The sequence below is a fragment of the Adelges cooleyi genome, unplaced genomic scaffold (assembly GCF_023614345.1).
Source record: "Adelges cooleyi isolate 19-005CV unplaced genomic scaffold, UGA_ACOO_1.1 ACOO_flye_CR_arks_rails_tigmint_CR_PRNA_1, whole genome shotgun sequence".
Classification (NCBI taxonomy): domain Eukaryota; kingdom Metazoa; phylum Arthropoda; class Insecta; order Hemiptera; family Adelgidae; genus Adelges; species Adelges cooleyi.
Genome location: NW_026095751.1, coordinates 3,509,884 through 3,646,914, shown reverse-complemented (window position 1 = coordinate 3,646,914; position 137,031 = coordinate 3,509,884). Strand labels below are relative to the sequence as shown.

Here is a 137,031-nt window from a genome sequence, read left to right as displayed (position 1 = left end):
GTTTTACACAAATATGTTATTTATTGGAATATTTTTTATTATTGAAATATAAACCTTTGCTCCGCATATGTATATTAGTTATATTGCCCTTGGCCATATTTCATCAACCTGTTATACTAGCTTGTTACTGCTTCTTAATATACTATATCATTATCTATAGTTCCACCACTACTCTAAATTTATTCGGTACTTCAACGTGACATGAAAATGCTCTTTCGTGGTTGCAGACTTGGCTGAAAACCTTTAACACAGGGCTTATAACGTTAATAACTTTTCCTTATTGACGATTAGTTTTTTTTTTATTATATAATGTCATGATGATTTTTCGAATTATTTAAAAGTGTTACCTTTACCCACTTCATACTAAAAATATTTAATTAAATACTTAAGAATTAATTTGTTTTGTGATAAATATACGGTTCATTTATATACCTATGGGCTCTCGTGTGAGAATTGACGTTAATTCTATATTTTAATAGTTTTTACTATTTTTCGGCAGCGGTAGTTACTAGATGCTTTTTTCAGGAATTTTTCAATGTACTCTAAGTGATGAACACCATTGAGTGTTAGTGTATTACATTTATATTACCGATGGTGAATATAAATTAGCGTTCTGGTTGCAAATATTTTGAATAGCTCACCGTGCCTCAATTGATTTTGTTGCCCATAGAAATTTGCTAGGAAATAAATTGTTATAAATGCAAGTAATAATAATTGATGCATACTGTAACCATACTATGTATGACACGCATGTTATGCACTGTGTGTGATAATTGAGAAGTACAACAGCCATAAACGTTGCCGTTAAGTTATAAGTAGGTGAAAGTAAAAAAATAAAATGGAATGGAACAATTAGAAGCCCGATTTAGGTCTGGTTATCGGTGACAGTATTACCGATTAGGGTCAAGATTATTATTTAATAGCAGACAAAAGCGCTACTCTCAATTTTAACTCAACAAATATTGATTTTAAATTCAAATCTTTATCAAGTCATAGCAAACGAACAGATAGTTGAAAATATAAAATTCGAACGCCACCATATTTTTTTTTTTAATTTTGTCTACAGATTTATAAAATTAAAAATATACGTTTCCATTCCTAAAACCAAATGCGATACTTGTTTTACATATAAGGGTTGAAGATAAAAATATTTTAAATATTGAAAAATATAGTAAAATATGTACCTAACCATTCAGGAAAACAAAAATTATCAAAATATTTATATTTTCCAAGAAAACGTCTTGTCTTTAATGAATCACCCTGTATATATATATTAAACTATCTAAAAAGAAAAGTTATCCACTCTAATTGCATTTTTAAGCACATTATAATTATTTTACAGTATTGCGTATGCATTTAATATTGTAGGCTGTTGTGATTTTTGATATACCATTTATAATTTTACCGAAAAAATATTTAGGTTCATATGTATAGTTCAACAAAATTAGCTAATAAGAAATAATAACAGATCTTTTTTTTTGTTTAAGACCACACAACTAGTTCATATGCATCATGTTGTTATGGTTACTAAAATTTGAAATTATACAACAATATAAAAATATATTTATAATATTATTTATATTATTTTAATTTATTAGGTAAATAATATTTGATTGTATTAATCTTATTAAATTAAGTAAAATCTCAATAAATGGAGTATGAAACATTTTGCTATTTACTGTATATGCGGTGCTATGACTTATATAATGTCAAAAATAAATGATGCAGCATATAAAATCAATATCATACATTTTTGTAAAGCATATATGCTTTTTTAACTAATCTCGAAACTAAAATAAAAAAGGGTTTTAATAATTCATAATAACATATTTAGCACTTAAAACAAAAAAAAATACAAACAACTTATTTACAACACGGCGATTTAAACAGATAACACATTGAACATTGTACAATGCAAACATTTTACGAAAAACTGCAAAAACACAAATGAAAAAAAAATTGATTAAAAAATTTGCTACAAAGCTATGTTAATATGTAATCATGTACAAATATTTTTGAATGTTGAAAGATATATTCAGATATTATTTTTTCGGTTAGCAGCTTATTGGTGTCTCATTTCTAATTCTGTTTTTTAACATATTTTCCCAAATCTTCATAATGAGGTCATTAATTTTATTGTTCTATAGTTTCTAAATTCTTGTAATATCCCCCCTGTCTTTTAATAAAGGTCCAACAAAACGCCATCCATCTACTCAACTGGCATTTTCCCTTATACTAGTATATAATTGAAAATGTATATGCATACATCCCTAACATTTTCCACCTCCACTGGTCCTACAGCTTTTTTTAATGTTGATTGCTCTCACAGGCCACCATCTTTTCTTGTGGTTAACTAAACCTTTCAGACCTTCGCCCCACGAAACATTAAAATTTCATATTTCTATGCTCATCGTAAAAGAGAATACAAAAACAATACAAATGGAAAACACATCATAGTACTCTTAATAATAAAACCTTCATAATCCCGCATAGTCACTTCATAACTTTAATTGGCGACAGTGTCTGATGTAAACGATTTTTATGCTTTTTTTTGTTTGCAGATGAAAACTAAATGTTACTACTTTGTTTTATCATTTACATTTGTCAGTATTTTGCCATTTAATGCAGGTAATTACTTCTTTTTTACACTTGCCTCTTGGTTACCTCGTGCCCCGTGGTACCTTTGATTAGATAAATAGTAATCATAAATAAAAAACCAAAACAATTTTGTTTACAGTTGAGTGCTCTGTTATTACTGATCGCTATACAAAGAGAGTCACCCTTACAAGTCAGTAACAATTTTAAATTAAATTTTTACTTTTATCAAACATATTTTTATGTATGTGTTAATAATATATTGCAGACTTTTACATCGATAAGGCTGTTGAGGAAGGTATGATACAATATATAAAACTATATTGTTATGTTTGTAACTATTCAGATTTAGAGTGTACAAAGTGTTTGTTTATGAATACTTAAGCATTTATAACATTCATATTTATACTTACCGAAGCAATTTTCCTAATTTACATAAACAAATTTAAGGTTGTAAGGACAAGCCACTGCCTTCGTTAATATTCACTGACTATTTAACCTTATAGTGTTATAAGCATTTTAAAAGCATTATAAATTATGTCTTTTAATATAGCTCAAACAATTATTTGTTGATTCTAGATAAATTGCCTGATTTAATTGAAGTATTTATTCGTGAAGACGTTTCGTCGGGTAATCATAGTTATTATAAAATATAGATAAAATAAAGATGATTTAGGAATGACAATGACATTTTTTTTAAGTAAATTTTTCTGTGTTATAAATCATACATTTTACTCAAGAACCGAATTAGAATCTTTGTGATTAACAACACAGATGTTATCTTATTCAATAAAATGTAATCACTACATTTTCTTCTGTCCATTCTATCCAACATACATTATAAAACGCATCTGTTCTCCACTTCCGTCTTCTAATGTATAATAGAATAGAAATTTAAATCCTATATTATTTACTAATTTATATTTTACTTTAATTTTAGAAGAATTAGCTTATATGTTTGCTGTACCAGGTAATATTATTTTCTTTATTTTATTTTACATTTATAAGTGTATAATACTTTCTTTTTAATTTCAGACAAAGCAAACCGTCACTTAGAGCGTAATTGACTTATAAATTATTATTTTGAGTCATATACATATATATACCATAAATAATCATGTATTTATATAATATTTTATTTTAAATTTAAGACTCCATACGTCGAGAGAAAATTATTCGAAACAAGTTATCTGATCTCATGGGTAAATATTCAATATTATTCATATTAACTAGATACAAATAAAAATGATATATATTGTGTAAGTTCAAAGTATAATAGAATTTATTTTTAGCTTCAAGTTTTTATTCATTAAAATATAAATATTTAAAAAAGCAGCTTCTAATTTTAATTTTAGGATTTTTTATAAGGTCTAAGCGATTTCAATTTTAAAGTGACTGTACATATAAAATACAAAAAATATTTTTTATAATTTGTGTAACCATTTGATATTGTTCTTACAGACATTCCTGTGCCTGCTCAACCTGTCGGAGGTAATTATTGTAAATAATTCTATATTTGCTTAGACGTCCAAGCTCTATGGAGGTGTAGGGCTGGGGAAATTTATATTTTCTTATTTGTTAACGATACGGTTGTTTATTAGTTATTTTAGATATGACTTTATTACCGGGTCTTGGATCTAAGAGAAGGGAAGCAACTAAAGATGCTATACGGTCTTTAATATTTAAACTATCAAGTAATTATTTATACTACATAAAGTGTAATTTATAAAAACTTTTATTTTAACATTATTTATAATATTGCAATTTTTTTAAAAATAAAATTTTAACTTTTTAAGAAATATTATATGTAATTAAATATATAATAACATTTTTTTAAATTAACAAAAATTGCAATTTTTTTCTTTCAGGTGTTCCGGCTGTAACTATTGATAGATTTTTGTGTCGCTCAATAGGATTACTCAGAAGTGTACTAGACCCAGAATCATTTATAATGTCTGACGATATCGAATGCCACACATGTATCCTAGTTTCCACCATAGACAACATTGTAAAAAGCAGCAAATACAAATATGTTAATGGCGAAATTCTTCAAGTTCAGATCGGTGGTACCGATCAAACAGAACCACTTTCTAATCAGCTCGAGTGGTAATACAGACCAGTAAAATGTACTATATATATTGTTTATGATCATGTACAAAATTTTATCGTACATTTTAATACTTTTTAGTATCGTTAAATAATACTTGAAATAATGTTTTAATACTGCACTTACATACAATTTATAAAAAAAATATAATGCATTTCATAATAAATAGTTTTGCTTACAATTTTAAACACATACGATTTTTTAAAATTATTTTAGCTGTCTACCTATCATCTTTTCATGCTAGAGAATATTTCCAATATTTGAATAGTTTCCTAAATAAGCAATAAAATACAATACGCTAGAAAAATACTAATTGTTTTTTACAATAACAAGTTCTTAAATACAAATAATAACATATATAAAACTACTGAATATTTAACTCAAAAACAATAACTAAGCGAGTAGCTAATACTATGAAGATATCAAATTGTGTTTTTATGATTCACGCCTAGTATTTAAAAAAAGCCAATAAGGGGACAGAGAGCATTTTCGAATAATAAAAACATTTTTTACAAATTTTAAGGTGCTGCATATAAAATCATTATATGTATTGTGTTGTGGGAAAACTTTTATACATACGTGTGTCATTATTGCCAAAAATATTACACGTTGTTTTACACAATATTATTTATGCTGTTTATAAAAACACATCTATAATTATTCCTACTATACACCATGAATAATACTAAATGTCAATTTCTAATACAATTAGCTTATTTTCATTTTTTTTTTATTTATTGAATTAACGCCTGGAAGGCTCAAGTACAGGTACATAATTAGTAAATTACATTAGTATGATCACATGTGAGAGGTATAGAACATAAACATGTTATATTTTGATGTTTTTTGCATTATGATTTTTTAATCTATGTTTTTAATCCTATTACCATGTTAAATATTGATTACATTGAACATAGATTCAATTAAACGGCGATTTTTAATATTTATTGATAAGAAATGGGATCTCGGAAAAGTAGTAGTTACTTTCAGGCGTCTAGTATTATTATTTTTTTAATTTAATGGTTTCCTTCTTTTTTTTTTGGATTATGTTACTAAATAAGAAAACTGAGTGTTCTGATCTTGGTATCCTCTTGATATTAACTCTATTAACTCATTTAAATGAGTGTGAAACACAACAAGTGCCTATCACAAGATCAATTAGACAATATGTGGATACCGTTGCAAGTAATGATAGGGTTTACACGGAAATGGAACAGCAAGATTGTGATAAATTTTTAAAGACGCTCGTGAACTGTAACAGAGAAGTCTTTGATTGTTTATTTAGTTATGATAATAGGTATACAAGTCTTTGTGATATATAAGTTTAACCATGCACCATCGTGCTCCGTTATTTCATCTTATTACAATCAAACGTCTTGTTACATTTTTCACCGTTTTTCGCGTAATAAAAAGTAATCTTTTCGAAAAAGTGCCAGCTTTTCAACGAGTTGAACATCCCGTTTCTACATCACCCTTGAGCCTCATCATTGTCTGTTTGGTAAATTACTTAATTAATATATTATTGATTGCTAATACTGCCGACGCGGCCGCTCTCGGGTGGTCCGCTTAAACCAGTTATTCTTATCGCGCGATAAATTTACCTGTCGCCATGAAGGAAAAAAATAAATACCTCCGTTAACAATAAAAACGTCGCGTATACAGAGCGTGCCAAATCAAATTTCGCTTTTTTCAGATAAATCTAATCAGGGTGATGGACTTGTCACAACACCTCCGACTATAGGTAGGCGAACGGTCGCACACACAGGACAATGTACGTCGCGTATCATCTAATTAACCAGTTGACACTACCATCACGGACCGCCAATATCATCCTCGACCTCGCGATTGGTATTTTATTTAGCCTTTTTATGTTACCTTAATTTAGAATAAAACATCTTGTAGCCTGCAGCAGAGAGTTAGATTATTCAACAGTGTGACCGCCCGTTCTAGCTGCTCGGGCGATATATTAAGTCAACAAGGGAGACTTTAAGGCCAATTAGACGTAGACAGCGGCCTAGCTAACCGTTTTCCGTGGGGATCCGTCTATTTTAGCCTTATCGGCGGCCACTTTGCCTAGTCTAGCCAGCTAGACAAGCAGGTCCGTTACAGCACTAAGCGACTCGGTTCTCCAGGCCTATCACCCATTAACAATAAACAGCAAACAAAATCAAAATCAAAATCAAGCAACAAATAGCGACTCTGAATTTCAAACGGTTAAATACAAATCTAAACCGACATCAACTGAATCATTAGTAGGGTGTACAAAATTAATCTAAAAATAACATTTTTATGCGCCTTAATAAGTATAAATTAACCCTCGGGGGGTCTTGATAACCAAATAGGACAGGTGAACTAGAAAAACGCGAGGCACATTTTTCTACTTAGATGTTAAAACCTAAGCTTTCATGCTTAAGTTGTCTCTCATAATGATGTCTCTCTAACGGAACGGATCAGAAAGTGAATTTTTTTGTTAACTACCTACTTGCTTAACATTTAAAATAATGTGGTGCTCAATTTTACACGACATGTCATTAAGTATTATTTTATTTAGAAGAGAAAAGATGATTGTACATGAATTATGCACAATTAATTAGTTAAGGTAGTTATTAATGAGAAGAGAATGTTTATATATAGTTAGACGTGTGAAGTAGTAAAAATGCGCCCCCTAGTTCACTTGTCCTATTTGGTTATCAAGACCCCCGGAAGGTTAATTTATACTTTTTAAGGCGCATTAAAACGTTATTTTTAGATTAATTTTTTAATCTACTTTAGTTATTTTGTTCTTTTTTGTTTTCGTATGTACGTATCTATATATTTAAATGTACAATGTTATATAATGGATATACATGGTAAACATGTATTCTGTGGTATTGAAATGCAATAATTCTATAAACTTTTAGATTTCTTACAATATAAATTGCTACTTAAGGTTGAAAAAAGATTGTAGGAAAATGCAAAAAAGTGTAATGTTGGAACGGGTTTGAACCCGGTACCGCTTATATCTGAGCACCGTTCACGCCCAAACGCACCACGCATAATTTTTACTGGCGGGTGAGAAATAAGTCTTTTTGAATTGCAAGATTCCGCCCGGAACGACGGACAAGAAATCGACCCCATTTTAACCACCTTTAGGGGTGGAATTTTAAACCTCTTGTGGACTAATAATGCATTGTCGTCGATTTGTGAGCTACCCTGAAAGTTTCAGCCGGATAGCTAATCGGGAAGTGCTCGAAATTTGAGTTGCAAGATTCCATCCGGAACGACAAACAAGATTGTGAGTTCATAAAAACGTTATAAAAATAAGAAACACATTGGTGTCGAGACCTGTTAATACAACAATTAAAATTAATCTAATTAAAAATAATTAGAACAAAAATCACGTTGGGTTCTATCACTGAATAGCCTCCCTACTCATACCAAATCACCGATTTTATTTTTTTCCTCTCTCTGTATATATAACAATGTAACTATTTGCTAATTATGCCTTACAGCATAGATTGTAGATATTCTTTCATAAATATAAAAAAATTAAAAATTAGCAATTGCTCATTTTCACACTGTATGTGAAATTACATTAAATGGTGGTTAAATATAAGAGTGGAGTTGGAGGAAAAATAAATGTTCAAAAAAAATCCAAAAACAAACGGTGCGGAGGCAGTTGTTGAAGCAGCACGGCATGGTAATCTGATACGGTCGGTGGTGATGAGGAAGCGGGGTGGTAGTCGAAAAAAACATGAACATACCGTTTGTGATTACTTTGTTGTTGTGCCTAAAATATATTCAATATACACATTCGTGTTAATATGCGTAAAAGTGTAGTATTAGTCCAACACGTACAATAATTTATCATACCTAGTTAACTATTCGGATTATTCGGTTCTCAGATTAAAGTTTGTAGTTAATCATGATTTCAATTTTTGAAAAAAATATGCGTTCTCGGTTTAACTATTATATGTAGAATAATGTTATAAAACTGTTCAATAACTAGTATTCGAATAAGTACACATTATATTTACTTTTACACATTAAATGTATTAGTTATCATAATATTTGATTTCTGAGGGTTTCTCAGTGAAAAAATTGTTATTGACTATATTCATTATATTATTCTACATTTAATAGGGAAATAATATATGTTTGCATTAATCTTATTAAATTGGGTGAAATCTCAATAAATGTATTGTCAAACGTTTTTTTTTTAAATGCTTATAATTCCTTAAAAATTCAAAAACAATACCGTTTGAAACTTTTGGTTGTTGGCTATATATGTGCAGCTAGGACTTATGTATCAAATATAAATAATGCAGCATATAAAAATCAACCTCATATATTTTGGTAAAGTGCGTATGCCTTTTAAACTAAGCAAGTAAATTAAAATGAAAAAAAGGGTTTTAATAATTCATAACAACATATTTAGCACTATAAACTAAAAAAAATAACAGAATTAAAGTTGTAAAATGCAAACATAAATTTTACGAAAGATTGCTAAAACAATAAATTAAGGAATTGATTAAAAAAATTGCTACAAAACTATGTTAATTTGTACACATATTTTTGCATGTTGAAAATTTTATTTACATATTATTGTTTCGATTGATACGCAGATTTATCGAAAAGTCACAAGAATATCATTTAAAAAATTGATATATGCCTTGTACGTTCAATAATTTAAGGAACACTGTACAACTTCAAATATGGCAAGTACACTCAATAAACTATACCTAGTCAAATAATCTTTAATATTATGCAGAACATTTTAAAATATACAGCACTTTCAGGTACCTATACAATAAAAAACCAACCTCATATACAATAAAAAAAAGCTTGATGATATTTTCAACGGTTTTACTGTAACTAAATGGTACTAAATCTTAGAATATATTACACATCTTTAATTTCAGTAAGATAACACAAACGTTGGGAAATAACTTGTTTATTAGTCAATAAGTTATTTCGTTCTGTAACTCGATTCTTAAAAGAACGGCATTGTTCGTGTGTTTTTCTGGATGTAATTTTTTTTAAGTTGGCATTTTGAAATATCCTTTAGAGATCTTCGTGATTTTATGACATGAGAGTATTGTTCCAGTGTTTAAAAAATATTTAGCTATAGACCCAATAAATCAATAAAAACTTTACAAAGATATAAAACTAAACTGGTATTTAGATATAGGTGTCCCACTTGTAATTCTGTTTTCTATCATCTTCTCCCAAATCTTCGTACTAAGGTCATTAATTTTATTACTCTATAGTTTCTAGATTCTTGTAATATCTCCCCTGCCCTTTAATATAGATCCCACGTAACTCCCTCTCTACCCTACTGGCATTTCCACTTCTACTAGTATACAATTAAAAATGTATATGTATACATCCCTAACATTTTCTACCTCCACTAGAGCCTATAGGTATATTTAATGTTCATTGCTCTCACAGGCTACCACATTTTCTTGTCGATAACTAAACCTATCAGACCTTCGGCCAACGAAACATTATACTTTTACATTTCTATGCTCATAACAAAAGAGAATACAAAAACAATAAAAAATGGAAACACATCAAAGTACTCTTAATAACAAAACCTTCATAATTCCGCATAGTAGCTACATAAACTTTAATTGGCGACAGTGTCTAATATAAACGATTTTTATGCTTTTAATTTTTTGCAGATGAAAACTAAATGTTACTTTTTTTTTTTATCATTTACCTTTGTCAGTGTTTTGGGATTTGTTATAGGTAATTATTTATTTTTCACACGTACCTACTGGTAACTTTGATTAGGTAAAAAATAATCATAAAAAAAAACCAAAAAATGTTTTTTTACAGTTGACTATTCTGTTCCCTATACGAATGAGGTTATCCTTACAAGTCAGTAACAATTTCCTATAACATATAATTTTACCGTTAACATGCATATTTTTAAATATTATGTGTTAATAACTTATTACAGACTTTGCCATCGAACAAATTGAAGAAGGTACGATATGCCTGAATATTAAATTAATTACCTGTCTCTAACGTCCGTTATTCCCACCTATCGGGGCTTAGACGGTTTGAATTTGGCATTTTTTGGGCTTCTGGCTGGAAGCCGACTTAACGATACCAAACAATTTAGCCTCAGAGGTTCAGGTGGCCATTTCTTCCCCCAGACAGTTGCCCACCCAGAAGAACAAACCGCCAGCGACTGAGATTCGAACCGGCGACCGTGCGTTGATACACTGCCGCCTTATCACACCCCGCCACTTGCCTGAAAATTAAATAAATTAAAAATTAAATTTCTTTAAACTGTTCAGATTAAGAGTGTACAAGGTGCTTGTTTATGAATACCAGAAAGTTTATAATAATAAAAGAAACAATTTTCATAATTTACATAAAGAAAACTAAGGTTGTATGGAAAAGTCACTTCCTTGGATAATATGCAGTGACTATTTAACCGTATAGAGATATAAGCATTTGGAAACATCATGGATTATATCTTTTACTAGAGCTCAAACAATTATTTGTTCATTCTAGGAAATTTGGGTAATGCAATTTGTATAATTGTTTGTGGAGAAGAATCGATGGGTAATCACAGTTATTATAAAATATAGAAAAAATAAAGATAAACTTGCTTTTATTAAGAATAAAATAATTGCAAGTGGTTTAAGAATGACAAAAATAATATTTTTTATATACATGTATTTTTCTGTGTTATAAATCAACAATCGAAATAAAATCTTTGTGAACAACACAGAGGTACATTTACTTGAATTCAGTTATTTTAATATCATAGTGTCTATTCTATCCAATAAACCTTATACAGGGTGATTCATTTTGGGTAAGACACTCAATTTTTCGGAATATAATTTTTAAATATTATATTATTTAATTATATAATAATTTTTCCAAGAATTTTCGGTAAACATTGTACTATATTTTTCAATATTTTTAAAAGTTTATATCAACAATCCTTGTAAGCCACAAAAGGGGATTTTTGGTTTTTTTTTAATGGAATCATATGTTTTTAATTTCATAAATTTGTGGACAAAAAATAAAATAATATTTTAGCGTTTGAATTTTGAATTTTCATTTATTTGTTCATTTATTATGACTTTATAAAGATTTTATTTTTGGACTGTACTTCTTAATAATTTTAATCGTTACTACAAAGACGAGTAGTTTTACTACATCGCATACAAATAATTTTACGTGTTACCGTACCCGTATCATAATCAGATATAATAAATAACCACGCATTATGATATTGTTGTTAGAGTGTTATCGCCAATTGGATAACGCGAACATAAATGTGAATTTTATGTGCCACCGGTTTTCGAAAACCGAAGAAATTTAATAATTATTACGAGAAAATGTAGTATCTTATAAAGTCATAGCTAATGAACAGATAAATGAAAATAAAAAATTCAAACGCTAACGTATTTTTTATTTTTTTGTCTACATATTCATAAAATTAAAAATATATGATACCATTGAAAAAAACAAAAAATTCCCCTTTATGGCTTACAAGATTTGGTGATCAAAATGTTCAAAATATTGAAAAATATAGTACAATCTGTACCTCAACATTTTGTTGAAAATATTAATATATTCCGAGAAAATGATGGTCTTACCCAAAATGAATCACCCTGTAAAGCGCATCATTTCTCCACTTCTATCTTCTAATGTATCATAGGATAGAAATTAAAAACTCCATTTTATTAAATAATCCATATTATACTTTAATTGCAGAGGAAATATCTTATAGGTTTGCTGTACCAGGTAATATTATTACCTACTTCCTACATTTTATAGACGTATTTTTACGTTCATTAAGTGTACAATATTTTCTTTTTAATTTCAGAAAGAGCAGACCGTCGCTTACAGCGTAATCGCTTTTATATATTTCATATTTATATTAATGATAATATTTTGAGTCATATACATATATATATACCATAGATAATCATGTATTAATATAACATTTTATTTTTAATTTAAGACTCCATAGATCGAGAAATTCATACTCGATTCGTGCTATCTTTACTCGTGGGTAAGTATTCAATATTGTTAATGTTAACTAGTTACAAATAAAAATGATAAATTTCAAACTAATCAAAAATTTGTATTTTGCTTCAAGTTTTGATTCATTAAATTTTGACTGTCTAAAATTCTATTTATACCTTTAACTTAAAAGCGGCTTCTAAATATAATTTTTAGTTGCTTAGTTAAATTTTCGCAATCTCAATTTCACTGTTATAAATAAAATATAAAAACGGGGTTTTAAAAACCGTATTATTTTTCTGGTTAGGTGAAGTTCCTGTACCCCCTGAAACTGACGAAGGTAATTATTGTAATTCATTTTGTATTTTTTTTAATATGGCAAAGTATAATATTCCCTTTTTTTATATGTTCCTATTTTTTTGAGCAAATTCACAAAACATTTTCCTTTACATGGGATATAAGAAAATTTTTCCTTCCTATCTAGAAAAAAGGGTTTTAATATTTTTTTTTTTTGGTTTATCCATGGTTGTTGGGTATACTTGCCAAACAGGAACACAAACTAAATAGTCCCAAAACTTGAAAATTTAAAAAGACGCATAATTATTTTTGAAAGAAACTGGATTTAGAACTGCAAGATCTGTACATGTTAAGTGCATAGTTTGTCACAACAAAATGTTTGGCACTAGTAAAATAAACTTTAGAACTTATATAGATTTATAGTAGAACTTAAGAAGCAATGAGTGTCTATAGGGTATTAAAGCAGTTTTGGGTGGACGGAATACAGAGTGATATGATGATAGCGACGGTGATGGAACGAGATGTAGAAGACAGAGCTCTATAGAGGTGTAGAATTAGGGTGGCTGACCCCATGTGGTTAGGAATGTAAGGCGAAGATAAAGAAGAAAAAGAACTAGAAAATACATTTTTTTATTAAAATTTTTAACAATACTAGTTTTTTTTAAATATTTATTTTGTAAAATAATATAACATTGTAAATCTTATACTAACGAACAAAACATTGACTGATAAATCTTGTATGACCAATAACTTGTCACGGCTTAAGCCCATTCGCTTTTTATCAAGCAAATTTTGATTACTAATGCAAATGTTAACACGGTACAACATTATTGGGTTTCAATACTTATGGTTGAAAAATTGAAAAAATACAGTTCTTAGAAATGTTTTTATATCCCAAGTATCTAAATTATTATAAAAAATAAAAATGAGTTTTTATAATCTGTGTAACCATTTGATATTGTTCTTACAGACATTCCTGTGCCTGCTCAACCTGTCGGAGGTAATTATTGTAAATAATTCTATATTTGCTAAGAAGTCCAAGCTCTATGGAGGTGTAGGACTAGGAAAATTTGTATTTTCATGTATGTTAACAGTACGGTCATTATTAGTTCCAAATATGACTTCATTGCAAGACCTTGGATTTCATAGAAGGGAATTAACTAAAGATGCTATACGGTCATTAATAATTAAACTATCAAGTAATTATTTATACTACATAAAGTGTAATTTATAAAAACTTTTACTTTAACATTATTTATAATATTGCAATTTTTTTAAAAATAAAATTTTAACTTTTTAAGAAATATTATATGTAATTTAATTTATAAAAACATTTTTTTAAATAAATATAAATTGCAATTTTTTTTTTTTAAGGTGTCCCGGCTGAAATTATTGATAGATTTTTGTGTCGCTCAATTGGATTACTCAGAAGTGTACAAGACCCTGATTCATTTATAACTTCTGACGTTATCGAACGCGGCACATGTAACCTAATTTCCACTATAGGCGACGTTGTAAAAAGCAGCAAATACAAATATGTTGATGGCGTAGTTCTTCAAGTTGAGATCGGTGGTACCGATCAAACAGAACCACTTTCTAATCAGCTGGAGTAGTAACACAGACCTGTATGGTGTACGATTTATATATTGTTTATGATTATATACAAAATGATATCATACATTTTATTATCATAGTATAATACTTGAAATAATGTTTTAATACCTCACTTACATACCATTTGTGACAAAAATATAATGCACTTCATAATAAATCGTTTTGCTTACAATTTTAAACACATACGATTTTTTAAAATTATTTTAGATGACTACCTTTTATCTTTTCCAATACCTTTTTTTATTTACATTATTTATTTAGTTATATAGTGAAGTAGTTTATATAGAGTTATCTCTTATCCCTTTTTTATCTCTAAGTAAAAGTACTTTTATAATACATTTCAAAAACGTTAGTATATTATCTTCATAATGTTTAATTCATAATTATTTAACCTATAATGATAGGTTTTGCTCAGGTTCATTTTTAGCTTAAAAATATTTTGTTTATGGTATCTTTTTTTGTGTGTAATGGTATGAAACATTAAAACATATTTTGTTTTTTATTTTACTTGCTTAGTTTGAAGGTGTACGCGTTTTACACAAATATAGTATTTGTTGGAATATGTATTTTTGAAATATTGTAAATTATGTGCTTCGCACATGTATATTATTTCAATGGCCTTGGTTTTTAGCATAATACTTAAGCCACGATAAAGTTATACGTCGAATTCTTGCCAAAATTCGGTAACATCGAATTAGCCCTTTTTTTATGGCACTATCTAATGTAAAACATAATTTACTTTCGATTGACATGAGGTGTTCATAGTGAATGTCCCACTCTAAATGTCTTTTAATAGTAATTTTTATGTTTTAACTAACAGCTTGAATTTTGGTTAGAAGCCGAAGCTATGTTTTATAAAAATATGGTTTCACAATAAATTTGAATTTGAGATTTAACCTTATTCATTCGGAATAGCAGATGCAATATGCGTATTCGGTTTACTTATTAAATGTAGAATAATCTTATAAAACTGTTCAATAAATAATTTTCGAATAAATATACATTATATTTTTTTACACATGAAATGTATAAGTTATCATGTTATTTGAATTTTTAAGGGTTCCTCAATTAAAAAATTGTTATTGACTGGATTCATTTTATTATTTAACATTTATAAGGTAAATAATATATATTTGCATAATCTCATTAAATTAGGTAAAATCTCAATAAATGGAGTATAAAATATTTTCTTTAAAATGCTTATAATATCTTATGCTTTTAAACTAATCAAGTAAACTAAAATAAAAAACAAGTTTTAATGATTCATAATAACATATTTAGCACTTTAAACTAAAAAAAAAAATACAAAAAAACTATTTACAACACGTGTTGCGATTTAAACAAATAACACATTTAACATTGTACAAACATGAATTTTAGGAAAAACTGCAAAAAAAATAAATAAAAATAAAATTGATTAAAAAATTTGCTACAAAGCTATGTTAATATGTAATCATGTACAAATATTTTTGCATGTTGAAAAATATATTCAGATATTATTGTTTTGGTTGGTACGCAGTTTCATCGAAAAGTCGCAAGAATATCATTTTAAACCACTTTAAAATTGGTCTTTGCCTTGTAAGTTCAATAATTTAAGAAACACTATACAACTTTAAATATGGTAAGTACGCTCAATATACTATACCTAGTCAAATTATCATTAGTATTATGTAAAATATTATAATACATACTGTACAAGGTATAAACGAAAACGCCATCCGTCTACTCAACTGGCATTTTCCCTTATACTAGTATATAATTGAAAATGTGTATGCATACATCCCTAACATTTTCCACCTCCACTGGTCCTACAGCTTTTTTTAATTTTGATTGCTCTCACAGGCCACCATCTTTTCTTGTCGTTAACTAAACCTATCAGACCTTCGCCCCACGAAACATTATAATTTTACACTTGTATGCTCATCGTAAAAGAGAATACAAAAACAATAAAAATGGAAAACACATCATAATACTCTAAATAATAAAACCTTCATAATCCCGCATAGTCGCTTCATAAACTTTAATTGGCGACAGAGTCTAATGTAAACGATTTTTATGCTTTTTTTGTTTGCAGATGAAAACTAAATGTTACTACTTTGTTTTATCATTAACATTTGTCAGTATTTTGCCATTAAATGCAGGTAATTATTTCTTTTTTACACGTACCTGGTATCTTTGATTAGGCAAATAATAATCATAGTAAATAAATCAAAACAACACTTTTTATAGTTGACTGTTCTTTTATCGCTGATCGCTATACAAAGAGGGTTACCCTTACAAGTCAGTAACAATTTTCTACATTAAAAATTTAATTTTAACTAAATTAAATTTTTAATTTTATCATATATATTTTTATGTATGTGTTAATAATATATTGCAGACTTTTACATCAGTAAGGCTGATGAAGAAGGTATGATACTATATAAAAAAAATGTATATATATATATGTAGATAATATACAAAATATGTATATTTTGTTATGTTTACCTGAATATTTTATAAATTATAAATTTCTACAAATTATTCAGATTAAGAGTGTACAAAGTGTTTGTTTATGAATACTTAAGCATTTATAACATTTAAATTTATACTTAACTAAGCAATTTTCCTAATTTACATAAAGAAAACTAAGGTTGTAAGGAAAAGCTACTGCCATGGTTAATAGTAGTATAAGCATTTTAAAAGCATTATAAATTATATCATTTACTATAGCTCAAACAATTATTTGTTGATTCTAGAAAAATTGCCTGATTTAATTGAAAAATTTATTCGTGGAGATGTTTCGTCGGGTAATCTAGTTAATATAAAATATAAAGAAAATAAATATGATTTAGGAATGACCAAGACATTTTTTTTTTATGTAAATTTTTCTGTATTATAAATCATACATTTTACCCAACAACCGAATTAGAATCTTTGTGATAAACAACACAGATGTTATCTTATTCAACCAAATGTAATCACTACATTTTCTTCTACTTGATATAACTAATAGAATGTTGTACTTTGCTATCATAGTGTCCATTCTATACAATATACCTTATAAAGCGCATCTGTTCTCCACTTCCATCTACTAATGTATATAGCATAGAAATTTAAATCCCATATTATTTACTAATTTACATTTTACTTTAATTTTAGAAGAAATATCTTATATGTTTGCTGTACCAGGTAATACTATTTTTTTTTATTTTATAGAATTTAACATTAAATAAGTGTATAACACTTTCTTTTTAATTTCAGAAAAAGCAAACCGTCACTTACAGCGTAATCGACTTCATATATTTCATATTTATATTAATTATAATAATTTGAGTCATATACATATATATATATATACCATAAATAATCATGTATTTATATAATATTTTATTTTAAATTTAAGACTCCATACGTCGAGAGAAAATTATTCGAAACGTGTTATCTAATCTCATGGGTAAATATTCAATATTATAAATATTAACTAGATACAAATAAAAATGATATATATTGTGTAAGTTTAAAGTATAATAGAATTTATTTTTAGCTTCAAGTTTTTATTCATTAAAATATAAATAATTTAAAAGCGGCCTATACATTTAATTTTAGGGTGTTTAATAATGTCTAAGCAATCTCAATTTTAAAGTGTACTGTTATAGATAAAATATAAAAATGGGTTTTTTATAATCGGTGTAATCATTTGATATTGTTCTTACAGAAGTTCCTGTGCCTTCTAAAACGGTCGGAGGTAATTATAGTAAATAATTTTGTATTTGTTAAAAAGGGTCAAGGTGTAATATTCCACCTTTTTTTTTTAAATTTTCTATATTTTTGAATAAATTCACAAAAATTTTGCCATTACGTGGAATGTGAAGAAAAATTGTGTTCCCCAACTAAACACGGAGTAAGACTACAATATCGAAGAATCAATTTGGGTTTATGCCAGGGAAATCGACTAAAGAACCAATATTTTGTATGAGGCAAATTGTAGAAAAGTACAGAGAGAAAATAAGAAAACTGTGTATGATATTTATAGATTAAAATGTATATAGGGGCAAGTACAAGACTGAAGACTGTGTGTGGAAAAGTGAAAGATTTTAGTATAAAATTAAGTGTGCATCAAGATTCAGCGTTGAGTCCTTACTTGTTCTCTTTAATAATGGAAGAGATTACGAAAGATATACAGCAGGAGGTGTCATGGTGTATGATGTTTGCGGATGACGAAGTGTTGGTAGGGGAAAGTCCAGAAGAATTGGCTGAGAGACTTGAAGAATGAAGAGAAGCGCTTGAAGAGAAAGGACTGAGGATTAGTAGGAGTAAAACGGAGACAATCGTGTTTGATTTTGGAGAAGGTTATTGGGTAAAACAGGTAATGCAGATGAGTGATGATGAAGTGTGTGAGGTTGATAGGTTTAAGTACTTAGGATCGATGTTACAGAAAAATGGTGGGTACGAGGAGGATGTGAAAAATAAAATAAATTGTGGATGGATGAAGTGGAGGGAAGCGTCGGGTGTTTTGTGTGACAGAAGGATGCCTATAAGATTGAAAGGTAAATTAAATAGGTCGGTAGTGAGGCCAGCATTGTTATATGGTTCGGAATGTTGGGCAGTAGATAAGAAAACGGAACTAAGAATGAGTGTAGTGGAGATGAGAATGTTAAGATGGATGAGTGAAGTGGCTAGGGAAGCTAGAATAAGAAATGAAAACATAAGGGGCAGTCAAGGAGATGCGGCAATTGTGGAGAAAATAAGAGAGAATAGGTTGAGATGGTTCGGTCATGTTATAAGAAGAGAAAAGGTAGAGGCAGTGAGAGGTGTTATAAAGATAAATGCAGAGGACAAAATAGGAAGAGGTAGACCGAAGAAAAGATGGGTGGGCGGATTACAGAGTGATATGATGATAGCGAGGGAGATTGAACGAGATGTAGAAGACCAAGCTATATGGAGGTGTAGGACTAGGGAAATTTATATTTTCTTATTTGTTAACAATACGGTTATTTATTAGTTCCAGATATGACCTTATTACCAGGTCTTGGATTTCAAAGAAGGGAATTAACTAAAGATGCTATACGGTCTTTAATATTTAAACTATCAAGTAATTATCTATACTACATAAAGTGTAATTTATAAAAGCTTTTATTTTAACATTATTTATAATATTGCAATTTTTTTAAAAATAAAATTTTAACTTTTTAAGAAATATTATATGTAATTTAATTTATAAAAACATTTTTTTAAATAAATATATATTGCAATTTTTTTTTTTTTTTAAGGTGTCCCGGCTGAAATTATTGATAGATTTTTGTGTCGCTCAATTGGATTACTCAGAAGTGTACAAGACCCTGATTCATTTATAACTTCTGACGTTATCGAACGCGGCACATGTAACCTAATTTCCACTATAGGCGACGTTGTAAAAAGCAGCAAATACAAATATGTTGATGGCGTAGTTCTTCAAGTTGAGATCGGTGGTACCAATCAAACTGAACCACTTTTTAATCAGCTGGAGTAGTAATACAGACCTGTAAGGTGTACGATTTATATATTGTTTATGATTATATACAAAATGATATCATACATTTTATTATCATAGTATAATACTTGAAATAATGTTTTAATACCTCACTTACATACCATTTGTAACAAAAATATAATGCACTTCATAATAAATCGTTTTGCTTACAATTTTAAACACATACGATTTTTTAAAATTATTTTAGATGACTACCTATCATCTTTTCCAAGATGTTGTTTCTTTAACATTATTTATTTAGTTATATAGTGTTATAGTTAATATAGAGTTTAGTACAAACATCTCTTTTTTATAATGTTTGTTTTTAAATAATCTTTAAATCAAATAGGTAAAAATGGTCAGTAGAGACATACATTGAAACCATGTATGTATTTTTATAGCAGAAATACATAAAACTAATTTTTTTATAAGTCTACAAGTACTCCTACTATGGATCAAAAAACCATTTTAAGGACGCAATTTAGGGAATAGCTTAGTGCTCATCATCTAACTATGTAAGCTTGTATTTAAAAATAAACTATATTAGACTAATAACAAAAAGATAACTAATGATATTAGTATAAAATACCGTAAAAACATTAGTTGTATGTAAATCTATCTTAATTTTTTTTGTTAGAGTGCATTAATATATTACTTCTCTACTATATAGAAAAAATAATTATGTATTTTTCTTATAAAAAAGTATGACAAATTTACTCCTTTATGATACATTTTAAATAAATAGGTTGCGTAGTTCATATAGGGAAAATTGTTAAAATATGCGTATTGTTGTCATTGGTCATCTTATCAATTGGCATTTTGTAAAACGAAGAAAACATGTCAAAAAGTCGTTATATCATATACTAATATAACATAAGCAAAAATATTTTCAAAAAGAAACACATCAAATTATTTTCAGACTAGTTTCAAAAATAATGCAGTAATACCTTGTGAACTATGCAATAAAACGATAAACAAAATTGGTTTTTATGATTCATACCATTGTATAAAAACATACGCAGTTGCAAAATGCTAGGTTTATTGTAATGTACAACTTCTTTTACAAATATTTATTTTTTGTATAACTATGTATGTTTAATTTTTAAATACATAAAAAGGTGTATTGAAAAATTGATTTTAAATGTTGTTATATAAACTTAAATTTGGCTATTAAGTTTTATTTGGCTATTGACCAAACAATATTTTCAAAGAAAACGTTTTATGTTTATTAAAAACATACGCAGCTTGAATATTGACTGAATAGTTCAAACATCTGAATGGGTGCCTTCACAAATAGCGATACAAAAGACGTTAAAAAATACAATTGTGTTCGACAATAACAAGTTCTTAAAAACCGGAGACAATTTTTTTAACAATTATGGCCTATATAAAATAAATAAAAGGTAACGTAAAAGAAACTACAGAATATTTAACTCAAAAACGAAAACTAAGCAAGGAGCTAATATTTATGAAAAATCCCAAAATACATTTTTATGTTTCACACCTGAAACATAAAAAAGCAAGTACAATAGGGTCGGGACATATATTTATTTATAAAAGACTATACAAATTTATGCCATTATTGTGATTAATTAAATTAATTAAATTAATCTTTTTTCTTTAATTTATCGTAGTTAAAAAAATAGGATTGTTATACAATTTACGTACAATCAAAATAAATGTAGCATTTATTTATAATTATTATAAATGTTGTTTACATAAGGACAATTTAATGAAACAATATAGTATCTTAGTATAGAAAAATAATTATTTTTTTATAATTATTCAAACGTTAGGGTTTTACGGTTATGCTAGAAAATAGTTCAAATACTTGAATAGTTTCATACACAAGCAACAAAATATAATACCCCAAAAAAATACTCATTGTTTTTGATAATAGGAAATTCTTAAAAACAAATAATAACATAATATAAGAAACTACTAAATATTTAACTCAAAAACAATAACTAAGCGAGTACCTAATACTATAAAGATATCAAAATGTGTGTTTATGATTCACGCATAGAATATAAAAAAGCCATTAGAGTAAGATTGGGGCATAGGAGGGACGGAGAGTATTTTTGAATAATACAAATATTTTTTACAAATTTTTAGGTGCTACATATAAAATCATTAAATGTATTGTGTTATGGGAAAACTTTTATACATACGTGTGTCATTATTGCCAAAAATATTACACGTTGTTTTACACAGAAGTATTTATGCTGTTTATTCACTATAAAAACACATCTTCAATTATTCCTACTATACACCGTGAATAATACTAAATGTCGATTTCTAATACAATTAGCTTATGAAATTGTTATATTTTGATGTTTTCTGCATTATGATTTTTTAATCTATGTCTCTACGTATATCATAATAATAACTCGATCGTTAATAACGTTTTCTATTAAAGTTGTTTAAACAGACTCGAAAAACAAAAAACAAAAACACGCAATGCTAAATTATATGCCGTATTAGAGTATTTGTATATTTTGTGCTTCAATAACTTTTTAATCCTATTACCATATTAAATATTGATTACATTGAACATAGACTCAATTGAACGGCGATTTGTAATATTTATTGACTACGAAATGTGATCTCGGAAAAAGTAGTAGTTAGGTTTCTTTTTTTTTTTGGATTATGTTACTAAATAAGAAAACCGATTTTTCTGAACTTCTATACTTGATATCCTCTTGATATTAACTCTGTTTACTCATTTAAATGAGTATGAAACACAACAAGTGCCTAATACAAGATCAATTAGACAATATGTGGATACCGTTGCAAGTAATGATAGGGTTTACACGGAAACCGAAGTGCAAGATTGTGTTAAATTTTTAAAGACGCTCATGAACTGTAACAAGAAGTCTTTGATTGTTTATTTAGTTATGATGATAGGTATATAAGTCTTTGTGTTATGTACGTTTAACTGATTCGTCTCTCTCTTTCAACTTCAATGGATATTATCAGAATTGTCGGGGTCTTCGGACTAAACTTATTACTTTTAATTGTAACACCTCTTGCTTTAATTATGTATTTATTGCTCTCACGGAAACTTGGCTCTCTAGTAATTTTAACTCTTCCGAGCATGGTCTCTTAAATTACAATACATTCAGATGGGACAGGTCTCCTCTCACTAGCTCTTGCACTCGCGGTGGTGGCGTGCTAATCACTGTGCGCAAAGACTTTGCTTCTTTTCCCCTTATCATTCCTAATAATAATGTTGAACAGCTATTTGTTCACTTCTAATGTGCAGTGTATATATACCACCTTCTTCACCCATTGATCTTTATGTTGCTCACCTAAACACAGTCGACTTCATCGTTCAAAAATACCCAAACCATAACCTTATATTTACTGGTGATTATAATTTACCATTTATTTCATAGTCTTATGATACACATGGCCTGTGTTTCCTCTCCCAGTCAATTTCTGAATATACCACCATTCCTGAAAGACTCACTCTCCACGGTCTTTATCAATACAACTACGTACTAAACCCTCACCATTCTCTTCTTGATCTCGTATTTTCTAATCTTAACGTATAGTAATTATGCACTAAACGCAAATTGCAATGCAGTTACAATATGTCTTGAGGGGTAAAATATCAAATAAAATCATTCTTAACAGTTCAACGATGGTCAAATACGAGTATACAAAATAGTTATTCGCAATAACTTATGTAAATATACAGTGCTACAGTACAAAAAATCGGTCAAACACAGCCAACCAAACTGAATTCGTTTAAAAAACAAATTTTTTCTCACACTTGTACAAACCAATATAATATACTTACTTGTTTGTAGAGTGACATGGCGCAGAATAACATAAAAAAAAACATGAAACCTCATCGTTTTAAAAACATGTTGCAAATTAAAAAAAATTGCTTGATATTCGAATTCTTATAATTATGATGAACTATGAAAAATAATTAAAAATATTTATTAGCTATGTATTCCTATCCTTAATAGAAAAATAAATAGTTATCACAGGGTAGTCATAGGTTTTTTTTTAACTGCCATTTATTTCTGTAAGTAACTATTTTAGCTAAAAAAGTTCAATGGTTAATAAAAGAGACATAACAGGATCTGTCCGCTCATCAGTTAAGAAGTCTACATAATAAAAATACATATTGTTGTAATAACTTGATATTTATTGTTTTTTAAGTTTCATTCAGCACCACATCTAGGAGACTACCAATATTAAGTATTTGTCATTAAGTGATTATTCAAATTTGAAACCCTATTTATAAAAATCCAGTGCAGTGGTGTCGGGGCATAGTGAGGATGGAGCATGCATAGGTCAGGGCATATTGGGGATGGGGAGGTCACAGGTTAAGAGGAATTATTAAAACTGAAAGCGTATCAGTATTTTCAATGTAGTCCAAACCACAGTATAAACCAGCATAGTAAGAAATAGTTAAAGTTGACCTGTGACCTCTCCGTTTCCTCTATGCTTTGATTATATTATGTCTTGACCCTACTGTACTCTTCCTTTTGGATAAAATCACTTTCAAATAAACACGTTGATGCTAATTTGTAAACATTGCACGTACACATTCAATGTCTTGTTAAATTTAGTTGTAATGGTCGATAATTGGTGTTTCAATAGATTGTACTCCAAAATTTAAAAGTACAATCGCTTATACTTAATAAAAAAATCTGAGAAAGCCTAACCGAGATAACGCGGACGTGCATGTACGAATTAGCCTGTAATATAATAATATCATGAATTATGATAAACAAACGATCAATTGGATATCGGAAATCGTATAAAAAAGATTCAAGTTTGAGCCGTTGCGTTATATGTAAATATTATATATAAATTCAAATACAGAATCTATTCGAGAGAAATTTAGCGGGAGACAATTGAAAACCAGTAAAAGTTCTAACTTTACCTATCTACTTGGTCCAGTATTAAAAAAGTTACAGTGTATAATTACAAAAAAAGCCCTCATCATTGCAAAACCAATAGGATCTCTGCTCTGCATCGAGGCTAAAAGCGATGTCGAATAAAAATCAAATTTAAATAATTAACAACAACATTTGTATTGAGAATTAAAATTTATATTAGAAATGTTTCGTGATGAGGTTACAAAAAAGTTTAAATATTATAGGCATTTCTTTATCTTTATTTTAACTCTTTCTGGTTCCCCTATATTACATGATACACGTTTTAATACATAATTTACTATAACTATTAATTTTTAAATACAATAGCATTGTATTCAAGTTATTATATTTAACGTGAGGAGTTTTCTTCTACTGTTGATGGTTCTTCAATAATATGATACTCATTTTTTATTTAAATTATCACAATTAAGTGATTTTTCCTTTTTTCGGAGAAATTTAAGTATTATGTCATTTTACAATAATAGACATTGTCATTTTTATAATTTTATTTTTTCCGAAGGCATAACAACTTTAGAAACTGTGAGAACATATATATTTATTAACTACTTATTTATTAGCTAAAACTAGCTATTGCTTATTTTCACGCTGTATATGAAATTACATTAAATGGTGGTTAAATATAAGAGTGGAATTGGAGGAAAAATAAATGTCCAAAAAAATCTAAAAACAAACGGTGCTGCAAAAAAAAGAAGAAACCAACGGTTTTGTTGAATCAAAACAATCGGTACGGAGGCAGTTGTTGAAGCAGCACGGCACGGTAATCTGATACGGTCGGCGGTGATGAGTTGGTGGGTTGGTAGTCAAAATAAAACTTGAACATACCGTTTGTGATTATTTAGACTGTTGTTGTGCATGAAATATATTTATTATACACATTCGTGATAACATAAATAAAGGTGTAGGGTTAGTCAAACACGTACCAAAACCATACCTAGTTAACTATCCGGATTTTTCAGTTTCAGTGATTCGTTCCAAGTTTGTAGTTATTCGCGATTTAAATTTTTGAAAAAAATATGCGTACACGGTTTAACTATTAAATGTAGAATAATGTTATAAAACTGTTCAATAACTTGTTTTCGAATAAATATACATTAAGTTTACTTTTACACATTAAACGTATTAGTTATCATGTTATTTTATTTTTGAGGGTTTCTCAATGAAAAAATTGTTATTGACTATTGAATTTAACATTTATTAGGTAAATAATATATGTTTGCATTAATCATATTTAATTAGGTAAAATCTCAATAAATAGAGAATAATACATTTTTTTTATTAAATGCTCATAATTCCTTAAAAATGCTAAAACATTAGAGCTTAAAACTTATTGGCTATATATGCGCAGCTAAAACTTATGTATCAAAAATAAATAATGCAGCATATAAAAAACAACCTCAAATATTTGTGTACAGCGCGTATGCCTTTTAAACTAAGCAAGTAAACTAAAATGAAAAAATGGTTTTTAATAATTCATAACAACATATTTAGCACTTTAAACTATACAAATTAACAGAATTAAAATTGTATAATGCACACATAACACAATAAAGAAAAAGTAACTGATTAAAAAATTCAGTACAAAACTGTGTTAATATGTTATCATGTACAATTTTTTTTGCATGTTAAAAAATTTATTTATTATATAATTGTTTCGGTCAATACGCAGTTTCATCGAAAAGTCGCAAGAATATAATTTTAAAACAGTTTAAAATTGGTATTTGCCTTGTAAGTTCAACTATATAAGGAACACTATACAACTTTAATTATGGTAATTACACTCAATAAATTATACATAGTCAAATTATCTTAAGTATTATGTAGAATGTTTTATTATGTACAGCACTTTCAGGTATACAATAAAAAACAAACAAATGAAAAAATGTTCACCTCATATACAAAAAAAAAAACTTGATGATATTTTCTAGGGTTTTACTATACATAGTAGGTACTAAATCTTAAAATATATTACACATCTTAAATTTCAGTAAGATAATACACAAAAGTTTGGAAATAAACTAATTATTAATCAATAAGTTAATTAATTCTGTAATTCTATGCTTAAAAGAACGACATTTTTTGTGTTTTTTTGGATGAAATTTTTTTTAAGTTGGCATTTTGAAATTTCCTTTAAGAGATCTTCGTGATTTTATGACATGAAAGTATTGTTCCAGTGTTTAAAAATATTTAGTTACAGATTCAATAAATCAAAATAACTTTACACAGAAATAAAACCAAACTGGTATTTAGATATAGGTATCTCACTTCTAATTCTTGAGTTAAGTTAACTTTAGTTTCTAGATCCTCGTAATATCTCCCCTGCCTTTTAATATAGGTATTACATATCTCCTTCTACTCTACTGGCATTTTCCTTTCTACTAGTATATAATTAAAAGTGTTTATGCATACATCCATAATTTTTTCCATCACCACTGGTCCTACTGCTTTTTTTAATGTTAATTGCTCTAACAGGCCACCACACCAGACCGTCGCCTTAAGAAACCTTAACCTTGTATATGCATACATCCCTAACATTTTTCTCCACCACTAGTAATACAGCTTTTTTTTATGTTCATTGCTCTCACAGGACACCACATTTTCTTGTCGTTAACTAAACCTATCAGACTTTCGCCCCACGAAACATTATAATTTCACATTTATATGCTCATCATAAAAGAGAACACAAAAACAATAAAAAGTGGAAACACATCATAGAACTCTAAGTAACAAAACCTTCATATCTCCGCATTGGAGCTACATAAACTTTATTTTGCGTCAGTGTCTATTATAAACAATTTTAATGTTTTTAAATTTTTGCAGATGAAAAAGAAATATTACTATTTTTTTTTATCATTTACATTTGTCAGTATTTTGCCATTTGATGCAGGTTATTGTTTCTTTTTTACACGTACCTGGTACCTTTGATTAGGTAAATAATAATCATAATAAAAAACCAAATAACATTTTTTACAGTTGACTGTTCTGTTGCCGCTGATAACTATACGTGTGTGGTTAGATGTATTAGTCAGTAACAATTTCCTACATACAACATTTTTATTTACTGTAAACATACATATTTTTATATGAGTGTTAATAATTTATTACAGACTATGCCTTGCAACATTGTACAGGAGGTATGATATGTGTAATATACAGGGTGTTCCAGCATGAAAGGTAAGTAATAGGTGATTGAACATCTGGGGGGCCTTAAAATAAGCCCCCCGTTTCCATTTTTTCGATAAGTCAAAAATTGAAGGTTTCGACAGTTAAGTAAAAAAATAATGACCCAAAATAGCAAAAAACTATTCCATGTTATTCAGTGTAAAAAGCTCACCTTAAAAGAGGGGTCACATCATTTTCATTCTTTTTCAGCCCCTAACTCTTCTATTATCACTTATCTTATCATTTTTTTCTTACCTCTAGTCTCTAATCATTTATTTCTTAACACTAATCATTCATCTCATCATCTATCATTTATTTCTTATCTTTTTATTCTAATTATTTATCTCTAATCTCTTTATCATTTATCTCTAATCTCTCATAATTTATCTCTTACCAATTATCTCTTTTCTTTTATCTTTTATCAATTATGTCTTAGCATTTATCTTTTATCACTTATCATTTATTTCTGGTCTCTAATCATTTTTCTCTTATAATTTTTTGAGTTAGGGGCCGAAAGGGACTGAAAATGATGTGACCCCTCTTTTATGGTGAGCTTTTTGCACTAAATAACATGGAATAATTTTTTTTTTTTTAAGTAATTATTTTTTACTTAACTGTCATAATCTTCAATTTTTGACTTATCGAAAAAAGGAGAACGGGGGACTCATTTGGGGGTCCCCCAGATGTCCAATCACCTATTACTTACCTTTCATGCTGGATCACCCTGTGTAAAACTATTTTGTTATGTTCCCCCGAATATTAAGTAAATTATAAATCAAAAATTTAACTGTCTATAAACTATTCATATTAAGAGTGTAAAAGGTGCTTGTTTATGAATGAAACCTGAAAGTTTATAATGCTAAAAGAAATTATTTACATAATTTACATAAAGAAAAATAAGGTTGGAAGGACGAGTCAATTGCAGTATTCAGTGACTCTTTAACCTTATAGTGTTATAAGCATTATAAAATAAATCTTTAACTATAATTCAAACAATTATTTGTTGACTCTAGGAATGATGGCTGATTTAATTGAAGAATTTGTTCGTAGAGATCTACCTATTGGTAATCACTGTTATTATAAAATATAGTGAAAATAAAGATGAACTTGCTTATTTTAAGAATAAAATATTTAAAAGTGATTTAAGAATGACAAAAAAAATGTTGTTTTAAGGTAAATTTTTCTGTGTTATAAATCATAAATTAAACTCTACAATCGAAATAGAATCTTTATGATAATCAACACAGATGTTATCTTATTCAACCAAATGTAATCACTACATTTTCTTCTACTTGATATAACTAATAGAATTTTGTACTTTGCTATCATAGTGTCCATTCTATACAACATGCCTTATAAAGCGCATCTGTTCTCCACTTCCATCTTATAATGTATATAGAATAGAAATTTAAATCCTATATTATTTACTAATTTATATTTTACTTTAATTTTAGAAGAAATATCTTATATGTTTGCTGTACCAGGTAATACTATTTTTTTATTTTATACAATTTAACATTAAATAAGTGTATAACACTTTCTTTTTAATTTCAGAAAAAGCAAACCGTCACTTACAGCGTAATCGACTTCATATATTTCATATTTATATTAATTATAATACTTTGAGTCTTATACATATATACCATTAAATAATCATTTATTTTTATACTATTTTATTTTTAATTTTAGATTCCATAGATCGAGAGTTTGAAATTCGACACCAGTTATCGACTCTCATGGGTAAATATTCAATACTGTTAATATTAACTAGTTACAAATAAAAATGATACATATTGTATAAGTTCAAGGTAATGAAGAATTTATTTTTTGCTTCAAGTTTGGAATCATTATATTTTGACTGTCAAAAATACAATTATGAATGCGTTAAAGTTTCGTGGATTAATATATCATTTTTTTATCGCCCTAAAGGTGGACTCTGCAATGAGACCTAAACGTCGGCCTGTAGCTATTGACGTGGATATATCCGAAAATCATCCAAATAAAATACATTTTATACCTATAACTTAAAAGCGGCTTCCAAATTTAGTTTTTAGTTGTTTAATAAATCTTCGCAATCTCAATTTTAAAGTGACTGTTATAGATAAAATATAAAACCGGGTTTTATAAACCGTATTATTTTTCTTACAGCTATTCCTGTGCCCCCTATAACTAGAACTGACCCAGGTAACTATTGTAATTCATTTTGTGTTTGTTTAATAGGGCAAATTGTAATATTCCCTTTTTTTTTATTTTCCTATATTTTTGGGAAAATGTACAAAAAATTTGCCTTTATGTACTTTATGAGGAAAATGTTCCTTCACATATAGAAAAAAGGTTTTATATATTTGTTTTTGGTTTATCCAGTATTGTCAATTATCCTTCCTATACAGAACACAAACTAAATAATCCCAAAACTTAAAAATTTAAAAGGACGTAGAATTGTTATTGAAGGAAGCTGGATTTAGACCGGCAAGATCTGTACATGTTAAGTATATAGTTTGTCTAAACAAAATATTTGGATTTATTTTAATTAAAAACTTAAGAAGCATTGAGTATCTTTAGCATATTATAGCAATTTTTATTTTAAAATATACAATTTCAATAGTTTTCTTTGATATTTTATCGTAAAATAATAAATAATTTTAAATCATATACTTACAAACAAAAACTTGACTGATAAATCTTGTATGATCCATAACTAGTCACGACATAATGCCATTTGATTCTTATCAACCAAAATTTGATTACTAATACAAATGTTAACACGGTACAAGATTATTGAGTTTCAATACTTATAGTTGAAAAATTGAAAAAATACAGTTCTTAAAAATGTATTTACATCCCAAGTATCTACTTTATTTAAAATTTATATTTTCTTATTTGTTAACAATACGGTTATTTACTAGTTCCAGATATGACTTTATTGCCAGGTCTTGGAACTGAAAGAAGAGGCATAGTTAGAAATGCTATGCAGATTGTAATACAAAAATTTTCACGTAAATATTTATATTACATAAAGTGTAATTTATAAAAACTTTTTTTTGTCATTATATATAATAATGCAATTTTTTTTTTTAATAAAGTTTTAACTTTTTAAGAAATATTATATGTAATATAATTTATAAAAACCTTTTTTTTACAAATTAAATATTGCAATTTTTTTTATTTTTAAGTTGGAACTATGGATAACAATCTGTGTCGCTCATTAGGATTACTCAGAAGTGTACTAGACCCAGAATCATATATAAATTCTTTTAATATCGAACTTGGCACATGTATGGTAGTTTCAACTATAGGTGACACTGTAAAAAGCAGCAAATACAAGTATGTTGGTGGCGTGATTCTTCAAGTTCAGATCAATGATACCAATCGAACAGAACCACTATCTTATGAGAAGGCGTGGTAATATAGACCAGTTACATCATACACAAAACGACATCGTACATTTTAATACTTTTTAGCATCGTATAATACTCGAACTAATGTTTTAATACCGCACTTACATACAATTTATAAAAAATATATAATGTACTTCATAATAAATAGTTTTGCCTACAATTTTAAACACATATGATTTTTTTTAATTATTTTAGCCGACTACCAATCATATTTTTCAATATGTTGTTTCCATAACATTATTTATTTACTTATATAGTGTAAAAGTTTATATAGAGTTAAGTACAAACATCTCTTTTTAATAATGTTTGTTTTTAAATTATCTTTAAATCAAATAGGTAAAAATGTTCAGTAGAGACATACATTGAAACTATGTATGTATTTTTATAGCAGAAATACATAAATTTAGTTTTTTATAATTATACAAGTACTCCCACTATGGATCAAAAAACCACCCATCTATCGAATTTACCAAAGCCACGTATAACGTCTCACTAAAAAACATTTAATCGCGGATATGTTATCTCCATTGACTTATCTGTTATCTCTCATCACTTATCTCTTTTATCTCTAAGTGAGAATGAAACGTGAAAATGGCGACATGAAATTTATTGTATACAGCTCAATTACATATCCATGTTATAATGTAGTAAAAAAATATAGCATTTTGAACGGTGCAAATAAATTGTCTAGAAACAAATATCTTAAGAACGCAATTTAGGGAATAGCTTAGTGCTCATCATCTAACTATGTAAGCCTGTATTTAAAAATAAACTATATTAGACTAATAACAAAGAGATAATTAATGATATAAGTATAAAATATCGTAAAAACATTAGTTGTTGGTATATCTATTTAAATTTTTTTTTAGAGTGCATTAATATATTACTTCTCTACTATATTGAAAAAATAATTATGTATTTTTCTTATAAAAAAGTATGACAAATTTACTCCTTTATGATACATTTTAAATAAATAGGTTGCGTAGTTCATATAGGGAAAATTGTTAAAATATGCGTATGATTATCAGTGGTCATCTTATTAATTGGCATTTTGTAAAACGAAGAAAACATGTCAAGAAATCGTTATATCATATACTAATATAGTATATTCATAAATATTTTCAAAAAGAAACACATCAAATTATTTTAAGACTATTTTCAAAAAAAATGCAGTAAAAACAATTTTGTGTAAATCGCGTATACCATGTGAACTATGCAATAAAATGATAAACAAAATTTGTTTTTATGATTCATACCATTATATAAAAACATACGCAGTTGCAAAATGTTAGGTTTGTTGTAATGTACAGCACAAACTTCTTTTACAAATATATATTTTTTGTATAACTATGTATGACTCATAAGTTATGCGTGTTTTAATTTTTAAATACATAAAAAGGCGTATTGAAAAATTGATTTTAAATGTTGTTATATAAAATTAAATTTGGCTATTAAGTTTTATTTGGCTATTGACCAGTCAATATTTTCAAAGAAAATTTAATTTTTAAACCTTGTACTATGGAAATAATTGTGTCCAAATATCCTCGACGTCCTGGACTTTAATAAATGCTTCCTCGCCTATAAAGCCAACCCCCTCCCTTAGTTTAACCACTCAACGTTTGTGATATTTAATGTTTATTAAAAACATACGCAGCTTGAATATTGACTGAATAGACTATCATTGCAATGATAATTTTTTAGAAAAAATCCGACTCATACAAAAAAAATATGTAATATTAACCGCTCCACGGAAAAACTTTGAATCGTGGGTATGTTTTAACATTACGGGTCCGGATCACCATAACGATTTTATTTATATGAAGCACAATTAATATACATTGCAAATCGACGGCCGTCACTCAGGGCCGTTCTTAGTGGGGGGTGTGATGGGGTTTGACAGCCCCCCCCCACTCGGAAAACTCAAGTATACACAGTGGGATGTCACATTCGGAACAAAAAGTCGGTAAATACTATAACCCCCATAAAATTATACAAATAACATATTTATTATTTTAATTTTATAAAAGTAGGTAGGTACATCATTTTTATTGGAATCTGGCGACTGAATAGTGAATAGTTGGCATACGGACGACTATACGAAAATATAATTTTAGTTTTTAGTATAAAAAAAACAACGCATTTTCGGTTATTCCCGATATTAACAGATGTAGGTATTATTATTTGTCTATAATAACTGTGGTGTATATTATAACAAACGACGTTCGGTCTTGAGACCTATTGGTCAATTGTAAGCAAACATTCTATCCCTTTATAAGTACCTATATATTTTTATTTTACTTTTAAAATTCTAAAGGATTCCGTACTTTAAAAAAAACTACCTACTCTTCTGTTTTAGACATATCACATAACCCATAGTATTAAGTCTGCAGGCAAATAGTTAGCGGGTTTGTTTTTGCTTGTCCCGTGTGCGGGTGTAAAATAATAAGTATTGGTTATAAATGTGTGTACTCGAATATATATATATATATATTTTAACCTCATTTGTCAATATGAGTGATATAAAACGTAAGCGAAAACGTATAAAACTGGAATGTTTAGCATGTGATAGCACATTGAAGATGATTATCGCCGTAAATACGAACAACAGGTGCATAATGGTTAGAGAATGAAGATGAAACGCCAAGGAGCTGCTAACAATCCTTTTGAGCCTGCCCGAGTAAATTTTGAACAAAGGATATGAGAAGGATACGTATTTAGAATAAATCATAAAGCCAGATTTTTAAGGTCTATGAGAGTTCCTTGGTACTACTTCACTACGTCTTGTTTCTTCTTTATTACTATCGTTGCGGTGGGATATTACCTACTATACTATATATATATATATAGCGTGCAGTGAGCAGACATGAGCATTATTTTTCAATAGTATACCTAACTAAAATAAAAATAAAATTGTATTTAGATAATAACTCATATAAAAAAAATACATTTTTGTTTTTGTTACAAAGATATTAATAATGATTTTGAATACAATGTCATTATTTTTTATAAAATTATTTAAAATATTAGACTATTTGGAACAATAAAATACAAACGTATTTAAAACAATACATTTTTTAATTAAACACAAATTGCCCAGGTGTGATCGTGGAATCCCGGGTTCAGAATAACCTTGAAAATAAACACGTACCGCATACGTACTATAAATAAGGTAATCTACTTCGTTTTTCCAAATGGAAACGTATGTTTTTAGCTTCGGTCTACGTACCTATGTATGTACCTGTGTATATTAAATATATTAATATGTAATTGTATATATTCTTTAAAATAAACCAAGCAGCACAACAAAATGTGTGTACCAGGGTTCTAGCAACCACGACAGTGCCCTTACACTATTTAGAAGCGACAGGTCAATATGGTGGTGGCGCGGCGGCAATAAACACGTATGTGTTCTATATAGAATCCTGTATATATTATTACATTACATATAAATAATTATAACTGTAATTGTGATTATTTTTGTTATTTTATTAATAGGAATAGGAACAAATTTGGAGTTAATTCGACTATTTTTCAAACAAATTATGGAGTGTCATATTTTTAAGTCGGAGAATCTATAACATGTTTTGATATTTTTCTCAATATTGAAGTGTAAGAAATGAACGTTTACATTTTTACCTTATATAGAACTTTTGAGATACGATTCCTAATCTATAGATTATCAGCAAGGAGAAACCGATTCAGTGGTTTAAAAGATATACAATAGATTTACCTTAGGTCTATAACAATTAACATAGACATAGATATTATTCTAGTTAAAATTTATGTTTTGTAAAAAAGTGTTTTATATGAACGTTAAATTTTGCTTGCAAAGTAATACTACATTTCTACAAATACAATTTGTATATGAAAGCCTATAATAAAATGTTTTTTCACCTATATGTGTTGTATTTGTTAGAACATTTTTTATGGTTGTGTTCATATTTTCTGATATCTTAATAAATTATTCTAATTTGCCTTCTTCATTCTTTAATATATCGCTTTTAAGAAAATAGGTCTGTTATAAAATTTACATAAAATCAAAATTAAAGTAACATTATCTAAAAATTATACATGTTTACATAAAGACAATTTAATGGTATAATATTTTAGATTAATAAAGAAAAATAGTTATTCTCTATAATTATTGAAACATAAGGGTTTTACAGGCATGCAAGAAAATAGTTCAAATATCTGAATAGGTGCCTACACAAACAGTAATACAAAATAGGTTAAAAAATACACTTGTTTTCGACAATAACAAAGTTCTTAAAAATTGTAACCAATTTTTTAAATAACTATGGCCTATATGTATATTAAAAAAATTAAAAGGTAACGTAAAAGATGCCAGAGAATATTTAACACAATAACGAAAACGAGCATATATTTATAATTATTATAAATGTTTACATAAGGACAATAGAAAAATAATTATTTTTTTATAATTATTCAAACATTAGGGTTTTACGATTATGCTAGAAAATATTTCAAATACTTGAATAGTTTCCTACACAAACAGCAAAACAAAATATGCTAATAAAGTACATTTGCTTCTAACAATAACAAGTTTTTAAAATTCATGAACAATTTTTTGAACAGCTATAATTCTTAGTTTCATAAAAAAAACATTAACGATGAAAACAACACCTGACTATTTTACTTAAAAACGTAAATATCTTCTAAACTAAGCGTTTAGCTATTATGAAAAACACAGAAATTTGTTTTTATGATTCACACCTAGAATATAAAAAAGCCAGAAGAGTAGGTGGGGTATATTTTTGAACAATGTAAATTCTAAAAGCCCTAAATGTTTGTAAAATAATGCATAAACTGCCGTTATCAAGTCATAAAAACATTATACATTGTTTTACGCAACATTATTTATGATAAACAATATTCACTATAAAAACACATTTTGAATAATTCCTACTATATAAAATTAATATAACTAAATGTGGATTTCTAATACTTTTAGCTTATAAAAATGTTATATTTTGATGGTTATCTATAGAAGGGGCGGAAACTTTTTCCTTATACGTAATTTTAGTTGAAGTTTTAGGGCTTAAGGTCTGAAAATTTGACCTAAGGTAGATCTGCACTCAAACTGTTTTTTTATTAAAAAAAACCAAAAAATAAAATTGGGAAATTACACTTTATGTTATATTATAACGGTTTGTGATATACCAAGAGGCAGAGGCTATTAACCGCAAGTAAATCGACTGGAACGCCTGGAGTGTTTTAGGGTTGGAGGGTTTGGCTGTGCTCCACAGTTGGATGCCGTAGGACCAGACTAGACGAAAAAAGGATTTATATAGGATTAGTTTATTAGATAGAGATTATAATATAGATATAGGTTTTTGGTTTCTAAGTGTAATAGGAATTGTAGATAATTATGAAGTAATCGTTTTGATTTTTTTCTTTTTTAAATTATTTATTTAAATTATTTATCTACTGCTCATTTACACAATGTATGTGAAATTGCATTAAAAGGTGGTTAAAAATAAGAGTGGAGATAGAGGAAAATATAATGTTCATGTTCAATAAAATTCAAAAACAAACGGTGTGGCAAAAAAAAAAGAAACAAATGGTGCGTAGAAAACAAAAACAATCGGTACAGAGGCAGTTGTTGAAGCGGCAAGGCACGGTAATCTGATACGGTCGGTGGTAGTGGCCATAGGTGAGATGAGGAGGTGGAGTGGTAGTCGAAATAAAACTCAAACATACCGTTTGTGATTACTTAGACTGTTGTGCACAAAATATATTCAATATTCACATTCGTGATAATATAATAAAGGTGTAGGATTACTCCAACACGTACAAAAATGTATCATACCTAGTTAAGTATCCGGATTGTTCAGTTCTTAGTGATTCGTTCAAAGGTACTCATGATTTAAATTTTTTCCTAAAATATGCGTATTCGGTTTAACTATTAAATGTGGAATAATGTTATCAAACTGTTCTGTAACTAGTTTTCAAATAAATATTTATAATCTTTTTTTTACATATTAAATGTATCAGTTATCATGTTATTTAATTTTTGAGGGTTTTTCAACGAAAAAATTGTCATTGACTATATTTATTATATTATTATACATTTAATAGGTAAATTATATATGCTTGCATTAGTCTTATTAAATTAGGTAAAATCTCAATAAATGAATTACAAAATGTTTTTTTTTTAAATACTTATAATTTCTTTAAAATGCTAAAACAATAGAGCTTAAAACTTATTGGCGATATATGCGCAGCTAAGACTTATGTATTAAAAATTATTATTTATTATTATTATTAGTATTATTCATGCAGCATATAAAAAACAACCTCAAATATTTTTGTAAGCCACGTATGCCTTTTAACTAAGCAAGTAAACTAAAATGAAAAAAAGGTTGTTTAATAATTTATAACAACATATTTAGCACATTAAGCTAAAAAAAAATAACAGAATTGTTTACAACACCTGTGGCGATTTAAAAAAGTAAAACATTTAAAATGTTATGATGCAAACATAAATTTTACGAAAGACTGCAAACACAATAATGAAAAAGAAACTGATTATAAAATTCAATACATAACTATTTTAATATGTAATCATGCACACATATTTTTGCATGTTGAAAATTTTTTTTAGATATTATTGTTTCGGTTGATACGCAGTTTTATCGAAAATTCGCAAGTATATTATTTTAAAAATTGATATTTGCCTTGTACGTTCAATAATTTAAGGAACGCTGTAAAACTTCAAATATGGCAAGTACACTCAATAAACTATACCTATTTAAATCATCTTTAGTGTTGATTAACATTTTTTTTTTATGTACAGCACTTTCAATTATAAAATAAAAAACAAACAAATGAAAAAGTTTCCACCTCATATACAAAAAAAAACTTGATGATATTTTCTAGGGTTTTACTGTACTCAAATGGTACTAAATTTTAAAATATATTACACATCTTTAATTTCAGTGAGATTACACACAAAAGTTTGGAAATAACCTATTTATTAGTCAATAAGTTTTTTCGTGCTGAATTCTATGCTTGAAAGAACGGCATTTTTTGTGTGTTTTTTAGGATGTAATTTTTTTTTTCTTAAGCTGGCATTTTGAAATATTCTTTAAGAGATCTTCGTGATTTTATAAAATGAAAGTATTGTTCCAATGTTAAAAAAGCCAATACAGTGGGGTCGGGGCATAGTGGGGACGGAGAAGTCACAGGTCTATAGTTTTTATTGTAACTGAAAGTGATAAAATCACTTTTAAATAAACGCTTCGATGCGAACCTGTGGATAGTGTGTTCATACCAGTTATAGAGTTTTAGAAGAGGTCGTGGGACCAGCAATAATGTACTTAAAATTTAATATTTAGTCGTGTGCAGGATGGATCCGGTTATGGTTGATCGTCTTTCTATAAAAATGTACTGTCATAGTTACCCATATATCGTAATTAGCAATATAATGAAAATATATTCATTACCTGTTGACTGATGATTCACCCACACATAGCAACCTAGAAACTGACTACGGCCAAAGTGTAAATTTACCCTATTTTTGGGGATTTTCCTAAAGAAAAAAAAAATTTGACTATAGATTTTTAAGAAAATTGTATACGTTATAGTTTTTAATCTACCTTCGGTCTAATTTTCAGATCTAAATCTCTAAAACTTTGTTGAAAAATTGAAATAAAGAAAACAATTCTATCCTTTCGAAGGGAAAAGATTTATGATATTTTTTTGTTTTGTTAATGTTTATCGATAGTACTTTATTTGAAGAACAATTCATTTAATCACATTTTCTTGTCGTTAACTAAACCTATCAGACCTTCGCTCCACGAAAAAATTTTAATTTTACACATGTACGCTCATCAATAAAGAGAACACAAAAAAAATTAAAATGTAAAACACATCATAGTACTCTTAATAAAAAAACCTTTATATCTCCGTATTGGAGCTACATAAACTTTAATTGGCAACAGTGTCTAATATAAAATAATTGTATGTTTTTCATTGTTTGCAGATGAAAACGGTATGTTACTGTTTTATTTTATCACTCACACTTGTCAGTTTATTGACATTTTCAGCAGGTAATTATTTCTTTTTTACACGTGCCTCCTAATACCTTTGATTGGATAAATAATAATCATATAAAAAAAAAACCAAAACAATATTTTTTTCAGTTGACTGTTCTTTTTTTGCTGATCCCTATACGAAGGAGGTTAGACTTAACAGTCAGTAACAATTTTCTACATACATTTAATTTTAATGTTAACATACATATTTTTATATTTGTGTTAATGATTAATTACAGACTTTGCCTTCGAAAATTGTCAAGGAAGTATGATTTGTATAATGTATAAAACTATCTTGTTATGTTCCCCCGAATATTAAATACATTTTGAACTAAAAATTACAATTTCTGAACTAAACCTGAAAGTTTATAATACTAAAAGAAACAATTTTCTTAATTGACATAAAGAAAATTAAGGTTGGAAGGTTAAATCACTTCCTTGGATAATATGCAGTGACTATTTAACCTTATAGAGATATAAGCATTTAAAAAGCATTATGTATTATGTATTTTGTTATAGCTCAAACAATTATTTGTTGATTCTAGAAATTATGGCTGATTTAATTAGAAAATTTGTTTGTAAAGAAGTACCGATGGGTAATCAAAGTTATTTTAAAAATATAGAGAAAATTTTGTTTTATGTAAATTTGTCTGTGTTGTAAATCATAAATCATACTCAACAATCGAAATGGATCTTCATGATAAACAACACAGATGTTTTCTCATTTAACCTAACCTCATCATTACATATTGTTCTACTTGGTACATTTACTTGATATCAGTTAGTATCATAGTGTCCACTCAATTCAATATACCTAATAAAGCAACATGTGTTTTCCGCCTCCATCTTCTAATGTATAACAGGATAGAAATTAAAAACCTATTTTATTTCATATTCCATATTTTACTTTACTTTCAGAAGATATATCTTATATATTTGCTGTACCAGGTAACATTATTTCCTACATTTTATAGACGTATTTTCACATTTCTTAAGTGTATAATACTTTCTTTTTAATTTCAGAAAAAGCAAACCGACTGTCACAGTGTAATCGCCTTTATATATTTCATATTTATATTAAATATCATACTTTGAGTCATATACATATATACCATAAATAATCATTTATTTATATACTATTTTATTTTTAATTTAAGATTGCATAGATCGAGAGACTGCAACTCGAGAACAGTTATCGTCTCTCATGAGTAAATATTCAATATTGTTAATATTAACAAGTTACAATTAAAAATGATAAATATTGTATAAATTAGGTAGTGAAGAATTTATTTTTTACTTCAAGTTTGGAATTATTATATTGTGACTGTCTCAAATAAAATTATGAATGTGCTTAAGTTTTCGTAGATTGTTATATCATTTTTTTATGGCACTGAAGATGGACTCTGCAATGAGTCCGAAACGTCTGCCTGTAACTATTGACGTAGATATATACGAAAGTCATCCAAATAAAATACAATTTATATCTTTTATTTAAAAGCGACTTCTAAATTTAGTTTTTAGTCGTTTAGTTAAATCCTCGCAATCTTAATTTAAAGTGACTGTTATAGATAAAATATAAAAAACCGGGATTTATAAACCGTATTATTTTTCTTACAGCTATTCCTGTGTCTATATTTAACGAAGGTAACTTTTGTAATTAATTTTGTATTTTTTTAATAGGGCAAAGTATAATAATCCTTTTTTTTTATACTTTCTTAAATTTTTGAGGAAAACCACAAAACATTTTCTTTAATTGGGATATAAGGAAAACGTTCCATCCCATATAGATAGAAGGTTTTTTATATTTGTTTTTGATTTATTCACGATTGTCAACAATACATCCCAAACAAAACTAAATAATCCCAAAACTTAAAAATTTAAAAGGACGTAGAATGATTATTGAAGGAAGCTGGATTTAGACCGGAAAGATCTGTACATGTTAAGTGTATAGTTTGTCAAATAAAAATGTTTAGATTTATTTAAATCAACATTAAAAGTTTTATAGACTTAAAGTAGAACTTAAGAAGCATTGAGTATCTTTATGATAATGTAGCATTTTTTATTTTATTAAATTTACAACTTCATTAGTTTTCTTTGATATTTTATCGTAAAATAATAAATAATTTTAAATCTTATACTTACAAACAAAAACTTGACTGATAAATTTTGTATGATCCATAACTAGTCACGGCCTAATGCCATTTGATTCTTATCAACTAAAATTTGATTTCTAATACAAATGTTAACACGGTACAAGATTATTGAGTTTCAATACTTATGGTTGACAAATTGAAAAAAAAAACAGTTCTTAGAAATGTACTTACATCTCAAGTATCTACTTTATTAAAAATTTATATTTTCTTATTTGTTAACAATACGGTTATTTATTAGTTCCAGATATGACTTTATTGCCAGGTCTTGGAACTCAAAGAAGAGGCATAGTTAGAAATGCTATGCAGACTGTAATAAATGAATTACCAGGTAAATATTTATACTTTTTTTTGTCATTACATATAATAATGCAATTTTTTTTTTTTAATAAAGTTTTAACTTTTTAAGAAATATTATATGTAATGTAATTTATAAAAACATTTTTTTACAAATTAAATATTGCAATTTTTTTTATTTTTAAGTTGGAACTATGGATAACAATCTGTGTCGCTCGTTAGGATTACTCAGAAGTGTACTAGACCCAGAATCATTTATAAATTCTTTTTTTATCGAACTTGGCACATGTATTGCAATTTCAACTATAGAAGGCATTGTAAAAAGCAGCAAATACAAGTATGTTGGTGACGTGATTCTTCAAGTTCAGATCAATGATACCAATCAAACAGAACCACTATCTTATGAGAAGGCGTGGTAATATAGACCAGTTACATCATACACAAAACGACATCGTACATTTTAATACTTTTTAGCATCATATAATACTCGAACTAATGTTTTAATACCGCACTTACATACAATTTATAAAAAATATGTAATGTACTTCATAATAAATAGTTTTGCCTACAATTTTAAACACATATGATTTTTTTAAATTATTTAAGCTGACTACTAATCATCTTTTCCAATATGCTGTTTCTTTAACATTATTTATTTACTTATATAGTGTAAAAGTTTATATAGAGTTAAGTACAAACATCTCTTTTTAATAATGTTTGTTTTTAAATTATCTTTAAATCAAATAGGTAAAAATGTTCAGTAGAGACATACATTGAAACTATGTATGTATTTTTATAGCAGAAATACATAAATTTAGTTTTTTATAATTATACAAGTACTCCCACTATGGATCAAAACACCATCCATCCATCGAATTTACCAAAGCCACATAATACGTCTCACTTAAAAACATTGATCGCGGGTATGTTATATCTAAAACAAATATTTTAACCCTGCATTAGTCGCGCGTTCTACTATTGTAGTACACCGATAATACATTTTATTTTAAATGGTTTTAGGATTTCCTCATCACAATGTTAATTATAATACCTTTAAATGACATTGTATAGATGATATCTGTTATGATTTCGGACTTATTTATTAGTGAAGTTCTGTATATTGAGCGATAAAGTTGCATGTTCTACTATTGTAGATTACGCGACCACTCAGGTACATAATTTTTATACATTGTACGTTTATGGGTATATTTTAAATTTTATATATTGATGTTATACATTATATTATACTATATATAGATACACACACATAATAAATATATTATATATATATATATATATATATATATATGTATTTATACATATAAATATATATTTTAATAATACTGTTTTATTTATTCTCCTTTAAATTGTTACAGTTCCATTTATATGTATTAAATTAATTAATATTGTACAACTATGATACAAAATACACAATATATATGAGAATTGAATAATGTGGTCAAATCATTAATTTATGTTGCAATACTACATTTTAATTAGCAAAATTGTAATTGTTCTACATATGTAGACGCGCGACTACTCATGTGATATGTGATAACCGCGCGACTAATGCAGAGTTAAAAACGCAATATAGGGTATAGCTTAGTGCTCATCATCTAACTATGTAAGCCTGTATTTAAAAATAAACTATATTAGACTAATTACAAAGAGATAGTTAATGATATAAGTATAAAATATCGTGAAAACATTAGTTGTTTGTATATTTGTCTACATTTTATTATTAGAGTGCATTATTATATTACTTTTCTACTATATTGATGTGCCGTTAAAATACATTTTGGCAAGACAAAATAATTATGTATTTTTCTAATAAAAAACGATGACAAATTCACTCCTTTATGATACATTTTAAATAAATAGGTTGCGTAGTTTATGTAGGGAAAATCTTATCATTTGGTATTTTGTAAAACGAAGAAAACATATCAAGATATATACTATATATTAATATAGAATAAACAAAAATATTTTCAAAAAGAAACACCTTGTGAACTAAGCAATACATTGATAAACAAAATATGTTTTTATGATTCATACCATTATATCTATACTATTATATAAAAATAGATATAACAAGTAAAATATTTTAAACTAGACAAAACCTGAGCCAAATCTTTTATAACTTAGCTAAGTAATTTTTGTAAACATATTTATGCTACTTACTAAGCTTTGAAAAAAGACTTTGCGGATTTCCAATACTAAACACATCTACCATATTCCTTCCATTATTATTTATGTAATTTCATGTTTAGGTAGGTACCAAATTAAAATTATTAATTGGTAATTATTTCATTTTTTTTGTATAATTAGTCATTTTTCGAAAAACCTGCCATATTTTCGGCTTAAATAGACTCTTTGCTATTCTGACTAAACTCACATTTTCCGCCAACGTTGGTATGGTTTAGCATTTATATAAATACGTGTTTTAATTTTTAAATACATAAAAAGATGTATTGAAAATTCGATTTTAACTGTTGTTATATAAACTTTAATAACTAGAAAAGTTTTATTTGGCTATTGACCAGTCAATATTTTCAAAGAAAAATTAGTTTTTTAAACCTTGTATTAAAGAAATAATTGTTTCCAAATATCCACCCCGTACTGGACTTTACTAAATGCTTCCTCGACTATTAAACCAACCGCCCCTCCCTTAAGTTAACCCCTCAACGTTTATGATTTTTAATGTTTATAAAAAAATATAGTACGCAGATTTACGGGTCTGTATCACCATTTTATGGTATTTATATGGATTTTATTTGTATGAAGCACAATTAATATACATTGCAAATTGACGGCCGCCACTGTTGCACTTCCAAAGTACCAGAGTCTTATGTTAAGTTTGCTATGCATTGTTCATTAGCTGTAGCGGATGATAATTTATATGAGACGTATACCGATAGAACAGCTTAACGGATTAAAAACTAAATTTGTTTAGAATGTTTAGAATGAACTAAATTTGTTTAGAACGTTATTTTGTTAATATAAAGTACTAGGGTCCAATGCGTAAAACGTGTATATATATTATATATATATGTAATTGTATATATTCTTTAAAATAAACCAAGCAGCACAACAAAATGTGTGTACTTTGTTTACATCGCAACAAGTGTTGAGAAAAATACTGTATTGCATGAAAATATATCGTTCGTTTTTGTACTAAATAGACATTTTAACTAAAATTCAATATGCAAACTAAATTACAATATGAACGATAACCGACAAGGGCCGTGCGTTTAGGGCAGACACAAGGGGAGATATTGTAATATAAGCCCCTCACTTACTTCAAAATGAACAATTATATAAATTATTAGAGACAAAGGAGAATGCTTAGGGAGGGGGCTATTGGTTTTAATGCTTTTTCCTTACGTACCTGAATCGTGTGCATTAAAAGTGTATTTATATAGGCTATAATTTAAAGAAAAAAAAATATATTAGATTATGTATTGTTTTAAATAAATAAACTCTAAGGCTATTGCTTGTATATAATATTTGTAGAGGTTTATTTTTTTTGTAGTCCTTAATTTTTAATTCTACGTTCACCCTTGGTTTCAACATGGTTACATTGTTTTAAATAAACATATTATACTATACTTACAATATTTGACTACTTTAACAAAAAAATTCAGAAAAGTGGTGCCTTCGATGTGGAGCAGAGATGCTATTGGTTTTACAACGATGTGTACTTTTTTTTTTTGTCTGTATACAGTGTATTTTTTTAATGCTTGAATAGCAACTCTAAAAATCACAAATTTCATCTATTTGGTACTTGGGGGGTAAATAATAAGAATTATAAATGTATTGTCTGCAGTTGCGTGGTGGAGTGAGATAAGGCTGCAGTGTATCAACACACAGTCGCCGGTTCAAATTTCGACCACTGGCGGTTTGTTTACGGGCTGGCAACTGTCTAGGAGGGAAAATGGCCACCTGGTGCCTGCACCTCTCTCTGGGGCCAACTTGTTTGATAGCATTAGGGAATTCAGCTATAAGCCCAAAAATACCCAACTAAACCGTCTAGGCCCCGATCTATTGAAATACGGGCGTTAACCGTAAAAGAGAGACATACATTGAATGTATTGCGTTTTCCTTAATCACAAATTAATTATAATTATAACTTATTAAAATAAGTACATCCTAAAATAATTTTTTTTGTGAAAAACGCTAACAATACTTTTTTTAAAACTAAATACAATATTTTTCCACAATTTATATGGTTTAAATTGCGCGGTATTTTTTCAACATGATAATATGTTTTTACAACGACTGTTGCGAAGTAAATAAATCACAACACCTCTAAGAATCGTATACTTATTATTTTTGTGATTATGATTTTGATGATTATTTTGTTTTTATGATTCATACCATTATATAAAAACATACGCAGTTGCAAAATGTTAGGATTATTGTAATGTACAGCACAGACTTCTTTTACAAATATATATTTTTTGTATAAAATTATATGACTCATAATAAAAATATTAAATATCTACAAAATGACAAATATCAATCAATACGAAAAGTTATGCGTATTTTAATTTTTAAATACATAAAAAGGTGTATTGAAAAATTGATTTTAAATGTTGTTGTATAAACTTTAATAACTAGAAAAGTTTTATTTGACTATTGACCAGTTAATATTTTCAAAGAAAATTTAGTTTTTAAACCTTGTATTATGGGAATAATTGTATCCAAATATTCACGAAGTTTTGGACTTTACTAAATGCTTCCTCGACTATAAAGCCAACCCCCTCCCTTAACTTAACCACTCAACGTTTGTGATTTTTAATGTTTATTAAAAACATACGCAGCTTGAATATTGACTGAATAGACTATCATTGCAATTAAAATTTTTTTTAAAAAATCCGACTCATACAAAAAAAATATGTAATATAAACCACTCCACGGAAAAACTTTGAATCATGGATATGTTTTAACATTACGGGTCCGGATCACCATAACGATTTTATTTATACGAAGCACAATTAGTATACATTGCAAATTGACGGCCGTCGCGGGCGGCACTGTCACACTCCCAATATACCAGAGTCCTATGTTAAGTTTGCTATGCATTATATATCAGCTTTAGCGGATGATAATTTATATGAGACGTATACCGATAGAACAGCTTAACGGATTAAAAACTAAATTTGTTTAGAATGTTATTTTTAAAAGTATAACTAGGGTCCAACGAGTAAAATGTGTATATTAAATATATATAAATATGTAATTAATAATATATTCTTTAAAATAAATCGAACAGCACAACAAAATGTGTGTACCAGGGTTCTATCAACCACGACAGTGCCCTTACACTATTCAGAAGCGACAGGTGGCGTGGTGGCAATAAACACGTGTGTGTTCTAGAGTCCTGTACCCAAATTTATTAAATAATTTCAATCTTTATATCGATGACGGTCTTTTTGTGGGTTACATCTTTATGTCCATTACACGACATCGTAACACAATATTAAGAATGACATCCAGCCCAAAAGCATATCCATGATAAAAAAAAAAAATGTATAATTAACAACAACAACTACAATTTAATACTTACGGATAACATTATTATATTATATATATATATATAATTATAACTGTAATTGTGATTATTTTTGTTATTTTCTTAATAGGAATCTTGAAAATGTTAGAATTAAATTCAAATTTTAAGATTATTTCCACCTACCATATCATTTATTTCGAAGAGTACTATACAAATTTGGAGTTAATTCGATTATTTCACTGTTAAGAAAATAGGTCTGTTATAAAATGTACATAGAATTAAAATAAAAGTTTGAGAAGCATTAAGTAATAATTATACATGTTTATATAAGGACAATTTAATGGTATAATATTGTAGATTAATAAAGAAAAATAGTTATTCTCTATAATTATTGAAACATAAAGGTTTTACGGACATGCAAGAAAATAGTTCAAACATCTGAATAGGTGTCTACACAAACAGCAATACAAAATACACTTGTTTTCGACAATAACAAAGTTCTTAAAAACTATAATCAATTTTTTAAATAACTATGGTCTATACGTATAAAAAAAAAAAAAAAGGTAACGTAAAAAAAACCACAGAATATTTAACTCAAAAACGAAAACTAAGCAAGTAGCTAATATGATGAAAAATCCCAAAATACGTTTTTATGATTCACACCTGAATCATAAAAGGCAAGTACAATAAGGTCGGGGCATATATTTATACAGGATTACACAAATTCTTTCTTTTTCAAAAACACTTTCTTTTTCTACGGCCTATCCATTTACATCAAACCGTAGGTTCAGTGAAAAAAAAGTAAACCTAAACATTTTGTTTTTGATTGAAATAAAACCATAATAATATAATGCTGTGTTGTATCGTGTACCACAGCAATTTAAATCATATATTTTCAAAGTTAAACGGCAGTATTACGTTTAACAAAAATTCTATAAACATTTTGAGTTAATTCAACTTATAAAAAAAAAAATTATGGATCGCCATATTTCTAAGTTGAAAAATATCATGTTTTTATTTTTGTTATTTTGCACAATGTCAACAGCAAAACTAAGTACGCTAAAAAAGTACACTTCTAACAATAACAAGTTTTATTCGTAAACAATTTTTTGAACAGCTTTAATGCTGAGTTTCATAAAAAAACATTAACAACATGATGAAAACAACACCTGCATATTTTACTTAAAAACGTAAATATGTTCTAGACTAAGCGTTTAGCTATTTTTAAAAACACAAAAATTGGTTTTTATGATTCACATCTGGAATGTAAAAAAGCCAGTAGAGTAGGTGGGGTATATTTTTGAACAATGTATGTTCTAAAAGCCCCAATTAATGTTTGTAAAATAATACATAAACTGCTGTTATCAAGCCAGAAAAATATTATACATTGTTTTACGCAACATTAATTGTTATAAACAATATACAATATAAAAACACATTTTGAATTATTCCTAAATGTACAAAATTAACATTACTAAATGTGATAAATATCAAATACCTTTTTCTATAGAAGGGGTGGAAACTTTTTCCTTATACGCAGTTTAAGGTGAATTTTTAGGGCTATGGTCTGAAAATTTGACCTAAGGTAGATCTGCAGTCAAACTATTTTTTTATTAAAAAAAACCAAAAAATAAAATTGGGAAATTATACTTTATGTTATATTATAACAGTTTGTGATATACCAAGAGGCTGAGGCTATTAACCTAGATAATTATGAAGTGATCGTTTTGATTTTTTAAATTATTTAGAGTCAAAATTATATAAATTATGTTATTCAGTTTGGTCATTAAAAACTATAAGTATACGATTCTTAGAGGTATTGTCATATTACCATGTTGAAAAATAACCGCGCAATTTAAAACCATACAAAATTGTGGAAAAATATTGTACTAAGTTTTAAAAAAAGTATTGATAAAAAAAAGATTTTAGGATGTACTTATTTTAATAAGTTAAAATTATAATTAATTTGTGATTAAGGAAAACGCAATACATTTAAAGTATGTCTCTCTTTAACGTTTAACGTCCATTTCTATCAATCAAGTTGGCCCCAGAGAGAGGTGCAGGCAGCAGGTGGCCATTTCCCCCCCTAGACAGCGGCCAGCCCGTAAGCAAACCGCCTGTGGTCGAAATTTGAACCGGCGACTGTATGTTGATACACTGCAGCCTTATCTCACTCCACCACGCTACTGCACACAATATATTTACAGTTATTATTATTTACCCCCAAGTACCAAATAGATGAAATTTGTTATTTATAGAGTTGCTATTCAAGTATTAAAAAAAATACACTGGATACAGACAAAAAAAAAGCCCACATCATTGTAAAACCAATAGCATCTCTGCTCCACATCGAAGGAAACACTTTTCTGAGTTTTTTTGTTAAAGTAGTCAAATATTGTAAGTATAGTATAATATGTTTATTTAAAACAATTTAACCATGTTGAAACCAAGGGTGAACGTAGAATTAAAAATTAAGGACTACAAAAAAAATAAACCTCTACAAATATTATATACAAGCAATAGCCTTAGAGTTTATTTATTTAAAACAATACATAATCTAATATATTTTTTTTCTTTAAATTATAGCCTATATAAATACACTTTTAATGCACACGATTCAGGTACGTAAGGAAAAAGCATTAAAACCAATAGCCCCCTTCCTAAGCATTCTCCTTTGTCTCTAATAATTTATATAATTGTTCATTTTGAAGTAAGTGAGGGGCTTATATTACAATATCTCCCCTTGTATCTGCCCTAAACGCACGGCCCTTGTCGGTTATCGTTCATATTGTAATTTAGTTTGCATATTGAATTTTAGTTAAAATGTCTATTTAGTACAAAAACGAACGATATATTTTCATGCAATACAGTATTTTTCTCAACACTTGTTGCGATGTAAACAAAGTACACACATCTGTTGGCATTATACAGCTTAAGTTTTAGCATAATATGAGCAGCCATATTTAAATCAACAACTTTTATAGATGTATTTATTTTTTTTTTTGAACACAATTGTTCTTTTAAACTTAAATTATTGGATTTTATTCAATAAAGAAATATGAATCTATAAGCACAATAAAATGTATAAACTAGAGGAAAAGATAACCAATAATGTACAAAACAAAAACTATAATTTTTCCCGAATTGTTTTGGTATTTTGAGTATTTTTCTGTGATACATGGTTCTACAATATAAGAAAATAAATAGTTCAGATATTTAAGTACACAAATAACGTAACAAAATACTTTTAAAACCAACTGTGAATTTTGACTTTAAAAAAATCATAACGATTACTCTACAAGTAATGTGCAAGATTTTTAGTAAAATAATTTACCTATGATGAAGCCAAGGGTGAATGTAGAATTGAAAAAAGGGGCTAGAAAAAAAATCTCTTCAAATATAATACAAAGCAATAGCCATAGAGTTTGTACAACATCCCCCCTGGTATTTGCTCTAAACGCAAGGCCCTTGTCTCTAATCATTCATATTATTATTTAATTTTGTATATTTAATTTGTATATTGAATTTTAGTTAAAATATTTGAGTTGAACAAAAACTATCGATATGTTTTTGTAAAATGCAGTATTTTTCTCAATAGTTGTTGTAATGTAAACAAATAACAAAAATCTGTTGGCATTATACAGCTTGAGTTTTAGCATAATATGAGCAACCATACCATCAACAAAATATATAGAGCTATTATTGTTTTTTTAGAACACAAGTGTACTTTCAAACTTAAATTTTGTTATAAACACAATAATGAGAAAACTGTATTAACTAGAGGATAAGATATCCAATAATGTACAGAAGCTAAATTATATTTATTTTTATAATTGGGAGCTGTGATATTAAGGTTTTGTATTTTCCCGATTTGTTTTGGTATTTTGAGTATTTTACTGTGGTACATGATTCTACAATTTAAGAAGATATATAGTTTAGACATTTAAGTTCACAAATAACGTAACAAAATACATTTAAAACCAACTTGTTTACGAAAAAAACGGGGAGGTCACACCGTTCTCATTTTGCCTTCACCCCACCATGATCCATCCCCACTATGCCCCAACCATGCTTTACTGACTTTTTAAAAATAGGGTTTCAAATTTGAATAATTACTTAACGACCAATATTTAATATTGGGAGTCCCCTTAATGTGGTGCTGAACGAAACTTAAATAACAACGAATATCAAGTTATTACAATAATGTGTAAATTTATTATGTAGACTCCTTAACTAATGAGCGGAAGTATCCTGTTATGTTAAGTAATGTTAGTGTCGTTATTTACAAATTGTTATAACGTGTAGTTATGTTATTATTATTTTAATAGAAAATATACATACAATATAAATTTGAGATTTAATATTGAGTTCCTGAATTTTTTAAGTTAAACGCTATAAAAAATAATAATTAATGATACAGAATCGTATGTATATTAATAAACATAATATGAAAAATAAATAAAATGTTTGTTCATAAGAAATTAATTTTAATTATTATGGTGTCTGCTGTAGCGGCTTAAATAATTTTGTATTATTAACAAGTACATAATTATATTTTTACATATTTGTTACTTTCATGATATTTTGTAGAACAAGAAATTCGTTTTTCTAAGTGCTAATAATTTTTGAAAAACATTTAAAAAAAATGTTTTCTAACATCACACAAATGTACAATGCTTTAGCTGTAATATGAGTTACATTTCATTAAAATTATAGTATTTTCCCCATTAGATAGAAGCCATTAACAATAAAAATATGGAGATAGCAGTTTATTCTTGTAGAGATATCAGAGTTTATTAGCTTAAATGAGCTATTGCTCATTTTCACAATGTATGTGAAATTGCATTAAAAGGTAGTTTAATATAAAAGTGTAGTTGGATGAAAAATAAATGTTCCATAAAACCCAAAAACAAACGAAGCGGCAAAAAAAAATGGTGCGTAGAAAACAAAAACAATCGGAACAAAGGCATCTGTTGAAGCGGTCGGTGGTGGTGGCCATAGGTGAGATGAGGAGGTGGAGTGGTAGTCGAATAAAACTCAAACTTACCGTTTGTGATTACTTAGACTGTTGTTGTACACAAATATATTCATTATTCACATTCGTGATAATATAATAAAGGTGTAGGATTAGTCCAACACGTACAACAATGTATCATACCTAGTTAACTATCCGGATTGTTCAGTTCACAGTAAGTCGTTCAAAGTTCGTAGGTACTCGTGATTTAATTTTTTTTAAAAATATGCGTATTCGGTTTAACTATTAAATGTGGAATAATGTTATAAAACTGTTCAGTAACTAGTTTTCGAATAAATATTTATAATCTTTTTTTTACATATTAAATGTATTAGTTATCATGTTATTTAATTTTTAAAGGGAATCTCAATAGAAATATTGTCATTGACTTTATTTATTATATTATTAAACATGTAATAGGTAAATAATAAATGTTTGCATTAGTCTTATGAAATTAGGTAAAATCTCAATAAATGAATAACAAAACGTTTTTTTTTTAAATATTTATAATTTCTTTAAAATGCTAAAACAATAGAGTTTGAAACTTATTGGCTATATATGAGCAGCTAAAATTTATGTATCAAAAATAATTAATGTAGCATGTAAAAAACAACCTCAAATATTTTTGTAAGCCACGTATGCCTTTTAACTAAGCAAGTAAACTAAAATGAAAAAAAGGTTGTTTAATAAACTGTAACAACATATTTAGCACATTAAACTAAAAAAAAATAACAGAATTGTTTACAACACCTGTGGCGATTTAAACAAGTGAAACATTTAAAATTTTATGATGCAAACATAAATTTTACGAAAGACTGCAAACACAATAAAGAAAAAGAAACTAATTATAAAATTCACTTGAAAACTATTTTAATATGTAATCATGTACTTGTATTTTTGTATGTTAAAAATTTTATTTAGAAATTATAGTTTCGGTTGATACCCAGTTTTATCGAAAAGTCGCAAAAATATCATTTTAAAACAGTTTAAAATTGGTCTTTGCTTTGTAAGTTCAATCATATAAGGAACACTATACAACTGCAAATATGGTAATTACACTCAATATACTGTACCTATTCAAATTATCTTTAGTATTATGTAGAGTATTTTATTATGTACAGCACTTTCAGATATACAATACAAAACAAACAAATAAAAAGGTTTCCATCTCATAATATACGAAAAAAAAAGTTGATGATATTTTTTAGGGTTTTACTGTACTTAAATAGTACTAAATTTTAAAATACATTACGTATCATTAATTTCAATAAGATAACACACAAAAGTTTGGGAATAACCTATTTATAAGTCAATAAGTTTTTTCGTGCTGAATTCTATGCTTAAAAAAACGGCATTTTTTGTGTTTTTTAGGATGTATTTTTTTTTTTTTAAGCTGGTATTTTGAAATATTCTTTAAGAGATCTTCGTGAAATTTGACTATAGATTTTTGAGAAAAATGTATACGTTATAGATCTACCTTCGGCCTAATTTTCAGATCTAAATCTCTAAAACTTTGTTTGAAAAATTGAAATAAAGAAAAAAATTCTATCCTTTCTAAGGGAAAAGATTTATGATATTTTTTTGTTTTGTTAATGTTTATCGATAGTACTTTGTTTGAAGAACAATTCATTTAAATTTGGAATTTTTTCGACTATTTTTAAAAAAGCTATAAAGCGTCGTAATTTTAAATTGTGTTTTTCTCGGTTTTGATGGGGAAGGGGTGACTTTTTTAAAATTTTGGCCTATTAAAGTACCTTTGAAGTATGATTTCTAAACTATAGCGTTGCTACACTAAGAAATCGGTTCAGCGGGTTACAAGATATCGTGGGCCCAGACCAAAAAAAAAAAAAAAATAAAAACACATCAAAAACAATACCTTCTCAACTCTGCACCGAAGCTAAAAATATTTAGGTGTAGACACAATAAATCAAAAAACTTTACACAGATATAAAACCAAACTGGTATTTAGATATAGTTGTCTCACTTGTAATTCTGTTTTCTATCATCTTTTCCCATACCTTTGTACTAAGGTCATTCATTTTATTACTCTATAGTTTCTAGATTCTTGAATAAAATCATTTTATGCTTTTAAATGTTTGCAGATGAAAACGGAATGTTATTATTTTTTTTTAACACTTACTCTTGTCAGTATTTTGGAATTTTCTGCAGGTAATTATTTCTTTTTTCCACGTGCCTCCTGGTACCTTTCATTGGATAAATAATAATCATATAAAAAAAAACCAAAACAATATTTTTTACAGTTGACTGTTCTGATATCCCTGATGACTATACGAGGGAGGTTAGACATAATAGTCAGTAACAATTTTCTACATACAACATTTAATTTTACTGATAACATACATCCTTCTATAAATGTGTTAATGATTTATTACAGACTATGTCTTACAACAATGTCAAGAAGGTATGATATGTATAATATAGAAAACTATTTTGTTATGTTCCCTCGAATATTAAATAAATCATAAATCAAAAATGAAATTGTCTATAAACTATTCATATAAAGAGTGTAAAAGATGCTTGTTTATGAATACCTGAAAGTTTATAATACTAAAAGAAATAATTTTCATATTTTACATTAAGAAAAAAAAGGTTGGATGGACGAGTCACTTCCTTGTAGAATATGCAGTGACTATTTAACCTTATAGTGTTTTAAGCATTATAATTTATATCATTTACTATAGCTCAAACAATTATTTGTTGATTATAGAAAATTTGCCTTATGTGATTGAAGTAGTTGTTCGTGCAGATCAAACGATAGGTAATCACAGTTATTTTAAAATATAGTTAAAATAACTAAATATAGTTATACTAACTATACATAAAGTTAAATATAAGTGATTTAAAAATGACAAATACAATTTTATATTTACAAAAAATTTTCTGTGTAATAAATCATAAATTATACTCAACATTTGAAATAGAATCTTTATGATAAACAACACAGATGTTATCTCATTCAACTTAACCTCACCGTTACATTTTGTTCTACTCGGTACATTTACTTGAATTCGGTTATTTTAGTATGACATAGTGTACATTCAATTCAATATACCTAATAAAGCAACATGTGTTTTCCACATCCATCTTCTAATGTATAATAGGATAGAAATTAAAATCCTATTTTATTTAATAATCCATATTTTACTTTACTTACAGAAGATATATCTTATACATTTGCTGTACCAGGTAACATTATTTTCTACATTTTGTAGACGTATTTTCAAATTACTTAAGTATATAATACTATCTTTTTTTATTTCAGAAAAAGCAAACCGTCTATCAGATCGTAATCGCCTTTATATATTTTATATTTCTATTAATTTTAATACTTAGAGTCATATACATATATACCATAAATAATCATTTATTTGTATACATTTTTTTTAAAAATTAAAGAGTCCTTGAATCGAGAGGGAAGACTTCGAAGCCAGCTGAGGTCGTTTCTCAGGAGTAAATATACAATATTGTTGATTATCTAGTTATAAATAAAAATGATAAATGTTGTATAAGTTCAAAGCAGTAATGAAGAATTTATTTTTTGCTTCAAGTTTGGAATCATTATATTTTGACTGTCTCAAATACAATTATGAATGTGTTAAAGCTTTCGTGGATTGTTATATCATTTTTTTATCGCCCTGAAGATGGACTCTGCAATGAGTCCGAAACGTCGGCCCGTAACTATTGACGTGGATATATCCGAAAATCACCCAAATAAAATACATTTTATATCTATAGTTTAAAAGTGGCTTCTAAATTTAGTTTTTAGTTGTTTATTTAAATCTTCGTTATCTTAATTTAAAGTGACTGTTATAGATAAAATATAAACACCGGGTTTTATAAACAATATTATTTTTCTTACAGCTATTCCTGACCTCCCTATAACTCAACAAGGTAACTATTGTAATTATTCTGTATTTGTATAATAGGGCAAAGTGTAATAGTCCCTTTTTTTATACTTTCTTATATTTTTGATAAAATTCACAAAAAAATTGCCTTTACATGGGATATGAGGAAAATGTTCCTTCCCATATAGAAAGAAGAATTTTGATAACTAATACAAGTGTTAACACGGTACAATGTTAATGAGTTTTAATACTTATAGTTGAAAAATTGAAAAAAAACAGTTCTTAAAAATGTATAATTTCTTGTTTGTAAACAATACGATTATTTATTAGTTCCAGATGCGAGGTTATTGCCAGATCTTGGAATTAAAAGAAGAGAGACAGTTAGAAATGTTATGGAGGCTGTAATATCAAAACTTTCACGTAAATATTTATATTACATAAAGTGTAATTTATAAAAACTTTTATTTTGACATTATTTATAATGTTGCGTTTTTTTTTTAAATAAAGTTTTAACTTTTTAAGAAATATTATATGTAATGTAATTTATAAAAACATTTTTTACAAATTTAATATTGCAATTTTTTTTTTATTTTTTAGTTGGAACTATGGATAACAATCTGTGTCGTTCATTAGGATTACTCAGAAGTGTACTAGATCCAGAATCATTTATAAATTCTTTTAATATCAATCTCGGCGTATGTGTCGTAACTTCAACTATAGGCGACACTGTAAAAAGCAGCAAATACAAGTATGTTCGTGGCAAGATTCTTCAAGTTCAGATCAATGATACCAATAAATCACAACTACTTTCTTATAAGCGGGCGTGGTGATTTAGACCAGTAATATGTACGATTTATATATTGTTAATGATCATATACAAAATGATATCGTACATTTTAATTCTTTTTAGTATCATAATATAATACTTGAAATAATGTTTTAATACTGCACTTACATACAATTTATAAAAAATATATAATGCACTTCATAATAAATAGTTTTGCTTACAGCTTAAACACGTGATTTTTTAAAATTATTTTAGCTGACTACCTATCATCTTTTCCAATATGCTGTTTCTTTGACATTATTTATTTAGTTATATAGTGTAGTAGTTTATATAGAGTTCAGTACAAACATCTCTTTTTATTAATATTTGTTTTTAAACAATCTTTAAATCAAATAGGTAAAAATATTCAGTAGACACATACATTGGAACTATGTATGTATTTTTATAGCCGATATACATAAATTTAGTTTTTATAATTATACAAGTACTCCCACTATGGATGAAAACACCACCCATCCATCGAATTTACCAAAGCCGCATAATACGTCTGACTAAAAAACTTTTAATCGCGGATATGTTATCTCCATTGACTTATCTTTTATCTCTTATCTCTTTTATCTCTCTTCTCTTATCTATTTTATTTCTAAGTGTAAGTTTAACGTGAAAATGGCGACATGAAATTTATTGTATACAGCTCAATTACATATCCATGTTAAAATGTGGTAAACAAGTATAGCATATTGATCGGTGTAAATAAATTGTCTAGAAACAAATATTTTAACAACGCAATTTAGGGAATAGCTTGGTGCTAATAATCTAACTATGTAAGCCTGAATTTCAAATTGCATTTAAAAATAAACTATATCTGAGCGCAGGGCAGTGCGCCGGCCAAGTTCCAGCAATAACTGTGTATCTTTACACGAACCAATTCACCCAGTTTTTCTAACCCACATCACTCTGTTTTTTCTTAAGATAAGCTTTTGAAATTTGAATCATGAATTAAAATCATGTAGCTTAAGACACTGTAAAAATATGAGTTTTTAATGTTCAGCCCATTCAAAATGGGAGGATTTCAAAATTTGTATTTTTGTTACTGACTGACTGACTCAATAACTCACTCACTCATCATCAAAATTATAAGACCTTTCATGTATAGGTGGAAATGTGAAATTTGGCACAAAGGTGGGTCTTATAGTGTCAATAAAGGAAAAAACCTGGAAATTGCAGTATTCCCAAAATGAATGCGCTGGGTGGGGATTAATGACCTTCACCGCGCTACTGCCGGTACAGGGTGCTGTTGATTCCCATGTCTCTAGTCAGCTATCATTTGTTCGTAGTTTGTGTCTTTTTTAATTCGTGTCCACATGCATGGCAGTGGGGCAGTGTTCTTTGTTCTTATAACGTTTGTCACGTGGTTTATTATAAAGTATAATTGTACACCTAAACGTTTAAGTTTCGTTAATACTGAACTAGATTTATAGTGGCTACTCATATAAATTCTAGCTTGACTACAATAAATTCTATTTAATTCTTATAAATTAAATAAATTTAATAACTACTTATAATAATAATTATTATTTTTATATTATAAAGCTGTCCCAACCCGGCGTTGCCCGAGATTTATTTTGCCTGGACTGAGTAAAATAATTACAAATAAGTCAGTTCTTGAGGCTGTATATTGTGAAGCTTTAGCATACCCCATCCCGGCTTTTTTGGATCTACATATGTACGTTACATTGTATTAATTATGTCTCCATAATACTCAGGGGTCCCAGTCCCAGACCCAGATCTAGTCCCAATTGTGAAAAGCGTCCCCAGAATCGTGGTACATAGAACTGTCATTTCTGAAGCTCGTAATGCCCTTTTCTTTCGTGTTTGAGATGTAGATCGACTAATCGATTGACGTTTGGGGGGCATAACATAAAATGAATCATCATTCTGCTCTTTTATTTGTATTGCTTAACACTTGGCCAGTTTCTGAATTAAGCATGAAACATCATTATCAAATGTACTCACTTAGGAGTTATGTGTGTGATGGAAAGAAGAGAACTCAGAAAAAAAGAACAAGCTATAGATCCCCTCTCGATAAAGTCAACCAACCAAAGTGGTGGTATCTACATTGCGGACAAGTCTGTTATATGCCTCATTCAGAAAGGTCATGTTTCATTCACAAACTGGCCAAGTGTTAAGCAATACAAATTAAAGAGCAGTGTTGCTCATGAAAGTAGGAGTGAAGTGTGGTTATGAACTAAAGAAAGAGCAGACTTGGTCACGATGTAGATATCACTACTTTGATAGGCTGACATTTTTGGAAGGGGGGTCTGGAAATTGGCCTTTTTTCACTGTTAGGTTTTTGTTGGGGATAACAATACTACAGGAAATAGCACATTTTGAACCAAAAAAGGAAACAACACGTTTTGGAAAAATAATTGGAAATAACACGTTATGAATTATTAAAAATTGTCTTTGTATACTTCTAACATAGGAGTTAATACGTTTTGACACCAATTGGAAATAGTAAATTTTGAAAAAATTAAGGTCAAATTAATTAGGTCAATGTTGGCTTTATTTTGTTTTAATTATAGAGCACAATATTATGTTTGCTTGTAATATTGTCCTTGGAACATTATATACTGTATACCCACAGTTTTTTTGCTTTAAAATTTGTAAATTTAAAAAAATATGTTTACCCGTTTTCACAACTGTTCGATCAATACACAAACATATTTAAAAATCATGAAAAACAAGTTTTTTTTCTTCTTAAAACCGCATGTTTTAACAAAAATACTGTACGACGTTAAAGTTACAATAATTCGAATAGTTATTTATTTTAAAGTGTGAATATTACAGCAGCCGTGTAGTTACTGAATTATTAAAGAAATATAGTATATAGGAATTAGTACATTTACAGTTTAAGTTACAATGATTTGAATAGTTATTTATTTTAAAGTGTAAATATTACAGTAGCCGTATAGTTGCTGAATTATTAAAGAAATATAGTATATATTTGGTTATTTACTATAAGTGACAATTACATATAAGAGGATGTCCAGTCATTGCAATAAATTTAATTGAAAATTTTCCTCGACAGTTTCCTTCTACTAAAAATATATGGAAAAATTTAAGTTGTCACAATTGTTTCTTCTCATAACAATCGTAATAATAATAATAATAAGATCATATTTCGTTTACTTGATATATATATATATATATATATATATATATATATTTATTTATTTAGGTATTAATAGCTTAACATACATTTTTTTTTATTGACATTAATCACATTTACTCCTACTGCTACTTATATATTTGCGTGTGTGTGTGTGTTGTACTGCAGGTCAGTCGTCGAACGGTCCGTCATTATCTGTAGAGTACAATAGACACCAGCAATTAGTTATTTAATTTTTTTTTTCTGCTAACTGACTATTGCACTTACCCATAATATTATAAAAATACGACATCGTGGACGTTGGACCCGTTCTTCTTTCCCTTGTAGATCATTGTTAGATTAGAATCTATCGGCTTCTGTATTTCTTCGTCGGTCATTCTGAATCTGGTTGGCAAGTATACGCGTATGGGTTGTGGATTATCGCCCAAGCGTAATTCTACGGCGGGCGTACGTGCATCGTGCTTTGTAACGACCGTTTCGAACCGTATCACTCTGTATGGGACGAAGGGTTGAATCTCCGTAATGTGCCCCCTCCTCGATTTCAACACGAACTCGCTGCGGTCGTTTAGGAAATCTTTGGTGATTTGACTCATCTGTAAATGACAATATTGTTTGACTTAATACATCTAAGCTCTGGCTGTGCGCCCGGACTTACCTTGACCGTACGTGTGTGTATGTGCACAAATGATTGTTCACCGACTGTCTTGCAGTGATAACTGGTAACTGTTAAATGTTGGGTGGTGCACCCTTCCTTATATGCTGATGTTCGCCCGTCCCCACCATGTGTGTGTGTGTGTGTGTGTGTGTGATACCAGTAGTGATAACAGGATTGTGATACCAGTAGTGAAAACAGGATTGTGATAACAGAATCGTGATATGGCCGTATCGAATCCTGTTATCACGATCCTGTTATTACGACCCTGTGATAACAGGGCGTGATAACAGGTGCCGATACGGCCATAACATACTACTCTCCTCCCTAAAAGAGCATTAGTCTAGCATATTATTACTATAAGCACTTTTAAATTATGTAACCAAATAATATCATCCCTCAAATGATGGCTTTATGATGAATTTATCGTAACGATATTTTCCAACTGCTAATCGGAGCAATAAACATCTATTTACTTTTGTTAAGTTCTTAAAAGGAAATAACTTGATAAAAAGCCAAAATATAGTGTATTTTATTTTGTACGGAAACGTCAGAGTAATAAAATATCTACGGTAAACATAAAACCACTAGGTACAAAGTAGTGTATATTATAAACTGGATTGAACTCCGAATTTAGGTAGTTTCTTTTACCGTCTACTTTTATAACATATTTTATAAACCGCAACTATTTTGTCAGATAGGATAAGTTAATTAAAATTCAGATCTGTAAACTGATTTGAATTAATATTAAATGTGATAAATTCGGACGTCCCCATCAATGATGTAAATATATTTGATTTTAACTGTAAGAAAGAAGATTGCTTGGGTGACCTTAAACGATTAAGATAAATTTGATTTGGTCTGCTTTAACCCATTAGTCAATTTATAAGAATTGTAAATCATTTGATTTCGATTTTTGTAAAGAAGGATGATATAGTAATACATTTGTTAAGGTGTTATTAAAAAACTAGTTCCGCAAAAACAAAACACCATTTTTTAAATTTTAGCCTGATATTTTTCTACAAGACTTTAAAGATGTAGCGCTATTACTATGATAGTTAAAAATCGCTATAATACTACTCAGCTCCGCATAGTAAATACAATTCAACTAAATACAGATGTTACCATTTAAGTTTAAAAAGTTGAATTATAAACCAAAAGACACTGTTATAATAATTTATAAATTCCATCTATTAAGTATACTATTTGCATATGTATAATTAATTTAATGATTACATGAAAATCATGTAAATTTAGGTCAATATATTTAAACAAAATTGATACAAAATCTGGGACAATCGATTTCTTTATTTGTTTTTTTAGCAGTAATTTAAATGTAAGAAAATCGATTTTTCTTTTGAAAATAACAAGAAATTAATATACAGGATGAGGCAGCAAAACGGCGATTTTCTAATGTATTTAAATGGGAAAACCCGTTTCACTATCCCACCCTTTACATTTTAAGGATCTATGAAAAGGTTTTTTTAGTTGAATTTTATTTTGTACATTGTCAATCTAGTAAAATAGAAGTATAATATACTCGTAGCTTTGAAATAATATAATCTAGGAAGTATAAATAGTTTGTGTGAGATTGCTCTAATGGAAGTTTATAATACATAAATATTAATTTTATTGAGAATAAGCGATTATAATTTAAACTATGGAGTACAAACGATTAAAACATGAATCGTCGACCATTACAACAAAATATAACAAGACATTGTATTTGTGTTATATGGTCCACTACGTTTTTGCAAAAAAAAAAAAAAACCAGTACAGTGGGGTCGGGGCATAGTGGGGACAGAGCTTAGTTGGGTCGGGGCATAGTGGTAACGGGGAGGTCACAGGTTTACAGGAATTTTTGAATCTGAAAGTGATAAAATCACTTTCGAAAAAAACGCTTCGATGCAAATCGGTAGTTAGTATTTTCAAGTCAGTACAGTCCAAACCAAGCACAGTATAAACCAGCAAAGTTAGAAAGTTTAAATGAAGGTTTTGTATTTACAAATGAGCATCAAAGCGTTTATTTGAAAGCGATTTTATCCGAGAGGACTAGTACAGTAGAGTATTGGCATAATGTAATCAAAGCAATGAGGAAACGATGAGGTCACAGGACTACAAGAATTATTATAAATAAAAGTGATAAATTTGAATAAAACAGCTTTCAAATAAACGCTTTGATGCTCATTTGTAAATACAAAACCTTCATTTAAACTTTCTAACTTTGCTGGTTTATACTGTGCTTGGTTTGGACTGTACTGGCTTGAAAATACTAACTACCGATTTGCATCAAAGCGTTTTTTCGAAAGTGATTTTATCGCTTTCAGATTCAAAAATTCCTGTAAACCTGTGACCTCCCCGCCACCACTATGCCCCGACCCAACTAAGCTCCGTCCCCACTATGCCCCGACCCCACTGTACTGGTTTTTTTAAATTATTTAGAGTCAAAATTATATAAATTATGTTCTTCAGTTAGGTCATTAAAAATTATAAGTATACGATTCTTAGAGGTGTTGTCATATTATTATGTTGAAAAATAACCGCGCAATTTAAAACCATATAAATTGTGGAAAAATATTGTACTAAATTTTGGAAAAAGTATTGATAAAAAAAAGATTTTAGGATGTACTTATTTTAATAAGTTATAATTATAATTAATTTGTGATTAAGGAAAACGCAATACATTCAATGTATGTCTCTCTTTTACGTTTAACGTCCGTTATTTCCATAGATCGGGCCTAGACGGTTTAGTTTGGCATTTTAGGGCTTATAGTTGAATGCCCACCTAATGCTATCAAACAAGTTGGTCCCAGATAACGATTACTCTACAAGTAATGTGCAAGATTTTTAGTAAAATAATTTACCTATGATGAAGCCAAGGGTGAATGTAGAATTGAAAAAAGGGGCTGGAAAAAAAAATCTCTTCAAATATAATACAAAGCAATAGCCATACAGTTTGTACAACATCCCCCCTGGTATTTCCTCTATACGCAAGGCCCTTGTCTCTTATCATTCATATTATTATTTAATTTTGTATATTTAATTTGTATATCTAATTTGTATATTGAATTTTAGTTAAAATATCTGTGTTGAACAAAAACCATCGCTATGTTTTCATAAAATAAAGTATTTTTCTCAATAGTTGTTGTATTGTAAGCAAATAACAAAAATCTGTTGGCATTATACAGCTTGAGTTTTAGCATAATATGAGCAACCATATTTACATCAACAAAATATATAGAGCTATTATTGTTTTTTTAGAACACAAGTGTATTTTCAAGCTTAAATTATGTTATAAACACAATAATGAAAAACTGTATTAACTAGAGGATATCCAATAATGTTAACGTCCGTTATTTCCATAGATCGGGGCCTAGACGGTTTAGTTTGGTATTTTTGGGCTTATAGTTGAATGCCCACCTAATGCTATCAAACAAGTTGGCCCCAGAGAGAGGTGCAGGCAGCAGGTGGCCATTTCCCCCCCTAGACAGTTGCCAGCCCGTAAACAAACCGCCAGTGGTCAAAATTTGAACCGGCGACTGTGTGTTGATACACTGCAGCCTTATCTCACTCCACCACGCAACTGCAGACAATACATTTATAGTTATTATTATTTACCCCCCAAGTACCAAATAGATGAAATTTGTGATTTATAGAGTTGCTATTCAAGCATTAAAAAAAAATACACTGTATACAGCCAAAAAAAAAAAGCCTACATCATTGTAAAACCAATAGCATAGTATAGTACGATATGTTTATGGGGTTAATGATTGCGAATTTAATATTAGTTTTCAAAAAAAAAATAATAACCACTACTCTAAAAGTTGTGTGCAAGATTTTTAGTAAAACAATTTAACTATGTTGAAACCAAGGGTGAACGTAGAATTAAAAATTAGGGACTACAAAATAATAAACCTCTACAAATATGATATACAAGCAATAGCCTTAGAGTTTATTTATTTAAAACAATACATATTCTAATATATTTTTTTTCTTTAAATTATAGCCTATATAAATACACTTTTAATGCACACGATTTAAGTACGTAAGGAAAAAGCATTAACACCAATAGGCCCCTCCCAAAGCATTTTCCCTTGTGTCTAATAATTTATATAATTGTTCATTTTGAAGTAAGTGAGGGGCTTATGTTACAATATCTCCTCTTGTATCTGCCCTGAACGCACGGCCCTTGTCGCTTATCGTTCATATAATAATTTAGTTTGCATATTGAATTGTAGTTAAAATGTCTGTTTTGTACCAAACCAAACGATATATTTTCATAAAGTACAGTATTTTTCTGAACTCTTGTTGCAATGTAAACAAAGTACACACATCTGTTGGCATTATACAGCTTAAGTTTTAGCATAATACGAGCAGCCATATTTAAATCAACTACTTTTATAGATGTATTATTTTTTTTTTTTTTTTGAACACAATTATTCTTTTAAACTTTAATTATGGGATTTTATTTAATAAAGAAATATGAATCTATAAACACAATAAAATGTATAAACTAGAGTAAAAGATAACCAATAATGTACGAAACAAAAATTATAATTGGGAGCTGTGATATTTTAGCTTTGTATTTTCCCGATTTGTTTTGGTATTTTGAGTATTTTTCTAAGATACATGGTTCTACAAAATTAGAAAATAAATAGTTCAGACATTCAAGTACACAAATAACGTAACAAAATACATTTAAAACCAACTTTGAATTTTGACTTTAAAAAAATAACAAAAAAAATCATAACGATTACTCTTCAAGTTATGTGTAAGAGTTTTAGTAAAATAATTTACCTATGATGAAGCCAAGGGTAAATATAGAATTGAAAAAAAGGGGCTAGAAAAAAAAATCTCTTCAAATATAATACAAAGCAATAGCCATAGAGTTTGTACAACATCCCCCTAGTATTTGCTCTAAACGCAAGGCCCTTGTCTCTTATCATTCATATTATTATTTAATTTGTATATAGAATTTTAGTTAAAATATCTGTGTTGAACAAAAGCCATCGGTATGTTTTCATAGTGTACAGTATTTTTCTCAATAGTTGGTGTAATGTAAACAAATAACAAAAATCTGTTGGCATTATACAGCTTGAGTCTTAGCATAATGTGAGTAACCATATTTACATAAACAAAATGTATAGAGCTATTATTGTTTTTTTTGAACACAAGTGTACAAAAACTAAATTATATTTATTTTTATAATTGGGAGCTGTGATATTAAGGTTTTGTATTTTCCCGATTTGTTTGGTATTTTGAGTATTTTACTGTGATACATGATTCTACAATTTAAGAAGATATATAGTTTAGACATTCAAGTACACAAATAACGTAACAAAATACATTTAAAACCAACTTGTTTACGAAAAAAACTAGACGATCACTGATGATTAAATTGTGTATCTACTGTAATCTTCGTTTACTGGATAAAAGCCGAACCGTCTACTTATAATAAGATACTTTATCGTTTTGATAAAATCACTTTCGAATCAAATTTGTTATGCTGATTTGAAAATACTGCACCTTACTGAAATTCTTTCTTAATATGCTGGTTTATACTATGGTTTGGACTTTACTGGCTTGAAAATACTAACTACTGATTTGCATCGATGAGGTGTGATTTTATCACTTTCAATATAATAATTCCTCTAGACCTGTGACCTCCCCGATCTCGTTTTGTCTTCACCCCTCTATGCTCCGTCCTCAATATGGCCCGTCCCCACTGTACTGAGTTTTTATAAAATATAGGGTTTCAAATTTTATTGGGAGTCCCCTTAATGTGGTGCTGAACGAAACTTATATAACAATGAGTATCAAGTTATTACAATAATATGTATTTTTATTATGTAGACTCCTTAACTAATGAGCGGAAGTATCCTGTTATGTCTAGATTTTAATTTTCTCTATTTTATTAACCATTAAACTTTTTCAGCTAAAAGAGTGATTTTTAGAAAATAAATATAATTTTAAAAAAAAACCATCGACTACCGTATGATATCTATTTATTTTTTTATTAAGGATATGAATACATAGCTAATAAGCATTTTGAATTATTTTTCAACGTTGATAATTATTAGAGTTCGAATATCGAACATTTTATTTTGTTTGCAACATATTTTTAAAATTTTTTGCATTTATTTAATACAATTAATGTATTAAAAATTATAAAGCATATTTATTCAAAATGTTGCTATTGACCAATTTTATAACATTTAATAGATAGGTAAACTGGATAAGCATATTGAATCTTTACTCTGATTTAATTAGGTTAATACTCAAATTCAAATCGAAGAAAAACATAAATATTTTCATAAAATATATTTAACCGTTATTTATTGTTGATAAAAATAAGATAAAAAACTATTATACATATGTATTTGTCTATATATCAACAATAAATATTGCAGTTGAAAACGATTTTTCGTAAAACGCGAATATCTAAGCTCTCTGAATGTTAAAATGAATTAAAATATATTGTGACTCTACAACATTAATGATTAACTAAAAAAATCTGTGAATTTGTTTACTTATGATAAGTAGTAATAGAATCTTATTAGACAGTTAATTAAAACTCGTATTGTTTTTTTGTCTTTTTTAAATTTTAACTGTGAAGAAGATTTATTTTTTCTATTTTTGCCACCACCCAATACCAACTAGGTGAAATTTGTAATTTATAGAGTTGCTATTCGAAAGAATTGGTCCAGTACTAAAAAAGTTTCAGTGTATACAGACAAAAAAAAAAAGCCCACATCAAAGTAAAAACAATAGAATCTCTGCTCCGCATCAAAGCTAAAAAAAAATTACATCCAGACAATTATGGTACAATATAGACCAGCCTTCGCTTCTACTACTACTACTACAACTACAAATTTTCTAAGTAACGTTAGTGACGTTATGTACAAATTGTAATAATGTGTAGTTTTAATGTTGTTACATTAATAGAAAATATACATACAATATAAATTTAAGATTTAATTTTGAGTTTCTGAATTTTTTAAATTAAACGTTTCGAAAAAAAATAATGATACATAATCGTATGTATATTATTGAACATAATAAGAAAAATAAATAAAATGTTTGTTCGTAAGAAATTAATTTTAATTATTATGGAGTGTGCTGAAGCGGCTTAAATTATTTTGTATTATTAACAATAACATAATTATTTTTTTACATATTTGTTACTTTCATAATATTTTGTAGAACAAGAAATACTTTTTTCTAAATGCTAATAATTTCTGAAAAATATAAAAATTAATTTTGTTTTTTAACATCATACAAATGTACAATGTTTAGCTGTAAAATTAGTCACATTTCATTAAAATTATAGTATTTTTCCCTTTAGATAGAAGCCATTAACAATAAAAACATACGGAGATGGCAGTTTATTCTTGTAGGGATATCAGAGTTTATTAGCTGAAATTAGCTATTGCTCATTTTCACAATGTATGTGAAATTGCATTAAAAGATCATTTAATATAAGAGTGGAGTCGGATGAAAATTAAATGTTCAATAAAACCCAAAAACAAACGAAGCGGAAAAAAAAATGGTGCGTAGAAAACAAAAACAATCGGAACAAAGGCATCTGTTGAAGCGGCACGGCACGGTAATCTGATACAGTCGGTGGTGGTGGCCATAGGTGAGATGAGGAGGTGGAGTGGTAGTCGAAATGAAACTCAAACATACCGTTTGTGATTACTTAGACTGTTGTTGTGAACAAATATATTCGTTATTCACATTCGTGATAATATAATAAAGGTGTAGGATTAGTCCAACACGTACAAAAATGTATCATACCTAGTTAACTATCCGGATTGTTCAGTTCACAGTAATTCGTTCAAAGTTCGTAGGTACTCTTGATTTAAACTTTTTTTAAAAATATGCGTATTCGGCTTAACTATTAAATGTGGAATAATGTTATAAAACTGTTCTATAAATAATTTTCTAATAAATATACATAATCTTTTTTTTTTACTTACTAAATGTGTTAGTTATCATGTTATTTAATTTTTGAAGGTTTCTCGATAAAAAATTGTCATTGACTATATTTATTATATTATTAAACATTTAATAGGTGAATAATATATGTTTGCATTAGTCTTATTAAATTAGGTAAAATCTCAATGAATGAGTTACAAAACGTTTTTTTTTTAAATACTTATCATTTCTTTAAAATGCTAAAACAATAGAGTTTGAAACTTATTGGCTATATATGCGCAGCTAAAATTTATGTATCAAAAATAATTAATGTAGCATATAAAAATAACCTCAAATATTTTTGTATAGCGCGTATGTCTTTGAAACTAAGCAAGTAAACTAAAATGAAAAAAAGGTTGTTTAATAAAATATAACAACATTTTTAGCACATTAAACTAAAAAAAATAACAGAATTGTTTACAACACCTGTGGCGATTTAAACAAGTAAACATTTAAAATTGTATCATGCAAACATACATTTTACGAAAGACTGCAAACACAATAAAGAAAAAGAAACTAATTATTAAATTTACTTGAAAACTATTTTGATATAAAATCATGTACTTGTATTTTTGCATGTTAAACATTTTATTTAGAAATTATAGTTTCGGTTGATACCCAGTTTTATCGAAAAGTCGCAAAAATATAATTTTAAAACAGTTTAAAATTGGTCTTACAACTGCAAATATGGTAATTACACTCAATATACTATACCTATTCAAATTATCTTTAGTATTATGTAGAGTATTTTATTATGTACAGCACTTTCAGATATACAATACAAAACAAACAAATAAAAAGGTTTCCACCTCACAATATACGAAAAAAAAACATGATGATATTTTTTAGGGTTTTACTGTACTTAAATAGTACAAAATCTTAAAATACATTACGTATCTTTAATTTAAATAAGATAACACACAAAAGTTTGGAAATAACCTATTTATTAGTCAATAAGTTTTTTCGTGCTGAATTCTATGCTTGAAAGAACGGCATTTTTTGTGTGTTTTTTAGGATGTAATTTTTTTTTTTTAAGCTGGCATTTTGAAATATTCTTTAAGAGATCTTTGTGATTTTATAAAATGAAAGTATTGTTCCAATGTTAAAAAAGCCAATACAGTGGGGTCGGGGCATAGTGGGGATGGAGAAGTCACAGGTCTATAGATTTTATTGTAACTGAAAGTGATAAAATCACTTTTAAATAAACGCTTCGATGCGAATCTGTGGATAGTGTGTTCATACCAGTTATAGTGGTTTAGAAGAGGTCGTGGGACCAGCAATAATGTACTTAAAATTTAATATTTAGTCGTGTGCAGGATGGATCCGGTTATGGTTGATCGTCTTTCTATAAAAATGTACTGTCATAGTTACCCATATATCGTAATTAGCAATATAATGAAAATATATTCATTACCTGTTGACTGATGATTCACCCACACATAGCAACCTAGAAACTGACTACGGCCAAAGTGTAAATTTACCCTATTTTTGTGGATTTTCCTAAAGAAAAAAAAAATTTGACTATAGATTTTTGAGAAAATTGTATACGTTATAGTTCCATTTTAGATCTACCTTCGGTCTAATTTTCAGATCTAAATCTCTAAAACTTTGTTTGAAAAATTTAAATAAAGAAAACAATTCTATCCTTTCTAAGGGAAAAGATTTATGATATTTTTTTGTTTTGTTAATGTTTATCGATAGTACTTTATTTGAAGAACAATTCATTTAAATTTGGAATTTTTTCGACTATTTTTAAAAAAGGTTTCGATGGGGAACGGGTGACTTTTTTGAAATGTTGGCCTCTTAAAGTACCTTTCAGGTATGATTTCTGATCTATAGCGTTGCTACACTAAGAAATCGGTTCAGCGGTTTACGAGATATCGTGGGCCCAGACCAAAAAATAACCTAACCAAATAAAAACACATCAAAAACTATACCTTCTTAACTCTGCACCGAAGCTAAAAATATTTAGGTGTAGACACAATAAATCAATAAAAACTTTACACAGATATAAAACCAAACAGTTATTTAGGTATAGGCGTCCCACATGTAATTCTGTTTTCTATCATCTTTTCCCATACCTTCGTACTAAGGTCATTCATTTTATTACTCTATAGTTTCTAGATTCTTGAATAAAATCATTTTATGCTTTTAAATGTTTGCAGGTGAAAACGGAATGTTACTATTTTTTTTTAACACTTACCCTTGTCAGTATTTTGGAATTTTCTGCAGGTAATTATTTCTTTTTTCCACGTGCCTCCTGGTACCTTTCATTGGATAAATAATAATCATATAAAAAAAAACCAAAACAATATTTTTTACAGTTGACTGTTCTGATACCCCTGATGACTATACGAGGGAGGTTAGACATAATAGTCAGTAACAATTTTCTACATACAACATTTAATTTTACTGATAACATACATACTTCTATAAATGTGTTAATGCTTTATTACAGACTATGTCTTAGAACAATGTCAAGAAGGTATGATATGTATAATATAGAAAACTATTTTGTTATGTTCCCTCGAATATTAAATAAATCATAAATAAAAAATGAAATTGTCTATAAGCTGTTCATATAAAGAGTGTAAAAGATGCTTGTTGATGAATACCTGAAAGTTTTTAATACTAAAAGAAATAATTTTCATAATTTACATTAAGAAAAAAAAGGTTGAATGGACGAGTCACTTCCTTGTACAATATGCAGTGACTATTTAACCTTATAGTGTTTTAAGCATTATAATTTATATCATTTACTATAGCTCAAACAATTATTTCTTGATTATAGAACATTTGCCTGATGTGATTGCAGTATTTGTTCGTGGAGAACAACCGATAGGTAATCACAGTTATTTTAAAATATAGTTAAAATAACTAAATATAGTTATACTAACTATATATATAGTTAAATATAAGTGATTTAAAAATGACAATTACAATTTTATATTTATAAAAAATTTTCTGTGTGATAAAACATAAATTATACTCAACATTTGAAATAGAATCGTTATAATAAACAACACAGATGTTATCTCATTCAACTTAACCTCACCGTTACATTTTGTTCTACTCTTGTACATTTACTTGAATTCGGTTATTATAGTATGACATAGTGTCCATTCAATTCAATATACCTAATAAAGCAACATGTGTTTTCCACATCCATCTTTTAATGTATAATAGGATAGAAATTAAAATCCTATTTTATTTAATAATCCATATTTTACTTTACTTACAGAAGATATATCTTATACATTTGCTGTACCAAGTAAAATTATTTTCTACATTTTGTAGACGTATTTTCAAATTCCTTAAGTGTATAATACTATCTTTTTTTATTTCAGACAAAGCAAACCGTCTATCAGATCGTAATCGCCTTTATATATTTTATATTTCTATTAATTTTAATACTTAGAGTCATATACATATATACCATCAATAATCATTTATTTGTATACAATTTTTTTTAAATTTAAGAGTCCATGCGTCGAGAGAGAATACTTCGAAGCCGGCTGAGGTCGTTTATCGGGAGTAAATATACAATATTGTTGATTATCTAGTTATAAATAAAAATGATAAATGTTGTATGTTCAAAGCAATAATGAAGAATTTAGCTTTTGCTTCAAGTTTGGAATCATTATATTTTGACTGTCTCAAATACAATTATGAATGTGTTAAAGCTTTCGTGGATTGTTATATCATTTTTTTATCGCCCTGAAGATGGACTCTGCAATGAGTCCGAAACGTCGGCCCGTAACTATTGACGTGGATATATCCGAAAATCACCCAAATAAAATACATTTTATATCTATAGTTTAAAAGTGGCTTCTAAATTTAGTTTTTAGTTGTTTATTTAAATCTTCGTTATCTTAATTTAAAAGTGACTGTTATAGATAAAATATAAACACCGGGTTTTATAAACCATATTATTTTTCTTACAGCTTTTCCTGACCTCCCTATAACTCGACAAGGTAACTATTGTAATTATTTTGTATTTGTATAATAGGGCAAAGTGTAAAAGTCCCTTTTTTTACACTTTCTTATATTTTTGAGAAAATTCACAAAAAAAATTGCCTTTACATGGGATATGAGGAAAACGTTCCATCCCATATAGATAGAACGTTTTTTATATTTGTTTTGGGTTTATCCACGATTGTCAACAATACATCCCAAACAAAACTAAATAATCCCAAAACTTAAACATTTAAAAGGACGTAGAAGTATTATCGAATGAAGCCGGATTTATACCGGCAAGATCTGTCCATGTTAAGTGTATAGTTTGTCAAACCAAAATGTTTGGATTTATTCAAATTAACATTAACACTTTTATAGATTAACAGTAGAACTTAAAAAACATTGAATAGCTTTAGGATATTGTAGCAGTTTTTTTTTTTATTATTATATACAATTTTATTAGTTTTCTTTGATATTTATGTCGTAAAATAATAAAATATTGTGAATCTTATACTTATTAACAAAAACTTGACTGATAAATCTTGAATGATCCATAACTAGTCACGTCCTAAAGCCATTTGATTCTTATCAACCAAATTTTGATTACTAATACAAATGTTAACACGGTACAATGTTATTGAGTTTCAATACTTATAGTTGAAAAATTGAAAAAATACAGTTCTTAAAAATGTATTTTCATCCCAACTATCAACTTTATTTAAAATGTATAATTTCTTGTTTGTAAACAATACGATTATTTATTAGTTCCAGATGCGAGGTTATTGCCAGATCTTGGAATTAAAAGAAGAGAGACAGTTAGAAATGTTATGGAGGCTGTAATACCAAGACTTTCACGTAAATATTTATATTACATAAAGTGTAATTTATAAAAACTTTTATTTTGACATTATTTATAATGTTGCGTTTTTTTTTTAAATAAAGTTTTAACTTTTTAAGAAATATAATATGTAATGTAATTTATAAAAACATTTTTTACAAATTTAATATTGCAATTTTTTTTTTATTTTTTAGTTGGAACTATGGATAGCAATCTGTGTCGCTCATTAGGATTACTCAGAAGTGTACTAGACCCAGAATCATTTATAAATTCTTTTAATATCAATCTCGGCGTATGTGTCGTAACTTCAACTATAGGCGACACTGTAAAAAGCAGCAAATTCAAGTATGTTGGTGGCGTGATTGTTCAAGTTCAGATCAATGGTACCAATCGAACAGAACCACTATCTTATTCGCGGGCGTGGTGATTTAGACCAGTAATATGTACGATTTATATATTGTTAATGATCATATACAAAATGATATCGTACATTTTAATTCTTTTTAGTATCATAATATAATACTTGAAATAATGTTTTAATACTGCACTTACATACAATTTATAAAAAATATATAATGCACTTCATAATAAATAGTTTTGCTTACAGCTTAAACACGTGATTTTTTAAAATTATTTTAGCTGACTACCTATCATCTTTTCCAATATGCTGTTTCTTTGACATTATTTATTTAGTTATATAGTGTAGTAGTTTATATAGAGTTCAGTACAAACATCTCTTTTTATTAATATTTGTTTTTAAACAATCTTTAAATCAAATAGGTAAAAATATTCAGTAGACACATACATTGGAACTATGTATGTATTTTTATAGCAGATATACATAAATTTAGTTTTTATAATTATACAAGTACTCCCACTATGGATGAAAACACCACCCATCCATCGAATTTACCAAAGCCGCATAATACGTCTGACTAAAAAACTTTTAATCGCGGATATGTTATCTCCATTGACTTATTTTTTATCTCTTATCTCTTTTATCTCTCTTCTCTTATCTATTTTATTTCTAAGTGTAAGTTTAACGTGAAAATGGCGACATGAAATTTATTGTATACAGCTCAATTACATATCCATGTTAAAATGTAGTAAACAAGTATAGCATATTGATCGGTGTAAATAAATTGTCTAGAAACAAATATTTTAAGAACGCAATTTAGGGAATAGCTTGGTGCTAATAATCTAACTATGTAAGCCTGAATTTCAAATTGCATTTAAAAATAAACTATATCTGAGCGCAAGGCAGTGCGCCGGCCAAGTTCCAGCAATACCTGTGTATCTTTACACGAACCAATTCACCCAGTTTTTCTAACCCACATTACTCTGTTTTTTCTTAAGATAAGCTTTTGAAATTTGAATCATGAATTAAAATCATGTAGCTTAAGACACTGTAAGAATATGAGTTTTTAATGTTCAGCCCATTCAAAATGGGAGGATTTCAAAATTTGCATTTTTGTTACTGACTGACTGACTCAATAACTCACTCACTCATCATCAAAATTATAAGACCTTTCATGTATAGGTGGAAATGTGAAATTTGGCACAAAGGTGGGTCTTATAGTGTCAATAAAGGAAAAAACCTGAAAATTGCAGTATTCCCAAAACGAATGCGCTGGGTGGGGATTAATGACCTTCACCGCGCTACTGCCGGTACAGGGTGCTGTTGATTCCCATGTCTCTAGTCAGCTATCATTTGTTCGTAGTTTGTGTCTTTTTTAATTCATGTCCACATGTATGGCAGTGGGGCAGTGTTCTTTGTTCTTATAACATTTGTCACGTGGTTTATTATAAAGTATAATTGTACACCTAAACGTTTAAGTTTTGTTAATACTGAACTAGATTTATAGTGGCTACTCATATAAATTCTAGCTTGACTACAATAAATTCTATTTAATTCTAATAAATTAAATTAATTTAATAACTACTTATAATAATAATTATTATTTTTATAATATAAAGCTGTCCCAACCCGGCGTTGCCCGAGATTTATTTTGCCTGGACTGAGTAAAATAATTACAAATAAGTCAGTTCTTGAGGCTGTATATTGTGAAGCTTTAGCATACCCCGTCCCGGCTTTTTTTGGATCTACATATGTACGTTACATTGTATTGATTATGTCTCCCTAATACTCAGGGGTCCCAGTCCCAGACCCAGATCTAGTCCCAATTGTGAAAAGCGTCCCCAGAATCGTGGTACATAGAACTGTCATTTCTGAAGCTCGTAATGCCCTTTTCTTTCGTGTTTGAGATGTAGATCGACTAATCGATTGACGTTTGGGGGGCATAACATAAAATGAATCATCATTCTGCTCTTTTATTTGTATTGCTTAACACTTGGCCAGTTTCTGAATTAAGCATGAAACATCATTATCAAATGTACTCACTTAGGAGTTATGTGTGTGATGGAAAGAAGAGAACTCAGAAAAAAAGAACAAGCTTTAGATCCCCTCTCGATAAAGTCAACCAACCAAAGTGGTGGTATCTACATTGCGGACAGGTCTGTTATATGCCTCATTCAGAAAGGTCATGTTTCATTCACAAACTGGCCAAGTGTTAAGCAATACAAATTAAAGAGCAGTGTTGCTCATGAAATTAGGAGTGAAGTGTGGTTATGAACTAAAGAAAGAGCAGACTTGGTCACGATGTAGATATCACTACTTTGATAGGCTGACATTTTTGGAAGGGGGGTCTGGAACTTGGTCTTTTTTCACTGTTAGGTATTTGTTGGGGATAACGATACTACAGGAAATAGCACATTTTGAACCAAAAACGGAAATAACATGTTTTGGAAAAATAATTGGAAATAACACGTTATGAATTATTAAAAATTGTCTTTGTATACTTCTAACATAGGAGTTAATACGTTTTGACACCAATTGGGAAATAGTAAATTTTGAAAAAAAATAAGGTCAAATTAATTAGGTCAATGTTGGCTTTATTTTGTTTTAATTAGTGAGCACAATTTTATGTTTGCTTGTAATATTGTCCTTGGAACATTATATACTGTATACCCACAGTTTTTTTGCTTTAAAGTTTGTAAATTTAAAAAAATATGTTTACCCGTTTTCACAACTGTTCGATCAATACACAAACATATTTAAAAATCATAAAAAACAAGTTTTTTTTCTTCTTAAAACCGCATGTTTTAACAAAAATACTGTACGACGTTAAAGTTACAATAATTCGAATAGTTATTTATTTTAAAGTGTGAATATTACAGCAGCCGTGTAGTTGCTGAATTATTAAAGAAATATAGTATATATTTGGTTATATACTATAAGTGACAATTACATTTATGAGGATGTCCAGTCATTGCAATAAATTTAATTGAAAATTTTCCACGACAGTTTCCTTCTACTATAAATATATGGAAAAAATTAAGATTTCACAATTGTTTCTTCTCATAACATTAGAAATGTATTGTCATGTCATCTATCTCTAACAACACTCTCTCCCTTTATCTGATCATAAACCCTCTACCTAAAAGAGCATTAGCTAGCATATTATTACTATAAGCACTTTTAAATTATGTAACCAAATAATATCATCCCTCAAATGATAGCTTTATGATGAATTTATCGTAACGATATTTTCCAACTGCTAATCGGAGCAATAAACATCTATTTACTTTTGTTAAGTTCTTAAAAGGAAATAACTTGATAAAAAAGCCAAAATATAGTGTATTTTATTTTGTACGGAAACGTCAGAATAATAAAATATCTACGGTAAACATAAAACCACTAGGTACAAAGTAGTGTATATTATAAACTGGACTGAACTCCGAATTTAGGTAGTTTCCAACATCCGGTTTCTTTATTCTTGAAGTGACAAATTACCCGGATATATTTATTTAGGCCAATTTGGAGAATAAAACAACTGTTAGAAAACATGTACTTTTACCGTCTACTTTTATAACATATTTTATAAACCGCAACTATTTTGTCAGTTAGGATAAGTTAATTAAAATTCAGATCTGTAAACTGATTTGAATTAATATTAAATGTGATAAATTCGGACGTCCCCATCAATGATGAAAATATATTTGATTTAAACTGTAAGAAAGAAGATTACTTGGGTGACCTTCAACGATTAAGATAAATTTGATTTGGTCTGCTTTAACCCATTAGTCAATTTATAAGAATTGTAAATCATTTGGTTTCGATTTTTGTAAAGAAGGATGATATAGTAATACATTTGTTAAGGTGTTATTAAAAAACTAGTTCCGCAATAACAAAACACCATTTTTTAAATTTTAGCCTGATATTTGTCTACAAGACTTTAAAGATGTAGCGCTATTACTATGATAGTTAAAAATCGCTATAATACTACTCAGCTCCGCATAGTAAATACAATTCAACTAAATACAGATGTTACCATTTAAGTTTAAAAAGTTGAATTATAAACCAAATAACACTGTTATAATAATTTATAAATTCCATCTATTAAGTATACTATTTGCATATGTATAATTACATGAAATTACTTAGATGGATAGAGTTTAATGATTACATGAAAATCATGTAAATTTAGGTCAATATATTTAAACAAAATTGATACAAAATCTGGGACAATCGGTTTCTTTATTTGTTTTTTTAGCAGTAGTTTGTGGTTTTGAAATTAAACTTAAAGTAGACGGCAGCTGGTTTACGTTGTAAATGTTTTTTTGTATTTATTCTATTAAAATAATATTTTCGCAGACAAAAATAATAAACACTAGGACGTGAAGCGAAGAAAAACAATATATCTGTTTTAATGTTTTATTACATTTTTATGGGTCAGCTACTGTATAAACATAGTTCTTTTTCGTTTAAATTTGTAAATTAAAAAAATTATATATATGTTTAACATGTGTTTTAGCAAAAACTATGTAAGGCGTTTAAAGTTACAATTGGAATAGAAAATTATTCTTGTTTGTGAATATTACAGCAGCCTTGAAGTTGCTGAATTATTGAAAAAAATAGTAAATTTTGGGTTATATACTGAAAGGGTATATTATCATTATTAATAATTGTTTACCTTAGACTTCTTTACATAATTTTTTGTTCTTATAACCTAAGAAAATAATCGAAATTCAATTTGTCTGATCATCCTTCTCCCCTCCTCAAAAAAGTATTAGTGTCATATTTTTTCATATAATCTTCAATTATCTAAAACTATTTTACGAAGAGAATCAAATAATATACACACGATTCACGACCACGGCATTTCTTATGTCTTTAATAGGAAATAACTTGATCAAAAAGTCAACCTACAGTGTATTACATTTTGCGCGGATATTTATAGACGATATAATCATGTTTGCCAAAAATCTAGACGACCATTCTCAGAAATTCACTGAAATCTTTGATAGGCTGAGGCAATAAAACCTCAAGTTACAGCCCATCAAATGCGAATTTATCCGAAAAGAAACCTAGTACTCAGTTCATCTTATCACAGACCAAGGCGTAAAGCCTGACTTGAGGAATAACGAATGTGTTCAGAACTTTCCCACACCTAAAAACGTTAAAGAAATCAAGTTCTCTCTCGGATTACTCGGCTATTATCGGGGTTTTATCAAGAACTATGGAGATATTGCAAAATCATTAACAGCCCTCTTGAAAAAGGACGCCATTTTTATTTGGAGTGACATATGCGATGAATCTTTTCAGACTCTCAAGTGCGTACTTACACAGGCTCCAATCCTTTAGTATCCTTATTTTGAGAAACCTTTTGTCCTCGCTTGTGATGTTTGTAACTACGCTGTTGGTTGCATCTTATCTTAAGGTCCTATAGGAAAGGATTTATCTATTGCGTTCGCATCCAGAACATTAAATAAAGCGGAACAAAATTACAACACCACCGAAAAGAATTAACTAGTACTGTATGGGGTGTGAAACAATTTCGTCCGTACCTCTTTGGAAAGAAATTTATAATTGTCACACATCATCGCGCACTTACGTCGTTATTTAATCTCAAAGACCCTGAATCACGATTGATCAGATAGAGATTAAAACTAGAACAGTTTTAGTATACAGTGAAATACAAAAAAGGAACACAATATACCAATGCTGACGCATTAAGTAGGATTCATCAGGTAATTACTCGTTAATCTAGAAACTCCAGAACAATCACTTAATCAAGATACTCCAGAACAATCACTTATTCCAGAAACTCCAGAACAACCAGAAGAGCCTCCACATTCCGAAATCACTGAAAATATAGCAGAATCTCAATATCTACATGTGTCGTTACTCCATACTCCTTAAAACTACTGTGGAAATTAGTGAAAACCTATTCGATGCACCTTCAGACTATCATTTCACACTGTGTCCAAATATTTCAAATTGTCCAAAGAAATCGCTTTTGAATTTCGTCGAAAATATGGACAGTTATCTTCTTAAGAAAACAAGGAAAAAATATATTTGAAATCGCTTACCTCAAAAACACTCAAATCGGTTTGTTCTCTACATTTTGACGGGATTGTTTTTACGGCATTACAAAATCTCCAAATATTTTGTATCGAATATCAAATAGAAAAGTTAGCCTTACCTAAGATAAGATTTGCCTTAGATCGATTAGATTGGTTGAATGTCCGATCTATGATCAACTTTATTTTCAGATACTCTAATATTTAAATTCGTCATTACTCTCTGGACGAATATTCCACAGAAGAGAAACTTCAGATTATCCAAGAATATCACATAATGTTATTAGGTAATCATCAAGGCATATCACGAACCCTCAAACGCTTAAAGAAACATCACACATGGATCGGTATGAATCACGATGTAGCTGAGTTCATCCAAAAGTGTACCTCTTGCCAGAAAAACAAAATCATTAATAGTCATGTAAAGGCCCCGATGGTTATCACCACTAATTCCTTAAAGCCCTTTGAAAAAATTTTCACAGATGTCGTCGGTCCACTTCCTCGTACTCATCTCAACCACGCCTACATCCTAACTCTACAAGATGACCCGAAAAATTTTCCATGTTCAGTCGCCATAAATAAATAACATATTTATGCTGTATACTAACCCCTTAAAAAAATTATGTGGATTGCTAATACTAAACACTCATTCCATTTGCCTTCCATTATTATTTTTGTTGTTTCAGTTTTGACTTATTTATACTCTAATTTTTAATTTATGAATTTTATCGTTTATAATTGTATTTAACAGGAATGTGAGCTCTAACTCAACAGAGTATAACAAAAAGTCTTCCCCTAGATGTGTTGGAAACTGTTTCTTTTTTTTGCGTAGTTTAATACTTAATCTCTGAATTTTAAAATGAATTAAGATATATTGTGACTCTACAACATTAATGATTTACTCAAAAATTCTGCGAATTTGTGTACTTATAATAATTAGTAATAAAAACTTATTAGACAATTAGAATGGTTTTTTTGTTTTTTTTTAAATTTTAACTGTGAAGAAGAATTATTTTTTCTACTATTGCCACCCCCCAATACCAATTAGATGAAATTTGTAATTTATAGAGTTGCTATTCAAAGGAATTGGTCCAGTATTAAAAAGTTACAATGTATGCAGACAAAAAAAAAGCCCACATCAAAGTAAAACCAATAGAATCTCTGCTCCGCATCAAAGCTAAAAAAAATTATATCTAGACAATTGTGGTACAATATGGACCAGCCTACACTACTACTATTACTAAAATTACAATTTTTCTAAGTAACGTCAGTGTCGTTATGTACAAATGGTTATAATGTGTAGTAATCATTTTTGAAAAACATTTAAAAAAAATGTTTTCTAACATCACACAAATGTACAATGCTTTAGCATAATGTAATATAAGTTACATTTCATTATAATTATAGTATTTTCCCCATTAGATAGAAGCCTTTAACAATAAAAACATATGGAGATAGCAGTTTATTCTTGTAGGAATATCAGAGTTTACTAGCTTAAATGAGCTATTGCTCATTTACACAATGTATGTGAAATTGCAGGTAGCTCAATACAAGAGTGGAGATGGAGTAAAAATAAATGTTCAATAAAATCCAAAAACAAAGAAGCGGCAAAAAAAAAAAAAATGGTGCGTTGAAAACAAAAACAATCGGTACAGAGGCAACCGAAGCGGCAAGGCACAATAATCTTATACAGTCGGTAGTGGTGGTCATAGGTGGTGATGAGGAGGTAGAGTGGTAGTCTAAATAAAACTCAAACATACTGTTTGTGATTACTTAGGCTGTTGTTGTACACAAAAAATATTCATTATACACATTCGTCATAATATAAGTATTAGTCCAACATGTAAGTGTATCATACCTAGTTAACCATCCGGATTGTTCAGTTCTCAGTAAATCGTTCAAAGTTCGTAGGTACTCATGATTTAAATTTTTGAATAAAATATGCGTAATCGGGTTTACTATTAAATGTGGAATAATGTTATAAAACTGTTCTATAAATAATTTTCTAATAAATATACATAATCTTTTTTTTTACTTACTAAATGTGTTAGTTATCATGTTATTTAATTTTTGAAGGTTTCTCGATAAAAAAATTGTCATTGACTATATTTATTATATTATTATACATTTATTAGGTAAATAATATATGTTTGCATTAATTTTATTAAATTAGGTAAAATCTCAATAAATGAATTATAAAACGTGTTTTTTTTTAATACTTATCATTTCTTTAAAATGCTAAAACAATAGAGCTTTGAACTTATTGGCTTTATATGCGTAGCTAAAACTTATGTAACAAAAATAAATAATGCAGCATATAAAAAACAACCTCAAATATTTTTTTAACCACGTATGCCTTTTAACTAAGCAAGTAAACTAAAATGAAAAAAGGTTGTTTAATAATTTATAACAACATATTTAGCATATTAAACTAAAAAAAAATAACAGAATTGTTTACAACACCTGTGGCGATTTAAACAAGTAAAACATTTAAAATTTTTATGATGCAAACATACATTTTACGAAAGACTGCAAACACAATAAAGAAAAAGGAACTGATTATAAAATTCAATACATAACTATTTTAATATGTAATCATGTACACATATTTTTGCATGTTGAACATTTTATTTAGATATTATTGTTTCGGTTGATACGCAGTTTTATCGAAAAGTCGCAAGGATATCATTTTAAAACAGTTTAAAAACTGATATTTGCCTTGTACGTTCAATAATTTAAGGAACACTGTAAAACATCAAATATGGCAAGTACATTCAATAAACAATACCAATTTAAATAATCTTTAGTGTTTTTAGAATTTTTTTTTTATGTACAGCACTTTCAGATATACAACAAAAAACAAACAAATGAAAAATTTTTCACCTCATATACAAAAAAAAACTTGATGATATTTTCTAGGGTTTTACTGTACTTAAATGGTACTAAATCTTAAAATGTATTACGTATCTTTAATTTCAGTAAGACAACACACAAAAATTTGGAAATAACCTATTTATTAATCAATAAGTTATTTCGTGCTGTCATTCTATGCTTATAGGAACGGCATTATTTTTGTGTTTTCCTGGATGTAATTTTTTTTTTAAGTTGGCCATTTGAAATATTTTTTTAAGAGATCATCGTGATTTTATGACATGAAAGTTTTGTTCCAGTGTTAAAAAATATTTAGGTATAGACTCAATAAACCAAAAAACTTTACACAGATATAAAACCAAACTGGTATTTAGATATAGTTGTCTCACTTGTAATTCTGTTTTCTATCATCTATTCCCAAATCTTCGTACTAAGTCATTCATTTTATTACTCTATAGTTTCTAGATTTTTGTAAAATCTACCCTGCCTTTTAATTTAGTTACCACATAACTCCCTCTATTCTACTGGCATTTCCCTTCTACTAGTGTATAATTAAAAATGTATATGCATACATCCCTAACATTTTCCTGCACCACTAGTATTACAGCTTTTTTTGATGTTCATTGCTCTCACAGGACACCACATTTTCTTGTCATTAACTAAACCTATCAGACCTTCGCCCCACGAAACATTTAAATATTACACATGTATGCTCATCATTAAAGAGAACACAAAAAAAATTAAAATGTAAAACACATCATAATACTCTTAATAAAAAAACCTTTATATCTCCGCATTGGAGCTACATAAACTTTAATTGGCAACAGTGTCTAAAATAAAATATTTGTATGCTTTTCATTGTTTTGCAGATGAAAACGGTATGTTACTGTTTTATTTTATCACTCACACTTGTCAGTTTTTTTTTATTTGCTGCAGGTAATTATTTCTTTTTTACACGTGCCTCCTAATACCTTTGATTGGATAAATAATAATCATACAAAAAAAAACCAAATCAATATTTTTTTTCAGTTGACTGTTCTGTTTTTCCTGATCCTTATACGAAGGAGGTTAGACTTAATAGTCAGTAACAATTATCTCCATACAACATTTAATTTTAATGTTAACATACATATTTTTATACTTGTGTTAATGATTAATTACAGACTTTGCCTTCGAAAATTGTCAAGGAAGTATGATTTGTATAATGTATAAAACTATCTTGTTATGTTCCCCCGAATATTAAATACATTGTTAACTAAAAATTACAATTTCTGAACTAAACCTGAAAGTTTATAGTAATAAAAGAAACAATTTTCCTAATTGACATAAAGAAAATTAAGGTTGGAAGGTTAAATCACTTCCTTGGATAATATGCAGTGACTATTTAACCTTATAGAGATATAAGCATTTAAAAAGCATTATGTATTATGTATTTTGTTATAGCTCAAACAATTATTTGTTGATTCTAGAAATTATGGCTGATTTAATTAGAAAATTTGTTTGTAAAGAAGTACCGATGGGTAATCAAAGTTATTATAAAAATATAAAGAAAATAAAGATGAACTTGCTTCGTTTAAGAATAAAATATTTAAAAGTGATTTAAGAATTTTAAGAGAATTTTGTTTTTATGTAAATTTTTCTGTGTTGTAAATCATAAATTATACTCAACAATCGAAATGGATCTTTATGATAAACAACACAGATGTTTTCTAATTCAACCTATACTCACCATTATATTTTGTTCTACTTGGTACATTTACTTGAATTCGGTTATTTTAGTATCATAGTGTCCACTCAATTCAATATACCTAATAAAGGAACATGTGTTTTCCACCTCCATCTTCTAATGTATAATAGGATAGAAATTAAAAACCTATTTTATTTAATAATCCATATTTTACTATACTTTCAGAAGATATATCTTATATATTTGCTGTACCAGGTAACATTATTTCCTACATTTTATAGACGTATTTTCACATTCCTTAAGTGTATAATACTTTCTTTTTAATTTCAGAAAAAGCAAACCGACTGTCACAGTGTAATCGCCTTTATATATTTCATATTTATATTAAATATCATACTTTGAGTCATATACATATATACCATAAATAATCATTTATTTATATTCTATTTTATTTTTAATTTAAGATTGCATAGATCGAGAGACTGCAACTCGACAACAGTTATCGTCTCTCATGAGTAAATATTCAATATTGTTAATATTAACAAGTTACAATTAAAAATGATAAATATTGTATAAATTAGGTAGTGAAGAATTTATTTTTTACTTCAAGTTTGGAATTATTATATTGTGACTGTCTCAAATAAAATTATGAATGTGCTTAAGTTTTCGTAGATTGTTATATCATTTTTTTATCGCACTGAAGATGGACTCTGCAATGAGTCTGAAACGTCGGCCTATAACTATTGACGTGGATATATCCGAAAATCATCCAAAACAAATTCAATTTATATCTATTATTTAAAAGCGGCTTCTAAATTTAGTTTTTAGTCGTTTAGTTAAATCCTCGCAATCCCAATTTTAAGTGACGGTTATAGATAAAACATAAAAAACCGGGTTTTATAAACCGTATTATTTTTCTTACAGCTATTCCTGTGCCTATATTTAACGAAGGTAACTTTTGTAATTAATTTTGTATTTGTTTAATAGGGCAAAATATTCCTTTTTTTTATACTTTCTTAAATTTTTGAGGAATTCCACAAAACATTTTTCTTTAAATGGGATATAAGGAAAACGTTCCATCCCATATAGATAGAACGTTTTTTATATTTGTTTTTGGTTTATTCACGATTGTCAACAATACATCCCAAACAAAACTAAATAATCCCAAAACTTTAAAATTTAAAATGACGTAAAATGATTATTGAAGGAAGCTGGATTTAGACCGACAAGATCTGTACATGTTAAGTGTATAGTTTGTCAAAAGAAAATGTTTAGATTTATTTAAATTATCATTAAAAGTTTTATAGACTTAAAGTAGAACTTAAGAAGCATTGAGTATCTTTATGATAATGTAGCATTTTTTATTTTATTAAATATACAACTTCATTAGTTTTCTTTGATATTTTATCGTAAAATAATAAAATATTGTGAATCTTATCTTTACAAACAAAAACTTGACTGATAAATCAACCAAATTTTGACTACTAATACAAATGTTAACTTGGTACAAGATTATTGAGTCGCAATACTTACCGTTAAAAAATTGAAAAAATACAGTTCTGTAAAATGTATTTACATTCCAAGTATCTACTTTATTTAAAATTTATATTTTCTTATTTGTTAACAATACGGTTATTTATTAGTTCCAGATATGACTTTATTGCCAGGTCTTGGAACTAAAAGAAGAGGCATAGTAAGAAATGCTATGCAGACTGTAATAAATGGATTTTCAGGTAAATATTTATGTTACATAAAATATAATTTATAAAAACTTTTTTTTTGTCATTATATATAATAACGCAATTTTTTTTTTTTCATTAAGTTTTAATTTTTTAAGAAATATTATATGTTATGTAATTTATTAAAAAAAAATTTTACAAATTAAATATTGCAATATTTTTTTTATATTTTTAAGAAGAAGAATCTATGGATAAAAATTTGTGTCGCTCATTAGGATTACTCAGAAGTGTACTAGACCCAGAATCATTTATAAATTCCTTTTTGATCGAAGTTGGCACATGTATCGTAATTTCAACTATAAAAGGCATTGTTAAAAGCAGCAAATACAAGTATGTTGGTGGTGTGATTCTTCAAGTTCAGATCAATGATACCAATCGAACAGAACCACTATCTTATGAGAAGGCGTGGTAATATAGACCAGTTACATCATACACAAAACGACATCGTACATTTTAATACTTTTTAGTATCATATTATAATACTTGAAATTATGTTTTAATACCGCACTTAAATACAACTAAAAAAAAAATATATGATGCACTACTTCATAATAAATAGTTTTGCTTACAAATTTAAACACATGATTTTTGAAAATTATTTTACCTGACTACCTATTATCTTTTCCAATATGCTGTTTCTTAAACCCTTCGTTAATGTGTTGGGGTTTATTAAACCCCACGTGATAAGACTTTGTGTGATACTAATAGTTATCAAACTAGATCAATATTTCTTTTCCATGGATTCCTTCTTTCTATGTTACTTTTTGATTAAAAACCGTTTTAGTTGATAAATAACTATGATAGGCTGACATTTTTGGGAGGGAGGTCTGGAACTTGGTCTTTTTTCACTGTTAGGTTTTTGTTGGTGATAATGACACTACAGGAAATAGCAAATTTTGAACCATCAACGGAAATAACACGTTTTGGAAAAATAATTGGAAATACCACGTTATGAATTATTAAAAATGGTCGTTGTATACTTCTAACATAGGAATTAATACATTTAGAGTTTAAGTTACAATGATTTCAATAGTTATTTATTTTAAAGTGTGAATATTACAGCAGCCGTGTAGTTGCTGAATTATTAAAGAAATATAGTATATATTTGGTTATTTACTATAAGTGACAATTACATTTATGAGGATGTCCAGTCATTGCAATAAATTTAATATATATATATATATATATATATATATATTTATTTATTTAGGTATTAATAGCTAAACATACATTTTTTTTTTTTTTTATTGACATTAATCACATTTACTCCAACTGCTACTTATATATTTGCGTGTGTGTGTGTGTTGTACTGCAGGTCAGTCGTCGAACGGTCCGTCATTATCTGTAGAGTACAATAGACACCAGCAATTAGATATTTAATTTTTTTTTTTCTGCTAACTGACTATTGCACTTACCCATAATATTATAAAAATACGACATCGTGGACGTTGGACCCGTTCTTCTTTCCCTTGTAGATCATTGTTAGATTAGAATCTATCGGTTTCTGTAGTTCTTCGTCGGTCATTCTGAATCTGGTTGGCAAGTATACGCGTATGGGTTGTGGATTATCGCCCAAGCGTAATTCTACGGCGGGCGTACGTGCATCGTGCTTTGTAACGACCGTTTCGAACCGTATCACTCTGTATGGGACGAAGGGTTGAATCTCCGTAATGTAACGTCTCTTCGATTCCAACACGAACTCGCTGCGGTCGTTTAGGAAATCTTTGGTGATTTGACTCATCTGTAAATGACAATATTGTTTGACTTAATACATCTAAGCTCTGGCTGTGCGCCCGGACTTACCTTGACCGTACGTGTGTGTATGTGCACAAATGATTGTTCACCGACTGTCTTGCAGTGATAACTGGTAACTGTTAAATGTTGGGTGGTGCACCCTTCCTTATATGCTGATGTTCGCCCGTCCCCACCATGTGTGTGTGTGTGTGTGTGATACCAGTAGTGATAACAGGATTGTGATACCAGTAGTGAAAACAGGATTGTGATAACAGAATCGTGATATGGCCGTATCGAATCCTGTGATCACGATCCTGTTATCACGACCCTGTTATCACGATCCTGTTATCACGCCCTGTTTTTACGACCCTGTTATCACGAACCTGTTATCACGACCCTGTTATCACGATCCTGTTATCACGATCCTGTAATAACAGGGCGTGATAACAGGTGCCGATACGGCCATAACATACTACTGAGGAGGTTTATGATCAGATAGAGGAAGAGAGTGTGGTTAGAGATAGATGACATGACAATACATTTCTAATGTTATGAGAAGAAACAATTGTGACAACTTAATTTTTTCCATATATATTTAGTAGAAGGAAACTGTCGTGGAAAATTTTCAATTAAATTTATTGCAATGACTGGACATCCTCATAAATGTAATTGTCACTTATAGTAAATAACCAAATATATACTATATTTCTTTAATAATTCAACAACTACACGGCTACTGTAATATAGCAATATTATCTTTAAAGATGTATGATGTATGTATGTATGTATGTATGACAAAATTGATACAACATCTGGGACAATCGTTTTCTTTATTTGTTTTTTTAGCAGTAGTTTATGGTTTTGAAATTAAACTTAAAGTAGACGGCAGCTGGTTTACGTTGTAAATGTTTTTTTGTATTTATTCTATTAAAATAATATTTTCACAGACAAAAATAATAAACACTAGGTCGTGAAGCGAAGAAAAACAATATATCTGTTTTAATGTTTTATTACATTTTTATGGGTCAGCTACTGTATAAACATAGTTCTTTTTCGTTTGAATTTGTAAATTAAAAAAAAAATATATGTTTAACATGTGTTTTAGCAAAAACTATGTAGGGGGTTTAAAGTTACAATTGGAATAGATAATTATTCTTGTTTATGAATATTACAGCAGCCTTGAAGTTGCTGAATTATTGAAAAAAATAGTAAATTTTGGGTTATATACTGAAAGGGTATATTATCATTATTAATAATTGTTTACCTTAGACTTCTTTACATATGTTCTTATTACTCAAGAAAATAATCGAAATTCAATTTGTCTGATCATATCCTTCTCCCCTCCCCAAAAAAGTATCAGTGTCATATTTATTCATATAATCTTCAATTTTCTTAAACTATTTTACGAAGAGAATCAAATCATATACACTCGAGTCACGACCATGGCATTTCTTATGTCCTTAATAGTAAATAACTTGATCAAAAAGTCAACCTATAGTGTATTACATTTTGTGCGGAAACCCCAATATAATAATATATCTATGGTAAAAATAACAAAACTACTAAAGTGGTGTGTATCATGAATGGGACTGAAATTAAAATCTCTGTAATAACCATCATTATGGATACTTTAACCGGAAATTGACAAATAACTCGGATATATTATTAGGAATAAATAACTGTAAGAAAACATGTATATATCGCATGCATAAAAACATGTATTCAATTTTGTGACTTGTGTTGTTTTTGAAATTACCGATTCAATTGAGTTGCGTTATTTACAAAAACATCAAAGCGTTAATCTAAAAGTGTTTTTATCCGAGAGGTCTAGTACAGCAGAATAAAGGCATAATGGAATTAAAGCAACGATGCGACGGAGAGGTCACAGGTCTACAGGAATTGTTATAAATCAAAGTGATAAAAGTGAATAAAATCACTTTCAATTTATTATTATTGTTTATTTGTAAATACAGCATCTCAATTGAATCGGTCATTACAACACCACCGAAAAAGAATTAACTAGTATTGTATGGGGTGTAAATGTTTTAATATACAATAGTTCTTGTTAATTTTAACAAAAAATACAAGTGTTGCTATTTAAAAATCAAAAGTTTCTGTAAAAAAACTAATTTGGGAGAAGGATAAAAACAAACAAAAATTGTGAAAAATTTGAATCACGTTGTACAAAAACAATGAAAAAAATTAAATAAAAATATTAATAAAAACCAGTGAGATATTGAGTGTTTCACGATAAGTTGATCACCCTGCATATAATTATTGAAACATCGAGTTTCTATCGTGCAAGAATTAAACTAGGTCAAACATTTAAATACAAAAACAACTCGTTTATGATAAAAAAAATAAGAAATAATACTACCTATACAAGAACTTACCATTTGTTTACATTACAACAGTAGCTGTAAAAAACAGCTTGGTTTTGATAAAAAAAAAAAAATACAACATTGAATTACAACTTACACGATAAATGATTTTACAAAAACACCTTGTAGTTATAATTGTAAAATATTTTTGATTTAGGAAAACATTCACTGTATGTCTCTATTTGACGTTTAACTTCCGTTATTCCCACCGATCGGGACTTGGACGGTTCAGTTTGGCATTTTTTGGCTTGTAGCTGGTTGCCGACATAAACGCTACCATACAAGTTGGTCCCAGAGAGAGGTGCAGGTGGCCATTTTTTCCCCTAGACAGTTGCCCGCCCTTGTACAAACCGCCTTCTTCTTCTGGTCGAGTCCGACTTTAAAATGCCAATAACAATAATTCTAATAATATAAAATTAAAATTAAACTAAATAAATATATATATAAAGAAACAGGTAAATAGGTACTTAAGTAATAAAATAAATAAATAATACATTTGGCCGTGTTCGCGTACGACGTTTTTCGTAGATTTGGTAATCTAGGTTTGGTATAATATGTTTGATATTGGTATTGTCTATCATTTTTTAAAAATATTATCAAATTGATTTTAAAAATTAAAAAGTATACAAAATAATATGTCGGTTTTAATTAATATGGATAATCGCTGTAACCACACGTGGCCGAGGTGGATTATTTAAACTTTATGGTAACCTGTGGTATCAAGTGGTTGATAACACGAATTTACCAATCAGGAAGCAACGTTTCACACGGTCATCATGAAATACGCGAACACGGTAGCAGTGGAATAGCGCCTTTAGAGTTTAAACGCTCAACTAGGTTATCGTTTTGTTGCAAATATTCTAAATTTTTTGCCATCTAACAAAATATCAATTTTGGTTAGCTATAATTTGCAGCAAAAGATTCAGATTTTGTCTGAAATAGTTAGGAAAATAAACATGTTAACTTAAACATTAAACACGCCTAATTAATTAAATGTACCTATCTCAGTGGATACAATGTAATTAACCACATTAAAATTATAATGACTTTCCTAACTTGTTTAAAAAAAAACTAAAATATCAATATTAACTTAATTCTATATTTTTCCCTTGTGTTAACAAACGGTCAAATCTGATAATTTTAATATTGTGTTCATTGTCGGTGATCGTTTTCACGAATTGATTTGTAAGTTTAAAATTGTGTACATAGCGCTTTGCTGAGATCACGCATTTTCTATTCCTCATACTACTATAATATTGAGTAAATGTAATATTTACTCTATTTGGTATTATGATTCAGAGTAATGTAAATATGTTAGTCAACAAAAAATGACAAATGTTGCTTATTTTAACGAATTCACATAAATAATTCTGCAAAATACATGTAGATTTTATTGTTTTGGTTGGAAAAATATCAGCAATTCGATAAGTCGTAAAAAAACCATTGAAGCAGCCAGTATAGTTATAATTGCAATTATTTGGTAAGTAATATATGAAATTGTATTCTTATATTTACTGGTTTTATATATTATCTAAATTTAGAATGTAATACATGTATACGAAATAATATTTTGAAATATAATTACTTTAAAAATCCCTTACAGACTATTTAAATGATATTTTTAAAAATGATTCGAATACATTTTTAAACGAAGAACTTTTATTTAAATAAATTGTTATCTAGATGATTATTTCGATAACTTTTATAAGAATGGAGCAAAACTCTGGTTATACCTACGCAGAGCATAGTACGTACCAAAGCATTTAGCGTTTATTTGAAAGTGATTTTTTCGTAGTGCGCCAGTGCAGTGAGGTCAAGGCATAAAAAGAACAAAGCAGTAGGGACGGAGAGGTCACAGGTCTACAGGAATTATTTTTAATAAAAGTGGTAAAATCACTATTAAATAAACGCTATTAACTTCACAAACGCTTTAATGCTAAACTTTAACGTAGTCGTTATTTACAAAAACAAACTGTTGGAACGGGATCTGGGACTGGGACTGGGAAACTTGAGTAAGAGGAGGACATAAATGGTTGGCAAGATTCTATTAAAGGTTTTCACATAGGTATTACATATTATATTTAAACAGCTTGCGTATGAGTCCGCAGCACCACGGGATACATTTTTATGTACCGGGTGATTGGTTAACTATGGACCACTCAATATCTTAGAAGATATTAGACTTTTTTAATTTTTTTTTTTTTATACTATTTAAGTAATAGGTGGGACAAATTTAATGAATTTTTCAAAATTTTAACACCATCCCTTATGCGTTAAAACCATATCAACTTTAGATTTTTAAATGGTAACCCCCAATTTTTTTTTGATGATCGTGTTTATTTTTTTTTAAATTTAATTTTAGGCGTAAAAACTATCTAAATCAGACAAGTACTTTTAAAGTTATGGCTTAGTACTACAATATTATAATATTAGCTTATATGAGATGCTTTTATAAGTTTTACAACTAAAGAAAAAAATCGTTTATCGCCGGATCTCAGGTTTCACAAAATAAGATTGATTAACGATACGGTTGTAGATTAAAGTTAATAGTTGACGGTCGTCGGTCACAATGAAAACGAACTAATAATAAATCTATAATAATATTATATGGGTAATGTCTTCTTATCTGTTTTTTCTGTAGTGTTCCTAGCGGTGCGGTGTACCTGTACGTATTGAATATTAGGCATTAGCTGCTGTTAACAAACAATATTATAAGCCCTAGTAAATAGTTTTTTTTTCAATTTCAACTATAGGTTACCGTGGTCTTATCACGGTGTTATATAAAGTGTACACCGTGGTTCTACCAAAACAATTCGTTACTAGCGTAGATTAATATCAACACAGAACAAATTATTATAAAAATACGACTACTTGAAAACTAATCAAAAAGTTCATTATTCTAATTTTTCAATTATTATGGTTATTTAGCGTCTTGGTTTTTACTTTAAATATTTAGCGTCTTGGTCTTAATATGTATTACTTGTACTGGTGTCTTAACAAGTCAAATTATTAATTCTATTAGTGAAAATATTTTAAAAAAAACTAATAAATAACATTGAATTTTTTGTTTTTTTAGTATAATATTGTATTACATACAGTTAATAGATAATATGTACAGAATATATACAGAAATAAACAAAAACTAAACTTAATATGTACAGAAACTATTTTAGCATTTTTGTTCGAACTGGTTTATGATAGGTACATAAGATGTCAAACGACATCTTTATAAGGCATCTATTGTGTTTATTAAAATGTTTAGATAACAAAAGATTCCATAAGAAATACGTTCATCCAATACTTGTGCACTAAAATAAATTTTCATTTTTATAATTTAAAGTTGTAACGCGTCAATTTTAACTATTTCTAGTTCAGTATTTTTAATTATTAAAAGCTGTATTTATTTATTAACTCTTTATTATATTACCACCTTAAGCCTATACTGTATATATTTCATAGTATTGACTATTCTTACTTATTTTAATGTGTTCATATGAACAGTAAAAGTATATTTCTTATTTAATAAATGGTTGTTTTTCTCGTTGTACGAGGTATAGGCAAAAATTTAGAGTGAATGATAAAGTACAATTTTTTTTGTTTTTGTACGGCTTTTTTAACAGTCATAAGCTTAAAATTCAATAATAATATTACTAACAAACATTTAAATACTATATTATGTTATGTTTATTATGATAATAGTAAAATAAAAAAAACAAGTAACAAGATAAATAATACGCTTATAAGATACGAATAAACATTTTTATTTGCTAAATCATATTAAAAAACTAAGACTAAATAAAATTAACATATCTATAATTAATTTGTAAATAATAGAGGTACAACATATTGCTGTATATAGTGATGTAGTTATAGGAAGTTACCTAGGGCGGTAAGGTTTGTTTGATGATTTCCCACTAGAAGAAATCCATCTCCATTTACATATTTAAGTTAAAAAATATTTATAAGTATATTCATTCAATTTACTTTTTTACACTTAATCCAATAGTTAACATTTTTTTTTTCTATTTTGTGTTTTATAATTTTATTTACTTTATTACTTATAAAAACTTAATCGTAAACCACTAGAAAATTGTCAATAAATTCTGTAATAGCTAATGCCAAAACTATGCCATCATGAAAATAATTTCAAGATTTGGATTAAGACAATAACATATTTTAGAAAAATTAACATTCTCAGCAGCATTTTAGATTAAATTAATATTAAATAAAGAATTCATCATTAATAATTAATAAATAATGTATAATAATTATAGATATGTTAAGTATATGTGTGTTTAAATACTTAGAGTTTAAAAACTTTATGTCACTTTTAAAATGATAAAGTACTTTTAAATTATTTTATTGAATTACATTTTTAGCTGAATAAATAAATATATATAGTTGTCTAATATTTGATTTGAACTTGTGAATCCATCTTATTCTTCTTACTGACTTAATGGAAAACCGTTATCTGCAATAGTGTGCCACAGTAACTAAAAAAAAAAATAATAATAATAATAAATTTTTAGTGATGAATTCATATAAGCAACAAATATCAGTATACACATATATTTTTTATAATTATACAAGTATGATAATTTTTAAGTTAAACGTTAATTTTTAAGTAACGCATTATAATTAAACATATTAAGTATGATAAACATAAGTAATCCAAAAAATGTATTATGTAAAAACATTTTATATGTTCATGAATAATAAAAAAAGATTAATTATATTTTTCTAATAAAAAAATGTACTTATACAATACACTTATATCAATAAATACATTATCTTACCTATTATTGATTCAGTAAACGATGATTGAAGATTCAATTTTTTCATAAAAAATGTAATATTTTTTCTTTGAATTCAGATACCAATATTTTAAAACACAAAACTACACATTTATAAGTTTCTCAGAACAAAGACATAATACTGAAAAAATAAAAGTTTTAATTAAAATATCATCAAGCATAATTCAAATTATAATAATATTTATTTTAAATAACATATTATTATTATAAGTACCTTTAATTTTGATATTTGATGTGCATACATTTTATAAGTAAGGTTTTAGGTTTTATAGACTTGTCACTTGAGCAAAACTCCATCTTGGTATTCACATTGATTATGGATATTTAATATCAATGTTATTATTTAAAACACAATAAATGTTGACAAGTTCATAGATCTAGACTCTAGTAAGTTATGATACTATATTATTATAATATACTATGAAATTAAGACGTACAAATCGCATAAATAAACAAAATGTGTCAAATTAACAAAACAAACAATTGCTAAATGCTGGAAAAATATACACAAGATATTGATAACAAATAAAACATACCTACTATTTTACAAAATAAATGTAAAAGTGTGTAGTGGTGGTATATTTGTCAGTCGATATAGCGGTTATCATTATTATTTACTATTGGTGAATTATTTACCTAAAGTAAATAGTGTTTGGTACGGTTATGACTTTTAAACGCTACAATAGCTATTGTCAAAGTTAATTGTCAATAAATAATAACAGAGAGCAGTCACATTAATATGTTAGCGTCTCCAAGATATTTAATTTATTTTTTACACTCCCTTTTAATTTTAAAACTGTGTAGCTCGTTAACTACTCAATCGATTTAGCTAGTTTTTACGCCTAAAATTAAATTTAAAAAAAAAAACACGATCATCAAAAAAAATTGGGGGTTACCATTTAAAAATCTAAAGTTGATATGGTTTTAACGCATAAGGGATGGTGTTAAAATTTTGAAAAATATATTAAATTTGTCCCACCTAATAACTATAATAGTACAAAAAAAAAAATAATTAAAAAAGTCTAATATCTTCTAAGATATTGAGTGGTCCATAGTTAACCAATCACCCGGTATATGAGGTGTCCAGTAAACAAGTTTCTGGCTAATATTTTAATGTTTTCATAATATCTGGCCCAAAACAATTCATAGAGAATTTAGCCCCTTAAATTATTGAATTTATTATTCATTACTATTTTAAACGTTGTGAATACAAGATATATGCCCCAACCCCCATTCCCAACCCCGACCCCAACCCTCATCTCTTACCCCCTATCTCTTACTCCCCATCTCTCACACCCTATCTCTATCCCCTATCTCTCACCCCCTATCTCTATCCCCTATCTCCTTCCCTTATCTCTTATCTCTCTTATCACATAAATCCGCTGTTATTTTTCTGATAATCGGTGTTATTGTCGGCTGACAGAGTCAATAAATATATTTAATAGCAAACAATTTTGCTATTAGTTTTCAAATCTCGAATGAATATTGATCGTTATAAAATCTTTACAATGTAATAAGTAACGAACCTATTTAATGAAACTTAAAAATTCAAATGACAATAATAAAATTTAATTTTTTAGTACACATATATAGAATTCAATATAAGTGTTCTCATTTGAAAAAGTGAAGTACATGATATTTTAATGTAGAATGGATAAAGTTAAAAATGTCTACGTTGTTGAAAAATATAGTAAAACTTATACGAAAAAGAATAGGAAAAAAATAATTTTTATAATGTTCATATTTTCCAAAAAAATTAGCGTATTACGTTATTTGGATCACTCTGTACAACCTGTTTTAATTTGAATTATTTTTTGCAGACAACAATGAAAGTTGTTTATGTGTTAATTTTCTGTACATCTTTATATGTTTTGGCAACTGATGGTATGTTTTTCGTTTTTACAAGTACCTTTTTTTAGACCTAAACCAAGTAGCTACTGGTTTAGATCTAAAAAAAAATAAATATTCAACTTTTTTACAGATACTTCAGACGATAGAAAGAAGCTTAAAGCTACAAGTCAGTACATATTTTGTTTACAAAATATTTTTTGAAATTTAAAGACATCTTTTATACATAATTTATTACAGACATACTCATTCAAGTACATATTGATGAAGGTAAGACATACTTAAAATTATTGATACTATAAATTGAATGGTTTTGTTGTACTTGCCTATCTCTATAAATAAATGTTTCAAATTATTGGCCTTTGTGTGTATTGTATTTTTAAAAAATTGTTTTTACCGGATAACTCCAGGAATTATCAATAGTGATGAAGTAGAGGTTTGATGAGGATAATAAGCTCAAATAATGCAAATTGTATTGAGAATATTTCTCAAAAGTGTCTCCCACACGAATAGCATAATTAAGTTATTAATGATCTAAAATAGATTTTATAGAATAATTGTGTAATAAAGTTCCAACAGGTTTTATCACTAGTTCAATGGGCTACGATTAACTCAATATGTACTTCTATTCAAAAATGTTTTGTATATATTATTTCGCATTCAAATTTCATTTGATTTTTTTTTAACTCAATCAATTATTTTTTTATTTCAGAGACCATTTGGGACAAAATCAAATATTTTGCTTGTCACAATAATTACTCAATGGGTAACTATTATTCTACAACAAAACCGAATATTTATGCTAATAGAAGAAATGTTTTGGAAATGATACAATAATCGCAAAACCAATTTTTCAATGCGTTTTTATGAGAGATTTAAACGTTAAATTTAAATCGTTTAATATCTATTTATAAATGTAACTTCCTTATTATGTTTAAACGTGTATTTTTAACCTTAACTTCCTCCTTTTAATTTATAATGAACATGAAATTAGGTCTTATATCGTTTAAAAATAATTGTTTGTAATCATAATTTCAGAGCAATTGACTTTTATATTTGCACTACCTGGTAATAATAGAAAATATTTCCATGTAGTTGTTGGTTATTCACAAGTATAAAATGTTTTCGTTTTAATTTCAGAACAAGATTATGATAATAACCCAATTACGCGTAATTCCTATTTCATATTAATAATACAATATACACGGCTTTTACATAAGTTTTTAAATTAAGAGAAAAATCATATACATATTAATTTTGCCATAACAATAGACATATGTAAAAATGCATTTTGTTTTTTTAATTTTAGAGCATAGATTTGAGCGTGAATTGCAAGTACAACTACTCATAGGCTCAGGTAATTATAAAATTCAACATATTTTTACAAACACTTTACAAAACTATTAATTTAATTTTAATTGTACTTAAATGCATTAGATTTGAAATCATAGTCATAAACTAAACATTTTTCACTTAGTGTGATCGTTAGATATCATTCCGTTAATTTCGTTTACTCAAATGTGGCTACTAGATATTATTCATTTTACAATTTAGAAGTTTTCTAAATTGAATCGATTATTTATGAAAGGAGATTAGTCTAAAAAGTTAAGCTTGGGGTAATTAAAAAAAACCGTGTTTCACATACAATTTTACTTAAAAATAATTATTAAAAATATTTTTAATTCTTTTGCGATATACTTATTTTAATTTGTGGATAACATTTTTTTAAATTTATTGACTAACCAACAGTATGAGTTTTAATTTGAGCATTAGTGCTAAATAATATTATTCCACGGTTCCGCAAAACTACCACAGTTTCTAAATGTTTTCATTTAGGTGCCTTATCCTTTTCCGTATAAATTCATATTTTAGTGCAGTGTGTCTGTGCAAGTTTAGCTTTGTGATATTGTATTTTTCTAAAAATGTTTAACGTAATACTAAGACATTTAAATTCGAAAAGGTTTTGAGGCTATATGCTTCATACAAATATCGTCCGCTCTTGGCGCTGAGCACTTTATAGCAAACTTAACGTATAGGGGGCTGCTGGTACTGTGGCCGGCAGCGACGAATGCGTTTTTGATAATCATCGGTATGGCACGTGTTTAGTAGTTGAAGTCTAAGCACACTATATGGTGGTGGCGACAATGTGTTTTATATTACCTTGGTACTCATTATTATTACTTAATCACTAAATCTTTATCTTTATGTTGATGACCCGAAATCATAACATGAATTTTCTACGTAAATTTTCGAATGACTCCTAGCCTAAATATGAAATCCGTGTTACTTAATTGGCCTATTTAGATTTAGTTTTATAGTTACGTATACGTAGATCTAAAATACTTATTTTCAATAATCGTACAATTATTTATTGCATATTTTGATGTTTTTGTTACAGGTTATAATGCCGATCGGGTTCATCAAATTGGTAATTACGCTTTATTCGAAATTGGTAAATAGCGCTTAAAATATAGATGGTCATTCGAAATTTATTTTAAGTCAATCCAGGTTTCCGTATCGTAATAAGAACGTTCAATTTACTGGCTGATAATAAACTAAACATAACATTATACAAATATTTTTTCAACCACTAAACGTTCATTTAAACGCAATATATATTAACGTTCAAAACCCGTTACCTCGAACTAAACGCAACAAAATTATACTTCATTGAACTTTTAAACTTCTACCGTAACATGTTTTAACTTTAAAAACCACTACCTCAAACTGAATCTTAAACGTTGATTTGAAAAATTTAGTGAACAAATTGTTTTTATACGTTCAGTTCAGTGTAACGGTTTTTGAAGTTAAAACGTATGACGTCATAGGTCTTCAAAAGCTGTAATACTGAACTGAACGTTTAAAAATGATTTGTTAATCAATTTTTTTTTACATAAAAGCTCAACAATAAAACGAATTACACCAAATGAATACAACTAAAGTTGCTATATAAAAAATATTTATTATTTTTTTCATAATGAAATAATTTTTAATGTAAATCATAACACATTTTTGTCCAAAAATATATTCGTTTAATATAACTAACACAAGATACAAGTATAATTATAAAAACTAATATCACCTATAATAATAATAGTTAATTTATTTTATAGATAAATATAGATGTAAAAATTGTCTTCACTTTGATCACTGTTACTAGCCTGATTACTATACAGAATTTGTCATTAAACAGTTGTTTTATTTAAATAACAAACTAGTCAAAAAAAATATTATTTGGTTTAAAAATAATAGACTTTGCGAATAACCATTTTTTTTAAAAAGACACCACGTAAACGTACAGTTCCAATTAAAACATATTTGAAGTTTTTTGAGTTTATTTAATGTGTGTTTCTTGAATAATGTATTTTGCAAAATTTCACGGTGTTTACTGAGGTTATAAAATTGCCTTATGAAAAACTCATTACAAAATGACTTATACTTTGTTTAACACATTTATTGCATTTTTCAGCTCATGATCTATTTAGTGTGAATGCTCTTGGAATGGATCGAAGGATAATGTTAAAACCAGTTTTAAGATTGTTAATAATCGATATTATAATACGTAAATAATAAACTAATAAAAAAACTAGTGATTACACGGAAAAAATTTATATTCGGACCAACAAACATTACAGTTAACACAATACATTTATAGTTGAAATAACTATATAAATAAATCGTACAACTAATTTTCTAGTTAAAGAATCTACAAACATAGTTTAACAAGTTTTTTAATTTTTATTCCACCATTACAGTTTTTTATAAAGTTATATCCGTACCTCAGAGCAAAAGTGTGTTAAAAAAAAATTTCAAGTTTCCGGTTTTTTGGTTCATATAGATTTAAATTGCACGCTCTATTAACTACCTTTATAATATATAAATGATATATAGTATTTATCTACCTTATATGCTTTTTGGGTTCTGGATGGGTCCATCTAAATTCATATATTTTAACTAGTTAGTTAGTTATTAGTTAATTAGAGGTTTAGAGGTGGACATTAAAAAAAAAAGGAGTGCTAAGGGTGTAAGTGAAAGTAATAGAGCAAATGTATGATGGGGCAAATACAAGAGTGTAGAGTTTGTGTAGAGAAATGGAAGGTTTTAGTGTAAAAGTAGGTGTGCGTCAAGGTTTAGCGTTGAGTCCTTACTTGTTCTCTTTAGTAATAGATGAGATTTCAAATGATATACAGGGGGGGGGGTGCCATTTTTTTTTTACATGTGAAACCGGAGACTAGTGTGGCACTGACCTAGATCACTTCACCCTTAACCCTTATCGTTTATTGTACCAAAAACATTACATGAACAAAAAGTACAATATTTGACATTAACAAATCATAATTACAACATTTTGGGGGCCTCTAACCACCCTAATATTTTAGCCTTCGACCTATAATAAATTTATAACAAAAAATGTACATCATTACAATATTACAATTTATCTTAATATTATTTCTTCTTCTTTTCCTCGATCTTCTTCTTTGCTTCACGGGGCGCCGCACAGTGGCCACTACTGGGGTAATGGTCAAAAGCCAAGGTCCGGTCCTTGCATACCACACAATGAGGCAGAGCCGTGCATTTGATGGTACGGTAATCCGCTCCACCGCATGATAAACAAAGGCCAGTCCTATTAGGCTTTTACACTTTCGCGTGTAGTGACCGTACCCGTGGCACTGGTAGCATCTTTCAAGACGAAGATGAAGGTTCACCCGACAGCGCACCAATCCATGGGGGCCTGAGTCAGGGGTATTATTTCCGTTTTCGTTTTGAGCCATGGTTAGTTTAAAGGGTGCCTTCCCTTTTGTGGTATGCCCGCCACCGGGTTGATGTGTATGGTGTATGCAGATGACGTAGTGTTAGTGGGGGAAAGTCCGAAAGAATTAAATAGTGGAGAGAAGCGCTTGAAAAGAAAGGAATGAAGATTAGCAGAAGTAAAACAGTGTTAATCGTGTTTAATTTCCGAGAAAGTTATAGGGCAAGACAGATAATACAGATGGGTGATGATGAAGTGTGTGAGGTTGATAAGTTTAGGAAGAAGAAGTTAGTAATTATTCATTTATTAATAAATCAATTTACTTTTCTCTCTCCTGTAAAATGTACATTTTGTGACTCAATACACTTTTTCTCTTGGGTGAGGATATAAGATTAACCTTAATTTTAGTTTGTCCAACTATGTATTTTTTTCAGTGTAGCAAGCTTAATTCGGCTAACTTTTAAAACTTTTTTTTAGACCCAGGGAGCCACGATGTTAATTTTAGCTCCACATGTCGAATCATAGGATTATTCATGAGTACAAAATTTCCAACATCATACACAAAAACAGCTGATGTTTTAACGGACAATACTTGTGTCATATGTCATGGAGAGACAGACATGAAGTCATACAAATACGTTGGAGCTTCCATACATGCTGTAGACAACGATAACCATGCGTTTGTAAAGGATAGCATAGTTCTTGAGTTAGGATAAATATTTTTTATACTCTCAGGTTTATTTTAATAAATAATACATAAATTATAAAGTTTTTCTGTTATTATATTTTTGAGTGCCACACTAATATGAAAATTATCAAATAGTTTAAACTACTGCATAATAAAAAGCCATTCCTCGCCATTATAAATTATTTTATTACTTTCAGTCATAATTTATATTGGCTTAATATACAGGTCATTTAGGTAAAAAAAAACATACTAGATTTAAAGTTAGAACTTTTACCGGCTTTAACTTCGAGAAAAGAGTCGGATCGAGTTGAAATTTATAAGGAATATTTAATTGGTATTCCCTCACAAGTTAATAGGCTCAAACTAAAATTATACTCATTTACCGGGGGTGCATGTTTTTTTGTTTTTTTTTGTCAAATAACATTATAGTGGTGTATGCCCGCCGCCGTGATTTCATGTGATACGTGCTTACAAATTTGCATCAAAACGTTTATTTGAAAGTGATTTTATCACTATTATTAATTATAATTCCTGTAGAACTTTGAGCTCCCCGTCCCTTCTATGCTTCGATTCTATTATTCCTCGATCCTACTGTCGTATAGGCACTTTCGTATACGAAAATGTTATAAACACACATTATAAATTAAGTTACTTAACACCTTTTACCTGACAACTAAGGTGGCTTTACAAAGTGGTGCATAAAATGTGGCACAGCTCTAGTCATCACTTTCGGATTGATTCTGCCTCGGGTGCTTTCCATCCAATGTCAGGCCTCCGATTATAAATAGGATAATACCTCGGGACAATTGTATTGTCTAGCTTTAGTGCTATAATAAATAGGTTAATAGCCTGAACGCAAGTACAGAATACTAGCAAGGAACCAAGAGCCGTAATTTGGCTTTCTCTAGAATTGCGGTCTTTATTGCAATACACTTATTAACAAGCTTGATTGTAATTTTTGCTTTGTTGACAATTTTGTTTAGTATTGTTTTGGCTGTTTGGCCTACATTTAATTGCTTTTTCGTTAATATATATTTGTCTTTAAGAACTAAACTACACTACTGTACTAGTTCTCTCGGATAAAATCTCTATCAAATAAACGCTTTGATGCTATATTGTAAATACTGCACCTCAATTTAATACTTTCTAACTCTGCTGGTTCATACTGTACTCGGTTTGGACTGTACTGGATTAAAAATATTAATTACTGATTCGCATCGAAGCGTTTATTCGAAAGTGATTTTATCACGTTCAGTTGTAATAACTCATGTAAACCTGTGACCTCTCCGTACCAACTATGCCCTAATCCCACTGTACAGGCTTTTTTAATCTTTGCTTATTATATTGTTGTCAAAAAGTACATTAAAAAAACTCTCAAGTACAATTAATAAACAATGTGCTAATTAAAAGACAATATATATATTAAAGAAAAAATATTTTATTATAAGTTTTCATACAAAATTCGTATTTACTATAATATTTTTAAAAATATAAAAAAAAAACTGTAGTGTTGATTTTTTTCCCGTAATAAAATAATAAAACAAGATATGGTCCAAAAACAAATCAACTCCCATAAAAAATGGTAAAACTATAGAAAATTTTTTTTGTAAAATTCAACAGCTCTTTTAACGTAAATCGTATGTCTTTTTACAGTATAGATATTTTAAGCAGAATAATAATACCCAAAGTATTGACTGTTGATAAATCTAGAATATTTTAATTCGCTGAACCGGTTTCTTCATGGCGCATTTCTAAAGATTAGAAATCGTACATGGAAGGTTCTATCTTGGGTAAAAAATTTAAAAAGTTTACCTCTTACACTAACCAAACACATATTTTAAACACTTCCCCATAGAAGTGTTGGAAACTTTTTCTTTATTACGTTTTTTTAAGCTTGAGTTCTGAAAATTAAACCTAAGGTAAACCTACAGGTTTACCTTTTGACTACAGTCAAACATTTTTATTTTTTAAAAACCCCCAAAAAAAGGAAAATTACACTTTGACCGTAGTCTTTTTCTACGTTGTAATGTGTGATTAAAATCAACAACCATCAAATTATCATAAAAATAATATGTATTTTAATTTATATATATTTTATAAATATTTTTTTTTTTTAAATAAAACTAGGTAATTTCTATTTATTATTTTAATTTTTTCAGTTTTTTTTTTGTTAGTTCACATATTAATATTTATTATAAGTAAACCAGTTTACATTTTATATATTATGGAGTCACACTAGATCTAAATTCATACACATTTTAAACTACTCTCAAAAAAGTAACAAAGGAACAACTTCCAACCCTATTAAGGAGAAGGATTTTTGGTATAATTGAGTTAAATCTGAGTGTCCTAATTAATCGCCTTTTATCGCCACGGGTAATTTTATTCCATATGATAGTGGAATATTAACTCAAGAAGTGTATTTATCTAAAAAAAATGGCTATTGACCAGTTTTATTACAATTTATTCTACAATTATGTATTATTAATGGTACATGCAGGTAAACCAATGGTAATAGATTATTATGTTATACGGTGAAATTTTTAAACTACAAAATAGAATATAAATTTGTATAAACTAAAACAACAAAAAGAATAATGGTAGCAGGGTTCAGTATTGGCGATCCGCATAATCTTTTTTTAGGGGTTGGTTGGCATCGTTAAAATATTATTTAAATAGGTTATCATAAGTTTGCTCAGGTTTTATCTGGCTTAAAATATTTTTTACGCGATATACCTTTTGGATATAATACTATGAATCATTAAAACATATTTTATTTTGCTTGCATAGTTTAAAACGTATACGCGTCTTACACAAAATTGTTTTTATTGCATTAGTTATTTTTGAAATATAGACCAAAGCTTAGGTATATTAGTTTTAATGGCTTTTGTATTATATCAGCCGTAAGTAACGATAAAGTATGTTTTATAAAAATATTGTTTTTTCTACGAATTGTAGTTGCAGCTGCAGTATGAATATTCGGTTTACTTATTAAATGTAGAATAATGTATTTAATTTGGTGAATACAAGGTTATTAAATAGATATTCTTCATATTTGTTTGCACATTTAATATATTAGTAATCCCAACAAGAACACTTCGTTAACTCAGTGTAAATGGTCGATAATAAAAAAAAAATAAGTCGTTCAACATAAGCCTTAAAATACCCGATATAATATAGGAACTATATAAATATCATAATGTAATATATATATTATATATCATTGCCAACAAATAAAAATCTGACTACATTCTAGTTTAGAATTTAGATTTACTAAGTTTTAGTAAATTTAGTTTACAACATAAAGAATAATGGAGGCAGGGTTGTCAAATAGTGTTGTCAAAAAGTACACTACAAAAGTAGTCAAGTACAAAATACACAGATAACCTAATTCATGGGCTAACTTTGTATCGCCATGTTGTACTTGTTTTTATCGTGTCTGTTTAATAAGAATTTACATTGTTAAAATGTACTAGATTCTTCTACTCTCCGTCCCTCTGCGCCCCGACCATACTGTACTAGTTTTTTTATTTCTTAATGCTAAATTTAGTTTGATTGTACGAAAATTGTGTAAAAATGCTATTTTCTTAATCACGATAAATTATAGAATGAAGACAAATAAAATTATTTTATTAAGATATTAGAAAATATGAGCACAAAAATAGAAAATGTGTTAATTAAAACACAAAAACATCATTGATTTCCAAAAAAAAAAAATTGTTAAACTATAAAAAATGTATTTGTAAAAAGGTTTATTCAAAACGTATAATAATGTATACAGGGTGATTCATTAAGGATTAGACACTCATTTTCTCGAAAAATATGATTATTTTAAGAATTTTTTACTACACTTTTCAATATTTAGAATAATTTTATCTTCAACTCGTATATGTAAAACAAGTAACGCATTTGGTTTTTTAAATGGGCACGTATGTTTTTAATTTCATAAATCTGTAGACACAATTTTAGCGTTTGAATTTCAGATTTTCATCAATCGTGAAAATACAAAGCTAAAATATCACAGCTCCCATTTATATTATAAAAATAATTATAATTGTACATTATTGGATATCGATAAAAGTAGGAATTACAAACTAATTCGAAATGTATATTATTATACAACTATTTGAATATTCAAATCTTTAAAAATAATATATATAACTTTTGAAACATCGAGATTCTACCGTGCAAGAAATATAATAGGTCAAACATTTAAATACAAAATCAACTGCGAAAAAAAAATGTTAAGAAAAACACCTAGTTTTCAATAAAAAAAATAAGTAATAAAACTATACGAGTTGTTTTTGTAAAATACGAAGACTCGTATAATATTCAAAGTTTGTGATACCTATTAAAACTTACCATTTGTTTACATTACAACAGTAGCTGTGAAAAACAGCTTGGTTTTGATAAAAAAACAATAATACAATATTGGATTACAATTCACACGATAAATGATTTTACAAAAACTCCTTGTAATAAGTTATAATTATAAAACATTTTTGATTTAGAAAAACACAGTACATTAACTATCTGTAAATTTTGAAAAATTGGTACTCGCCACAGTTATTATAACAATAACGTTATACAATGCATTCGAACAAAAGCATCAAAATCAATTTTTTTACAAAAAATAGCTCGTATTTTTATTAGGTTTACACTGCCTGATCGACGCAGATAACAATTTACCTTCATTAAAAAACACTACAGTAAAGCTGTACAAATTTTCTTGTAAAAATTAAAAATTCTTATTACATTAAAAGATTATACGTAAACCAAGTAAACAACTGCTCTAATTAATGTATCACTAGACGTTCTACGGTGAATGTAAAAAATGTTATATTTGAAATTTAAAATTTACTAGAAAAAAAAGTGAAGTACAAAATATTGAAATTATTTTGTTTTATCATTTGTGTACCTAAATGTTTATACCATTGATTTTCTCACATTTTAGAATTCTGAGATGTCACACTAATTAAAAATATATGTTTAAATTTTTTATTCATATTTAATATAAATAACAAACATAATACTACCACTTTTTCTTGGACATTTTGAAATAATAAACAAAACATTACAAATAAAATTATTACTCATTTAAGAAATATGTATTTCCTCAAACAGTAAGATAAGTGGGAACCGGTTATTATATTGTGTGTTGTAGTCACTATTCACAGTAACATAGTCCAAAATAACCAAAACAAGAAATATAAAATATCTCAACTTCCAGTTGTATTTTAAAATAAATTATAATTTATATTTTGCCCATTATTGCATACAACTAAACAAGTGATGGGAATTGTTTAAATATCATTAATAATTATTAATTTGAAAATTGTGTTTTTTTATAGTGGAGCAACTTTGTATTAAACATAATTTTTATTTTATTTCTAGCTTTAAAAAATATTTTCTAACTTGTTTAATATTTTTTTATATGAACGCCTAAATTTATTTAATAAGTTCGGTTGATATGGATTTTTCTTTCACTATTATAGCGTATGATAACATAATGTCTTAAAGTTAATGATACTTTTTTGAAAACTAAATGCAATGTTTTCCCACAATTTGTATAGTATTATATAATTAATTTTTGATTAAAAATATGTTGTTTTCTACAATGTCTATTGCAATGTAAATAAATAACAAACACCTTTATGAATCGTATACTTTTATGTTTTAACGGACGTTTATGCATTTTAGTGTAAAAAAGTAACACAAAAAAATCATAACGATTTCTCTACAAAACGTATTAGTCTATAATTATCCAAACTTTAAAAACAGTAGGTATACTTAAAAAAAAAGAGGAATAATGCTAATAAAACATTTATGGGGTCAGTAGCAATAATGTATTTATGAAATTAAATTACATTGTCCTTGAATTTAAAATTATTTTTCGTTGAGCCTCTGACTCAAATTTCTATAACATCTACCTCATAGCCTATGAGTCATAGGTGCGATTGGTGGTATTTTTTTTTTACTGTTTGTATTAAATTTTTTTAGATATCATGTTGACTTTTGATACCATTTTTTTTTTGTTAATATGTTTTAACTAACAAGCATGCAAGGAAGAACTCTACATTACATACGTTATAGCGAATACTTGTTCTGTGTTTGTTCTGATTTCGACTTAATATTATAGATGTAATAATTACAAATGTAATATTTAATAATGTTATACCTTATGTATAAAGTAAAACACAACTATATTAATGTATTAATAATAATATATTATATTAATAATAATATCTATATAATAATAATCTATATTAATATTCTTAATAATCTTATATCTATATTAATAATAATATTCGCAGATGTTTATTACGAAACTCAAATAACAGGAATGATGGTTGTGCCGGTGTAGCACTCGCGTATGGTGAACAATCCCACCATATATTTATATTAATTGCTGATACGTAACATCTCTTTCTTTTTGTTTTTTATATTTAAAATAATATCAAAAATAATATACTTAACACTAATTACATTTTATATATTATATAGATACATAATACAAATTATTACAAAAACAATATCAAATTACAGTAACAATATTTCATGCAAAAAATAATAATTATGTGTAGTAAATATGTTTTTATAATATGCAAAAATAATACAGTAACATACTTATTTATAATCACAAGGAGAAAAGCGCCGATTAGGTTTTTTAATCCTAACGGGTCTAGGAGATTTTTGTGTTGTGGTATTTATTGGTACAGTGGAATAAGAGTTTGTTTGGTCAACACTAGGCGTGTCTGAATAATTAGAAGCAGGAGATAACCCATTTTCTTTTTGACCATGTGGCCATATCTGATCATTGTGCCTTATCCATTCAGAACCATCATTTAAAATTACATTATTAGTACTATGACTTATATTATCAGTAATTGTACCCTTCAGCCAATTTTCACCTGTTTTTCTGTAATCTTTAACTAACACACCATCCCCCTTTTCTAAATTTAAGTCTCTTTCACCCTAGTTTTTTATTTGGGTTACTTGATTATTAATAACTACTTCGTTGGTGTTTGATATTAATAAATCAAATAGTGTTCGTGTCGAATGACCTAACATGAATTTAGCGGGAGGTTCGCGTGCTGCCAAATTGGTGAATTTCTATACATCAGCAAACATTTTGTTAGATGAATTAATGAAGTAGAACATTTTTTAAAAAATTGTTTTTGGCTGAACTGATATCAAAAGCGCGCGTATAATAAGTAAACATAGCTGGTTAATGAGGTAACAGCTTGGTTTTAAAATGTTATTATTAAAACCAATTTACATTTTCATAAAACACTTATTCATTTACTCACTTATTCACACATTTATGGGGATTGGGAATATAACTTACAAATAGTGTAAAAATACAATAACTAATTATTCATCATGCTGTAGTCTTTCTTATGTATACACTATACAGTATATAACTACTGCTAAATGATATATAATGTGTTTGTTTTTAAGTTTAAATTTGAAAATTTACTATAAATTATAGTATTAATTACAATAGTCACCAGTCACCACTCACAAGTTATGGATATTAACATAATTCGTTTTTAGTAAAAATACCGTATTATACAACCGAAAAATAAAATACCGTATTCTTACGCCACTGCCTATATGGCAAGAATGAAGTTCCGTTAAAATATAAATTCAAAATTTTTGAGGTTAGAGTTAGGTTGGTTGAACATAAATGTATATTATTTTTTCACAAAAAAAACTTTGTTAATAATTTATTTAATTTTAATTTTCAAACATTAAGTTGTTTATATTATGTTATACAAGTATTATTTTCACTCTTTTCAGATGGATATAAAAATGCAAAAATAGACTGATTCAAGTTAGCTTGACATAATCAAATATAACTCAACTCGGTTTGATGTTTAAAAAAATTGTTTTAACGCGATTCTACTCATACCAAGTTTATCCAGGCAATTTCTTTTACATTATTGAGCTAGATCGGTCCGGGCTGGGTAGAATCAGACAGAAAATATTTTTAAGTACTAACTTAACATTCTCCCACATCGATAAAAGTAGGAATTACAAACTAATTTGAAATGTATATTATTATACAGCTATTCGAATCTTTAAAAATAATCTATTCTAATCCAAATTACAGCCCCAAATTATTATGCTGTACATTCAGATTTCCTTATTATCTTATATGTCAATATAATAAAGGTTCAAACAAAAAACTTATTTTTCCCAAACAACAGAATAAAATCTATAAAATATTTTACTGTATTGTGTATACATAACAGTTTACATAAGTGTTTTTTTTTATTAATCGCTTTTGTAACTGCACATTATAGCACACTATATGATACGTCATAAAAAAAAATATGTACACAATACATTTAATATTTACGTTTATTTAAAAAAAGAAGCCGGCGCTTAAAATGTATGCCAACAGTTTTTAGTCATTTGTTTACATCTCAACAGTCATTGTGAAAAATACTGTATTTTGAGAAAACATATCGTTGGTTTTTGTACAACACAGATATTTGAACTGAAAATAGATATGCAAGTTAAATTACAATATGAATATGATAAGAAATAAGGGCCTTGCGTTCAGGGCAGATACCAGGGGAGATACTGTACTAAAAGCCCTTTTTTACTTACATCAAGTAGAACTATTCTATAAACGAATAGAGACAATGGTGGATGCTTGGGGAGGGGGGCTATTTGTGTTAAAGCTTTTCACTTACGACGTACTTGAATTGTATGACTTAAAAGTGTATTTTTATAGGCTATAATTTTTTTTTATATATAAAATATTAGAATATGTGTTGTTTAAAATTTGATAATTGTGTTAAACAAAGCATAAATAATTTTGTAGTGTTTTTATTATGGCAACTTTGTAACCTAAGTGTGATATTTTATTATGGTAAGAAGACAACTATAGTTACTGACATAATTTTTCACTGAAAACTAAATTGCTAATAAAAATAAATATCGCAAAAAAATATCGACTAGGGAATACAAGCAATTTTACACCAATTTTTTAGCCGTGTTTTAAAATCATAACATTTTGGAAACTATGTGATTCACACATAACATTCTCTTCCATAATAGGAGTACTTGTATTGTGATAAAAAAAATAAATTTATGTAATGCTGTTATAAAAATACATACACAATTCTAATGTATGCCTCTACTGAATATTTTTACATATTTGATTTAAAGATTATTTAATAACAATTATTATTTAAACGAGATGTTTGTACTAAACTCTATATAAACTTCTACACTATAGAACTAAATAAATAATGTTAAAGAAACAACATCTTGGAAAAGATGATAGGTAGTCAGCTAAAATAATTTTAAAAAAATTTATTTGTTTCAAATTGTAGGCAAAACTATTTATTATGAAGTGCATTATATATTTTTTTTATGTATTGTAAGTGCGGCATTAAAACATTATTTGAAGTATGATATGATCCTAAAAAGTATTAAAATGTACGATATCATTTTGTATATGATATAACTGGTCTATATCACCACGCCGTCACATAAGAAAGTGGTTCTGTTCGATGGGTATCGTTGATCTGAATTTGACGAATTACGCCACCAATATTTTTATATTTGCTGCTTTTTTCAGTTTGGCCTATTGTTGAAGTTACGATACATGTCTCGCGTTCAATATTATAAGAAGTTATAAATGATCCAGGGTCTAGTACACTTCTGAGTAATCCTAATGAGCGACACAAATTGTCATCCATAATTCTATCTTAAAAAAATTTAATAAAATTGCAATTTTATAAATAATGATAAAATAAAAGTTTTTATAATCTACACGTTATGTAATAAAAATATTTACTTGATAGATTTTCTATCATTATAGGTATTACAGTCTGCATAGCAATATTAACTATGTTTCTCCTTTGAGCTCCAAGACCTGGCAATAAAGTCATATCTGGAACTAATAAATAACCGTATTGTTAACAGAGAAGAAAATATAAATTAAAAATAAATTAGATACTTGGGATGTAAATACATTTCTAAGAACTGTATTTTTTCAATTTTTTAACGGTAAGTATTGCGACTCAATAATCTTGTACCGTGTTAACATTTGCATTAGTAATCAAAATTTGGTTGATAAGAATCGAATGGCCTTAAGCCGTGACAAGTTATGGATTATACAAGATTTATCAGTCAAGTTTTTGTTTGTAAGTATAAGATTTACAATGTTTATTATTTAATGACATAAATATCAAAGAAAACTAATGAAATTGTACATTTTAATTTAAAAAAAAAAAGCTATAATTTCTTATATCTTAAGATACTCAATGCTTCTTAAGTTTTACTGTAAATTAATTAAAGTTTTAATGTTAATTTAAATAAATCCAAACATTTTGATTGACAAACTTATACACTTAACATGTACAGATCTTGCCGGTCATCTTCCTTCAATAATAATTCTACGTCCTTTAAAATTTTTAAGTTCTGTTTGGGAAGTATAATTGACGATCATGGAAAAACCAAAAACCAATGTAAAAACCTTTTTTCTATATGGGAAGGAACATTTTCCTCATATCCCATGTAAAGGCAATTTTTTTGTGAATGTTCTCATAAATATAGGAAAGTAAAGAAAAAAGGGAATATTACACTTTGCCTTATTAAACAAATACAAAATTAATTATAATAGTTACCTTCGTTAAATATAGGTGGCTCAGGAATAGCTGTTAGAAAAACAATACGGTTTATAAAACCCCGTTTTTATATTTTATCTATAACAGTCACTTTAAAATTGAGATTGCGAAGATTTAACTAAACAACTAAAAACTAAATTTAGAAGCCGCTTTTAAATTATAGATATAATTGAATTTTATTTGGAAGACTTTCGGATATATCTACGTCAATAGTTACAGGCCGACGTTTAGGTTTCATTGCAGAGTCTACCTTCAGGGCGATAAAAAAAGGATATATTAATCCACAAAAGCTTTAACGCATTCATAACTGTATTTTTGACATTCAAAATGAAATGATTCCAAACTTGAAGCAAAAAATAAATTCTTCATTACTATTTCAACTTATACAATATTTATCATTTTTATTTGTAACTTGTTAATATTAACAGTATTGAATATTTACTCATGTGAGTCGATAACTGGTTTCGAATTTCAAACTCTCGATCGAAGGATTCTTAAATTTAAAATAAAATATTATATAAATACATAATTATTTACGGTATATAATTATATGACTCAAAGTATTATAATTATTATAAATATGAAATATATAAAGGTGATTACGCTGTAATCGACGGGCTGCTTTGTCTGAAATCAAAAAAGAAAGTATTATACACTTATGGAATGAGAAAATACGTCTATAAAATTTAGGAAATAATATTACCTGGTACAGCAAACATATAGGATAATTCTCCTGAAGTAAAGTATAATATGGATTATTAAATAAAATAGGATTTTAATTGCTATCCTATTATACATTAAAAGATGGAGGTGGAAAATACACGTTGCTTTATTAGGTATATTGAATTGAGTGGACACTATGATACTAAAATAACTGAATTCAAGTAAATGTACCGAGTAGAACAAAATGTAATGGTGAGGTTAGGTTGAATAAGATGACATCTGTGTTGTTTATTTTAAAGATTCTATTTTGATTGTTAAGTATAAGTTATGATTTATAACACAGAAAAATTTACTTAAAAACAACATTTTTTTTGTAATTCTTAAATCACTTTTAAATGTTTTATTCCTAAAATTAGCAAGTTCATCTTTATTTTCTCTTTATTTTATAATTACAGAGATTACCAATCGTTTGTTCTCCACGAACAAATTCTTCAATTAAATTAGCCCTAGTTTCTGGAACAAACAAATAATTTTTTGAGCTATAGTAAAAGACATATTTCTTAATAATTTTAAGATGCTTATATCCCTATAAGGTTATATAGTCACCGCATATTATACAATGAAGTGACTCGTCCTTCCAACCTTATTTTTCTATATGTAAATTATGAAAATTATTTGTTTCAGTGTTATAAACTTTCAGGTATTTATAAACAAGCACCTTTTACGCTCTTAATATGAATAGTTTAAAGAAATTATAATTTTTTATTTATAATTTACTTAATATTCGGGGGAACATAACAAAATAGTTTTATATATAATATACATATCATACCTCTTGGACATAGTAGGAAGATATAGTCTGTAATACATTATTAACACATATATAAAAATATGTATTTTAACACTAAATATAAATGTTGTATGTAGAAATTGTTACTAACTAGTAAATCTAACTTCATACGTAAAGGAATCAGCGTAAACAGTACAGTCAACTGTAAAAAAATTTGTTTTAGTTGTTTTTTTTATAATTATTTATCTAATTAAAGGTACCAGGAGGCACGTAAAAAATAGAAATAATTACCTGCAGAAATTTGCAAAATACTGACAAGGGTAAGTGTTAAAAAAAAATAGTAACATTTCGTTTTTATCTGCAAACAATTAAAAGCATAAAAATATTTTATATAAAACACTGTTGCCAATTAAAATTTATGTAGCTCCAATGCGGAATTATAAAGAATTTGTTAATAAGAGTACTTTGATGTGTTTCCACATATATTTTAAAATTAAGTACCATTTAAGTACAGTAAAACCCTAGAAAATATCATCAATTTTTTTTTTGTATATGAGGTGGAAGTTTTTTCATTTGTTTGTTTTTTATTGTATATCTGAAAGTGCTGTACATCATAAAATATTCTACATAATACTAAAGATAATTTGACTAGGTATAGTTTATTGAGTGTAATTACCATGATTAAAGTTGTATAATGTTCCTTCAGTGATTGATATTCTTGCGAATTTTCGATGAAACTGCGTATTGACCGAAACAATAATACCTATCTAAATAAATTTTTCAACATGGAAAAAGAATTGTACATGATTACAAATTATCATAGTTTTGTAGTGAATTTTTTATTAAATTTTATTTTCTTTATTGTGTTTGCCGTCTTTGCTAAAATGTATGTTCGCATCATAAAATTTTAAATGGTTTACTTCTTTAAATCGCTACAGGTGTTGTAAACAATTCTGTTTTTTTTTCTTTAGTTTAATGTGCCAAATATGTTGTTATGAATTATTAAAACATTTTTTTTCATTTTAGCTAACTTGCTTAGTTACAAAGACATACGCGCTTTACTAAAATATATGAAGTTGTTTTTTATATGCTTCATTAACTATTTTTGATTTATAAGTCCTAGCTACGCATATAAAGCTATTAAGTTTCAAACTCTATTGTGTTAGCATTTTCAAGAAATGACAAGTATTTAAAAAAAAAAAACTTTTAATAATTAATTTATTAAGACTAAACCTAATTTAATAATATTAATGCAAACTTTTATTATTTGCCTATTAAATGTATAATAATATAAAACAATAACAATTTTTTCATTGAGAAACCCTCAAAAATCAAATAACATGATAACTTATACATTTAATGTGTAAAAGTAAATATAATGTATATTTATTCGAAAACTAGTTATTGACCAGTTTTATAACATTATTCTACATTTAATAGTTAAATCGAATACACATATTTTTCACAAAAATTAAAAATCACGAGTACCTACGAGCTTTGAACGAATCACTGAGAACTGAACAATCCAGATAGTTAACTAGGTATGATTTTTGTACGTGTTGGACTAATATTACACCTTTACTTATATTATCACGAATGTGTATAATGAATATATTTTGTGCACAACAACAGTCTAAGTAATCACAAATGGTATGTTCCAGTTTTATTTCGACTACCACCCCACCTCCTCATCACCACCGACCGTATCAGATTACCGTGCCGTGCTGCTTCAACAACTGCCTCCGTACCGATTGTTTTTTATTACGAACCCGTTTGTTTCTTCTTCTTTTTGCAGCACCGTTTGTTTTTTTGATTTTTTTTAACATTATGTTTTGCTCCAACTCCACTCTTATATTTAACCAACATTTAATGTAATTTCACATACAGTGTGAAAATGAGCAATAGCTAATTTTAGCTAGTTAATAAGTTTTCAATAAATATATAAGTTCTCACAGTTTCTAAAGTTGTTATTCTTTTGGAAAAAATTAAATTATAAAAATGGCAATGTATTGTCTTATGTTGTAAAATGACATAATACTTCTCCGAAAATAGGAAAAATTACTTAATTGTAAAATATTAAATAGAAAATGAGTATCTTATTCTTGAAGAACCACCAACAGTAGAAGAAAACTCCTCACGTTAAATATAGTGATATTCAAAACTAAAAAGTTATAGTAGATGATGTATTAAAACGAGTATCATGCGATATATGTATATATAGGAGAACCAGAAAGGGTTAAAATTAAATTAAAGAAATGCCTTTAATATTTAAAAATTTTTTGTAACATCATCACGAAACATTTGAAATATAAATTTTAATTCTCGTTACAAATGTTGTTGTTAATTACTTAAATTCGATTTTTATTCGTCATCGATCTTAGCGTCGATGCAGAGAAGAGATCCTATTGGTTTTGCAATGATGTGGGCTTTTTTTTTTCTGTATACACTGTAAATTTTTTAATACTGGACCAAGTAGATAGATAAAGTTAGAACTTTTACTGGCTAAAATTTCAGTAACATTATAGTGTTGGCTGGCCACTGCCGCGATTTCGTGTGATAAGTTTCTTCCCTTGTGAGTAATCTTTATCAGTTCCGGGCTGCACGGCCGCGTGCGTCCATATTGTGGCCACAGATATGTATGTAGTAAACTAGATTGCTAACTAGCGATAAGAATTGAAGCCGACGGTCCGCCATTCTGTCGCGATTTATGTGTGTTATCAATGCATATAATATATATTATTATATCAATATTACATATGTATGTGATTGTAAAAAACATATTAGCATCAAATCGTTTATTTAAAAGTGATTTTATCCAAAAGGAATAGTACAGTAGGGCCGAGGCATAATATAATCAAAACATAGAGAAAACGGAGAGGTCACAGGTCAACTTTAATTATTTCTTACTGTGCTGGTTTATACTGTGGTTTGGACTGAATTGAAAATACTGATTCGCTTTCAGTTTAAATAATTCCTCTAAACCTGTGACCTTCCCATCCCCAATATGCCTTGACCTATCCATGCTCCGTCCCCACTATGCCCCGACCCCACTGCACTGGATTTTTATAGATAGGGTTTCAAATTTGAATAATTACTTAACGACAAATACTTAATGTTGGGAGTCTTCTAGATGTGGTGCTGATTGAAACTTAAAAAACAATAAATATCAAGTTATTATAACAGTATGTATTTTTATTATGTAGACTTCTTAACTGATGAGCGGACGGATCCTGTTATATCTCTTTAATTAACCATTAAACGTTTTTAGCTAGTTACTTATAGAAATAAATGGCAGTTAAAAAAAACCTACGACTACCCTGTGATAACTATTTATTTTTCTATTAAAAGTAGGAACACATAGCTAATAAATATTTTGAATTATTTTTCATAGTTGATCATAATTATAAGAATTCGAATATCGAACATTTTTTTATAGTTTGTAACAATTTTTAAAATCAATGAGGTTTATTTTTATGTTATTCTGCGTAATGTCACTCTACAAACAAGTAAGTATATTATGTTGGTTTGTACAAGTGTGAAAAAAAATTTGTTTTTTAAACAAATTCAGTTTGGTTGGCTGTGTTTGACCGAATTTTTGTACTGTAGCACTGTATATTTACATAAGTTATTGCGAATAACTATTTTGTATACTCGTATTTGACCATCGTTGAACTGTTAAGAATGATTTTATTTGATATTATACCTCTCACGACATATTGTAACTGCATTGCAATTTGCGTTTAATGCATAATTACTATAGGTTAAGATTAGAAAATACGAGATCAAGAAGAGAAAGGTGAGGGTTTAGTACGTAGTTGTGTTGATAAAGACCGTGGAGAGTGAGTCTTTCAGGAATGGAGGTATATTCAGAAATTGACTGGGAGAGGAAACACAGGCCATATGTATCATAAGACTATGAAATAAATGGTAAATTATAATCACCAGTGAATATAAGGTTATGGTTTGGGTATTTTTGAACGATGAAGTCGACTGTGTTTAGGTGAGCAACATAAAGATCAATGGATGAAGAGGGTGGTATGTATACACTACATATGATAAAACGTAAGGAATTAAGAGAGAAGCGAACAAATAGGTGCTCAACATTATTATTAGGAATGATAAGGGGAAAAGAAGCAAAGTCTTTGCGCACAGTGATTAGCACGCCACCACCGCGAGTGCAAGAGCTAGTGAGAGGAGATCTGTCATATCTGAATGTATGGTAATTTAAGAGACTAAGCTCAAAATAGTTAAAATTACTAAAGAGCCAAGTTTCCGCGAGAGGAATAAATACATAATTAAAACAAGAGGTATTACAATTAAAAGTTATAAGTTTAGTCCGAAGACCCCGACAATTCTGATAATATCCATTGAGGTTGAAATAGAGAGACGAATCGGTTAAACTTATATAACCTAAAGACTTGTATACCTATCATCATTACTAAATAAACAATCAAAGACTTATCTTTTATAGTTCATGAGCGTCTTTAAAAATTGAACACAAACTTGCTGTTCCGTTTCTATATAAACCATATTACAACATTATTACCATTACTTGCAACGGTGTCCACATATTGTCTAATTAATCTTGTATTAGGCACTTGTTGTGTTTCATACTCATTTAAATGAGTTAACAAAGTTAATATTAAGAGCATATCAAGTATAGAAGTTCAGAACAATCAGTTTTTTTATTTAGACACATAATCCAAAAAAAAAAAAAGGAAACCATTAAATTTAAAAAATATTATTACTAGACGCCTAAGATGAACTACTACTTCCCCGAGATCCCATTTCATAATCGATAAATATTAAAAATCGCCGTTGAATTGAATCTATGTTCAATGTAATCAAAATTGGATATGACAATAGTATTAAAAAAGTTATTGAAGTACAAAATATACAAATACCCTAATACGGCATATAGTTTAGCATTGGCGTGTTTTTGTTTTTTCGAGTCTGTTTAAACAAGTTTAATAGAAAACGTTATTAAAGCTCGAGCTGTTACTATGATATACGCAGACACATAGCTCATAAGCTAATTGTATTAGAAATCGACATTTAGTATTATTCATGGTGTATAGTAGGAATAATTGAAGATGTGTTTTTATAGTGAATAAACAGCATACATAATACTGTGTAAAACAATGCATAATGTTTTTGGCAATAATTACACACATATGTATAAAAGTTTTCCCACAACACAGTACATATAATGATTTTATAGGCAGCACCTTAAAATTTGTAAAAATGTTTGTATTGTTCAAAAATACTCTCCATCCCCCCTATGCCCCAATTTTACTCTACTGGCTTTTTTAGGCGTGAATCATTATAACACATTTTGGTATCTTCATAGTATTAGCTACTCGCGCTAAGTTATTGTTTTTGAGTTAAATATTCAGTAGTTTCTTATATGTTATTATTTGTTTTTAAGAACTTGTTATTGTCAAAAACAATGAGTATTTTTTAGCGTATTGTATTTTGTTGCTTGTGTAGGTACCTATTCAGATGTTTGAACTATTTTCTTGCACGTAAAACCCCTATGTTTCAACAATTATAGAGAATAACTATTTTTCTTTATTAACCTTCAATATAATACCATTATATATAGTATATGAACATTTTATAACATACCTATTTTCTTAACAGCTATATATTAAAGAACGAAGACAAATTAGAATAATTCATTAAGATATCAGAAAATATGAACACAACGATAAAAGATGTGCTAACGATAACAAAACATAAATAAGCGAAAAAACAATTAATTATAGGTTTTCACATACAATTTGTGTTTGTAGAAATGTAGTATTACCATGCAAGTAAAATCAAACGTTCATTTAAAATACAAATAGTTTTTACAAAACAGAAATTTTAAATAGAATAATTATTATCTATGTTAGTTGCATATGTTAATATATATCTTTGTTAACAACAGTAATAAATAAAATCATTTAAAAAAATAACTAATGATTCCAGTCTTAATAACAATCCTCTCAGAGTACTTCTTTGGAATACTAACGGCTTACACCAACTCAAAGACGAACTCTAAACTATATTTAAAACTTTTTGGCATAACAAAATAACGACAACAATAAAATCATAACTAAAATACAACTCTAATAAGACTAATAATTGAGGTTTTACCACTGGGTGACTTCCTTTAACGTTACTAACGGTATGTAATATAAAATGTCAAAAAAAAAAACTTATTTGTTTATTTTGTACAGACGTTTTTTTCTAATAAAAAAAAAAATCTTTAAACAATTCTAAAAAATTTGTCTTCAATAATTAAACAAATGCTCTAATTAATGTTTCGGCGAATGTAAAAAATTAATTTTAAAATTTGTATTTAATACATATTAAAAATTACGAACCCAACGAATACTTTTTTTTAGAAATATTGAAAAAATAATAATTAATTAAGGGCACATAATGATATTGCTTGAAAATCTGTAACCACCCGGTACCCCTAATCATATATGCTGATTGCTTTATATATCCAGCCATGGATGACGCTAATATATAAAATTGTTGTATCAATTATAAACCAATAATAATTGTATATTTTAACTATTCCATACAACTATTATAGTGTTTTCCCGAAAGTTGAAAAAATGTCATATTGATAAATTTTATTTTAGTTATTAACTTTTCAATAAATACAAATTCAAAAAAAAGAACTAATGCATCAACAAATACTGATTTTTAAAAGTAAGAATTACAAACTAATTCGAAATGTATATTATTATACAACTATTCGAATCTTAAAAAATAATGTATTTTAATCCGAATTACAGCCCCAAATTATTGTGTTCATACATTCAGATTCTCTTATTATCTTATATGTCAATATAATATAGGTTCAAACAAAAAACTTATTTTTCCCAAACAACAGAATAAAATCTATAATATATTTTTCAACCAAATAATATTTTATTTGACTAGTATGTTGTTTAAATTAAACAACTGTTTAACAACAAATTCTATATAGTAATCTCCCATAATAGAAGTACTTGTATTGTTATTAAAAAAACATTTATGTAATGCTGTAATAAAAATACATAAACAATTCTAATGTATGCCTCTACTGAACATTTTTACCTATTAGATTTAAAGATTATTTAAAAACAATTATTATTAAAAAGAGATGTTTGTACTAAACTCTATATAATCTACTACACTATATAACTAAATAAATAATGTAAAAAAAACACAAATCGGAAAAGATGATAGGTAGTCAACTAAAATAATTTTTAAAAATCACATTTATTTCAAATTGTAAGCCAAACTATTTATTATGAAGTGCATTTTATATTTTTTTTATATATTGTATGTAAGTGCGGTATTAAAACATTATTTGAAGTATTATAATATGATACTAAAAAGTATTCAAATATACGATATCGTTTTGTATATGATCATAAGCAATATATAAATCGTACATTTTACTGGTCTGTATCACCGCAACTGATCATAAGAAAATAGTTCTGTTCGATTGGTAACACCGATCTGAACTTGACAAAGCACGCCATCAATATATTTGAATTTGCTACTGTTTGGAGGGTTGCTTGCACTTGAAATTATGATACATGTCTCGCACTGGATACGAAAAGAAGTTATATATGATTCTGGGTCTAGTACACTTCTGAGTAATCCTAACGAGCGACACAATTGTTCATCCATAGTTTTTTTTTCTTTAAAATATAAAAAAAAAATTCAATAATTATTTTTTAAAAAAATTTTGTTTTTATTACATTACATATCATATTTCTTAGAAAGTTAAAACTTTATTTAAAAAAAAATTGCAATATTATAATTAATGTTAAAATAAAAGTTTTTATAAATTACACTTTATGTAATATAAATATTTACTTAATAGTTTTCTTATTGCAACCCGCATAGCATATCTATCCAGAACTCTTCTTTCAGCTCCAAGACCTGATAATAAAGAAATATCTGCAACTAATAAATAACCGTATTGTTAACAAAATAAAAAAATATAAGTTAAAAATAAAGTAGATACTTGGGATGTAAATACATTTCTAACAACTGTATTTTTTTTCAATTTTTCAACCATAAGTATTGGAACTCAATAATGTTGTGCCGTGTTAACATTTGCATTAGTAATCAAAATTTGGTTGATAAGAATCGAATGGCCTTAAGCCGTGATAAGTTATGGATCATACAAGATTTATCAGTCAAGTTTTTGTTTGTAAGTATAAGATTTACAATGTTTTATTATTTTATGGCATAAATATCAAAGAAAACGAATGAAATTGTATATTTTAATTTAAATAAAACTGCTATGATATCCTAAAGGTACTTAATACTTCTTAAGTTCTACTATAAATCTTTAAAAGTTTTAATGTTGATTTAAATAAATCCAAACATTTTGTATTGACAAGCTTATACGCTTAACATGTACAGATCTTGCCGGTCATCTTCCTTCAATAATAATTCTACGTCCTTTAAAATTTTTAAGTTTTGGGATTATTTAGTTCGTGTTCTGTTTGGGAAGTATAATTGACAATCAAGGTTAAACAAAAAACAAATATTAAAAACCTTCTTGCTTTATGGGAAGGAACATTTTCCTTATATCCCATGTAAAGGCAATTTTTTTGTGAAATTTCTCATAAATATAGGAAAGTAAAGAAAAAAGGGAATATTACACTTTGGCCATATTTAATACAAAATTAATTACAAAAGTTACCTTCGTCAAATACAGGCTCAGGAATAGCTGTAAAAAAATTAATACGGTTTATAAAACCCCGTTTTTATAGTCTATCTATAATAGTCACTTTAAAATTAAGATTGCGAAGATTTAACTAAACAAAAAAAAAAACTAAATTTAGAAGCCGCTTTTAAATTATAGATATAAATTGTATTTTATTTGGGTGATTTTAGGATTTATCCACGTTAATAGTTACAGGCCCACGTTTCGGACTCATTGCAGAGTCCATCTTCAGGGCGATAAAAAAATGATATAGCAATCCACGAAAGCTTTAACGCATACACAAATGTACTTTAGACAGTCAAACTATAATGATTCCAAAATTGAAGCAAAACATAACAACTCAATTCTTCATTTTTTTGAACTTATACAATATTTATCATTTTTATTTGTAATTAGTTAATATTAACAATATTGAATACTTACTCGATATATTAGATAACTCATTTCGAATTTCAACCTCACGATCAATGGATTCTTTAATTTAAAAAAAAAAAACATAAATAAATTATTTTTTATGGTAAAAATGTATACGATTCAAAGTATTATAATTAATATAAATATGAAATATATAAAGGTGATTACGCTGTAAATTAGTATCTGCTTTGTCTGAAATCAAAAAGAAAGTATTCTATACTTATGAAATGTGAAAATACGTCTATAAAATTTAGGAAATAATATTTACCTGGTACAGCAAACATATAAGATAGTTCTCCTGAAATTAAAATAAAATATGGATTATTAAATAAAATGGGATTTTAATTGCTATCCTATTATACATTAGTAGATGGGGGTGGAAACCATATGTTGCTTTATTAGGTATATTGAATAGAGCGGTCACTATGATACTAAAATAACTGAATTCAAGTAAATGTATGAGTAGAATAAAATGCAATGGTGAGGTTAGGTTGAATAAGATGACATCTGTGTTGTTTATTATAAAGATTCTATTTTGATTGTTGAGTATAAGTTATGATTTATAACACAGAAAAATTTACATAAAAACAAAATTTTCTTTATGATTCATAAATCACTTAAATTTATTTTATTCTTAAATAAGCAATTTCATCTTTATTTTCACTATATTTTATAATAATTGTGATTACTCATCGGCAGTTGTTGTCTACGAACAAATACATCAATTAAAACGGCCAAAGTTTCTGGAAACAACAAATAATTGTTTGAGCTATAGTAAAAGACATAATTCGTAATGCTTATTTCCCTATAAGGTTTAATAGTCACTGCATATTATACAATGAAGTGACTGGTCCTTCCAACCTTATTTTTCTTTATGTAAATTATAAAAATTATTTGTTTCAGTGTTATAAACTTTCAGGTATTTATAAACAAGCACCTTTTACGCTCTTAATATAAATAGTTTAAAGAAATTTTAATTTTTTATTTATAATTTACTTAATATTCGGGGGAACATAACAAAATAGTTTTATATATAATACATTTCATACCTCCTGAACAATGTTGGAAGGCATAGTCTGTAATAAATTATTATCACATATATAAAAATATGTATGGTAACAGTAAATATAAATGTTGTATGTAGAAAATTGTTACTAACTAGTAAATCTAACATCTATCACATATGGATGATTGTGAACAGAACAGTCAACTGCAAAATATGTTGTTTTGGTTGTTTTTTTTTATTATTATTTATCTAATCAAAGGCACGAGGTACGTGTAAAAAAGAAATAATTACCTGCTGAAAATGTCAATAAACTGACAAGGGTAAGTGATAAAAAAAAATAGTAACATTTCGTTTTCATCTGCAAACAATTAAATGCATAAAAATATTTTATATTAGACACTGTTACCAATTAAAGTTCATGTAGCTCCAATGCGGATGTATGAAGGTTTTGTTATTAAGAGTACTATGATATGTTTTCCATTTTTATTGTTTTTGTATTCTCTTTTATGATGAGCATACAAATATAATATTTAAATGTTTCGTGGGGCAAAGGTCTGATAGGTTTAGTTAACGACTAGAAATGTGGTGGCCTGTGACAGCAATGCACATTAAAAAAAGCTATAGGACCACTGGTGGTGGAAAATGTTAGGGAAATATGCATATACATTTTTAATTATATGCTAGTAGAAAGGAAAATGTCAGTAGAGTAGAGGGAGATATGTGGTACCTATATTAAAAGGCAGGGGAGATATTACGGGGATCTAGAAACTTAAGTTAACTTAACTCAAGAATTAGAAGTGGGATTCCTATATCTAAATACCAGTTTGGGTTTATTTATGTGTAAAGTTTTTTTGATTTATTGAGTCTGTAACTAAATATTTTTTAAACACTGGAACAATACTTTCATGTCATAAAAGTACGAAGATCTCTTAAAGGGTATTTCAAAATGCCAACTTAAAAAAAAATTTAAAAAAAAATTACATCCGAAAAAACACAAAAAGTGTCGTTCTTTTAAGCATAGAATAACATCACGAAATAACTTTTGCTTAATAAAAAGGTTATTTTCAAACTTTTGTGTGTTATGTTACTGAAATTTAAGATAAGTAATGTATTTTAATATTTAGTATTATTTAAGTACAGTAAAACCCTAGAAAATATCATCAAGTTTTTTTTTTGTATATGAGGTGGAAACTATTCATTTGTTAGTTTTTTTTTGTATACCTGAATGTGCTGTATATAATAAAATATTTTACATATTGCTAAAGATAAATAGACTAGGTATAGTTTATTAAGCGTAATTACCATAATTGAAGTTGTATAGTGTATCACTGTGAACTGAACAATCCGGATGGTTATCTAGGTATGATACATTTTTGTACGTTTTGGACTAATACTTATATTATGAGGAATGTGTATAATGAATATTTTTTGTGTACAACAACAGTCTTAAGTAATCACAAACGGTATGTTTGAGTTATATTTCGACTACCACTCCACCTCCTCATCACCATCTATGACCACCACCACCACCGACCGTATCGGATTACCGTGCCGTGCCGCTTCAACAACTGCCTCTGTACCAATTGTTTTTGTTTTCTACGCACCATTTGTTTCTTTTTTTGCCGCATCGTTTGTTTTTGGATTTTATTGAACATGAACATCATATTTTCCTCCATCTCCACTCTTATATTGAACCACATTTTAATGCAATTCCACATGCATTGTGTAAATGAGCAATAGCTAATTTAAGCTAATAAACTATGATATCCCCTACAAGAATTAACTGCTATCTTCATATGGTTTTATTGTTAATGGCTTCTATCTAAAAGGAAAAATACTATAATTACAATGAAATGTAACTCATTTTACAGCTAAAGCATTGTACATTTGTATGATGTTAGAAAAAAAAAATTTTTTTTATATTTTTCAGAAATAATAAGGACTTAGAAAAACGAATTTCTTGTTCTATAAAACATCATGAAAGTTACAAATATGTAAATCAAATTGTAATGATATGTAATTATATACATGTAAAACATTTTTTTTTTTAGAATTTGAAACGTTTTGAAAAAAAAATTGTTTAGAATAATTTGAAAAAAAAATTTTGGGTTTAAAAACATTTTGAAAAAAAAAAAATTTAAAAAAAGGATATGTCTTGTTGTTGCCCCAGGTCTTCAATTGTAACTTTAGTAGTAGTAGTAGTGTAGGCTGGTCCATATTGTACCATAATTTTCTGGATGCAATATTTTTTTGCTTTGATGCGGAGCAGAGATTCTATTGGTTTTACATTGATGTGGGCTTTTTTTTTGTTAATAATACTTCTTCACAGTTAAAATTTGAAAAAACAAAAAAACACCATACGAGGTTTAATGTTTGAACTTTAAATGGCTATATCTTCGAGAAAAAGAGTCTGATCGAGTTGACATTTATAAGAAATATTTATATGGTATGCCCCAGCACGTCAGTAGTAGTAGATTTAAATTATACCCTTTTTCTAATCCCTTTATGGGTGCAAGTTTTTATAATTTTTGGATTTTTAAGCCGTAGTTTTAAGACCTTTTAGTTATAAAATATATACGTTACCATTTAAGTTTCAAAAGTTGCTGCCAAAAAAAACCAAGTTGGGAGAAATTGTAAAAATTGAGATTACATTGTCTAAGAAAAATATGAAAAAACAAATTTTTATTTCTTATTAAACCCTATGAGATATTTGGTGGTTCATGATTAATGGATCACTCTGTATTCAAAGATTGTGATACCTATAGGAATAACCTTTTATTTACATTACAAGAGTCGCTGAGAATAACAGCTTAGTTTTGATAAAAAAAACAATAGTACAATATTGGATTACAATATGGCATACGAAGAATCTTCGTATTTTGCAAAAACAAATTTTATAGTTTTTTACTTATTTTTTCATCGAAAACGACTTGTTTTTCTTAACATATTTCGTTTTTCAGCTGTTTTTGTATTTAAATGGTTGACCTATTTTATTTCTTTTGCGGTAGAAGTCTCGATGTTTCAATAGTTATAGCAAATACCCCGATATGTCTAATTATTATTATTTTACGTATTACACTTAAAATGCATTTTTGGATAAAATATTTTTTTTGCAGAAATGCTAACAATTCTTTTTGCTAAAAGCTTCTAAAGGCTTTTTTTTGGGGGGAGTAAGGTAAAAATTGAAAAAGTTTACTTCTTCATAGTAAACTATGAAGTTTTTAAGTTAGAAATTTTACTGGCTATAATTTCGAGAAAAACTGTTGGATCGAGTTAAAATCTATAAGGAATATTTATTTGGTATGCCCCAGCACGTCAGTAGTCATAAATTTAAACTATTTAACCCCCTATGGATCGCAAATTTTTAAATTTTTTTGGTTTTTAAGCCGAAGTTTAAAGACCTTTTAGTTGAAAATTTGTCAGTAGTTAGAACTCATATTATGTATTCATATATATAAAACGAATAAAAATTCGGGATTACAGTTTTTCTTTAATTGCCGAAAACTTTGTTTTTTTACAGATTTCGTAACAAAAACACCTTAAACAAATTTTATCAAATTATTACAAAAAATTTATGTAGATATCTATTCAAAATGATTCTATTAAGTTTTGTAAATCGAGTACCAGTTTTAGATATTAATTACATATTTTTTGTTTTACTTAAGTTTCTTTTGGCTGAGTAAAATTAAAAACTGATATTAAATTCGAAATTACCGACTCCAAAAACATATAATTTGTCCACTTTTTAAGTCTTTTACATAAAAATCCAGAAAACATTTTTAGCTTCGATGCGGAGCAGAGATGGTATTGGTTTTACAATGATGTGGACTTAAAAAACATTATAGATGTGGATGGGCGCCGCCGCCGCAACTTTTAGTGATAAGTGTCTTCCCCTTCTCAGTAATCATTATCAGTGTCCATATAGTGGCGGACGCGACAAAACCGAGCAAGACAATGGCTGCCGCGCCGGTAGTTTTCATGTCTCGTCAAGCTAGTATCTAAGGTGGTTAGTATATTAAAACATATCAAGTTTCTGGCTAATATTTTAGTGTTTTCATAATATCTGGCCTAAAACAATTCATAGGGAATATGATCTGTTAAATTATTGAATTTATTTTTTAGTTATAGTTTGATCGTTGTAAGTAAAATATATACACGTATAACTATAGCCATCAATACTCAAGTGCCTATAGAATCGAAATTTAAAACCACCCCCATCCACAACCGCATCCCCATCACCATCCTCACTCCTACCACCATTCCTATTCACACCTACGTCCCGATTCCTACTCCCATCCCCATCCCCCTACCCATTCCATCACCATCCCCATCCCAAACTTCATCCCCATCCATCGTCTATAATCTCTTATCTTTAATATATTATCTCTTATCAGTAACATTATTTACTACAAAATGCCAGCTTTTTCGTGACTACCACTTTTTAACACTTTTTTCGGCTATGTGCTAGAGCAAAGACATGAAAATGTCAAAAACTTAGCAGTTTGAAAAGGTTAGATTTTTGTAATGCACAGCACAGGATTCTTTTACAAATATATATTTTTTACAATACTATCTATGACTCATAATATAAAACTAAATAACTACAAAATAACAAATGGTGAATATCCATAAATTCGAAGTTATAGGTGTTGTAAATTTAAAATGCATAAAAAGATGTATTTTAAATGTTGTAATATTAACTTTGATAAATACAAAATTTCAAAACCTACGCAGCTTGAAAACTAACTGAATAGACTATCTTTGCAAATCAAACGTTTTTGATAAAAATCTGACTCATACAAATAAAAATACAATGTTTACAACAACAACTACAATTTAATATTAATGAATAACAATATGAAATTGTATTTAAATTATTATATTTGGAATTATGTTAAATTTTGTTATTTTCTTAATAGGAATCTTATAAAATGTTAATATAATATAGGACCACACCTAGTTTACACTGTGAACAATTTACAAAATTTAAGTTCTAGTAATATACATAAAAAACGAAACAAAGAAAAATGACTTCCTTTTTTGGTTATTTTGGGAAAGTTTCTTTTTTGTTCCAAGCTCTTAATAATATTGGAACCATTAACATACATATAAGTATATATAAAAACAAAGTCAAAAGAACTTCTTTTCTAAATCAAAATTAATTTTACAATTATTATAAAATTTGAAAACATTTTAAGCTATTTTATTATTTGTCATGAATTATTATGTGGTATTGCAATACAATAACACATGTTTGAATTAAATTCAAACTTAATGATTTTTTCACAAGTCATATAATTTATTTGAATGAATTTTATATAAATTTGGAGTTGATTCGACTATTTTTTTGAAAAAAAATATGGAGCGCCGTATTTCTAAGATGGAAAATCTATAAAATGTTTGTTATTTTTCTTAATTTTGAAGTGTAAAAAAATGAAAGTTTAAATTTTTTATCTAATATAGAACCTTTGAGGTACGATATCTGATCTATAGAATATCGGCCTGAAGTGATCGATTCAGTGGTTTAAAAGTTATACAATAGATTTACCTTCGGTCTATAATGTAGATCATTATTATTCTAGTTAAAACTTCTGTTTGTAATTATTATTTATGTTTTAAATGAACGTTTGAATTTGCTTGTATGGTAATACCATATTTCTACAAATAAAATTTTTTTATTGAAGTGTTCATATTTTCTGATATCATTATAAAAAAATAGTATTTTTATAAAATTTACATATAATCAAAATAAATTTAAGTGGATAAAGTGATAAATGGAGTAATAAAGTAGATTTTTAATATACTTATCATATGAAAATTTTATATTTTGATGTTTTTTTTATCATAGATTTTTTTAAACTATGCCTCTACGTATATTATAATAACAACTCGAGCGTTAGTCACGTTTTCTATTAAACTTGTTTAAACAGACACAAATAAAACATAACGATGCAAAGTTATTAGGGTATCTGTATATTTTGTAATTAAATACTTTTATAATGTATTGATAAATATAACGCTCATTTGTAAAAACTAGTTTATAGTTTAAATCCTATTACCATATCTTATATTAATTCCATATATTTAAATGAACGGTGATTTTTAATATTTATTGCTTGTGAAATAGGATCTCAGAAAAGTAGTAAATAGTCTCGGGCGTCTAGAAATAAAATTTCGAAAATTTAATGGTTTCCTTTTTTATTGGACTATATAACTAAATAAGAAAAATAACTTCTCTAAATTTCTATACTTGATATCCTTTTACATGCTTTTCTAAGATTTTAGAAATTGCACAGATTTGATACTTTCCTCGCATGTCCAGAAATACAGCTATTATTAGCCATTAAACTTTATTATTGTGTACTTTTCAATATTAAGTACAACTTACCATAACACAACAAGTGACTTGTATAAGTAACTACGTAGTATTAATTGTACTTTTATTAGTACAAGCAGGTAACTAGTATAAGTGAAATTTAACATTTTACAAATAGTTAAATCTGTTAATATGTTTAATACAATTCTTAGAAAGAAAAAAAACTCTTTGAACGTCATAACTGCTAAAGCATTACGACAATTTTTGTTAATTGAGAACAAATTTGTATTAATATGGTAGGATAGGACTGACCTTGGGAAAAAAAGTTTTCTTGACTTCAGGTCCAAAATTTACATCATGACAAAACCAATACCTTCTCAGCTAAAAAGTAAATAGTCGCAATTTATTGTTGAAATTAAATGGTCAAAGTATGTAATTACGTAAAATTATTATGAATTTTAAAATAATATTATATTATCTTTTTATGTGTCAATAATACATATAGTGTGATACCCTATAAAACAGTCGGAATACTTTAAAAAACTATTTTATTAATTGTGTAACAATCCAAAAATTCTAGACTAGTGTATAATAAAGCGTTCATATTTATAAAAAAACAATTAGGGCTGTTAAAACATTTCGAATATTCCTGATATTTTTCGAACACAATAAATCAAAATGTTAAATATATTATTACTATTATTATTTCTTTTTAAAAGCAACCCGTTCAAATAACAAAATATGTTGCGCACAAGATGGACTTTGTGTGACCTATAAATTAAGGTGATTAATCAACTTAACAAATTTTGTTTTGATGCTTGTGTTTGAGTGTATTATAGAACAAGGTATCTTCCCTGAACGCAAACTCCTTGCCTCTTATCATTCATATAATAATTTAATTAGCATATAAGCCCAAAAATGCCAAACTAAACCGTCTAATCTATGGAAATAACGGACGTTAAATGTCAAAGGGAGACATACAGTGAATGTATTGCGTTTTCCTAAATCACAAATTAATTATAATTATAACTTATTACAAGGAGTTTTTGTAAAACCATTTATTGTGTTTTTTTATTAAAACCAAGCGGTTTTTCACAGCTACTATTGTAATGTAAGCAAATGGCACGTTCTTGTATGTAATACAAACTTTAAACGTTGTATGAATCTTCGTATTTTGCAAAAACAATATTTATAGTTTTATTACTTATTTTTTTATCGAAAACGACTTGTTTTTCTTAACATATTTTGTTTTGCAGTTGTTTTGTATTTAAATGTTTGACCTATTTTATTTCTTGCACGGTAGAATGTCGATGTTTTAATAATTATAGCAAATAACCTGATATGTCTAATTATTATTATTTTTAGAAAAAATGTTTTTTTTTTTTTAAAAGCGCTAACAATACTTTTTCTTAAACTAAATACAATATTTTTCCACAATTTATATGGTTTAAAATTGCGCGGTTTTTTTTCAACATGAAAATATGTTGTTATCAAAGTTAACGGGTCGTTTATTATCACTCTGTATATCAATGAAATTTGACTCAATGGTTTTAAAAACTATTTTTATTATAAAAACGGGAGCTGCGATATTTTAGTCGTGTATTAATTTTAAATTACTCGTTGAGCAAAAATACATTAACCAAACCAGTGAAAATGATAATTCGTAATCATTTGTTTATTATTTGAAAATTTCTAAAAACATATGTTAGTTGGGCTTGTTTTTTATAATTATGTAATTTGTTTTGTTCATACTATAATTTAACTTGCATATTGAATTTTAGTTAAAATGTCTTTTTGTACAAAAACCATCGATACATTTTTATAAAATACACTATTTTTCTCAAATCTTGTTGCAATGTAAACAAATTACACACATCTGTTGGCATTATACAATTTAAGTTGTAGCATAATATAAGCAGCCTATTTACATCAACAATTTTGAAAGATATATTATTTTTTTTTTAAATACAGTTGTTCTTTTAAACTTAAATTATGGTATTTTATTTAACAAATAAATATGAATCTATAAACACAATAAAATGTATTAACTATAGTAAAAGATAACCAATAATCTACAAAACAAAAAATTATAATTTTATTAATAATATAATTGGGAGCTGTGATATTTTAGCTTTGTATTTTCCCGATTTGTTTTGATTTTTTGAATATTTTACTGTAATACATGGTTCTACACTGCAAGAAAATAAATAGTTCAAACATTTAAGTAGGTACACAAATAACATAACCACATACTTTTATAACCGCCTTGCTTACGAAAAAAAATATAATATGTCTGTAATAGTCGTTTTTGTAATGTATATTAAAGGTGTTATAATGTTACGTAGTTATTTTGTTTCAGTCCTAAATTTGTATAGCTTTATGTATTGTATGTTAAAGCATCTTGTACATTTATTTTACAAAATCAAAAACACATTTTTTGCAATTAATAGAGTATTTGCTTACAAGGATTGTACTTGAAGCTTTTATGTTTTATTATTGTAAGGATTAGCAAACCTTAAAAAATATATGTATAATTTTATAGTGTCATTTTTATTGAAGGGAAATGGTTTTCTGTATTTATAACAAATTTTGTTTTGTTGCTTGTGGTTTAAAATGTTTGAATGCATTGTAGAACCCTGTTGTTATAATAACTGTAACGAATACCGGATTTGTACAGTTACATAAGTATATGACATATCTCTATATTATACAATTTTTAATTTAAATAAAGAGCTTTTTGTGAATTAACGTGTAGGAAAACAAAGACAAGTATTCATTCAGTGTTTCATTCGTTTTTGCTTTTGTTGGAGTTACTTCTCCTTTGTAATGAGAGGTATGACTAAACGGGACTCCATTAAATAAAGTACCTATATATTTTTTAAAAGTTTAGAGTTACACCACTTTTACAATTAACGACCAAATTGTTGATTCAATTCTCACAAATGTTTCGTTATTGTGCTGGTAAAACATTTATGGGGTCAGTAGCAATAATTTATTTATGAAATTAATTTACATTTATATTGAGTATAACATTATTTTTCGTTAAGCCTTTGACAAAAAATTTAATAACACCTGCCTCATAGCATATGAGTCATAGGTGCGATTAAAGGTATTTTCGCTGTTTTTATGTTTGCTCAGATATCAAGTTGTTTTTATAAACGATTTTTATTTTGTTATTTGTCTTTATATGTATTAACAAACAAGCATGCAAAGTAGAACTCTACTTAACATAAGTTATAGAGAATACTTGTTCTGTATTCGTTCTGATTTTGAATTATTATTATAGTCGTAATTAATAACTATTATTAACTGAATATGTAATATTGAATAGTATAACTAAAATAAATATACAACAATAAAATAATTGTAACGAATACCGGTTTTGTACAGTTACATAAACATATGACATATTATCTCTTTACATGCATGTTTTATAAACATAACATAGTTGTGAGGATTTTTGGTAAATCCATTTATCAAGTAAATTGTATCTTGAACCTGCATACTTTAATAAAAGTTGTAATCCAATATTTTACTATTGTTTTTTTTTTTATCAAAACTAAGCTGTTTTTCTCAGCCACTGTTATAATGTAAATAAAAGGTTATTCCTATAGGTATCACAAAATTGGAATACAGAGTGATCCACTTATCGTGAACCACTCAATATATCATAGAGTTAAGTAAGAATTTTCAATTTTTTTTTTCATATAGTTTTTATACAATGCGATCTCAGTTTTTCACAATGTTTTTTGTATGCTATTGTAACATTGTACAATATCATACAATGTTACCATTTTTGAAGTTTTATTACTTAAACAATTGCAATGATAGAAATACTGACTGCTCCAATTGTTTTCATACATGTGCAGTGTGATTATTTTATTATAGGCCAATCAATATCTCACTTAGCTCAATTAATATATAAATTTTTTTTTTTCATGGTGTTTTCATAAAATGTGTTCTCGATTTTCCATAAAATGTTATATCTCCAACTGCTTTTAAACATAGTTTTTTGATTGCAACTATTGAAACTTAAATGGTAATGTTTATGTTTTATTAACTTTTTAAATTGAGAACAATGTATTAAAAATGTCGACTAGTCAATAACTAGTTCCGGATAACTATTTTTGAAGTTAAAAGAGTTTTAAAGTTAGGATGAGAGGGGAAGGGCAAATAGGAAATGCGCTCAGATAAAATTAATACTACACGCCACCTTTCCTCCTGCCCTAAACTTAAATCTCCAATAACTTCAAAAAAAGTTATCCGAAACTAGTTATCAACCAGTCAAAATTTTTAACATATTATGCTCAATGCAAAAAGTCAAATTTACTCAACTCGGTTTGATAGTTAAAACGTGATTCTACTCATTCCAGGTGAATCCAGCCAGTTACATTTATATTTTTGGGCTAAATCGGTCCAGGCTGGGTAGAATCAGACAGAAAATATTTTTAAGTACTATCTTAACATTTTTCCACATCGATAAAAGTAGGAATTACAAACTAATTCGAAATGTATATTATTATACAACTATTCGAATCTTAAAAAATAATGTATTCTAATCCGAATTACAGCCCCAAATTATTGCGTCATACATTCAGATTCCTTTATTATCTTTTATGTCAATATAATATAGGTTCAAACAAAAAAATTAATTTTTCCAAACAACCGAATAAAATCTATAAATTGTTTTACTGCATAGTGTATACATAACTGTTCACATAAGTGTTTTTTTTATTAATTGCTTTTGTAACTGCACATTATAGCACACTATATGATACGACACAAAAAAAATATATACACAACACAAATAATATTTACATTTATTTATATAAAGAAGCCAGAGCTTAAAAATGTATGCCAACAGTTTTCAGTCATTTGTTTACATTTCAACAGTCCTTGTGAAAAATGCTGTATTTTTTGAAAACAATCGTTAGTTGTAGTACAACACAGATAGAACTAAAAATCGATATGCAAGTAAAATTATGATATAAATATGATAAGATATAAGGGCCTTGCGTTCAGGGCAGATACCAGGGGGATATTGTACCAAAAGCCCTTTAATTACATCAAGTAGAACAATTCTATAAATGAATAGAGACAACTGTGGATGCTTGGGGAGGGGGGCTATTTGTGTTAAAGCTTTTCACTTACGTACTTGAATTGTATGACTTAAAAGTGTATTTTTATAGGCTATAACTTTTTTTTTATATATAAAATATTAGAATATGTGTTGTTTAAAATTCAATACATGTGTTAAACAAAGCATAAATAATTTTGTAGTGTTTTTATTATGGCAACTTTGTAACCTAAGTGTGATATTTTATCATGGTAAGAAGACAACTATAGTTACTGACATAATTTTTCACTGAAAACTAAATTGCTAATAAAAATAAATATCGCAAAAAAATATCGACTAGGGAATACAAGCAATTTTACACCAATTTTTTAGCCGTGTTTTAAAATCATAACATTTTGGAAACTATGTGATTTGCACATGACATTCTCTTCCATAATAGGAGTACTTGTATTGTGATAAAAAAAATAAATTTATGTAATGCTGTTATACACAATACATACACAATTCTATTGTATGCCTCTACTGAATATTTTTACCTATTTGATTTAAAGATTATTTAAAAGAGATGTTTATACTAAACTCTATATAAACTTCTACACTATAGAACTAAA

At 27.7% G+C, this 137,031-nt stretch overlaps 8 protein-coding genes across 12 annotated transcripts; 6 read left to right on the top strand and 2 right to left on the bottom strand.

The window, feature by feature from the left end:
- The first annotated feature begins 16,088 nt into the window (after window positions 1-16,088).
- LOC126833859 (uncharacterized) lies at window positions 16,089-20,217 on the top strand. Its single transcript, XM_050565421.1, has 11 exons — window positions 16,089-16,208; window positions 16,662-16,728; window positions 16,817-16,867; window positions 16,968-16,997; window positions 17,326-17,376; window positions 17,729-17,758; window positions 17,831-17,854; window positions 17,973-18,023; window positions 18,285-18,314; window positions 19,572-19,661; window positions 19,840-20,217. Exons 1-11 carry the CDS (start codon window positions 16,206-16,208, stop codon window positions 20,076-20,078), a joined length of 666 nt encoding a protein of 221 aa, XP_050421378.1. The 5' UTR covers window positions 16,089-16,205; the 3' UTR covers window positions 20,079-20,217.
- A 6,448-nt stretch (window positions 20,218-26,665) lies between these two features.
- On the top strand, window positions 26,666-42,627 carry LOC126833869 (uncharacterized). Its single transcript, XM_050565432.1, has 12 exons — window positions 26,666-26,768; window positions 27,818-27,884; window positions 27,971-28,021; window positions 28,105-28,131; window positions 29,173-29,223; window positions 29,614-29,643; window positions 29,714-29,737; window positions 29,849-29,899; window positions 30,308-30,343; window positions 31,066-31,155; window positions 31,333-31,612; window positions 42,529-42,627. Exons 1-11 carry the CDS (start codon window positions 26,766-26,768, stop codon window positions 31,563-31,565), a joined length of 663 nt encoding a protein of 220 aa, XP_050421389.1. The 5' UTR covers window positions 26,666-26,765; the 3' UTR covers window positions 31,566-31,612; window positions 42,529-42,627.
- On the top strand, window positions 37,394-87,095 carry LOC126833891 (uncharacterized). Its single transcript, XM_050565470.1, has 11 exons — window positions 37,394-37,433; window positions 84,003-84,069; window positions 84,163-84,213; window positions 84,297-84,323; window positions 84,603-84,653; window positions 85,046-85,075; window positions 85,151-85,174; window positions 85,285-85,335; window positions 85,745-85,771; window positions 86,464-86,553; window positions 86,736-87,095. Exons 2-11 carry the CDS (start codon window positions 84,003-84,005, stop codon window positions 86,969-86,971), a joined length of 654 nt encoding a protein of 217 aa, XP_050421427.1. The 5' UTR covers window positions 37,394-37,433; the 3' UTR covers window positions 86,972-87,095.
- Window positions 52,656-57,426, top strand: LOC126833883 (uncharacterized). Its single transcript, XM_050565458.1, has 12 exons — window positions 52,656-52,765; window positions 53,512-53,639; window positions 54,693-54,759; window positions 54,852-54,902; window positions 54,986-55,012; window positions 55,319-55,369; window positions 55,768-55,797; window positions 55,874-55,897; window positions 56,008-56,061; window positions 56,473-56,502; window positions 56,787-56,876; window positions 57,054-57,426. The coding sequence occupies exons 2-12, from the start codon at window positions 53,637-53,639 to the stop codon at window positions 57,284-57,286; spliced, it is 660 nt and encodes a 219-aa protein (XP_050421415.1). The 5' UTR covers window positions 52,656-52,765; window positions 53,512-53,636; the 3' UTR covers window positions 57,287-57,426.
- LOC126833876 (uncharacterized) lies at window positions 68,828-74,406 on the top strand. Its single transcript, XM_050565445.1, has 12 exons — window positions 68,828-68,913; window positions 69,641-69,734; window positions 71,210-71,276; window positions 71,369-71,419; window positions 71,503-71,529; window positions 71,836-71,886; window positions 72,286-72,315; window positions 72,392-72,415; window positions 72,525-72,578; window positions 72,989-73,018; window positions 73,767-73,856; window positions 74,034-74,406. The coding sequence occupies exons 2-12, from the start codon at window positions 69,732-69,734 to the stop codon at window positions 74,264-74,266; spliced, it is 660 nt and encodes a 219-aa protein (XP_050421402.1). The 5' UTR covers window positions 68,828-68,913; window positions 69,641-69,731; the 3' UTR covers window positions 74,267-74,406.
- A 4,991-nt stretch (window positions 87,096-92,086) lies between the features above and the next one.
- LOC126843116 (uncharacterized) lies at window positions 92,087-102,831 on the top strand. 2 transcript variants are annotated; one of them, XM_050580497.1, is made up of 11 exons: window positions 92,087-92,154; window positions 97,309-97,372; window positions 97,470-97,505; window positions 97,577-97,606; window positions 98,049-98,102; window positions 98,375-98,404; window positions 98,477-98,506; window positions 98,646-98,693; window positions 99,735-99,764; window positions 100,806-100,898; window positions 102,564-102,831. In XM_050580497.1, exons 2-11 carry the CDS (start codon window positions 97,315-97,317, stop codon window positions 102,800-102,802), a joined length of 648 nt encoding a protein of 215 aa, XP_050436454.1. In that variant the 5' UTR covers window positions 92,087-92,154; window positions 97,309-97,314; the 3' UTR covers window positions 102,803-102,831. The 2 variants fall into 2 exon arrangements, with proteins under 2 accessions (XP_050436454.1, XP_050436526.1); XM_050580569.1 differs by lacking the exons at window positions 98,375-98,404; window positions 98,477-98,506.
- Window positions 102,832-112,129: 9,298 nt separating this feature from the next.
- Window positions 112,130-116,492, bottom strand: LOC126842720 (uncharacterized). Of its 4 annotated transcripts, none has more exons than XM_050579877.1 (12): window positions 116,365-116,492; window positions 115,553-115,643; window positions 115,168-115,234; window positions 115,028-115,078; window positions 114,919-114,945; window positions 114,549-114,599; window positions 114,127-114,156; window positions 114,027-114,050; window positions 113,866-113,916; window positions 113,424-113,453; window positions 112,592-112,693; window positions 112,130-112,501 (listed from the first exon to the last, which is right to left on the bottom strand). In XM_050579877.1, the coding sequence occupies exons 2-12, from the start codon at window positions 115,553-115,555 to the stop codon at window positions 112,269-112,271; spliced, it is 669 nt and encodes a 222-aa protein (XP_050435834.1). In that variant the 5' UTR covers window positions 115,556-115,643; window positions 116,365-116,492; the 3' UTR covers window positions 112,130-112,268. The 4 variants fall into 4 exon arrangements, with proteins under 4 accessions (XP_050435834.1, XP_050435919.1, XP_050436003.1 ...); XM_050579962.1 differs by having other exon boundaries at window positions 116,369-116,492; XM_050580046.1 differs by having other exon boundaries at window positions 115,553-115,639; window positions 116,369-116,492.
- Window positions 116,493-122,161: 5,669 nt separating this feature from the next.
- LOC126843036 (uncharacterized) lies at window positions 122,162-126,433 on the bottom strand. The gene is made up of 11 exons (XM_050580373.1): window positions 126,330-126,433; window positions 125,319-125,385; window positions 125,181-125,231; window positions 125,071-125,097; window positions 124,711-124,764; window positions 124,290-124,319; window positions 124,190-124,213; window positions 124,031-124,081; window positions 123,584-123,610; window positions 122,746-122,835; window positions 122,162-122,567 (listed from the first exon to the last, which is right to left on the bottom strand). Exons 1-11 carry the CDS (start codon window positions 126,330-126,332, stop codon window positions 122,332-122,334), a joined length of 660 nt encoding a protein of 219 aa, XP_050436330.1. The 5' UTR covers window positions 126,333-126,433; the 3' UTR covers window positions 122,162-122,331.
- Between the last annotated feature and the right edge of the window lie 10,598 nt (window positions 126,434-137,031).

Coding starts and splice junctions, on each gene's coding strand:
- LOC126843116 (XM_050580497.1), top strand. CDS start 97,315: ATGAAAGTTGTTTATGTGTTAATTTTCTGTACATCTTTATATGTTTTG. Junction 98,103..98,374: donor TCACAATAATTACTCAATGG/GTAACTATTATT, acceptor TCATAATTTCAG/AGCAATTGACTTTTATATTT. Junction 98,507..98,645: donor TGATAATAACCCAATTACGC/GTAATTCCTATT, acceptor TTTTAATTTTAG/AGCATAGATTTGAGCGTGAA.
- LOC126842720 (XM_050579877.1), bottom strand. Junction 114,157..114,548: donor TCGTGGAGAACAAACGATTG/GTAATCTCTGTA, acceptor ACTTTACTTCAG/GAGAATTATCCTATATGTTT. Junction 114,051..114,126: donor CTATATGTTTGCTGTACCAG/GTAATATTATTT, acceptor TTTTGATTTCAG/ACAAAGCAGCCCGTCGATTA.
- LOC126833869 (XM_050565432.1), top strand. Junction 29,900..30,307: donor CCAGTTATCGACTCTCATGG/GTAAATATTCAA, acceptor TTTTTCTTACAG/CTATTCCTGTGCCCCCTATA. Junction 31,156..31,332: donor TGTAATACAAAAATTTTCAC/GTAAATATTTAT, acceptor TTTATTTTTAAG/TTGGAACTATGGATAACAAT.
- LOC126833883 (XM_050565458.1), top strand. Junction 55,013..55,318: donor CTTACAACAATGTCAAGAAG/GTATGATATGTA, acceptor TGTTGATTATAG/AAAATTTGCCTTATGTGATT. Junction 56,062..56,472: donor GCTGAGGTCGTTTCTCAGGA/GTAAATATACAA, acceptor TTTTTCTTACAG/CTATTCCTGACCTCCCTATA.
- LOC126843036 (XM_050580373.1), bottom strand. Junction 125,098..125,180: donor GATAGATGTTAGATTTACTA/GTTAGTAACAAT, acceptor AATTTATTACAG/ACTATGCCTTCCAACATTGT. Junction 122,836..123,583: donor TGAGCCTGTATTTGACGAAG/GTAACTTTTGTA, acceptor GTTATTTATTAG/TTGCAGATATTTCTTTATTA.
- LOC126833859 (XM_050565421.1), top strand. Junction 17,855..17,972: donor AGCAAACCGTCACTTACAGC/GTAATCGACTTC, acceptor TTTAAATTTAAG/ACTCCATACGTCGAGAGAAA. Junction 18,315..19,571: donor GCCTTCTAAAACGGTCGGAG/GTAATTATAGTA, acceptor GTTATTTATTAG/TTCCAGATATGACCTTATTA.
- LOC126833891 (XM_050565470.1), top strand. CDS start 84,003: ATGAAAACGGTATGTTACTGTTTTATTTTATCACTCACACTTGTCAGT. Junction 84,214..84,296: donor GAAGGAGGTTAGACTTAATA/GTCAGTAACAAT, acceptor GATTAATTACAG/ACTTTGCCTTCGAAAATTGT. Junction 86,554..86,735: donor TGTAATAAATGGATTTTCAG/GTAAATATTTAT, acceptor TATATTTTTAAG/AAGAAGAATCTATGGATAAA.
- LOC126833876 (XM_050565445.1), top strand. Junction 71,530..71,835: donor CTTAGAACAATGTCAAGAAG/GTATGATATGTA, acceptor TCTTGATTATAG/AACATTTGCCTGATGTGATT. Junction 72,416..72,524: donor AGCAAACCGTCTATCAGATC/GTAATCGCCTTT, acceptor TTTAAATTTAAG/AGTCCATGCGTCGAGAGAGA.